General features: G+C 38.7%; 3 protein-coding genes and 1 long non-coding RNA gene across 4 annotated transcripts; 3 read left to right on the forward strand and 1 right to left on the reverse strand.

Moving 5' to 3' along the window:
• The first annotated feature begins 7,683 nt into the window (after positions 1 to 7,683).
• On the forward strand, positions 7,684 to 19,716 carry LOC131930867 (uncharacterized). Its single transcript, XM_059287532.1, has 8 exons — positions 7,684 to 7,766; positions 9,801 to 10,298; positions 11,463 to 11,610; positions 13,739 to 13,818; positions 14,502 to 14,694; positions 16,845 to 16,976; positions 17,856 to 17,973; positions 19,100 to 19,716. Exons 1-8 carry the CDS (start codon positions 7,712 to 7,714, stop codon positions 19,373 to 19,375), a joined length of 1,500 nt encoding a protein of 499 aa, XP_059143515.1. The 5' UTR covers positions 7,684 to 7,711; the 3' UTR covers positions 19,376 to 19,716.
• A 5,031-nt stretch (positions 19,717 to 24,747) lies between these two features.
• LOC131930875 (uncharacterized) lies at positions 24,748 to 29,951 on the forward strand. Its single transcript, XR_009384182.1, has 3 exons — positions 24,748 to 24,895; positions 26,425 to 26,590; positions 29,870 to 29,951. It is a non-coding gene; the product is annotated as an uncharacterized LOC131930875 (long non-coding RNA).
• A 174-nt stretch (positions 29,952 to 30,125) lies between these two features.
• Positions 30,126 to 35,022, forward strand: LOC131930791 (uncharacterized). The gene is made up of 4 exons (XM_059287415.1): positions 30,126 to 30,313; positions 30,769 to 30,900; positions 32,110 to 32,234; positions 34,793 to 35,022. The coding sequence occupies exons 1-4, from the start codon at positions 30,195 to 30,197 to the stop codon at positions 35,020 to 35,022; spliced, it is 606 nt and encodes a 201-aa protein (XP_059143398.1). The 5' UTR covers positions 30,126 to 30,194.
• A 3,714-nt stretch (positions 35,023 to 38,736) lies between these two features.
• Positions 38,737 to 119,849, reverse strand: LOC131930753 (electroneutral sodium bicarbonate exchanger 1). Its single transcript, XM_059287359.1, has 20 exons — positions 119,642 to 119,849; positions 75,164 to 75,324; positions 73,377 to 73,538; positions 67,796 to 68,011; positions 64,640 to 64,713; positions 56,521 to 56,775; positions 53,607 to 53,753; positions 52,476 to 52,582; positions 50,427 to 50,601; positions 49,471 to 49,604; positions 48,371 to 48,548; positions 46,357 to 46,713; positions 45,803 to 45,916; positions 44,709 to 44,873; positions 43,578 to 43,703; positions 42,782 to 42,907; positions 42,564 to 42,632; positions 42,156 to 42,332; positions 41,137 to 41,244; positions 38,737 to 39,509 (listed from the first exon to the last, which is right to left on the reverse strand). Exons 3-20 carry the CDS (start codon positions 73,462 to 73,464, stop codon positions 39,285 to 39,287), a joined length of 2,841 nt encoding a protein of 946 aa, XP_059143342.1. The 5' UTR covers positions 73,465 to 73,538; positions 75,164 to 75,324; positions 119,642 to 119,849; the 3' UTR covers positions 38,737 to 39,284.
• Between the last annotated feature and the right edge of the window lie 18,346 nt (positions 119,850 to 138,195).

Here is a 138,195-nt window from a genome sequence, read left to right on the forward strand (position 1 = left end):
ATTATATTTGTACAAGTCTAAAAGCTGTTTCTTGTTAGTGTGTTTTCCAATTCTCTTTTGACAACTTGCAAGTTCATAATTTTTCTACAGCCCTATATATTCCCTGCCTTCAGCAACTTTATTTTCTACCTCATTCCATTTTTATAAAAATATTTCTGCATTTCCTGATCACAATTTTTATTTTAAAACAAAAATCTTTTTCACCAATTTAGCTTTTAGAAGAAATTAAAAATAACTCAAAGTATTTTATAATGAATAGTCATATTGGTCTTGAGCAGGGGTCTCCTAACTACGGCCCGCGGGCCGGATGCGGCCCGCGACGTCCTCTCATCCGGCCCGCGGAGATCTTTTTGTCCACGGAAAAAACGTTTGTTGGTGATGGCTGAGGAACTTTGCCCAGAAAAACCAAAGACATGCCTGGAAGAAACTGGCCCCCGAACTGAAATTTGATAGTTAATGCGGCCCTCGGACTGAAAAGTTTGGAGACCCCTGGTCTTGAGTATCAAATTTAGGACCTTTTTTAATTTTTGCAGAAATTTGAGCAGATCTCATCCACTTTGTCATTTACTAGCTTGGTCTATTTTAATATATGTATATACAAGATTTGTACATGTTTTGTACTCAAATGTTTGATTGAGAAATCTTTCAGAAAAAATATAATTTGAGTGCGGTGACAACTTAACAATTACAATTGTTCTATTTATAATAATTACAATCTTTAACCATTATTAAGCACATCATTTCAGTTTCAGGTATCATTAAAAAAACGAGTAGATTAATGAGATTTTCTCTTAACAATGTATTTTTCCTTAATCAATGAAACTGCTAATTCAAAGCATTTTTAATTTTATGTGTAGAAACATATTTATAATTTTATTTAATCTCAGAGTTCAGCATCAATTTATTTAACAAAAAAGTGGATTCACAATATGTGTAGGTCTATTAGTAATATTATTAGCTTTATGATGTCCATGACATTTTCATCATAAATGGCATTTTAAAACCATAATTACGCATTCATTTATTTGTAGAATAGCTTTTTTTTAAAACTGCAGAAGCTGGGCATTGTTCTTGTACATTTATTGTTCTTACATGTTGGCCTATCCAAAATATAAATGGCATGTTGCTGAGAACAGCATTCAGGTAAAATCTTAATGGCAAACTAATATTCTATACAAAAGGGCAGTAATTCATTCATACCATTGTGTTGTCATTTTATGTTTATATATTTTTTTTCACTTTTCTTTTTGCCATATGAATAATTAGATAATTGTTTTAAACCAATTAGTACAAGTCAATGACAACAATAAAACATGCACTGTTTTCAAATGATCTTCCGAATATAAAAAATGTAGAAAAAGAATCAACATTTTGTTTGTAGATTTGTTCAATAGCAGTATAAAAATGAAGAGTATAACAAATCAAGAGTGAAACGATTTGGATGTATTTGATAAATACACTTACCCTATTCATTGGAATAGTTGTAATGTTTGTTACACACATACTTTAAATTGTATTTTCAAATCTTATAATTTAGCATGACCACTATAAATGGTGTTACTTGTAGAAAAAACTGTTCCTACATTAAGTATAATGTGACATAGGTTAGATGTGTCACAATACAGCTTAAAACCAGTGCCATCTCTTCATTCGGCTGACATTTTTTCTGAATATAGATAAAGTCAAGCTGAGGTCCCCAATTATAATAGTTAAATTAATTGTTCCACCGTAAATATTGTTTTCCTAATTACAATTTTTTTTTAGTTTTCAATATTTTCTACTTATATGTGAGCAACAATTTTGGGTCATGCTAAATTATAAGCTCAATTTATTTTTGTCATGTTTTTATGTCAAATTACCAAGAATTATCTTTCACTATTTAAACATGAATAACATGCTGAATATTTTAGCTAAACATTTTTCAATTGCTTACATGAATGTTTTACATTGCTGAATAATATACCTCAACATATTTCAATGGAATAGACATGAATATTTTACAGTGCTGAATAAAATACCTCACCATATTTCACTAGATTAGAGGTGTGTGTTACCACAGTGAATATAATACCTCATCATGTATACCACGAGAATGCTAAGTGTGAGATGGATGTTTGAGAGGACAGTTGTACATTACATGTTTTTTCTCCTCGCTGTTATACCGGTTCATTATTTCCTCGGTGAAAAACCCAAACCTGTTGAAAATTAGAATTTTCTTCTCTGTGTACAGATGTTGATTTCTTTCAATTTTCTTTCCTATTTATATCATATCTGTAACGGAATATACTACTCAGCATAATCCTAGCTAGTACTCTCCCATAATTGGATGATTTGTTACAAAAATTTAGTAATTAAAAGAAAGCAGTGATAAACATTATGGCTGTCATACAGTAACTGTATTTGCTAAAAAAATTTAAGGTTTATTTTTTTATTTTATTTTCTTTTTTCTTTTTGACCAACTGTACTTATTCCTACCTTAAAATATCGAAGCTTAATTATTATGGTTATATACTATTATAGCTTATTTAAATTTAAATGAAGATTTCAAAGTTTTTAAAACCACTATGAAATAAGCATTAACAACTTTATACAAATAGAATAAAAAAAAAATGTTTTTATTACATATGTGTGTGGTGAATTTCAAAGAAAGTGAGTTGTTAGTTGTAATACATTTTTCACTGAAGTGTTTTTGTATCTGTCACCAATTATCAACCTCAACAAGAATACCTCAATACACTGTGAAATATATTTTTGCCTTTTAGGTTATAAATAAAATAATTCTTTTTTTTGTAAATACTTTGCTTAGCTACATATTAATCTAAGCTGTAAACTTTTTGAACATTGTATACAACATTCTAGTACTAATATTAATAAAATAATATCTAGTTTGTTATACATGATAGTAGGTTGGTATTTTATATTTTTTTTTTGCTATATTTCAAGTCATGTCATTTTAAAATTGATTAATTGTCATGATAATACATTTTCACTTATCGTCAAATTGCCAGAATAATTTATGTATTATTTTGTTTTCCTTTCTTCTTTTTAGTTTCCGGTGAAAATGTTTTCTTTTATTTCTAGAAAGTTGATTTTTTATTTTGATCTTTTTTTAATTAAAAATTGTAAACATTTTTATAAATCATTACTTGCATGAGTTTAGTCTAAGTAACTTTTTTTAACTGTAAAAAACAAAATTAAGTTTTTATGTTCTCTTCAATTATCTTGCTGAGAAAAACAATCACTTCTTTATTGAATACATATTGTGAAATCTTTAGCCATTGAGGAAAATGAAAGAGTTTTTTTAATTTCTTTATTATCCCAATTCTACTCAAAAAGGTAATGTGTTTAAACATTAAATGAAGCGCATAATTTTTAAGTATTTATATAGGCCTATACATTGTGAAATTGTTTTTTCTGTGTTACTATAATTTGCATTGCCCTTGCTAGATTTATAAATTCATAATCCTGAAAAAATAAAGCTTGTTTATGGGATTAAGATGTTAAAAAACACTAGTTTTTTTTTTTTTAAAGTTCAGTTCATAGTATGTTTTTGCCACTTCTATAAAACTAAAGAAAGTCTATTACCTTGAAAATATTAAAATATTTTTAGGAACCAATTTTGGTTGTAATTTGGAATTTTTTTTTGTTTTCAGTGGCATCAAAATTGTTGTGTGTATTTGAAACTGAGATTTTTTAAAAACTGTTTTTTTTTTGCATTAGTTGTCATATAAACATTTTTAAAAAACATTCTAGAATATTAATTCAATTATTTTTTTATTAATTCAATACTTAAATATTGAAAGCAGTTTGTCATATGTGTTAATCTTTGAAAATAAATGTAATTTTTAACCTATGAATAAAGAAAACTCAATATGAAACAGGGCTACAGGACAAACTAAAAATTGTCCAACTACCTCTATGCATCAGTGTTATGACTAAGTACATAAAAATGTATTAAGAAATATTGTGAAATGTTGCGTTAATTTTCCATTTGTTTCAGAAAGCAGTCATTGCTCAGTTTTAATCACTACTTAAAATGTTAGAATATGATGTTAAGATCAGCATAGGATAATAGAACTTTTTTTAAAAATTGATTTGTTATTTTGTGGATACTGAATGCTATGGCTGATAAGCCAGACTAAAATAAATAAACTTCATGGTCACTGGCATCACTTTTTATAAAAAAAGCAAACTTTAAAAAATATTTCCCTACACTCTTTTGAATTAAATATTTAGACTAGATCCTTAATGACTTTATTCCTGCAGACTAAATTTTTTAATGACTTATTTTATGCAGACTTTATATCTGCAGACTAGATTAATAATTACTTCATAACTTTACTGGCTTCAAAGCTTTAGGTCAGATTAATTATGTTAGTCTGGTATAAAATAAATAATTTTAACTTAAAACTATGTTAAATGTTTTTCTCAACAATGGCAAAAAAAAAAATTGAGTTTTTATTAGGGTTAGTGTCAATAGTGTCATGTACTATTTTTTATTAAATTTTTAGTGAAATTTTTGCAGTGTCTTAATAGTTACGCCATGGCTTGTGTCATGGGAACAAATGTAATTGTGTGTCTGTAATATATAAAGATAATTATGTTAATAAAATCTTCCACACTAAATTTATTATGTTGTTTCATTTATCATTTCTAATACAGACTGTTAAGTACAATATAACTTCTTCATTTCTGATATAGACTGTTAAGTACAATATAACTTCTTCATTTCTGATATAGACTGTTAAGTACAATATAACTTTTTCATTTCTGATATAGGCTGTTAAGTACAATATAACTTCTTCATTTATGATATAGACTGTTAAGTACAATATAACTTTTTCATTTCTGATATAGACTGTTAAGTACAATATAACTTCTTCATTTCTGATATAGATTGTTAAGTACAATATAACTTCTTCATTTCTGATATAGACTGTTAAGTAAAAAATAACTTCACAACAAAAAAGAGCTTGCAACTGCATGTTGCAATGGAATAATAAATAATAAATAGGGCTTATATAAGAGAGAAATGAATAAAATCCTGAGTCCACTAACATAAATTACTTACTCAGAACCAGCAGAGTTTCTTCCAGGCATCTCTTCGGGGGGGGGGGGGGGGGGCAAAGCCCCCCCCGAAAATTTTTTACCGCCCCCCCCCCCCCCCCCAACGAAATGAAATTTATATAATTTATATAGAAAATATATACTTTTAACAGTGTCCGCCCCCCCCGAAGAAAGTTTACCGCCCCCCCCGAAAATTTCAAGTGCCCCCCCGGAGAAAAAAGTCTGGAAGAAACACTGAGAACCAGAGATTTCAACTCCATTTTGTTTCTCGTATTTTTGGAAAAGAGCTGCTAAACAATGAAGGGGAAAAACTATGCGGCCAAATCTCTTACCATTATGGTATACATTTCATTATACCGTGCAATAAAGTTCAACAGAGAAATAAAGATAAATAAAAGATTGTTAGAAGGATGAAATCAGGTATTCGAGGTAAGCAGAGGGATTGAAAGATTTAAAAATGTGACAACTTGTCATCATTTTTAATGTCTCACACTTATGCCCTAGAGTTGTGATAGTATATTGTATCCCTGTGCTTTATGTCAGCTGTTAGTTATCGTGGTGCTATAATGTGTATGAATGAAAGGTGTATACGTGGGACGGATGTCGGTGTAAATTTTCCGTTTAGTGACCAAGAAACATAGTGCCGCATCAGAAAGCTCCCTCCCCTTTTGTAGTTCTCTGGCAATTTTCTCGGCAGTTCCCCGATATCGTTTTGCCTGTGTCAGTTCCTTTTCTGCTGTGCGCCTAATTTCCTGTTTACTTTTTCCTTGAGGCGTCCAGTCAAGCGTCTTTCTGTATAGTCACCTGGAGTGATTCTTAAGATATTAATAATTTCTATGCGCGTTAAATTATTTTTTTCAGAAATGTGGAAATATTTTGAGGATGAATTTCACACCACTCCCCACACATCACACACCACTACCCAAACACCACTTCCCACACACCACCCACACACACCATTCCTCACACCACTCCCAACAGACCACACATCCCCACACCACCCACCTCCCCACACCACTCCCCATAGACCACTCTCCACACACCACCCAACACACCACTCCCCACACACCACCCCCACACAACACCCCTCACACAACACCCCTCACACAACACTCCTCACACACCACTCCACACACACCACACACTACCCCCACACACCACTCCCCACACACCACACACTACCCCCACACACCACTCCCCACACACCACGCCCCACACACCACGCCCCACACACCACTCCACACCCCCACACACCACTCCCCCACACCACTCCCCAGACACCACTCCCTCAACACCACTCCCCACACACCACACATTACCCCCCACACACCACTCCCCACACACCACTCCCCATACACCTGATTAAGGTATCTATGTTGTTGTCGTGTATCACGGTGGTTGTGCTGACTTGAGCTGCTTCATTATACTGAGGTACTGCACGTTGGCTTAGCAATCCTCAGATCTCAACACTAGCTTTCAAAAATATGAAGCACGGAACATGAATTTACTCATTGAAAAAAAAAAAAATTGGAAGTAATTTCAAATTGTATGTGTAGGAAGATACATAAACAATACATGTATTAAAGGCATTGCTCAACTGTGTTTTGTTATTTGAAAAATACATTACAATGTTGAATGCTTTCCAAACGATTTAACCGTGTCACCAGTACGCTATATTTTGATATATTTGATACACACAATGTATAACAATATCTCTGATAGCTGTGTAATCTATGGGAAGAACTGGGAACTGGGACAGAGTTTTTTTTACGTTAAGTATCTATAATTAATTAATCTTGAACTGGGAGTTGATTGTTTACATTGGATTGGTCGGATCCATGTGATGTTATTTAACACCAATATATTAATATTATAATAAACATAACACTTAAATTATACCTCTCTCTTTCCCCCCTCCCATCTAACACTCATAACAATTCAAATATACGCTGGATTCGTGCAATATGTTACATATATATATATATATATATATATATATATATATATATATATATATATATATATATATATATATATATATGTATATATATATATAATATTGCAGGTATTTTAAGTCTGCTGATTTTATAGTCTAATATATTTTTTTACGAGTACAAAATGTAACATCTATATTATATCTTGAAAAAAATAAGTCATATTAGATTTTGACAGTTTATTATAGTCTATGCAATGTATGCATAATGCAACAATAAAATTTATTTTCTCAATGCTAGTATTTGATCGCACTTTTGAAATAGTAGGATGATCAATAATGTAAAAGTATAAATACTTATATAAACTAGAAATGGTTTCGAATTTCCCTTTATCGTGGTTTTTTTTAAGGGGGGGGGGGGAATTTGAGTTTGATCCACCTATGGCCAAGTTCCAGAATATAATCTCTGACCCTGGTCTTTTTGTACCGGTAACCTAAACAAATATTACGCAATAGGTTGCCCTATCGCATATCTATCTTTAAACAATAAAGAATAGGGTGATGAACAAGCAACTTAATAAGTAGCTGACGTCATGTAAAATAGACCCAACACTTGAACAGGGGCCTATATGATAAGGGGCATACAATTCTGGTATAAATAGGCCTGGATAGACTAGACATTTGTATTGCTGCTCTTGAGGTACCAAAGCAATGGCGAATTTGACAGTGTTTTTGCTGTGCTTTGTAGTGTTGTCTGTCAAAGGATGTAAGTATAGATAAGCTTTAGCGCAAGATTTAGATCAGGGTTCTCCAAACTACGGCCCGCGGGCTAGATGCGGCCCGCGAGGTCCTCTCATCCGGCTCGCGGAGATCTTTTTGTCCACGGAAAAAACGTTTGTTGGTGATGGCTGATGAGCTTTGCCAAGAAAAATCAAAGACATGCCTGGAAGAAACTGGCACCCGAACTGAAATTTGATAGTTAATGCGGCCCTCGGACTGAAAAGTTTGGAGACCCCTGATTAAGATTAATGAAAAAAGTAAGTTTCGAACATTTGTTGTGTTTGTATGTTAGAAATGCGGGAGAGGGGGGGTCATATTCATATGTGATATCACGTTTCTTAAGTCTACAGGATCAGACTTTTTTGACGAGCAGGGGTGGGCTGGGCCGCCGGTCTACCGAGAAAAATTCCGGTGGGCCTCCACGAAAAAATTCTCGGTGGGCCCCTATGTACGGAACTGTAATATTCCTATTAATTCTTTGAAGTTTTTAAAATAATGTTGGTATTTTACCATTTTACCATTTCTTCAAACCAAGACTTAAAGTTCAGGATTTAATGGAGAAGGAATTGTACATTGAAAAATTCAATCGGGGGTTGGAGCCTCGTTTTAAAATTCCGGAATTTTGAAAATTTGATAGGGGTCGGCGAGGTCGAGTCGGTAAAGCTCAGTTCGAACCCTTAGTGCCTAGTTTGTTCTTGGTTGGGCAAAAGCTAGGAAGCAAATCCAAGAAGAAAAGCAGGCTGAAACCGGAGTCAATGGCCTATATGGCGCATAACCTTTGACACGTATATTAGGGGGATCCCTTCCAACACTAAAATTAACGATGGAGAAGAAGAAAATATTATTGAATGCCTGGTAGTACCGTTACAGGGTTTCCTTCAGGCTTCAATCCGGCGAGTGGGCATGGGACTACAGAATGTATTTTTACAAATAACTATCTATGTTCCCTGACGTATCGGTTGCCCTTAATGATTACCCCCCCCCCCCTTCATCGTTTAATGAGAAATGTCGCTACTCATTTTTTTATATACAAAAATTCTCTCTCTCTCTCTCTCTCTCTCTCTCTCTCTATACATATATATATATATATATATATATATATATATATATATATATATATATATATATATATATATATATATATATATATATATATATATATATATATATATATGTATGTATGTATATATGTGCTCAGATTTAAAGTATTTCTATATTTTCACTTTGTTCCTTATGTCCCGTCCCGTCCCCCCTGGCTACCGAGTTACCTCTCATTAACTAAGCTACTATTTTTAGCGCAATTTCCATTCTGGAGAATTGCGTTTATTAACTCGTCTTTTCTGGGAAAGAATGGATGGATGGATGTGTGTCTGCAGCTTTAAGTCGTATCTCCTCCTCAACGAAGCAATATCGAGGACTAGTTCCAAAAGCAATTATGTTAAGCAAGTTACGAGGATGAACATAGGCCATAAAAATTCCGGGTTTCTTTCATGGATTTCCCGGAAAAGCCAAAAAACCTCGGAAAAATGTAGTTTTTGGCCCATAACTCGGCAACCAGACCACTAAGCGACTTGAAACATGTACCAATCGATTCCTGCCATAATTAAGAACAATATTGCCGAAGAAAGTTTTCAAAAATATCCTTTCGTTTGGTCACAACATTTTTTTTGAATTAATTAAAATTTGGACCGAATTAGTAGGCATTTTATGCAACCACACCACACGCGTCATCACGTTCAATAGCTGCGCCATCACGTTCAATGGCTGCGACGTCACGTTCGGTAGCTGGGCGCGCAATGGTTTTTAGTCATGTTACTCTATTGTAAATAAAACATGTAAAATACTGAAAAAAAATTAATAAAAAACGTTTTAATAACTAACCAATGGTTTTACTAACCCTGCTCTTGATTTACGCTACGACAGAGCTATTTTTAGATAACACAAGGACATTGCGCTAAAATTGTGACTAGACTTTTTTTAATTACTTGTTTTTAGTTATCTTTGCTGTTTATTTTTTCAGACACGACAACAACAAGGAACTACCAATGGGACAGTTCGACAACCCATAGGTCAACCCCAAGCACCACGACATCGACAACCAGACCGTCAACGACAACCCGCACCACCACCCCCGACTGGTTGCACAGAACCACGACTAACCCATGGCTGATTTATCAACAAAGCACCACGCCCTACTACAACCCCTACACGACACCTTACCACCCCGACTGGTACAACTTGTATACCACACCAGACTACTACAACACACCAGACTACTACAACCCCTACACGACCCCTTACCGCCCAGAATGGTACAATTGGTATACCACACCAGACTACGAGAACACACCTAACTACTACAACCCCTACACGACACCTTACCGCCCCGACTGGTACAACTGGTATACTACACCAGACTACTACAACACACCAGACTACTACAACACACCCGGCCCTTATGATTACACCACACCCCACTATAACTACCACACTACTGACGGCCAGCCGCAACCTCTGAGTAAGAAATGTTTTGTCTCTAATTTTTTAATCCAACTTTTGAAATAAATAATTTGTTAGAATTTTATTTAAATAATTTTTTTTAAAGTGTTGATGAGGTCTTTAGTTATTAGGTAGATTGTACCTATTTAAACATAATTTTAATATGGGTTCGTCCATAAATGACGTCACACTCCTAGGGGTGGGGGGGGGGGTCGGACTTTTGTGACGAGGTGTGACGGGGGGGGGGGGAGGGAGGTTCAGAGACTGATGACACATTGTTGCGTTTAGAAGATGTCAGCAACTGAGTTTTAGCAGTTATTTTGTGCTGTTGTTGTTGTTGGTTTTTTTTTTTTTTTAGATTTTTTTTCATAAGTTGCGATTAAAATTGAACAATATAGTCAACAGTTAATATTTTAGAAAAAAATACCGCTGTTTTCAAAACATAAAGTGCCATTATGAAAGGGGGTGAGGCAGTAAACTGAGGTGTGCCGTTGTTGAGGAGAGGCGTGTCTGGTTTTTTGGTGACGATAAGTGACGACAAAAAGGGTTAGGTAAAAATCGTTTTTAAATGAAGAGGGACGTCTCAATGAATGACCCATTATGCCAGTATTAAAATCCTTCTGAATCTTTATTAAGCAGCTCACAACTTTGACGTTTATGCCAAAGTTTTGCAAACTGAGAAGCGCGGATTACGTCCAAAGGGTGCGTGAAACGTACGTTTCATAGACACGTTCAATCTTTATAAATAAAAAGTACAACAATAATTAAGTAATTTATTACAACAAATACCAAGTTTGGCGCAGATTTATGTGATCTGAGGAATATATCGGCTATATTATATTGTAGACCAATAAGGTTGTATTAATAACTGAGAGGGTTTCGGTGAAAAATAAATAAATGGGATGAGAACTTGTTAGGCGCCTAGTTATTTGGCTTTTAATTGTAACAATTGTAAAATGTTTTTATGCGTATCTTTGGTTAATGACAAATTAGAGCCTTAACTTTACACGTTTAAATTGTGATTAGTGAAATTGGCTTTGTTTAATACTTAACTATTAACTATTATCCAATAGAAAATACGTTGGCAAAAAAAAAAAAAAAAAAAACACCGCATAAAATGTTCAATGTTTTTTTTCCTCGAAAATAATATTCTTATAAATTAAATTTAATAAATCTGTTCCAGGAAATTATATCCACCTGAGCGTGGAGCCCAGTGCATCCACAGGTATGACGGTGACGTGCAGGCTGGATGCGATCCCTACCCAAGGCACGGACGTCGAGAGCGTTGTTTCCATGGTGATCAAAAGGGTTCAGATGCCTCAGCGTGAGATGTAGGTGGCCATGTTTAACATAGTGGGCGTGTACACAGAGAGGGGTTTTACCATAGGGGTCGTGTACACAGAGAGAGAGGTTTTACCAAAGGGATCGTGTACACAGAGAGAGGGGTTTTACCATAGAGGTCGTGTACACAGAGAGAGGGGTTTTACCATAGGGGTCGTGTACACAAAGAGAGGGGTTTTAACATAGGGGTCGTGTACACAGAGGGGTTTACCATAGGGAGAGTGTACACAGAGAGAGGGGTTTTACCATAGGGGTCGTGTACACAGAGAGAGGGGTTTTACCATAGGGGCGTGTACACAGAGAGAGGTTTTATCATAGGGGTCGTGTACACAGAGAGAGGGGTTTTACCATAGGGGTCGTGTACACAGATAGAGAGAGGTTTTACCATAGGGGTCGTGTACACAAAGAGATGGGTTTTACCATAGGGGTCGTGTACACAAAGAGATGGGTTTTACCATAGGGATCGTGTACACAGAGAGGGGTTTTACCATAGGGGTCGTGTACACAGAGAGAGAGAGGGGTTTTACCATATGGGACGTGTACAGAGAGAGAGGTGTTTTACCATAGGGGTCGTGTACAGAGAGGGGGGTTTACCATAGGGGTTGTGTACAGAAAGAGAGGGGTTTTGCCATAGGGGTCGTGTACACAGAGAGAGGGGTTTTACATTAGGGGTCGTGTACACAGGGGTTTTACCATAGGGATCGTGTACACAGGGAGGTAAAAAAAAGTAAAGTTCCCTTTTCGAACCTGACGGTCTATAATAAAGTAAAGTTCACCTGTTTCTGTGACCTCGGCATATGAAAAGATAGTGTGGTCAGCACTATGCCCAGCCGCCTTTACTTTCTCTAACGTGAGTTAGGCACCCATCAGAGTTGGGTGGACTCATGTACGGTCTACCGACCCGGATTCGAACTTGAGACTTACGGTTTAACAGTCCAGCTACACAGATAGAGATACGGGTGCCCTATAAATGGCACAACGCTAAACGGGGAATAGGGGTTTTAAGAGAAAGGTCGCCTATAAATGACGCTACACTACAAGGGGGAGGTTTTTTTTGGTTGTCTATGAATAACGCCATGTAATTGAAAAGATGGGTTTTCATACGAGGATTGTCTATAAATGACCGTATCCACACTTTTCAGAGTGTGAGTGGGTTGTTAACCTCTAGAGTAGGTTATCTTAAGAGTGGGTGTGGGTAGCTTTTCTAGAAAGGGAAGACTCAATGGTTAGGACAAGGGTTTTAGTGAGAAATGTGAGGCTTCTTTATAAAAAGTTTCAGTGTGTTGCAAAGGAAGACACATATCACTTATTCATTTACCTAATGTATCAAAAACAAAAATCCGATTGTGCATAAAACTAAAAAACAAGGTAATTAAAAAGTCTAGTGACAATTTTAGCGCAATTTCCTTATGTTATCTAAAAATAGCTCTGTCGTAGCGTAAATCAAGAGCAGGGTTAGTAAAACCATTGGTTAAAATACATGTTTTATTTACAATAGAGTTACATGACTAAAAACCATTGCGCGCCTAGCTACTGAACGTGATGACGCAGCCATTGAACGTGATGGCGCAGCTATTGAACGTGATGACGCGTGTGGTGTGGTTGGATAAAAATGCCTACTAATTCGGTCCAAATTTTAATTAATTCAAAAAAAAGTTTGTGACCGAACGGAAGGATATTTTTGAAAACTTTCTTCGGCAATATTGTTCTAAATTATGGCAGGAATCGATTGGTACATGTTTCAAGTCGCTTAGTGGTCTGGTTGCCGAGATATGGGCCAAAAACTGCATTTTTCCCGAGGTTTTTTGGCTTTTCTGGGAAATCCATGAAAGAAACCCGGAATTTTTTTGGCCTATGTTCATCCTCGTAACTTGCTTAACTGCTTAACATATTTGCTTTTGGAACTAGTCCTCGATATTGCTTCGTTGAGGAGGAGATACGACTTAAAGCTGCGGACACACATCCATTTATTCATACATTCATACATTCATACATCCAGAAATGACGGGTTAATAAACGCAATTCTCCAGAATGGAAATTGCACTAAAAATAATAAAATCATTTTTAAAGGATGTAAAAAACGAAAAAAAATGTTCACGTTTCTTTTTTACCTTTCAGTAAAAACGTGGCAACCATCACAGCCTTCCATCCCGACACCCCGAGGTTGGACACTGCCATACATGGCGCTGAGGTCAAAGGTCAGTTACTGGTACATCGTGTGTAGAGTACTGACCGGTGGGTTAGTCGTATATAGTGACTGGGTTATTGTCTTTGGTTGATTTAGTGCAATGACAAATGTGATTTGTACCAATCACTCACCGAACACCGGAAAAGGGATTTTAACAATCACTTACCGAACATCGGAAAAGTGATTTTAACAATCACTTACCGAACATCGGAAAAGTGATTTGAACCAATCACTTACCGAACATCGGAAAAGTGATTTGAACCAATCACTTACCGAACATCGGAAAAGTGATTTTAACCAATTACTTACCGAACACCGGAAATGTGATTTTAACCAATCACTTACCGAACACCGGAAAAGTGATTTTAACCAATCACTTACCGAACACTCAGGACTTTTAGAATTAGAACAAATACGCTATCGCGCTCTACCACGCGCTGAAACGAAATCCGCTATGGTTAATCCGAAAGGAAATCTAATTTGAACAAATCACTTTCCGAACACCGGAAATGTGATTTGAACAAAGCACTTTCCGAACACCGGAAATGTGATTTGAACCAATCACTTTCCGAACACCGGAAATGTGATTTGAACCAATCACTTACCCCCATTTCACGAACGACAATTAGACGATTAAACAACCGAACCTTTGAACTATAGATCATTAACATTTTAACTAATCAACTTCACCAGGTGCCTTCTATGACGACTCTAGGTACCTGTCTGTCACCTGGAACTTCCCCTCCACGGGCGAGCTGACAGACTACATGTGCGAGACCCACTTCCTCAACAACTTCGGGGACACGGTTGTGGTGACGGTCTATGCTAAAACCCCCACCAGTATCGTGGTAGACAACAACATGACCAGGACAGAGCTGATGCTAGAGTAGGTCTTGTTTATTGTAGAATGTACGGTCTTGTTTATTGTAGAATGTACGGTGTGTTTATTGCAGGGTCTTGTTTATTGTAGAATGTACGGTCTTGTTTATTGTAGAATGTACGGTCTTGTTTATTGTAGAATGTACGGTCTTGTTTATTGTAGAATGTACGGTCTTATTTATTGTAGAATGTACGGTCTTGTTTATTGTAGAATGTACGGTCTTGTTTATTGTAGAATGTACGGTCTTGTTTATTGCAGGGTCTTGTTTATTGTAGAATGTACGGTCTTGTTTATTGTAGAATGTACGGTCTTGTTTATTGTAGAATGTACGGTCTTGTTTATTGTAGAATGTACGGTCTTGTTTATTGTAGAATGTACGGTCTTGTTTATTGTAGAATGTACGGTCTTGTTTATTGTAGAATGTACGGTCTTATTTATTGTAGAATGTACGGTCTTGTTTATTGTAGAATGTACGGTCTTGTTTATTGTAGAATGTACGGTCTTGTTTATTGCAGGGTCTTGTTTATTGTAGAATGTACGGTCTTGTTTATTGTAGAATGTACGGTCTTGTTTATTGTAGAATGTACGGTCTTGTTTATTGTAGAATGTACGGTCTTGTTTATTGTAGAATGTACGGTCTTGTTTATTGTAGAATGTACGGTCTTGTTTATTGTAGAATGTACGGTCTTATTTATTGTAGAATGTACGGTCTTGTTTATTGTAGAATGTACGGTCTTGTTTATTGCAGGGTCTTGTTTATTGTAGGGTTTGTGTGTAGAGGTGGTGTTTTGATGGGTTCGTTATTTCGCTTGTAGTGTAATTGTGTTTAGATTCTATTATCTGGTGTTTTTAGACAAAATTTGTTTAGCTTTGTTGTTTTAAATGTTGTTTTGTTTTTACAGTGCATGAATGTATATATATATATATATATATATATATATATATGTATATATATATATATATATATATATATATATATATATATGTGTGTGTGTGTGTGTGTGTGTGTGTGTCCGTGTGTGTGTGTTTTATATTCTAGATTATATATTTACACAAACTTCTGGTGTATATAAAAAAAGAAACATACAAAGACAGTAAGTAATAACAAAGTAACATAACATTAACACTCCTACCACACTTGAGTCATCCATACAACCCTATCAATTTTCCTCCGATCTTACATACCCTGATTGTGGAACATTAAAAGAACAATTAAACTGTGTCAATATTGTTTTCTTAGATCTCAAGTTTACCGTATTTATTTGTCTAGCATTTAAAGATTAAGTAATTGTTAATGTCAATAGGCAATACAAACAGCGATTATACTAGTTTAGTTCAAATAGATTGTAGCAAACAGGAACGATTGGCGATTTAAAAAAAAAACCCACACTGACGATACCAATTTATGTTCATACAAAATAATTATAAAATAATTTCTTTCAATTCTGTTGTCGGTATTTGTGTGAAATACTATGTATGTGTACAACAGTTATGTGTAAGCTGCAATCTTTTGTGAATGTGGAACACTATATGTTTGTATACATAATTTTGTTTAAGTGTTCAACACGTTTGAGTATGTGTATAGTAATTTTTTCAAAGCACAAGTTTGTGTACACTACATGTATGGGGTCTAGCTCGTAGTGGCGAAAATGAAGTGTTGAATATTCGGACATTGTCCGTAGGCTACTGTCGCAATCGGGTTTTTTTTTTGTTTAAAAAAAAAATCAAACATTGATTTTATACCCTAACCTTATTATTAACCCTACATCTAACCTAACTCTAAGCGATATTTCATTTTTAAATACACAAAAAAGAACTTAGCCTGTATGGACCAAGCTAAAATTAAAGTATAATTTATGTACTTCCTTTTTGCCTTTTGCCACTACGAGCTAATTCCTATTTATGTAAGTAAACAAAACGTGTGTCTGTGTTCTACACTACTGTCTGTGTTTTTAAACATAAGATAAGCTACGTGGGTTTATGTGTAAGCGTGTTTTGTGTGCGGTTGTAGATGTTATGTATGTGTGTTGTGTGGATGTGTGGATGGGTGGAAGGGTGAATGGGTGTGTGTATGTGGGATGGCTGAATGTATTTGAGTGCACATATGTGTATGCGTGTGAACACAAAATGACTACCCCCCTTTTATACAACCACAGGCTGAGCACCGCAATATTTGAGAACCAGAAACTGCGGGAAGCCAATCGAAATCTGACGGAGGAAAAACTAACCCTCTTGCTTTACATCTTCCGTGAGCCTGTGCATGGACACTTCTCAGGGGGCCTTTCGTCGTAAGTACCGCTTGGCTTATACGCAGGACTATATATATATATATACACAGAGGCGTAGCGAGGGGGATTGCGGACCGCACCTGGAGACACCATTAAGGGGGGGGGGGGGGGGCGGGGGGAGTGACACCAAGTCAGAGGTGTAGCGACCCTTCCCGGCGCCCGGGGACAAACTTTCTATTTGCACCCCTCCTTGAACTTTTCATTTGCACCCCCCCCCCCCTCAAACTTTCGCGATTTGCACCCCCCCTCGAACTTTTTATTTGCACCCCCCCCCTTTAAACTTTCAATTTGGCGCCCCCCCCTAAGGTCGGCACCCGGGGACATATGACCCCCCCGCCCCCCCTCGCTACGCCTCTGAGGGTGGGGGACACACCAAATTTTATAGTTTAATACACAAGCAATGGTTTTTCCATTTTTATTAATAATATTTATCATTTATATGTATTTATATGTGTGTTTTTAATTTTATTACTTGCTTTTAAATGAAAAGAGAAGTATCAGCTAGTTTATTCATTATCTTCCATTCTGTGCCCTGATCACATGGGGCCGCCACAGAAAGCTCTTTCCACCATTGCAGATCTCTGGCAACTTTCTTTCAGACCCTAAGATAGTCCTGACTTGTCAGTTGTTTTTCTGTTGTGTGTCTCCACGTCTCTTTTGGACTTCCCTGTTTTCTTTTCCTTGAAGCGTCCACTTCAGCGCCATTCTTGTGTTATCTGGGTTTTTTTAAACAGCCCATCCAGTACATTAAAGCTAATCACTGCAATCATTAAAGCAGCGTTAAAGCACTTTTTGATTTATTTATAACCTACTTTGTATCAGATCTGTGGTCTGTTTTATTGAATTATATTTTAAAATTCTGTTTGAATCCCCAACCAGCTACTACATGTCCAAGTTCCAGTCACCCAGTGATCAGGAAGCTGCAGAAGTTTGTCGGTCAGGACTTGGGGGGTATCTTCTGGAGATTAATAGTCTTGAGGAGTACCTGATGATACAGGTAAGGGGTGTTTGATCTTACAGGTGAGGGGTGTTTGATCTTACAGGTGAGGGGTGTTTGATCTTACAGGTGAGGGGTGTTTGATCTTACAGGTGAGGGGTGTTTGATCTTACAGGTGAGATGTACCTGACGATACAGGTAAGGGGTACCTGATGATACAGGTGAGAAGTACCTGATGACAGTGGCGTAGCGAGGTCGGGTGTCACCCGGTGCGACACTTAATGGTGTCACCCCCCCCCCCAAAGGCATAGAGACCCTTCCCGGGGACAAACTTTCAAATTTTCGACCGCATCCCCCGCCCCCCCCCCCTCGCTACGCCCCTGCCTGATGATACAGGTGAGGGATGTGATGATACAGGTAAGGGGTACCTGATGATACAGGTAAGGGGTACCTGATGATACAGGTAAGGGGTATCTGATGATACAGGTAAGGGGTGCCTGATGATACAGGTGAGGGGTGTTTGATCTTACGGGTGAGATACCTGATGATACAGGTAATGGGTGTTTGATCTTACAGGTGAGATGTATCCGATGATACAGGTGAAGGGGGGGGGGGTTATAGTTGTCACTCGTTGATATTGTTTAAGCTTCACGATCAACTCCTTTATGCTGGGTGCTTTAGTAGAATTTCTTTTATGCACCTCTTGGGGAGGGGGGTGGGTTAGCATCGCAGTTGTGCGAAAAAAATATTGCGACCAACTACATAAGCATTACTGCATGCTTAAAGTAGAGGTATAAAGAGAAATGATAATATTTTTAAAAATTGTTTGCGGTTAGAACTTTTCTATCCTTTCTACCAAGGTTTCTTTCAGACATGTGGTTTTAAGGGGTGGAGGCACGAAATTTCCGGTAGGGAGATGGGGCGTATATTGGTTAAGCAGAGGCATGTATTATCTTTAAGCATTCTATAATTTTTCTATTCCGTCCGCTGGAGATGGGAGGGGGGGGTAGTTGACAGGGGGATATTTGATGGTTGATGTGCTCCGGTGATGGGGGATGATGATGCCACGGAGAGATACCTGAAAGAAACACTGCTTGCTAATCAAGTGGGAGCTCACAATAAATAAGCATCGTCTCACACATTTCATATTTTATAAAGGTTATGTAGCCTCGTCTTCGTTCCACAGAACTATGTCAACACAGAGACCAAACCAGGAGACACCGTCCTGACAGGTGCCAATGACAAGGCGCTAGAGAACAAGTGGATCAACGGACACAGCAACAGGGCAGTGACGTACTTTGACTGGGGGCCTGACCAGCCCCACGGCGGACTGGCCAAGAACTGCTTAGCCTTGTGGCACTCTGAGACAGACGGAACCAAGATGGCGGATATTCCATGCGCGACGAATCCTGAAGCTTATACAACTTACTTCATTTGCGAGAAAGATGCAATTGTTCGTTGATCTATTTCAGCGTGGATCAAATGCGAAGCTATTAGACCTAAAGCTAATTTTAAGCAATTTTTAAATTTAAAAATGTACTATCCGATATTGTAGGCTATTTCGGTGGTTCTTTAAAAACAAGAACTAAATATAAGAAATATATTGAAAAATAAATGGGAGTACTCAACACGTCGTGGGTTTATAAAAATCTACTGAGATGTAATTTTAATTAATTTTAAAATGCGCTATTATAAATAAAAATTAACAGTTCAAATTAAGGTCCGATTACCAAAGTGAGGCAAAATAGATGAATTCTATCAGACTTTTTTCTCCGGCCATGGCACTTGAAACTTTTGGAGGAAGTGGGGGGGGGGGGGGGGGGGAAGGGGGACTACAGTTTCCGGGTGGGCGGGGGAGAAGGGAGGGACATTAGTAAAAGTATATATTTTCTATATAATTATATTTCATATAATTACATTTCCGAATGGGGGGAGGCCGGCGTGCTTCGGGGGAGGGCACCCCAAAGAGATTCCTGGAAAAATACACCGGAGAGAAATGAGCCTATTTTTGTTGCGATTATCTGATGTCAGAAAGACAATTTGGTATTGCATTAAACAGAATTGAAAGAAATCTAGTTTTTTTTCTCGTTAAGTTTATTTTGTACTTAAACATCAAACAATTACACTTTAAAATGACAAGGTGTCGCTTGATTTTCTTTTTAAAATCTTTTTCTTAGGTCACAATGTACGTTTGTCTGTCTATATATTATTGGCTAAATCTCGCTACACAGGTTGCTTTACCTGTGACGAAGGCAGGATGCTGCACATCTGAGGTTGGTAGGATGCTGTGCTGTGAGGAAGGCATTTTGCTGTACTTGTGAGGTAGGCAGGATGTTGTACCTGTAACGAAGACAGGTTGTTGTACCTGTGACGGAGGCAGATTGTTGTACCTGTGAGGCAGGTTGCTGTACCTGTGATGAAGGCAGGTTGTTGTACCTGTAAGGAAGGCAGGTTGCTGTACCTGTGAGGCAGGTTGCTGTACCTGTGAGGCAGGTTGCTGTACCTGTGAGGCAGGTTGCTGTACCTGTGAGGCAGGTTGCTGTACCTGTGATGAAGGCAGGTTGTTGTACCTGTAAGGAAGGCAGGTTGCTGTACCTGTGAGGCAGGTTGCTGTACCTGTGAGGCAGGTTGCTGTACATGTGTTGCAGGGAGCACATTCTAAAATATCGGTAGGGTGGCGGGCACCACCTATTTTAAATCGACAAACTCCTTCCATAACTTGTCATTTTCCCATAATTTATTTTCTTATTTTCTTATAGTCAAAATGTATTAATAAATAATAAACAAAAATGTTTCAGAATAATAAAATTATTTGGCATTTGTTTCAAATTGCATACACACAGAGAAATGTAGTTACAAAACGTAAAGAAAGGTTTTCTGCGTGTACAAGGTGTGATGTGCAAATGGCACTAGCCGTTCCAGGCAAGCGTAAAAAGTGTAGTTGGGACAAGTTGGGACAAGTATCGAACATATTTAATAAACCTAGGCAGTCAAAAAAAAAATTAAAACTGTAACAAATAATTGAAAATAAATCATATTTTAAAATGACTTGCCTTACTTGACTTAGTTATCTTTGCTCCTTATGGAGCATAGGGCCTCCACCATTTATATTTTAAAATAATGATTATGAAAACAATTCTGTCTCTGTCGAATAGTGAGAGGCGGGCACATACGAATCGTTCATCGGGCGTCATGGCGCCCGCGGGCACAGGGTTGGGAACCCCTGCTGTAGTATATTAAAATTATTACGGGTCGCAAACCAAAATGGTAAAATAATACACCGCACGACATCAAGTACCACACGCCAAACGAAACCTAATAACGCAACGTCAGTATGTCGCCGCACACCTCGAATCGTACCACCACAAAAGCATCATCGTTACCAAAACGACTTCCAACAGCATCTATAAAATATTAAAATTACACTCTACACCCCACATCATACAACCTACATAGAAAACCCACACTTAAACTCAAGATCCGCATTGAATCATCTCACAATATACACAACTCCTTATACACAACCCACCTCGACACCACTCTCCAAACACCACCACTCATACACCACTCCATATACACTACTCCCCAAACACCACCACCCCCCATATACCACTCCCCATACACAACCAACACCCACACCACTCCCCCACACATCACTCCCCACTCCCCACTCCCGACACACCACCCCCCACTCCTCACACATTACTCTCCATACTTATCTCATCTCTACGTTGCTATCTTGGACCGCGGTGGTTGTGCTGACTTGCGATGCCTCACTAAACTGAAATTGTGCACGTTGGCTTAGAAACCCTAAGATCTCAACACTAGCTTTCAAAAATGTAAAATCACGGAACATGAATTTACTCAAAAAAAAAATTCGAATTAAATTTTAAATAATATGTGTACGAAGAAACTTAAACAATAAATGTAATAACATCATTGGTCAATATAATTGTCTTCTGTTATTTTAAATTATATTTTACAATTTTTTTAAAATTCAGAAACAATTCAACCTTGCTATCATTAAGCTATGATTTTGATATAATTATTTATATACACACAACGTACAACAATACTGGTGATAGCTGTGTCATCTATGGGAAGAACTAGGACAGAGTTTTTTCTTACTTTAAGTACCTCTAATTAATTAATCTTGAACTGGGAGTTGATTGTGTATACTGGATTGGTCGGATCCATGTTATATAATTCAACACAAATACTTATTGCAATGCAATATTATAATAAACATCACACTTTATTTATCCCGATTTATTGTCTACCCCCCCACCCCTCACCTTACCCCCAACTCACGCACATAACAATTCAAACATGCTGGAAGCGTACAATGTGTTATATATATATATATATATATATATATATATATATATATATATATATATATATATATATATATATATATATATATATATATATATATATATATATATATATATATATATATATATATATATGGGGTCATCCATAAATGACGTTACGCTTTTTTTAAAGATTTTTACTTCCCCCCTCCCCCTCCGTCACACGTTGTCACAAAAAGCCAGACCCCCACCCTAAAATGACTTCATACCTCAGCCTACAACCCCCCTCAAAATTGCAGTTGAATTTTTCTTCAAAACATCGATATTTTTCCAAAATCTTGTCTGAACTCTTTGAAAATAGAGTATTTTAACCAATTCCTATTACAATTTATTAAAACAGTTTTCTAAAACGCAAAATAACGTCTAAAATTCGTTTTCTAGCATTGTTTTTTGATAATGCAAAAGTGTGACTTCGCACCATCTGAACCCCCCCCCCACCCCCCTCCCCCTCATCACACACCGTCACAAAATTACGGACCCCCCCCCCTCCCCCAACGAGTGTGACGTCATTTATTGACGAACCATATCAGAGATCTGAGGCGTAGCGACCCTTCCCGGTGCCCGGGGACAAACTTTCGATTTGCACCCCCTACAACTTTTCATTTGCACCCCCCTCAAACTTTCAAATTGGCACCCCCCTAAGGTCGGCGCCCGGGGACATATGTCCCCCCCCCCCCCAGCCCCAGTTTTTTTCCTTAAAAAATAAAATTAGATTATTTATATTGTTGAAGATTTCTGTAGAGGCCAGTGTTTCTTCCAGACTTTTTTCTCCGGGGGGGCACTTGAAATTTTTCGGGGGGGGGGGGGGGCGGTAGACTTTCTTCGGGGGGGGGGGGCGGACACTGTTAAAATTATATATTTTCTATATAAATTATATAAATTTCATTTCGTTCGGGGGGGGGGGGGGCGGTAAAAAAATTTCGGAGGGGGGGGGGGGGCTTCGCCCCCCCGAAGAGATGCCTGGAAGAAACTCTGGTAGAGGCTATCGGAGTTTGACGCCATACTTTCATGTTTTTCTTTTTAAATATTATTTTTAGAAAAGAACTTCAAATGAAATAATATTGAAATATTAATCTAGGCCTGAACATATATATGTATTTGATCGAACTTTTCAAATAGTAGGATGATCAATAAAGTAAAAGTATGTTCCCTATATTGTGTTTTATGTTTGGTGGGGGGGGGGGGGTAGTGAGATAAATCCACCTATGGCCAAGGTCCAGAATATAATCACTGACTTTGGTCTTTTTGTACCGGTAACCTAAAAAAATATTGCGCAATAGATTGCAGTATCACCTATATATCTTTAAACAATAAACAATAGGGTGATGAGCAAGCAACTTAATAAGAAGCTGACGTCATGTAAACTAGATTCAACATATGAACAGGGGCCTATATGATAAAGGCCATACAATTATGGTATAAATAGACCTGGATAGACTAGACATTTGTATTGCTTCTCCCGAGGTACCAAAAATGGCGAATTTTACAGTGCTTTTGCTGTGCCTTGTAGTGTTGTCTGTCCAAGGATGTAAGTATAGATAAGCTCTAGCGCAAGATTAAGATTAATGAAAAAATAAGTTTCGAACATTTGTTGTGTTTTGTATGTTAGAAATAGGTTAGTTATATCAGACTTGTATGACGGTCAAGGGTGGACTGGGCCGCCAGTCTAGAAAAAACCCGGTGCGCCCCCAAGAAAAATATCTGAATGGGCCCCCAGAAGAAAACCTCGGAGGGCCCCCCATGATCGGAACTGTAATAGTGTCGTTAATGTTTTGATTTAAAAAAAAATAATTTACCATTTTACCAATTCTTCAAACCAAGGCGAAAAAAATTCAAGCTTTGTTGCAGAACACATGCACATTGGGATTGGGGGCCACTTTTAAAATTATATATATATATATATATATATATATATATATATATATATATATATATATATATATATATATATATATATATATATATATATATATATATATATATATATATATATATATATATATATATATATATATATATATATATATATATATGTATATGTGTGTGTATGTGTGTGTGTGGGTGTAATTTAAGTATTTTTTTTTCACTTTGTTCACTGTGTTCCCCGCCATCCTGTTTATTGCAATTCCTCCCATTTACTTAGCCAGTACTGTTTGGTCATCATTGCCATTGATTCTTTTCAGACGAGACAACATCCACTACGACAACACATAGGTCAACCCCAAGCACCACGACTTCGACAACCAGACGGTCAACGACAACCAGCACCACCACCCCCGACTGGTTGCACAGAACCACGAGCAACCCGTGGCTGGTCTACCAACAGAGCACCACACCCTACTACCACCCCTACACGACCCCCTACTACCACCCCTACACGACACCCTACCACCATACCTTCACGACCCCCTACTACCACCCCTACACGACACCCTACCACCATACCTTCACGACCCCCTACTACCACCCCTACACGACACCCTACCACCATACCTTCACGACCCCCTACTACCATACCTTCACGACCCCCTACCCCCATACCTTCACGACCCTCTACCACCCCATCACGACCCCCTACCACCCCTACAACCGGCCGCAATCTCTGAGTAAGAATTGTTTCATCTCTAATTGTTTTTAAATCCAACTTTTCAAACATCTAATTCATTAGAATCCTATTTACATTAATAATTTTTTTAAATGTTCTTTTTTCAAGTGTTGATAATGATATAGTCATTAAGAGGACACCCATTTGAACATAGATTTAGTATGGGTTCGTCGATAAATGACGTCACACTCCAAGGGGTAGGGGTCAGACTTTTGTGACGAGGGGGAGAGAGGAGGTTCAGAGACTGATAACACGCCGTTGTATTTTAGAAAGAAATGTCAGAAACAGTTTAAGCGATTATTTGGCGTTTTTTTTTAAAATTCTTTCATAAATTGTGATAAAAAAATTAAGGAATATACTCAGATTCATCGAGCTCAGTACATAAAAAAAACCGCTGTTTTCAAAAAATAAAAAAAGCGATTTTGAAGGTGGGGGACAGTATACCGAGATGTGCCGGTGTAAAGAGGTGTGTATGGGTTGCTGTGACGATAAGTTACCATAAGGAAGGGTGTGTAAAATTGTTTTTAAACAACGCGTGACGCCTTAAATTGATGACCCCTTATGCGAATATCACGATACTGCTGTATCTTTATAGAGCAACTGAGCAGCTTAGAGCTATATACCAAGGTTTGCAAACTGGGACGCGCGGATAAGTTCTAAGCGATACGCAAAACATTTCTCGGACGTGTATAATCAATATAAATAAATAATACAGCTTTATTTAGTTAATTTATTACAACAAATACTTCGTTGGCATAGCGTTACGTGACCTGAGCAATGTATCGGCTATATTATAAGATCTTCCGAAGTGTGGATTAGTATGGTTATATTAAAAACGGACGAAGGTTTCGGTGAAAAATTAACAAATGGGATAATAGGTGACAAGACAAGTTATTTTGGCTTTTAATTCTAAGGAATGCACTTTTTTCGTTTTATGCACACCTCTGGTTAAACAAGTTAATTAAAAAGTCTAGTGACATTTAAGCGTAATTTCCTTATGCTATCTAAAAATAGCTCTGACGTATAATGCTGGGGTGCGTTCAAGCAAGGAGAACGATCGGTTTGTAGGTGTTTATGTAATTTTAAAATTTGTGACCGAACGAAAAGATATTTTTGAAAACTAAGTAGTCTGGTTGCCGAGATATGGGCCAAAAACTGCATTTTTTCGAGTTTTTTTGGCTTTTCCGTGAAATCCAGGAAGGAATTCCGGGAATTTTTTTGGCCCACTATCATCCTCGGAACTTGCTTAACAAATTTGCTTTTGGAACTAGTCCTCGATATTGCTTCGTTGAGGAGGAGATAAGACTTAAAGCTGCGAACACACATTCCCAGAAAAGACGAGTTAATAAACGCAATTCTCCAGCATGGAAATTGCGCTAAAAACAGAATACAGTCTTCATTTTACGTATTTCTTTTTTTTTTTTGCATATTGTGATAACATTAAATTGTCAATGTTTTATTTTTTTTTTCGCGTAAATGATATCATTATGCATTGAATTTAATTAACGCTAGTAATGAAATATGTTTCAGGAAATTATATCCACCTGAGCGTGGAGCCCAGTGCAGCTACAGGTATGACGGTGACGTGCAGGCTGGATCCGATCCTAACCCTATACCTAACCCTAACCCAAGGCACGGACGCCGAGAGCGTTGTTTCCATGGTGATCAAGAGGCTTCAGCTGCCCCAGCGGGACATGTAGGTGGCCATGTTTAACATAGGGGTCGTGTACACAGCGTGACATGTAGGTGGCCATGTTTAACATAGGGGGCGTGTACACAGCGTGACATGTAGGTGGCCATGTTTAGCATAGGGGGCGTGTACACAGCGTGACATGTAGGTGGCCATGTTTAACATAGGGGTCGTGTACAGAGCGTGACATGTAGGTGGCCATGATTAACATAGGGGTCGTGCACACAGCGTGACATGTAGGTGGCCATGTTTAACATAGGGGGCGTGTACACAGCGTGACATGTAGGTGGCCATGTTTAACATAGGGGGCGTGTACACAGCGTGACATGTAGGTGGCCATGTTTAACATAGGGGGCGTGTACACAGCGTGACATGTAGGTGGCCATGTTTAACATAGGGGGCGTGTACACAGCGTGACATGTAGGTGGCCATGTTTAACATAGGGGGCGTGTACACAGCGTCACATGCAGGTGGCCATGTTTAACATAGAGGTCGTGTATAGAACGTGACATGTAGGTGGCTATGTTTAACATAGGGGGCGTGTACACAGCGTGACATGTAGGTGGCCATGTTTAACATAGGGGGCGTGTACACAGAGAGATGTTGTTTCATAGGGGTCATGTACACAGCGTGACATGTAGGTGGCCATGTTTAACATAGGGGGCGTGTACACAGAGAGATGTTGTTTCATAGGGGTCATGTACACAGCGTGACATGTAGGTGGCCATGTTTAACATAGGGGTCATGTACACAGCGTGACATGTAAGTGGCCATGTTTAACATAGGGGGCGTGTACACAGCGTGACATGTAGGTGGCCATGTTTAACATAGGGGGCGTGTACACAGCGTGACATGTAGGTGGCCATGTTTAACATAGGGGGCGTGTACACAGCGCGACATGTAGGTGGCCATGTTTAACATAGGGGCGTGTACACAGCGTGACATGTAAGTGGCCATGTTTAACATAGGGGGCGTGTACACAGCGCGACATGTAGGTGGCCATGTTTAACATAGGGGGCGTGTACACAGCGTGACATGTAGGTGGCCATGTTTAACATAGGGGGCGTGTACACAGCGTGACATGCAGGTGGCCATGTTTAACATAGAGGTCGTGTACAGAGCGTGACATGTAGGTGGCTATGTTTAACATAGGGGCGTGTACACAGCGTGAAATGTAGGTGGTAATGTTTAGCATAGGGGTCGTGTACACAGCGTGACATGTAGGTGGCCATGTTTAACATAGGGGTCGTGTACACAGAGAGGGGATGTATCATAGGGGTCGTGTACACAGCGTGACATGTAGGTGGCCATGTTTACCATAGGGGTGTGTACAAAGAGGATCGTCTATACATGATTCTATCAACATATTCAGAGTTAGGGCGGGTTTTGAACCACTAGGGTAGGTTTTATAGAGAGCTGGTATGGGTAGTTTTTTTAGAGAGTTTGTGTGGGTAGGTTTTTTTTTAAATAGTGGGTGTGGGTTTTCTAAACAGAGGATTTGGGTAGGCTTTCTAGACAATGGGTGTGGGTAAGTTTTCTAGACAGAGGATTTGGGTAGGCTTTCTAGACAATGGGTGTGGGTAAGTTTTCTAGACAGAGGATTTAGGTAGATTTTCTAGACAGTGGGTGTGGGCAGGTTTTCTAGATAGTTGTGTGGGCAGGTTTTCTAGATAGTGGTGTGGGCAGGTTTTCTAGATAGTGGTGTGGGCAGGTTTTCTAGATAGTGGTGTGGGCAGGTTTTCTAGATAGTTGTGTGGGCAGGTTTTCTAGATAGTGGTGTGGGCAGGTTTTCTAGATAGTGGTGTGGGCAGGTTTTCTAGATAGTGGTGTGGGCAGGTTTTCTAGATAGTGGTGTGGGCAGGTTTTCTAGATAGTTGTGTGGGCAGGTTTTCTAGATAGTGGTGTGGGCAGGTTTTCTAGATAGTGGTGTGGGCAGGTTTTCTAGATAGTGGTGTGGGTAGGTTTTCTAGATAGTTGTGTGGGCAGGTTTTCTAGATAGTGGTGTGGGCAGGTTTTCTAGATAGTGGTGTGGGCAGGTTTTCTAGATAGTTGTGTGGGTAGGTTTTCTAGATAGTTGTGTGGGTAGGTTTTCTAGATAGTTGTGTGGGCAGGTTTTCTAGATAGTGGTGTGGGTAGGTTTTCTAGATAGTTGTGTGGGTAGGTTTTCTAGATAGTGGTGTGGGCAGGTTTTCTAGATAGTGGTGTGGGCAGGTTTTCTAGATAGTGGTGTGGGTAGGTTTTCTAGATAGTGGTGTGGGCAGGTTTTCTAGATAGTGGTGTGGGTAGGTTTTCTAGATAGTGGTGTGGGCAGGTTTTCTAGATAGTGGTGTGGGCAGGTTTTCTAGATAGTGGTGTGGGCAGGTTTTCTAGATAGTGGTGTGGGCAGGTTTTCTAGATAGTTGTGTGGGCAGGTTTTCTAGATAGTTGTGTGGGCAGGTTTTCTAGATAGTGGTGTGGGTAGGTTTTCTAGATAGTTGTGTGGGTAGGTTTTCTAGATAGTGGTGTGGGCAGGTTTTCTAGATAGTGGTGTGGGCAGGTTTTCTAGATAGTTGTGTGGGCAGGTTTTCTAGATAGTGGTGTGGGCAGGTTTTCTAGATAGTGGTGTGGGCAGGTTTTCTAGATAGTGGTGTGGGCAGGTTTTCTAGATAGTGGTGTGGGCAGGTTTTCTAGATAGTTGTGTGGGCAGGTTTTCTAGATAGTGGTGTGGGCAGGTTTTCTAGATAGTTGTGTGGGCAGGTTTTCTAGATAGTTGTGTGGGCAGGTTTTCTAGATAGTGGTGTGGGCAGGTTTTCTAGATAGTTGTGTGGGCAGGTTTTCTAGATAGTTGTGTGGGCAGGTTTTCTAGATAGTGGTGTGGGCAGGTTTTCTAGATAGTGGTGTGGGCAGGTTTTCTAGATAGTTGTGTAGGCAGGTTTTCTAGATACGAAATAACAGAATCAACGGTTAGAACGAGGGGTTTTAGTGAAAAATGTGAACTTTCTTTATAAATAGTTTCAGTTTGTTACAAAGGAAGACTTATTCATTTACCTAATGATTCAGAAACAAGAATTCGATTGCGCATAAATTTAAAAAAAATAACTTTTAAAGGATGTAAAAAAAGTATATTGATCTTCAAAAACCTTACAAAAACCTTACAAAAACCTTACAAAAACCTTACAAAAACCTTACAAAAACCTTACAAAAACATTACAATTATGTTTAGTTTGAGGTTGAGTTTAGTCGAACATCAGTCAAGCGTACCATGACGAAACGAAAAATAATTTCACCGTTTCTTTTACCTTTCAGTAAAAACGTGGCAACCATCACAGCCTTCCATCCCGACACCCCGAGGTTGGACAGTGCCATACACGGCGCTGAGGTCAAAGGTCAGTTGCTGGTACATCCTGTGTAGAGCTCTTAGAAGGGCCTAATAGATATATAATGACTGGGCTAGTGTATTTGGTGATTTTGGTGCAAAGATATCAGATGAGTAGACGATTAAGCAATTGAATTTTGAACAATAGATCCTTAATATTTTAACTAATCAACTTCACCAGGTGCCTTCTACGACGACTCTAAGTACCTGTCTGTCACGTGGAACTTCCCCTCCACGGGCGAGCTGACAGACTACATGTGCGACACCCACTTCCTCAACAACTTCGGGGACACGGTTGTCGTGACGGTCTCTGCTAAAACCCCCACCAGTATCGTAGTAGACAACAACATGACAAGGACGGAGCTGATGCTAGAGTAGGTCTTGTTAATTGTAGAATGTAGAGTCTTGTTTATTGCAGGGTCTTGTTTATTGTAGGGTTTGTGTGTAGAGGAAGTGTTTTGATGGGTTCTTTATTTCGTTTCTAGCGTAATTGTGTTTAGATTCTAGATATCTGGTGTCTTTAGACAAAATTTGTTTAGCATTTTTGTTTTAAATGTTGTTATGTTTTTATTTACACACACGTATATTTATATATTATGGAGTGTGTGTGTGTAAATAAAAACTATTATAGATGTATATAATAGTTTTTATTTACACACACACACCATATATGTGTGTGTGTGTTTCGTATTCTAGAATATATGTATATACACAAACATTTGGTGTATATAAAAGAAACTTACAAATACAGTAGGTCTTGAAGGTATTTGCGTTTCTGTGTGTACATATGTGTATGTGTGTTATACACCCCTAAACTATACTTCCCCAGGCTGAGCAACGCAATATTTGAGAACCAGGAACTGCGGGAAGCCAATCGAAATCTTACGGAGGAAAAACTAACCCTCTTGTTTTACATCTTCCATGAGCCAGTGCGTGGACACTTCTCAGGGGGCAGTTCGTCGTATGTAGCGCTTTGTTTATACGCAGCCCTCAGAGTAATAGCGAGGGGGGGGGTGCATATCGCACCGGGTGACACCAAGGCAAAAAACAGAAAAATATATTCAGAAAAAAATTGATCATTCCAGTTAAATAAATGATTCATTAGAGTTAAATAGATGTTCTAGAGCAAAGTTGACAAATCTCGACAAGGGTGTGTGTGTGGGGGGGGGGGGGGGTGACACAATGACGTAAACCTGCTACATCCAGCTGTATTAATAACTGACTACAGATAAACATCGTTAGTGTTTTCTGTTCCCAAATTAAATTTATCATCGGGAGTTAATAAACCAAACGTTGCAAAATGTGCCCATCGAAAAAGTTTTTGTTGAGAATTTTGTAATAACTGACTCTTCAATACATGTCTGGGATGGGGGAGGGGGACACACCACATTTTATAATTTACTAGACAAGAAATAGTTTTTCCATTTTAATGAATAATATTTATTATTTATGTGTATGTATGCGTGTGTTGTTAATTTTATTACTTGCTTTTAAATCGGAGGTAAATGAAAGTGAAATATTAACTATTTAAAGCATTATCTTTTCCATTCAGTGCCTAGGTCACATGGGGCCAGAGTTTATTCCAGGCATCTCATCGGGGGGGGGGGGGGGGGAGGAACGAAATGGAATTCATATAGAGAATATATACTTTTAACAGTGTCGTCGTCCCCCCCCCCAACGTTTTAGTCCGGATCCCCACCCCCGAAAATTTGAAGTCCCCCCCCCCTCGGAGAAAAAAGTCTGGAAGAAACACTGCATAGAGAATATATACTTTTAACAGTGTCGTCCCCCCCCCCCCCCCCCCCCCCGGATGTTTTAATCCGGATCCCCACCCCCGAAAATATGAAGTTCCCCTCGCCCCCCCCCCATCCCCCGGCGAAAAAAGTCTGGAAGAAACACTGCATGGGGCCGCCACATAAAGCTGTTTCCAGCATTGCAGATCTCTGGCACTTTCTTTCAGTGCCTTAAGACTTGTCAGTTGTTTTTCTGTTGAGTGTCTCCACGTCTCTTTGAGCGTCCACTTCAGCGCAATTCTTGTGATACCATCTGGGTTTTTTTTTTAACAGCCCATCCAGTACATTAAAAGCTAACCGTCGCAATCAACAAAGTAGCGTTAAAGCACTTTTTAAATTTATTTATATTTTTAAATTCTGTTTGAATACCCAACCAGCTACTACATGTCCAAGTTCCAGTCACCCAGTGATGAGAAAGCTGCAGAAGTTTGTCGATCAGGACTTGGGGGGTATCTTCTGGAGATTAATAGTCTTGAGGAGTACCTGATGATACAGGTGAGGGGTACCTGATGATACAAGTGAGGGGTACCTGATGATACAGGTGAGGGGGTGTTTGATGATACAGGTGAGGGGTACCTGATGATACAGGTGAGGGGTGATTGATCTTACAGGTGAGGGGTACTGATGATACAGGTAAGGAGTGTCTGATGATACAGTTGAGGGGTGTTTGATGATACAGGTGAGGGGTGTTTGATCTTACAGGTAAGGGGTACCTGATGATACAGGTGAGGGGTGTCTGATGATGCAGGTAAGGGGTACCTGATGATACAGGTAAGGGGTACCTGATGATACAGGTAAGGGGTGTTTGATCTTACAGGTAAGGGGTACCTGATGATACAGGTGAGGGGTACCTGAAGATACAGTTAAGGGGTACCTGATGATACAGGTAAGGGGTACCTGATGATACAGGTGAGGGGTACCTGATGATACAGGTGAGGGGTACCTGATAATACAGGTGAGGGGTACCTGATGATACAGTTAAGGGGTACCTGATGATACAGCTAAGGGGTACCTGATGATACAGGTGAGGGGTACCTGATGATACAGGTGAGGGGTACCTGATGATACAAGTAAGGGGTACCTGATGATACAGGTAAGGGGTACCTGATGATACAGATAAGGGGTACCTGATGATACAGGTAAGGGGTACCTGATGATACAGGTGAGGGGTACTTGATGATACAGGTGAGGGGTACCTGATGATACAGGTAAGGGGTACTTGATGATACAGGTGAGGGGTACTTGATGATACAGGTGAGGGGTACCTGATGATACAGGTGAGGGGTACCTGATGATACAGGTAAGGGGTACCTAATGATACAGTTAAGGGGTACCTGATGATACAGGTAAGGGGTACCTAATGATACAGGTGAGGGGTACCTGATGATACAGGTGAGGGGTACCTGATGATACAGGTGAGGGGTACCTGATGATACAGGTAAGGGGTACCTAATGATACAGTTAAGGGGTACCTGATGATACAGGTAAGGGGTACCTAATGATACAGGTGAGGGGTACCTGATGATACAGGTGAGGGGTACCTGATGATACAGGTAAGGGGTACCTAATGATACAGGTAAGGGGTACCTGATGATACAGGTGAGGGGAACCTAATGATACAGTTAAGGGGTACCTGATGATACAGGTGAGGGGTACCTGATGATACAGGTGAGGGGTACCTGATGATACAGGTGAGGGGTACCTGATGATACAGGTAAGGGGTACCTAATGATACAGTTAAGGGGTACCTGATGATACAGGTGAGGGGTACCTGATGATACAGGTGAGGAGTACCTGATGATACAGGTAAGGGGTACCTGATGATACAGGTAAGGGGTACCTGATGATACAGGTAAGGGGTACCTGATGATACAGGTAAGGGGTACCTAATGATACAGGTGAGGGGTACCTGATGATACAGGTGAGATGTACATGATGATACAGTTAAGGGGTACCTGATGATACAGGTGAGGGGTACCTGATGATACAGGTAAGGGGTACCTGATGATACAGGTGAGGGGTACTTGATGATACAGGTAATGGGTGTTTGATCTTACAGGCAAGGGTTGTTTGATCTTACAGGTAAGAGGTGTTTGATCTTACAGGTGAAAAGTACCTGATCATCCAGGTGAGGAGTAGATGATGATACAGGTATAGACGATAGAATTGAATAGCAGAGGGGAGTTATAGTTGGCACTCATTGTTAATATTGTTTAAGCTCCAAGATCAACGACTTTATGCTGTGTGTTTTAGCAGAATTTTATTTAGGCATCTCTTGGGGAGGGGATTGGGGAGCATCGGAGTTGTGCGAAAAAGTATAACAACAAACTACATAAACGTTACTGCATGCTGAAAGAAGAGATATAAAGAGAAATGATTATATTTTAAAATGTTTTTGCGGTTAGAACTTTTCTATCCTTTCTACCAAGATTTCTTTCAGAACTTTTACTCCGGGGTTGAAGGCTCGAAATTTCTGGTAGCAGTGTTTCTTCCAGACTTTTTTCTCCGGGGGTGCACTTGAAATTTTAGGGAGGGGGGGGGCGGTAGACTTTCTTCGGGGGGGGGGGGGGGGGGGGGGGGGGGGCGGACACTGTTAAAAGTATATATTTTCTATATAAATTATATAAATTTCATTTCGTTCGGGGGGGGGGGGGGGGGGGCGGGGGGGGCGGGGGGAGCGGTAACATTTTTTCGGAGTGGGGGGCTTCGACCCCCCGAAGAGATGCCTGGAAGAAACTCTGTCCGGTAGGGAGATGGGGCGTATGCTGTTGAATCAGAGGCCTGTATTGTCTTTCTGCATTCTATATTTAACAGTGTCGTCCGCGGGGGGGGGGGGGGGGGGAGGGAGAGGGGGGAAGTTGATGTGTTCTGGGGATGGTGGAGGATGATGCCACATGGAGAGATACCTGAAAGAAACACTGATTGCTAGTCAAGTTGAAGCTCAAAATAAATAAGCATCGTTTCACACATTTCGTAATTTATAAAGCTTATGTAGCCTCGTCTTCGTTCCACGGAGCTATGTAAACACGGAGACCAAACCAGGAGACACCGTCCTTACAGGTGCCAATGACAAATCCCTGGAGAATAAGTGGATCAACGGACACAGCAACACGCGAGTTACGTACTTTGACTGGGGGCCTGACCAGCCTCACGGTGGACTGGCCAAGAACTGCTTAGCTTTGTGGCATTCGGAGACAGATGGAATCAAGATGGCGGATATTCCATGCTCGATGAATCCTGAAGCTTATACAACCTACTTCATTTGCGAGAAAGATGCAATTGTTCGTTGATCTATTTCAGCGAGGTTCAAATGCGAAGCTATTAGACCTAAATCTAATTTTGTTTTATTTATTTTTAATTTTAAAAAAATAGTATCCGATATAGTATGCTATTTCGGTGGTTCTTTAAAAACAAGAACTAACTATGGGACAAATTGTGAAAAATAAATGTGAGTATTCAACACGTTGAGGGTTTAGAAAAATCCACTGAGATGTAATTTTAATTAATTTTAAAATGTGCTATTATAAATAAAAATGAACAGTTCAGATTGGATTTAAGTCAGATTACCAAAATGAAGCAAAATGGATTAATTCTTTAATCAGACCTTTTTTCTGTGCATGGTGCTTGAAACGTTCGGAAGGCGGGGGGGGGGGGGGGGGGGGGGAAAGGGGGAGTCTAAAGTTTCCGGGGGAGGGGAAGAGGGGTACTGGTAAAAGTATATATTTTCTATATAAATTATGTTTCATTCGGAAGGTGGGGGGGGGGGGGGGGGGGAGGGGGAGTCTAAAGTTTCCGGGGGAGGGGAAGAGGGGTACTGGTAAAAGTATATATTTTCTATATAAATTATGTTTCATTCGGAAGGTGGGGGGGGGGGGGGGGCGAAGGTGCTTCCGGGGAGGGACACCACACCAAAGTGATGCATGGAAAAATACACTGTGAGAGATATGGACCTACTATGTGTTGCGATAATGTGATACCATAAGGACATTTTGGTATTGCATTAGAAATCTAGCTCTTTTCTCGTTAAGTTTATTTTGTACTTAAAAATCAAACAATTAAACTTTAAAATGATATTGTGTTGCTTGACTTTCTTTTTAAAATCTTTTTCATAGGTCACAATGTACGTTTGTCTGTCTGTTTGTCCAAATCTCGCTACTCGATTTTAACATATTACTAAGTGCAATTATATCTTATATTCAATCGAATAAAAACGTTAACTAGTCATTAAAAATTCATTTAAAGACATTTATAAAAAAAACAATGACGTTTTTAATTACTTAAGTCTTTTTCTGCCTGGCCCCAAACCGTAGAGCACTTGGCTGCTATCCCGAAAGGTCTCGAGTTCAAATCCGGGTCAATTTCAGTAGAACGTCCCTGAGTCCACCCAGCTCGGATGGGTACCTAACTCAGTTTATATAAAGTAAAAGCGAACGGGCATAGAACTGATCACATAATCCCTTTATAAGCTGAGGTCAAGAAACATGAACTCTACCTTATCTGTCCAAAGGATCGCTACGTTTAAGAAGATTACTTATTTTTTATGCCTGAATGAAATATCTAATATGATTTAAAAACGAAACAAATAATTTCATATTTTTAAATAAACACTCTCTTTATTTCCTTTTAAATTAAATTAATAATTTAAACAATGTACACATTATAATAAACAAACTGTTTATAGAAGATTTTAATGTATTTTTAAAAAATCCAGTTATTTTGCATATTCACAATGTCATGACGGCAAGCTTGTGATGAGTCGGAAAACAAAATAAAATAAATCAAACAGATCACAATGTCAAAAATGTCTTGAATAATGCAGGATATATATTTCGTTTTTAGTTAACATTTTAGGCCTTCAAAGGTAGTCCATAAATGACGTCATACTCCTAAGTGGGAGATGGGGGGGGGGGGGGGGGGTTCGGAATTTTGTGATGTGTAATCAGGCGGATGTGAGGGAGGGTGGTCAGAAGTGTGACGTTACACTATTGCATTTTTTAAAAGTAATTTTTTGCCATTACTTCTTTTTTTTTTAAAACTGTTTTGAAATTCATTAATATATCTTTAGTTGCTATATTAGAAATAAGATTTTGAGCGGGGGGGGGGGGGGGTAGGCTGAGATGTGACGTCATTTTAGGAGGGGAAAGTGGGGGGGGGGGGGGTAGGCTGAGATGTGACATCATTTTAGGGGGGGGGAGTATGGCTTTGTGACGATGAGTGACGGTAGGTAGGGAGTGGGTATAAATCATTTTTAAAAAGCATGACGTCATTTATTGATGACCCCTACAATAATTATGTTAGTAAGCCTATGTTTACCAATATATTAAATATTTTTAATAAACAAAAAGGAAATATAATTTTCCACTCTCAATAATCAAGTAAATGATTATTGCAATGTTATGTACATTAATAATGTTTCTTGCCATATTGGAAGCCCTTTATACATTGCTATAACAAAAAAAAATTTTAATTGGGAAAATCAAAACAAAATACTTCTAGTACTTACATCAGTACATATAATCTTTCTTAAGCAGAAACGGAAAGTTAATATCAGTTTCTGATCTACATAGATTTTATTTTCACTGAATTATTAGTGTATTATTTTATTTTACTATTTTATTATTTTAATTTTTTTAACAATTATTATTTTATTTTTACTTTAAGTAAAAAAAAAATAACTTGAAAATATCCAAAAAAAAGATTTCTTGATTACAAAACTAGGAAAATACAATTTTATTTTGATATTTTGAATGAGCTTTTTCATTCAATAATACTTTTAGACATAATTTAGCCCCTATTGTTTTTATACATTATTCTACATACTATATGCTTCATATTATACTTCAATATATTCTATTCTATAACTAGCAATGAGCAATTTCAAATTTTAGAATCTATGTTTGAAAACAATTAAAGTTGAACAAAATATTTAAATTTGAACAAAGTGAATAACCATGTGTTAGGTTCATTTAAGTTTCTTGTAAACAATGTGATATTGCTGTTAAACTAAAATCAAATCTAAAAAAATTAATTGAAATACTGCTCTTATTCATCATTATTATTCTTATTGTTTGTGCTACATACCCTCGTACTACAAAATTTGAAACCTTGTTTAAAACCTTACCCCCCTTCCCAAATCTCTTTCCTTCTAAAAGTAACTATCACACTTGTTAAATTAATTTTTGGGATGAAAGCACAAAGTAATTAGAAATACAAACTTTCCCTAAATCTAACATTAAACATTTCTGTCATAAAAATAACATAAATAAAGTAGTTTTTTTTACGGAGGGTTCCAGATGAGTAACTTTTAAAGTAACTTCATGTCAGCTAATATTTAATCATGATTTTTCATGAAATTAACACTAACACATACTCAACATTTTTACACTATGTACAAGTTAAGTTCTATTTACAAGGCAATTAATCTGAAACAATCAATCAAAAGGAATGTTGAAGAACATGAACATTTCCTAGACATGTGAAATATGTTTTTAAAACATTTCATTAAGATAATAATTAAACATAGGACTCTGTTTGAATGTATCTATATTGGAATATAAGCCTATACACCCTGCTAAGCATTAAGAGAATAATTATGTAGAAGCAAATCGAAAGCAAAGCAAAATTTACTCCTGGTTAGAATGTATTATTTATTGCATGCAAAATTAGTTCTTTTTGTCATGAAAGGTAAAAAATATAAAACATAAGTAAGCTGAACTTAAATGCAGTGAATTAATTAATTACTTATATGATATACATTGTTAATTAGCTTAAATGTATAAAATGGTTAAAAAAAAGTTACACTTATGGAAAGATGGTTAATGAATAATTAATTGAATAAATTGATTCCCTTCTAGACTATAACAAAACCAGTAAAATATTGTCTTTTGAAATTAGCATTTGAATATTATGCAAGCTATCACTTAATTACATAGTTTTGTGATTTTTTAGTGTTATAATGTAAAAGTGAATGATGAAAGGTAGGTAGGGTCCACAACTGCTCCTCTAGAACCACAGTTGGACTTGCCATTGTTTAAAAAGTTTAGTCTTAATCATACACAGAGATTCATCTTAATTTATGATTTGAAATATAAAAACTATAATGGTTAAAATGGAATAGAGTCGGTAATTGGGCTTTGTAATAGCAACATCTATATTTCAACATGATTTTTAAATTTGACAGATCCAGTTTTAACTTCAATTTTTAGTTTCTCTGCATGTATTACATCTGCTGTTGATCTTATCTGAGTCTTAATGTTTGTTTAACATCTAATTTTTTTCATTTTGATATTCATTTATCTTTAATGAATATAATTTGCAAAAATTATTTTAAACAAACAATAATAAGCATAATTTAATAATTTTAAAATCAGATTCAACATTATTTTAAGAACAAGGATTTTTGTCACATTCAATATAAATGGAATTTTTTTGTTTTGATTAATGAAAGACCTTTCTGTGGATTTTGATTAAACTTTTTCCTGCTTGTGAAACAAAAATCACCAATGAAATTTATATTTACAATTAAACTTCATGTCTTGGTTAAAAATTTTGATTAGCTGATGATTACTCTAACATCAGAGTGATCAACAGAATTGTGAGAGTTGTTTCCCTGTTCAGCAGATTTAAAATGGTGGAGACCATTAGAATTATGGTGGCTGTCGCTGTGGTCTGGGCCAATGCTGCTATCACTATGGGCAATCATCTCAATGGGTTGGTCGATACTGATTTCAGGCACAATGCCATTGGGCCTTTCATTTGGGGAGTAGGACGTAGAATTCTGCAAAAAGATAGTAATCCATAGGAAACATTAAACTTTGCTGCACAACTACATGAGATGGTTTACCCTGATGAAAATGGATGGCAAATTTTAAAAATCAAATATGGAAAAGGGAATGTTTTGTGAAATTCAGTGATTTATTTATGTTATTTTGGGTTTTATGTTCAACTATTTTTACAAATGTATTTTTGCTTCATTTCAGCTTTTCAATTGCATTACATATTATAAGATGATGATTTACCCTTAATTTATAAGCCTACATCTCAGATATACCTCACTCAAAAGTAAAAACCCTCCAATTTATAAAAAATGTTGACTTCCCTATTAGAATTATGAACAAATTATGACAGTAAATATATTTCATATGACTTTGTTCTTGTTTATATAGTTTAAATTTTTTTTAAACCCTTCTGTATTTTAATATATTTTCGAGCAAAAGAGAAAAAAAATCTTTCTACTTAATTAAAAACAAATGAACTTATCAAAACCTTATCAAATACACTGAACATTTATTTTGGCATTTTTAATGCACTCTGTAAGTTTTCCAAGCATCAATTTGAGTAAGTTCTGTTATAAGACTGTGGTAGTGTTTGGGCCCTACTAATTTCTATAAATTTTCATAGAAAATATTTTTTTAATTTAGTTTGAAAACTATTTACTGTTCTTCATTAAGCTTGCATTGAATAGTTACTTCTAATTATTATCTTATATAATTGTATTTTTGTTATAGGGTTTCAAAACTTTCAAAGAATTAAAAAAATATTTAAGCAGTGCTGCAATTTCAAACTAAGACTTTTATACTAGAACTTGTACAATGTTTTTTAAGATTGTAAGTTTATATATTGTTTAGGATTAATCTTAAACACTCCAGAAAGGTTTTTTTTCTGAAGGAACTTGGTAGTATGAGGAATGTTAAAATCAAGTTTGTTATAAGTAATACTTCTCATGCACATATACCGACATTAATTATGTTAATATTTTTGTTATTTCCGTGTATTATCTATATTGGGAATGGTAATATAAGTGGTTAAATTAAAGGTAAGTGATACTTTGGTATATTGAGAAAATTAATTTGTTATTAGGGAATTATAAATTTTAAGTAGTTAGTATAACATTCTAATGGAAATAAACAATAACTTTTAAATTGTTATATGGCATAATGTATGATAAACTAAAATTAACTTTTGTAATTATGTAAAATATGATGTTATAGCATAGTTTTCATATTATGATATAAACAATATTTGTCATGTGTTTTGCTGTACAAAGGTGTTGCACCTGTATCTATTTTAATCAGCAACAAGCTAACAAGTAAATTCAGTTTATAACTTGAGCAATAATAATGTAATGTCAACCAATTGTATATTTTTCCTATTTAAGATGTACCCATTTTTAGTGAATGGAATGTATGTGAAAATGTGAATGTAAATCAACTGTAACAAATATTGTACTATCACATAATGTAATCTTCATTGCCCTCATGAAAACGATTTTCTACATCCCGTTTCATCTTCAGTTTCATAGGCGGCTCCTCTTTTGGGAATGGGGATGGTGGCCTAGCAACTGGCTTGCGGAACAGGCTAAATTTTCTTTTGGTTTCCATGGTGATAACCTGGTTAAATGTTACCTTGGTTTTCTTCGGAGAGAGCGGAGGGAGTATGTGGTCTAGCCAACTGAGCTCGTACTGCGTAAAGAAACAGTCCAGAAGTTTTCTGATAAAACAGGTAGCAAGAACCTGTGGGGAAAAAACATTCAGATTAATATTTGAGAGCAACATTTACTAATTGAGGATGGTGTGGTTGGATGGGAGAGATTATGACAGCTAACCTGAGTCCCTTGAGTCCACTCAGCTCTAATTAGTACCTGGCTCACATTAGGGAAATAAAGAAAACTGGACACAGTGCTAAATATATTTTTTCAATATTGTTTTGAGGAATCCAAAAAAGGTATAAATTTAAGTTACCAATGGTTATACATTTGTTTTGGACTATAAAGGAAGGTTCATATTTTCAAAACATTTAAAAAACAAAAAAAAACAACACTAATATACTTTTTCAAAGTATTATTGAAAAACCAATGAAAGTATATTTTTTCTACTCTTTTTTTTAAACTAAGTAAGTTACATTTTTCCATATCATAGTATTTTATAAACAACTAAGGTATAATTTTTCCATAATATTATTGAAAAACCAGTGAAAATATATTTTTCTATTCTGTTTTTTTTAATTGTGGAAACCAAAGAAGTTATATTTTTCTATTCTGTTTTTTTACTATACTATTTTTAATACAACTAAGATATAATTTTTCCATACCATTATTGAAAAACCAATGAAAGTATTTTTTTTTTCTATTCTGTTTTTGGGTAAACCAAGAAAGTTATATTTTTCCAAATCATACTATTTTGTAAAACAACTAAGGTATAATTTTTCCATAATATTATTGAAAAACCAGTGAAAATATATTTTTCTATTCTGTTTTTTTTACTATACTATTTTTAATACAACTAAGATATAATTTTTCCATACCATTATTGAAAAACCAATGAAAGTATTTTTTTTTTCTATTCTGTTTTTGGGTAAACCATGAAAGTTAAATTTTTCCAAATCATACTATTTTGTAAAACAACTAAGGTATAATTTTTCATACCATGATTGGAAAACCAATGGAGGTCTCCTTGAAAGCTTTGATGATCCAGAGTCCAGCAAGGCACAAGATTTGGATTAGTGTGAAGATGTGGACTCTCAGTAAAGGCACATGACGTAGGTATGGATAATCTGGCTGGTACTTAGGGGATATCAGGTACAACATAAATCTATCCACAAGCTGCAGACAAGAGAAAACCACACATGATTTTATAAGAAAGTTATTTAAATAATTTTTTAAAATATTGATCTAAACATAATTGGAAAGCTGTTTCAAAACTGTATTGAAACATTTTTTTAACAAAACATCACCAGCTTTAGTGTTTAGCATTTAAATTCAACTCAACTACTGTAGATGATTTTATATGAGGCAAAACTAGTTTTTGGTTAAATTATAATGTTTGTTTTTTACCTGCATTCCCTCTAGTGATCTGACACCCATAAACAGGAAAATTCCATACAACACTGGAAGTGGAATAAACTAAGGAAAAAATAATTGAAATACATTAAATTATTATTTATTTATCTTTTTTTTAAAAACTACAATGAATAATATTAAGGTACAGTTTTTAAACTTTGTTCTAAACTTTAAATAAAGATGGTTGATAAGATTTAAAAAAAAATTCTAACCTTTAAAACTCCTGTCAAGAAAACTGATAAGCCACTTAGGATACCAACAAGCAGGGAAGTAACTCTTTGTTCTCTGACACCTAAAAATTCTGGCTTCTCTCCTGGAGCTGTGCAATCTGACTCAACCTTCAGAGGAAAAATATTTTCTTTTTTTTTAATTCATAAAATAAATGTAACTAATGTAAAAATTAAATTTAAAAATTGTTAGAATGTACATAAAATAGGACTATGAATGTCAGAAATCATCAAAGAATGAATTCCTGTTTGCATATATATTTAGCAGACTCAAATCTTCAAGAATAAGCACTTTTGATTTCAATGTAAAGGTAAAAAACATATAATCAGTTTCATGAAAGAAACTAATATATATATATATATATATATATATATATATATATATATGTATATATATGTATATATATGTATATATATGTATATATATGTATATATATATATATATATATATATATATATATATATATATATATATATATATATATATATATATATATATATATATATATATATATATATATATATATATATATATATATATATATATATATAAGTTCTGGTTTCATGTAACTTTGGGGGATGGGGGGAGGATGGGAATTTTCAAAATTGCATTTGTATATTAAGACAATCTATTTTAATTTTTAATTATTTTTCTTTTACAAGAGTTAAAAATCAAAGACTCTATAATAATAGCCAGTCTTAAAGCATTTAAAAAAAATGAGTTTAGAGGAAAAGGAATTTGTTTTGTTAATGTGCTGATAGAGACAAGTTTTTAAGTTACCTTTAAACTCATGATGTGGGCAAGAGCTGACACTGTAGCAGCAACATACCAAGGTAAACCAAGCACAGACATGACTGTGATCAAGATGGCCAACACCATGATGTCCAGGTGGTAGCCACAGCCTTTCTAGAAAACAGAATAATTGAACATTTTGTTTTAGCATTGTAAAGGTTGTGGGATGGCATGGCTGGGTGGTAGGGCACTTGACTGCTAACCCAAAAGTCTTGTGTTTGAATCTGGGTTCAATTCAGTAGAATGTCCCTGCATCCACCCAGCTCTGATGGATATGGATACCCAACCAGTGTTTCTTCCAGACTTTTTTTTCCGAGGGGGGGGCACTTGAAATTTTCAGGGGGGGGGGGGGGCTGTAGACTTTCTTCGGGGGGGGGGGGGGCAGACACTGTTAAAAGTATATATTTTCTATCTAAATTATATAAATTTCATTTCATTTGGGTTGCGGTAGAAATTTTTTTTTGGGGGGGGGGGGGGGTCTTTGCCCCCCAAAGAGATGCCTGGAAGAAACTCTGTACCTAACTCACATTAAAGAAAGTAAAGGCAGCTGGACACCATACTATCCCTTCATACACCAGGTCAGAGAAACAGGTGGACTATACTTCACTTCCCCATGTGCCTTCAGGCTTAGTCTAACCAGCAATGATGGGTACCTGACTCACATTATGGAAAGTCAGGACAAAGTAATATAGAACTGACCAGATTATCACTCAACATATTCACAGAAACAGATGAGCTCTACTTCATCTTCCCTGTTGAAAATATGTTCTCAAGAATAATTTGTCTTTTTTTTGCATTGTTTGAAAAAAACTATTTCTTTATATTTATATAACATTATGTGCTCTGAGAGAGTATTTGAATGACCTTATGAGTCACTAATTGGCTGCTAGGTAAAATGAAATAATGAATGTAAGGATGATTTAAAAAAAATTAAAACTAAGGACTGTTAAACTAATAAATAAGTCCTATATCAGTTAAATCAATCATAATTGTATCATTTATAGATCTAATTTTAATTAATGACTGAAATATTGGAATATAACATGGTGACACTAAATCCGTAACTATGTTGAAGAAAATATAAAAGAAAAGAATAGAAGATTAAAAAGTTTCACTAACTTTTAATTTGTGTTCCTTCCTGTTGACAATGACGGCTGTGATCTGTTGGTCCATGAAGACAAGAATGGTGGCCAACAGTGCAGGTAGTAGAGCAGCTATGGCCAGCCACCATGGGTTTTTGGGGTGGATTGGGCCAATAAACCACTCACGGTCGGGACGTGTCGGCTTAAAGAAATAATATTAACCATTAAATTAGTTGGTCGGTGTTCAATACAGTCGCTATGTGGGGTGTCACCTGGTACGACACTTGGTGGTGTCACCCTCCCCCAAGAAACAAAGTATATATATATATATATATATATATATATTAAATATATATATATATATATATATATATATATATTGGCCTACATAAGTCTATAATTTTAATATATACCCATACATGTATGTGTATAAGATTTAATCACTGCAGACTTATGAGTAATGATGTTTATCTTTAGTCTGTTACTAATAGCGGTGTTTTCTCTAAAGTTAGCTTGTTTACGTCATGGTGATACCCCAGCCCCTTGTAATAATTGTCAATTTGTACTTAAAAGACTATTTGACTTTAATTGATCATTAATGGAACTGGCGAAAAAGCATTTTTTTTCTGTAATTTTGCAATTTTTTACCTTGGTGTCACCCCCCCCCCCCCCTAAATGGTGTCACCCGGTGTGGTCCACCCCCCACCCCCGCCTTAGCTACGCCTCTGGTTCAATATCTTTAGATAATTGATGAAATCATTTATGAACTATTTATCATTGTGAAATGTTTGAGGGACTTAAAAAAAGACAATAGATTGATCACAAAGCCCTTAACATTTATCTGATTTCACAGAGTGCACTACCAGTCAATGGCAAAGTGGTAAAAGTATTTTTGAATAAAGCTATTATTTTAAGCTAGGCCTATACATAAGTCATTATAATTAATGAACTCCACTATCTATAAACCACTTTATAGATGACTTGATAGTGTACAAATTTACATGTCACGTGTGCAGATGTTCTCAGAAAAAAGTAATTTTCCATATCCCACTAAAGAGGGTATTACTTTTTACTTTTTGTTTTATAAAAATGATCAATTATTGTAAATAAAATCTGTATTAGTCTACTTACAGAAAATTTATCAGGCACAGTAAGTTTGGGTGTGTCTATATTGAGAGCAGCATCCACACCAACCACAACCACTATAGCTATTAGAACACCAAAGTCACTTAACATTTGCCTAATCTGAAAAGTTCAAAATTGTAAAAATTGTTTGCTTATTTAATATAGGCCTAATGCATATAAAATAAATAAAATAACAGAAAACCAAAGTATAGGTAAAAGTTAAAAGATAAACCTTTTCTTTCATTTAAAAATATTTTTAAGCCTATTAAACTACTATATTATTTTTCATTTTTTAAGATGTATCTATTTGTTTTTTAGATTCATCTTTACTATTTAATGTATTTAAATATAGTTTTTTAAAGTCTTTGATTTACATAAGAATTGCTCTAATTGGCCTACTGCTTTAGAAATAATTATAATATTGTAGGGTAAAAAATATTATATAACTGAATTGCAAAGCTATACAATTTTCTTCATTGTCCTTTTGCTGTTTATTCAGGACATTTATAACATCTACTATCTGACAAGAAAAGTAAGAGCAGAATGAAAGTAACACTTACTACATTAGGAAAAAATATGCTGTTCCTGAACTTGACGAGAAAGAATGCTATACCAAATGTAAACAAAAACTCCAGAATGGACAAAAAGAAAACATCCCCCACATAAGAGTGGCAGTTTGTTCCAGTATGTCCTGTTGTGTTTATCGTGGCTAGCGTTGTTGTGGTTGGCCAGGTGGTGGAGTTGACCAATGAACTCGGTGTTGTGGTGTTGCCTGTTAGGGTGTCGGTGATGTTGTTTATTAGAGCCAGAAGTAGGGATTTGTTTCCTTCATTTGGTGCGGGCTCCGTAGACGGGCATGTTGGCAGGTCCTTGATGCTGCCAAAATGGACAGGGTGGGTGGAACTGATTTTAATCACCTGAAAAAAGTACCACGTTAGTTAAAGTGGTAGTGGTGTAAAGTTTTAGTATAACGTTTAAAGGCAGTGGATCAAATTTACTTTGGAAAATTACATATAGTAATAGTTTTTTTTCTTCCAAAAAGGAATAAATTGAACTATTAAGTAATACTGTTTTAGTTTTTAAAACCATCTGACATTACTATCAGTTCTCTCCCTTGCCACTCATTCTTTGTTAACATTATATAAATTTAGCTCCCATAGAGAAATTATTCTTCAATTTAATTTAATTTACGCCCTTAGTAATATTCTTAGTATGAAAAGAAATATCTCTACAGATGATTAAACAAGTTAATAAAAAGTCTAGTGACAATTTAAGCGCAATTTCCTTATGTTATCCATAACAATTTTAAATCGAGATAAATCATATATTCAGCAACGGTGCCCAAATATTAAAACGTTTATATCAGTATTTGACTTCTCTCTCTCTCTCTCTCTCTCGACCCCACGTCGCGACAGGCTAGCCTTCCGTATCAGTCGAAAAAAAAATCCTTTCGAACCTCCGCTCATTCGCTATGGTAAAATCCTTTCGAACCTCAGCGCTTTGCGCTAAATCATCCTAGGCCTACACGATGCTCAGTTTAAAAATTCTTAATTAATTTTTTTTTGTGGCCGAACGAAAGGATATTTTTGAAAACTTTATTCGGCAATATTGTTTTAAATTATGGCAGAAATCGATTGGTAAATGTTTCAAGTCGCTAAGTGGTCTGGTTGCCGAGATATGGGCCAAAAACTGCAGTTTTTCGAGGATTTTTGGCTTTTCCGGGAAATCCACTAGGGGCCGTACGCAGCGCCACTGCGGTAGTGTAATCGGATTCACGAGACAGCCACTTTCCGTCCTCGACAATTAGGCGGTGAGTGATTATCGGAGATATTACTGTGAGTGATTAACGTACACTCAAGTCTTTCACACAGCCCGCCATGGTGGTGGGCGGTAGTGTAGGTAACCAGTGCCTCGATGAATATGATCCAAACATAGGCATTCTTTATATTTAAATAACTCAGCTTTAGAAAACAAGGAAGTACACTGAAATAGGGAGTAACTAAATATTCTAGTAGAATAGCGAGTGTTTTTGTTTATATTTGTTATTATATCGTTCATTACCGAGTGCTGCAGGCTAATACTTTTATGAGTTTTAAAAATAAAATAAAACAATTATTAATAATTGTGCACCGAGCTAAAGAGCCGCACCTTGACACCAAAAGAGCCGAATGCGGCTCGCGAGCCGCAGGTTGCCGACCCCTGATATATCCATTCATTCCCAGAAATGACGAGTTAATAAACGCAATTCTCCAGAATGGAAATTGCGTTAAAAAACCTGCGTATTAATCAATCAATTGTTTAAACATTAATGGTATAAGAACAGCTTTTATAGTACTTATTTTATGGTGTGGTTGTTCTAATTAAGTTTTTCTAAAAATATTCATTGTGTAGAATCATGACATACATTATATATTTTTAAATTGTATATGATTTTTACATACAAATATAATACCATAATTATATTTCTATAGGGCCTAAAACAATCATATAGGCCTAATACTAAATAAAAATAATTATCATTTTCAATCAGCTTAGTAGTTTCCCTTTAACATATATTATAAAAGCAGGACTTACCTTAACAAAAGCTTCATATATAAAAATAATTCCTATTAAAGAAGCGAAACATTCCTCTGTGAATCTTGTTATAAACTTTACAAGAGAACTGAGGTCAAAGGCCACGATAACAAGTAATATAAAGGTCGTCCACAGACCAATCCACACTCTGAAAGGCAGAAATTCCCATTCGTGGTCCCTGAAAAAAATTGTATTTTACTATGACAAAATCTAAGTGATACTCAAATTATGAAAAATGTATAACAAATACAAATATAATGGAAAAACTATATAAGGCACTGATTTGATGACTATAACAAGCAACTTTAAATTTTAAGAAAAAAATGTTTTAAATTTTTAATTCAACAACAAAATTCACATGTGTAATAACTATAATTGAATGAGAAACACTTTTATGTTAAATTTAAAAAAAAAAAGTTGCTAGTTTAAGAAAATACTGATAATAGCATTTAATTGAAATATGACAAATGCCAACTTAAAAACTAAAAAAAACTATTTCAAAACTGTAACTTAATTTAAGACATAAAAAAATATAACATAAACTATAACACCTACTAGATAACACAAGATATAACATCTACTTGTTGAACTATAACATTACTTGATAAGAAACTATAACACATACTTGATAAAATACTATACCACCTACTTGATGAGACATGCTATAACACCTACTTGATAAAAAAACTTTAATACCTACTTGATAAAAAAACTATAACACCTACTTGAAAAAAAATATAACACCTACTTGATAAAAAAAACTATAGCACCTACTTGATAAAAAGCTATAACACCTACTTGATAAAAAAAATGTAACGCCTACGTATTAAAAAACTATTAACACCTACTTGATAAAAAGCTATAACACCTACTTGATAAAAAAAACTATAACTCCTACTTATTAAAAAAAACTATAACACCTACTTGATAAAAAAACTTTAATACCTACTTGATAAAAAAACTATAACACCTACGTGATAAAAAGCTATAACACCTACTTGATAAAAAAAACTATAACACCTACGTGATAAAAAACTATAACACCTACTTGATAATAAAAATTATAACGCCTTCTTGATGACATAAACTATAACACCTACTTGCAGTATTGAAAAATGATCATCTCCAGTACCAACATGGGACCTGTTGAGCCGAGGATGTTCATTGGCTGGCCAGCAAACAGCGCATACACAACACCACATATGGCTGCAGCTAGAATACACTCCATAGTACCCTGACAATAGAGAAAATAACATGACACTAATACACCCATAGTGCCCTGACTATAGAGAAAAATAACATAAAACTAATACACTCCATAGTGCCCTGACTATAGAGAAAATAACATGACACTAAATAAATCTCCAATGTTTACTCGTCCATTCAATTTTGTGAATAATGCTATCTAAATAAATGGTAGAGTCTACATTGGAATAAAATGTGTCTTAGTATTTTGTAGCAATGATTTCAAATGATTGCACCAATCTGTCTTCTTGTTTATATAGCAGTGTTGGTTAAAAAGATCGTATTACTACTTTGTATTTTTGTAGCTAGGTAGAGTCAAAGTTTGTAACGAACATTTATCTATCATTTAGGCCTACATCTTTGTAGTATTTTTCCTTTGGATAGTTGAAGTATTAAATAAGGAAAAGACAACTAAACAATCGAAGTTGTTCTGTACTTTGTACTAATTGAACTCACCTCGTATAATTAAGTCCCATGATTTGGTCCATTTAACAAAGAAAAATAAGTAAACTTCATGCGTTTCTCTGTTCCCTTGTTAGATTCATCACGCCAGGAGATGATAACTACCCACCACAGTTTTTATATTGTTCTATCCCTTAATTGAATTTACTAAAAGATAACTACCCACCATATATGGTTCTATCCCTTAAATTTATTCAATATAAAACAATGAAAAGATAACTACTCACCATATATGGTTCTATCCCTTAATTTTATTCACTATAAAACAATGAAAAGATAACTACTCACCATATATGGTTCTGTCCCTTAATTTTATTTTCTATAGAACAAGGACAAGATAACTACCCACCATGTATTGTTCTGTCCCTTGCCCAAGCAGGCCTCCAAACGTCACGTTAGGGGTGAGTGTTGCCAAAAATAGAAAGATGGTTGACGCGAAGCACTGGACGTGCAAGCAGTCCCTGAAATCACTGCCGTACCAGGGGAGCTTTCTCTTTATGTCTGCTATCAGCCCTCCAAATAGTCTGCAACACAAAACATCGGCAGTTGTTAAGATTTTTTTTTAAAGTGGGAGTGATCTCCCCTAAACTTTCTCGAATATTCTTGTATAACACAACGTGGGACGGCAACTCGGTATATCGACATGCTTTTTAATCAATTTTTACACACTTTAAATTAGAAGAGAATCTCGAAGAAAATCGTTTTTATGAGAAATCGGAAATAGCATTAAGTACTACTCCCGGTCACCGGAAATTACTCAATATTTGACAGAAAACAGAGAATTAGATATTTTCCTTGACGTTAAATTTCGTCTATCAGAAACTGTGTTCAAGTTACAGGATTTTTTTACCCAGCATCCTTTACTTTAATTAGTAGGATTATAAACTTCTTCTGCGTTCTTAATTGAGTGTATGGTGGAGGATTTAAAAAGCCCAACTTCGTGTATGAACTGGACTGTGGTCTCCAGATCCGCGGGTGCCCCATGTAGTTTTTCCTTGAGTGAGTTGTGTAGGGGCCAGTGGTTGGATCGCGCAACAGTCCTGAAGGACGTGCGCTCCGTATTATCCGGGGCCTTGGCACAAGGGCAAGTTTCGCCAGACCCAACTTTAAGTTTTTTATGCATGTGCTGTTTTAGTCTGTTGTAGCCTGTTCTGAGTCTAAAGATTATTTATTGTTGTTTTCGTGTCAATTTGTAATGTCCATCGTCTTTTATGTAGTATGGTGTGTGTCACGAAATCGAGATTTTCAGACTTACAATCTACAACCCGATCCGACAACGACATCCCATATATTTTTTTTAACAAGAGCAAACTAACAGTTTTCTCTGGGTAGAACTAGCGCTTGATTAACCAATATGTAATGGTTAAAGTCCCATTTCAGACCACCCCACCTTGATCAAACTACTAAATATAGCAAGTACCGGAAGTCGGTAAAATGGTTCAGGCAGTTTAAATGTTGTTTATAGTTCTGGCAGCTATAAATGTGTTTGGTTCTCTTGTCTTCCCGCCTTAGTTACCGTGGTGTAAAACTATGCCAGAACCTGACCCCCCCCCCCTAAAACACGAGTCATAGTGTGCCTGGTTATTTATCCTAACAGCTTATCCTTGACTGAATTTTACCCGGGGGGGGGGATGCTGGGAGAACCGGCGTGCATTGTAGTCAGATGTCAGGTAGATTCAGAGGCGTAGCGACTCTTCCCGGCGCCCGGGGACAAACTTTCAATTTTCGATTTGCACCCCCCCCCTCGAACTTTCTATTTCCACACGCCCCCCCCCCCTCATATATTTTTTGTATATTTATAAAGCAAAAATGCAGCTAAAATGAGATTTTAATTTGCTTTTCCAACCCATTTTGGCGCCCCTTAAGGTCGGCACCCGGGGACATATGTACCCCCTGCCCCCCCCCCCCTCCCTTCGCTACGCCTCTGGGTAGATTATATAGTAAACAATCTCTTTTTACATTTAGGTTGCGTGACTTTTATGCCTAAGCTACGTGTTTCTATACTTTTTTTTTTAGAATTAAGATCATCATCATCATCATTTCCCGTTCGTGCCCAAGACACGTACAGAGTTTATTTCAGGCATCTCTTCGGGAGCTGCCCCGCCCCCACATCGAAGCATGTCAACCGCCCATCCCCACCCCCACCCCAAAACAAAATAGAATTTGTAAACAAAATATATACTTCAACAAGTGTCGTCCACTCCCCCCCTCCCCCATTTCAAATTTTAAATCGCCTGTACAACTCTCTGCATAGACGATTACATTTATAGAATTTACTTTAACAAAACACTCGCATAAATGACAAAAAGTGCAAGAAAACTAACGGTCGATAAATCGTGTTCTCGCCCAACGCAAAAAAAAATATCACATCTCAAAGCCTCTTGAAACATAAACCTACCTTCCTGATCTTTTGAGTTCTGGTTCTTCTTCTTCATGTTCGATCATTGTGTTCTCGACATGTTTTTCTTTTTCTTCTTGAGTTTTTTTCGATATTCTTCTGAAGTCCTAAATACAGATATAATTAGAGTATTTAATGACTTATTTTGAGAAATTATACAATAACTTAACTTAACTTAAAAAGATGGATTTTAATACGTTGGACAATAAATTAGAAATTAAGGCACGGGAAGAAATTGTCGCCCACATTTTTACCCCTCTCCAGCCATTGTCAAGGGTTCGGCGTGGTCGAGTCGGTAAAGCTCATGGTTGCTAAACCGAAAAGTCTCGAGTTCGAACCCTCGTTCGATGTGGCTCGTTAGCTGGGGACAGCCACTCTTCTAGGAGAGACAACTCCAAAATTAAACAACTAGTGCCTTGTAGTTTGTTCTTGGTTGGACAAAGGCTATGGAAGCAAATCCAACAAGAAAAGCAGGCTGAAATCGGAGTCAATGGCCTCAATGGCGCATAACCAGTTGACACGTAATGCTTAATTGTGTTGGAGGCGTGGTCGAGTCGGCAAAAAGCTCATGGTTGATACATTCGAACAGTCTCGAGTTCAAACCCACTGGCAGATAAATCTCGATCCCCTTCAACACTAATAATTAAGAACGAAGAAGAAGAAGAAGAAGAGCCATTGTCACTCATCATCACAAGCGTCCAATGCACCCATTGCACACTTCACTTTCCCCGCCCACCAATTTTTATTTTTTTCCTTTTCATTAATATTGTTAATCACGTTTTATTACTGACACTTTTAACTAATTCAGTTAAAGATTGCGAATTTGAAATACATTTTACGAAAAATATTTTTGGAACAAAGAGAAACAAACTTTTACAATACAGTTGTAAAGTCGCAAGAGGGTGACATTACATTTTCTTAAGCCGACTTCATTTAGAGGGATTGGAAGCAGGTATAGGCAATAAAAAACATGTAAACATAAAGTATTATTTTCAATGCAAGGTATACTTAGGCACATTTGACATTGAAAATATTACATAATGTTTACACCACTATACCATTTAGCACAAATCGACCCCACCCCCTCCCTCCTGTTTTGTGAAGTCATGCATGGATGACCCCTGACCCCACCTGTGACGGTATCCTGGCCGGGGGTTCTATCCTGGTGTTGGAGTCCCAGACACAAGACGGCAGGGCAGTCATGTTGCTGACAAACTCAGAGATGCCAGCCAGGAGCTCGAACCTGCTGGAACAGTTCTCAGCCACCTCCCTGAAGATCTGGAACAATGGGTTTAGGTTAGGGTTAGGGTTGGGGTGAGAGATTTGGAAAAATGGGTTTAGGTTTAGGTTTGGGCTGGGATTAGGGTTAAAAAATGGAACAGGGTTTCAGGTTTAGGTTATGGCTGGGATGAAAGATTTGGAACAAGGTTATTAGATTTAGATTAAAAATGGGGAGAAAGATCTGAAACAACAGATTCAGGTTTAGGTTAGGATTGGGGTGAGAGATTTGGAACAATGAGTCTAGGTTTTGGTTAGGGTTGGGGTGAGAGATTTGGAAAAATGGGTCTAGGTTTAGGTTTGGGCTGGGATGAAAGATTTGGAACAATGGGTTTAGGTTAGGGCAGGGTGAAAGATTTGGAACAATGGGTTTAGGTTTTGGTTAGGGTTGGGATGAAAGATTTGGAACAATGGGTTTAGGTTTAGGTTAGGGCTGGGATGAAAGATTTGGAACAATGGGTTTAGGTTAGGGCAGGGTGAGAGATTTGGAACAATGGGTTTAGGTTTTGGTTAGGGTTGGGATGAAAGATTTGGAACAATGGGTTTAGGTTTAGGTTTGGGCTGGGATGAAAGATTTGGAACAATGGGTTTAGGTTAGGGCAGGGTGAGAGATTTGGAACAATGGGTTTAGGTTTTGGTTAGGGTTGGGATGAAAGATTTGGAACAATGGGTTTAGGTTTAGGTTAGGGCTGGGATGAAAGATTTGGAACAATGGGTTTAGGTTAGGGTTGGGGTGAGAGATTTGGAACAATGGGTTTAGGTTAGGGCTGGGATCAAAGATTTGGAACAATGGGTTTAGGTTAGGGCTGGGGTGAGAGATTTGTAACCATGGGTTTAGGTTTAGGTTATGGCTGGGATGAAAGATTTGGAACAATGGGTTTAGGTTAGGGTTGGGGCGAGAGATTTGGAACAATGGGTTTAGGTTTAGGTTAGGGTTGGGGTGAAGATTTGGAACAATGGGTCTAGGTTTTGGTTAGGGTGAAGATTTGGAACAATGGGTCTAGGTTTTGGTTAGGGTTGGGTTGAAGATTTGGAACAATGGGTCTAGGTTTTGGTTAGGGTTGGGGTGAGAGATTTGGAACAATGGGTTCAGGTTTAAGCTATGGCTGGGATGAAAGATTTGGAAGGACATCAGGTTTAGATTAAGAATGGGGAGAAAGTTCTGAAACAACAGATTCATATTTAGGTTAAGGTTGTGGTGAAATATTAGGAACAATGATTTTAGGTTTGGGTTTGGGTGAGAGATTTAGAAAAATAGTTTCAGGTTTATGTTAGGGTTAGGGTGAATAAAAATGGAGTGAGATTTCAAGTTTAAGTTAAGGTTGAGGCGAAAGATTTGCAACAAAAATTTCCGGTAGATGTTACGGTTAGTATTAAATATTTGGAACAATAATCTTATGTTAGGATTAATTAAAGATTTCAGACAATGATTTCATGTTAGTGTTAGCGGTAGCGCTAGACTGCTAACTCGAAGGTCGCGAATTCGAATCCGGGTCCAAGTCAGTAGAACGTCCCTGAGATCACCCAGCTCTATTGTGTACCTAACTCAGGTTAAGGAAAGTAATGGAGGCTGGGCATAGTTCTGACCACGTCTTCCCTTCATATGCCGAGGTCAAGAAACATATGAACTCTTCTTCATCTGCAGAATGGATGGCTAAGGCTATAGAGGATTCTTTACTTTATATAACGAGCACTCTACTTTACCACGCCGTCTCAATGTTTACGTTGCTAACTAAGTGCTTGTTTTATCTGACGGAGGCTTAAGTTCGAAACATCAACCTTTCTTCAAAAACGTAAATAATACCTACTCGTATTTCATGTAATTCTATTTAACTACTGCTAAATCTTTAAAATAACTGTTTTCCAATAGTTGGTAAAATAAATTCCTGAAGTTCATTACATTTTACATTTTACATTGAAGTTCATTAAATTTATTCCCAAAGTTCATTAAATTTATTCCTGAAGTTCATTAAACTAATTAGTTTTTAAAAATTGCCTAATCAGATCAATACTAGTGTAGCGAAATTAGAATTAAGGTCAGACAGCGTCATTAAGATCAAAATAGAAGTTTAATTAGCGGATTATTAAAACTCCTCCAATCTCCTACATTTTATAAACTCCATTTTTATCTAGTCTGGAGGTTTTCTATGCTTGTGGGAATGATTACGTACCACACTGTTCCTGGCTATTTAAACATAATGGGATTGAGCAAAGAGGATTTAAAGATGTCTGTTGTGTATTTTCATAAATTTCAAGCAGATTAATCTGTATGAAAGGGGAGACGATTTATATTATAGGGGAGGTAATGCTACTTTTACAGCTGATAATACATCTTCAAGATTTTGCATGTTTTAAACATCAAGGTTTGTAATTTCAAACTGTAGAATATGAGAACTTTAAAATTGACAATGTAAAATTACTTATTTAAAATTAATTTTAAAGTATATCTATTTTTGTATTTCTTTTAGTAGCACTTCTAAGTACTTGTGTGCTGTCGTGTTTCATTATCATATATTAAACTATCTGATACACTTCTTTTTAATGATGTTTACTTTAAGCATTTCTCAGATTTTACAGCAAAAATAAAAATAAAAAAAAATTACACCATAGCTACATAAAATCCCCCATAAGTGTCAGAGCACTAATTAACTCTACAGGCAGTGAGATCTAAAACCATATTCAGATAAAGAAAAACACAATCATTTTTATCCAAGGCAATAAATATGACACGCAAGCGCTCATGACGCGTGCCAGTGACGTCACTCACCGGATCGATCATCAGAGTACCAATACATCTGCCGACCTCTCTGACGTCATAATTCGTCTCGCTTTTGATGTCAGGCACCAAACAGATGAAAACAAACTGGGTGGCCAGACGGACCTCACACAGCCAGCCGAGGTGACGGGATGGGTTGAGGCGGACCAACCCCATCAGGGGTCGTCTTAGGCAGGTCAGCTCGCCGATTAGGATGTTCGTTGCTACGGCGTTCTTCGGGATTTTCCGCTGGAACTTTGTGTTTTTCTGGGGAGGAGAGTTTAGATCATAATGTACCACTACATTCATAAATCAAATCAGAATGAACCGATACGTTTAGAGTTTGGGGATCGTCCGTAAATGACGTCACACTAGTAGGGGGGAGGGGGGGTTGTGCTGTCTTGTGGAAATGTTGTGCTGTCTTGTGCAAATGTTATGCTGTCTTGTGGAAATGTTGTGCTGTCTTGTGGAAATGTTGTGCTGTCTTGTGTAAATGTTGTGCTGTCTTGTGGAAATGTTATGCTGTCTTGTGTAAATGTTGTGCTGTCTTGTGGAAATGTTATGCTGTCTTGTGGAAATGTTATGCTGTCTTGTGGAAATTTTGTGCTGTCTTGTTAAAATGTTGTGCTGTCTTGTGGAAATGTTGTGCTGTCTTGTGGAAATGTTATGCTGTCTTGTGGAAATGTGCTGTCTTGTGCAAATGTTATGCTGTCTTGTGTAAATGTTGTGCTGTCTTGTGGAAATGATGTGCTGTCTTGTGGAAATGTTGTGCTTTCTTGTGGAAATGTTATGCTGTCTTGTGGAAATGTTATGCTGTCTTGTAAAAATGTTATGCTGTCTTGTAAAAATGTTGTGCTGTCTTGTGGAAATGTTGTGCTGTCTTGTGGAAAAATTGCTTGAGAATTTCGAAACAACTGAGCAGTTGATCTTTTGTATATCAAGAACGAAGAAGAATGAAGTTGTGTTATATTAAAATCAGTGTTATATTTAAAAGGGTGATGTTACGGGTTAATTGTAGTTTAGATTAGAATAAGTTAGAAGAGTCTGGAACTGATGGGATAGTGAGGGTGTGAGTTGAGTTAACCCCGTGTGTGTATGTATTGTAAGCCCAAGGTCGAATCCGTGTATAAAAGGTGTGTGAATGATTGTGAGCGAGTTTCATCGTGTGGTTATGGGGGGGGGCTGTTGAAAGGTCAGCAGCGTCTGAGAGGTGAATACGTGATAATAAAAGGGCAGAAATACATGGTGTCTATCGGTGTTGAAGTTATTTAATTCGTCTTTAACAGGTGGGTGATGTTGATTGTAATTGTAATCAGTGGCGTAGCGAGGTCGGGTGTCACTTAATGGTGTCACGCCCCCCAGAGGCGCGGCGACCTTTCCCGAGGACAAACTTTCAAAAAAATTCGATTTGCACCCCCCCCCCCCTCAAATTTTCGATTTGCACCCCCCCCTCAAGTTTTTCTCTTTATATTTTGCTATTTTTTGCCGTGGTGTCACCCCCCTAAATGGTGTCACCCGGTGCGGTCCGCACCCCCCGACCCCCCCCCCCCTCGCTACGCCTCTGATTGTAATTATGCTATCTTACAGGGGAGGGGGGTCTAGGATTGTGTGACGACTTGTTACGATAAAGATAATGGTGACAGATGGGGAAGAGAGCGCTTGGATTAACATTTTTACTATGTTCTAAATCTGGTCGAACAGGAATGCACATCAATTTAGAAACTATTTGTAAACTCGGGCATAAAAATATATCCTTCGCTACAAAGCCTCGAACCATGAAATTCCCCCCCCCCCCCCCCCCACTACTCCAAGCATTACATATCCCCTTTTCGCTGTGTCTTTATCCTACTAAAATCTCAAACAAAACAATTCATATAAAATTTTTAAAAAAAATTATGTTATGGCAGATACACTTTACATTACAAGAGCGTATTTATTATAATGTAATTCCCTCCCCTTGAATCTAACCCCCCCCCCCCCCCCCCCCATTCCTAACCGAGATTTATTTGTCTGCACCAGCTATTAAAGTAAAATTCAACATCCATTGCGTTGCTGGGTTCTTTAAACATAGATCAAACATGTGCCGTACTAGCTATGTCCTTTAGGTAAATTGCGCACCCACAGAGGTGTGCAAAACTGTGTTGTACTAGTTCTGCCCTTCATGTGAATTGCGCACCCACATATGCGTGCAGCCTGTACTCTCCTAGCTCTGTCCTTTTAAAAAAATTGCGCACCCACAGAGGTGTGCAAACCTGTGTTGTACTAGTTTTGCCCGAAGGAATTTGCCCACATCAGAGATGTGCAAATCTGTACTGTACTAGTTCTGCCCCAAGAAAATTGCGCATCCACATGGCTTGCAAACCTGTGAATTACCCAGCCTGGTAAATAGCAACACCTGACCATTGTAGTGTGAGGCAGTGTGGCCAAGTAGAAGAGTACACGAATGGTTACCAGAACGTTTCAAGTTTATAAGTTTGAAAACATAAAACGGATCTGAGTTTATCCAGCTCAAATGGGTACCTGACTCGAGTTGGATAATATAATGTAAGCTGAACATATTACTGACCACACAATCCATTTATATGATAAAGTTGAAGAAACAAACTAGTTCATCTGAACTGACCGGTTTTTTTTTTAAATTTAGAATATCGTACAATCATCTTAACGCTACCCGCCATTATCAGGCATTTGGGATTTTAAATCTGCATTTCAATAAAACAAATTGGTAAAATGGATTCAGCATCAGCTAATTCAAACTTTTCAATTATGTATAGACCTTGCTAATGCTAAAATACGGCAATGACAAAAAGTTGAAAGCATGAAAAAACTGAACAGGAAACTAATTTGTATCGTTTTTGTTTCACTTTCATGTGCGAGGTTTTTCAACAGAATTACAGTAATTTACTTCATAATTGGCTAATCTTGTATCTATATTCTTGTTGGCTAATCTTGTATGTAATGTATGGCCGACTAGCCTAATCTTGTGTGTAATGTATGGCCGAATAGTCTAATCTTATGTGTAATGTATGGCCGAATAGCCTAATCTTGTGTGTAATGTATGGCCGAATAGTCTAATCTTGTGTGTAATGTATGGCCGAATAGCCTAATCTTGTGTGTAATGTATTGTCTAGTCTAGAGCTAATCTTGTATGTGGTGAATGGTCTACTGGGCAAATCGTGTATGTGACATTAGGCATAATGAACCCAACCGAAAATTATTCATTAAGGCTCATTAAATTATTTTTTTAAATCCTGTACGATGGTATTTAAATAAATATGATTATAGAAAATTACTGTTTGGTTTTTGTTGAATTTAACTAAAGATTGGATGTATTTGATGCTTTTAATATTAATAAAATTAATTTTGTTATTAACAATGTCACTGAAAATGTACATAAACTTGGCATAACTCGGCCATGTGGTTTAAAAAATATATAATTTTATTAAAACATTGTAGAAGTAAAGGTTTTAGTACTAATTAGCATACTAGGAAGTGGGGGTTGCAAAAGATCGATCACTGAGTTTCTGTTCAGCCAATCAATGCTTGTCTTACGAAATCGAAATGTCAGGTTATAATTTAGGCTTGATGAACATAAATAGAAATGTGCCCTTAAACTCAAAATATTATTTCCAAGTTCTCTGCTTTTGCAAATTTTACACCACTGATTCTTAAAAATATTTAATTTTTAAATTTTTTTTCCAAGGTTAAAATGTTTTATTTATTATTATTTTTAGGCCGACATAGAAAAGATAGAATTGACAAAAAACACGATTTTCATCCATGTCAACAATAATGATGGAAGGATTCTCATTAACTCATCATGTCTATTGGCTTATCTTATGTTTATTGTATGGTCCGAAAAGTTAATCTTTAATGTAGTCTATGGTCTAGTTGGAAAGTTGTGTACAATATCACAACCAATGGTCTTGTAGACTAATAATATATCTATTCGTTTGTAAACCATAATAGCTACAGAGAGAAAAAAAAACGTCTTTGAAATCAATAACTTATTTTACGTTGTGATTAACCTATTTTCTCCCAGAAAAATCTTATTAACCCTCCACAGTCCGTGTGGCAGGATGTCATTCTGTGTGAATGATTAAATTCTTCAACACGTCATTTACCTTCGACCTCTATGTCCGCGCGAGCAATCACTGGTTCAATCTCCAAATGTATGCGTTATTTTTTTTTGTCAGTTTTTTTAGATTTACTAAGTTTATTACTTGTTAGGTTTTAGATTTATCAAGAAGTTTATTACTTGTTAGTTATTTTGTATTTTAACAAATACATAGCTTATCATTTGTAAGATTTGAAGAATTCCTAATTTTATTACTTGGCATTTTTCATAATTTGTCAAAGTTTACAACTTGTCAGAATTTTAGGCTTAACAGTGTTTCTTTCAGATTTTTTTCTCTTGGGAGATGAAGGGACCTGCAACTTTTTGAGGGGGGGGGGGGGGCGGACACTGGTGAAAGTATGTATTTTCTATATAAAATCAATACCCCCCCCCACCCTTCCCCCTCCCCCGAAGAGATGCCTGAAAGAAACACTGTTTACAAATCTATCACTTGTCGCTTTTCTAGATTAGATTTAAAACATGTGTCGCTCGTATGGTTTCTAGGTCAATCAAGTTTTATTACTGGTCAGGATTCCAGGTTTAACAAGTCTATCACGTTACATATGTAATGGTTTTACAAATGTATCACTTATCACTTTTCAAGGTTTGACAAGTAATTTTTTCCATTTTTAGCAACATGGCTGTTTTCTCTTTGCTAATTTGTTTGCTTGATATATTATAAAAATGATTTCACATCTAGAAATCAAAATAAATGATCCAGTAAAACTTTTAAAGAAATCAACGATAGTTTTGTATGAAATATTTTAAAAGTTTATATACAATTATTCTCAATACAGCTGCGATGTAACCAACGTTTTATAATTTGTCTTGATTTTTATGTAACAACCTGGAGCGGATATGTCTAGGAGGCAAATGAAATTTTAGAAGGGACCCCAACCCTGGGCTGAAATTTTCATTGTGTTGTTTTTTTCTCCACCAAAGCCTGAATTTTACGCTGACTAACAATTTATCAAAGCCTGAATTTTACGTCTTGGTATGAATGAATGGTAAAATGGTAATCTACCAACAATTTAAAAATTTAAAAACTAAAACACGAATAGGATTATTACTGCATCATACCTGGGAGCCTACCGAGATTTTTTCTCGATAGGCCGGCGGGTTAGTCCGCCACTGGTAACAACTAACGCTTTAATTTTAATCTTCAACATGTCGACATATTACACACTATGTCTAAACAACTCAACAACAGCAAGGGATCAACGAACATCAACAACAGCAAGGGATCAACGAACATCAACAACAGCAAGGGATCAACGAACATCAACAACAGCAAGGGATCAACGAACATCAACAACAGCAAGGGATCAACGAACATCAACAACAGCAAGGGATCAACGAACATCAACAACAGCAAGGGATCAACGAACATCAACAACAGCAAGGGATCAGCGAACATCAACAACAACAACAGCTGACTAACCAGTCATCAAAGCACACAGCTAAGCCACAGCTAGTGACAATCTATCCAACATGTAAACAATTTCAGCACCATCAAACGGCTAACTTCACCAAGTCTATTGACCAACCAATCCCCCCCTCACCTCACACCCCCTACAAGCACCAACATCTAAACAATTTCAGCAACATCAAACGGCTAACTTCACCAAGTCTATTGACCAACCAATCCCACCCCCCCCCCCCCACCTCACACCCCCTACAAGCACCAACATCTAAACAATTTCAGCACCATCAAACGGCTAACTTCACCAAGTCTATTCACCAACCAATATCCCCTCACCCCACTCACAACCCCTTATAAACACCAACATGTAAACAATTTCAGCACCATCAAACGGCTAACTAGCTTCACAACGTCCTTTGACCAACCAATTTACTCATCCACCCCACCACCTATAAGCACCAACATCTAAACAAAATGAGCACCATCCTACGGCTAAATTCAAAAAGTCAATTGACCAACCAATAACCCCCTTTTCCACCCCACTATCCCCCCCCCCCCCTACAAGCATATGGCTAACTACCCCGAGATAGTGGCGTGCTTGGAGTGGACTTGATAACACGGTGTGTATATCACGTCCCCCTTTGATCAAGCGACGTCAGGACAGCTAATGCTTGTGACACATTCACCGCAGCAATTGGCGGCTTTCACGGTCAAGGACAACAGTGACGTAACAAAAAAACAACGGAGATATTTATGACTAAAGACATCAATTATTCAACTAAAACTTGATTTTAAAATGAGCTATTTTCTGAGCTGAGTGCATACATTTTTTATACCACATTTTTTTTTGGTTTGTTTTGTAATTTTATTTTTTTAATACTATATGGAGAATATTGAAAGCAATGTTTTAAAAAAAATGTAGAAAAGAGAGAACTTCCTAAGGCTTCACCGACATTATGTTTTCCATTGTTAATTAACTCTTTTTTTTTCAAAAGAGATTTTTTGAAAAACATTTTGAACAGAAATTAAAATCAAAATACAGCGAAATGGTTGAATTAAAATATAATCATTTAATTAAAAAAAAAAACATGAAATAACTGTAATATGGGGAAAAAGCAACGATGTAAGTAATTCTGCGTTAGAGATGGCGATGGTTTAATGAGTGAAAACTATTGTGAATCCTTTTCCTGGTCAGACCTTTTTCTCCGGGGGCACTTAATATTTTCGGGGGGTGGGGGGAGGGGGGGTAAATTTTACGGGGGGACGGGGGGGGGGGACGGGGCACTGATAAAAGTATATATTCTGTATATAGATTCCATTTCGTTCGGAAGGGAAGGGGGGCGGGGGTGGCGGTAGACTCCCCCCCCCCCCAAGAGATGCCTGGAAGAAACTCTGTGCGTGGTAGCGTCGTATGTTACCGGTTTTTTTCAAATGCTGTTGCTATGCTGATTGTTGTTGTCAGGTTGCTAAGCCTTATGATTTTTATGCACGCAAAAGCTTGTCGTTATGCAGGTTTTTATTCGTGTTTTATTTTTAAAACGAGAGACTGAACAAGAATCAGTGATTAAAAAAGTGAAGATTTAATACACGCGAGCTGTCTAATACGGCAGATAATGATTCATAAACAAGATAATAAAGGGAAATAACTCTTAATAAAGAAATAAAGACGAGTAGCTGGGCAAGCAAATAAAATTAGATGCACTGGCAAAATTTGATTTATACCTTCTTTTGGAATATTTTCTTTTTTTTGTGTGTGCATTTCCCCACTTCAGAAATATGCCAAAATTAAAACTATCTTAGCCTAATCATCACATAGCGATAGTTAAAGCTAATTTAAATGATTTATTATTCATATTTATATTTTAAAATTATTCCACCATGTCAGAGTACTCTGAATGATTACATTAAAACATTAAATGGTCTACCAACAAGGCTACTTACTGTATTGGAAAGATTGTCTAATTAAGCCGTGGAAATCGGTATTTAGACACCATTGAAACGAGGCACAAACCCAGACTAAACTAACACTAGAAACAAGTGCTAACCCTAAGCTTAACTGTCTCAATGTAGAAACAGGTACTAACTCAACCTAAACATAGAAACACTTACTGACACAACATATATAACAACACGAAGATTATCCTATTAATAACCAACAATTCAGTTTTATTTATTTATTGCTTTCGGAAAAAAAAAATAGTCTTTTTATATCGACATGCAATGTGTCTATTGTTGTACAGATGTAAAAAATCACAAAAGCAGAAAAAAAATATTTTATCTTATTGCATCAACTCACCATATAATACAACAGCAACTTACCCAACAATCTAATGACAGCAGCCCCTCTACAATCTAACGACAGCAATTCCCCTACAATATAACGAAATTTACCCAACTAAAATCTAATGACAGCACCCCCCCCCCCAAGTCTTATGACAGCAACGCACCTATAATCTAATGACAACACCCCCCCCCCCCCCACAATCTACTAACAGCACTCTCCCCCCTAAAATCTAATGACAGCACCTATCATCTAATGACAACTCCCCCCCCCCCCCCCACACACACACAATCTAATGACAGCAACTCACCCGTGAAGTTTTCGGAGTCCCTTTCTGTGATCCCATCTCTGACACATCCTCGTTAGAATTATGCTCCGCTCCCTCTGAAAAACAAATTCTAATTTTAGAGTCTATCAATTTATTAAATCTACCACGTCATGTGCAGAGGTCACAGAAACAGGTGAACTCTACTTCGCCTGCCCCACGGACCGTATAGTTCAAAATGATATTTTGTTTACTTGTAGTGTCTGTTTTCCCCCATGGCTTTGTGTTAGCTGTTTTATTTGTTGTAATTTATTTTATTTATTTATTTTTTGTGGTGTTCGGCAAGGGGTTTATGGTCGCCAAAAATTGTAATTTGTGTACGAAATTATTTTTCTTTTGGGGCGCTATCGTCGCTAATAATTTTAATTCATAAGAATTTTATTTCCTTATGGGTCTCCTTGGGTATGTGTGTGTTAAAACCAGAGTTTCTTCCAGGCATCTCTTCGGGGGGGCGAAGCCCCCCCGAGAATTTTTTACCGCCCCCCCCCGAACGAAATGAAATTTATATAATTTATATAGAAAATATATACTTTTAACAGTGTCCGCCCCCCCCCCCCCGAAGAAAGTCTACCGCCCCCCCGAAAATTTCAAGTGCCCCCCCGGAGAAAAAAGTCTGGAAGAAACACTGGTTAAAACCCAGTGGCGTAGCGAGGTCGGGTGACACCCGGTGCGGGACTTAATGGTGTCACCCCCCAGAGGCGTAGCGACCCTTCCCGGGGACAAACTTTCAAACTTTCGATTTGCACCCCCCTCAAGTTTTTTTCTATATATTGTGCTCTTTTTTGCCTAGGTGTCACCCCCCCCTTGGTGTCACCCAGTGCGGTCCGCACCCCCCGCCCCCCCCCCCCCTCGCTACGCCTCTGTTAAAACCCCACCCCCAAATACCTCTCGCCTATTCAAATAATATCCTCAAATAATATCTGACACCTCTTCTACTAACATAAGTCATGTGACATCGTTTATGGACGACCCTTAGTATTTTCACGTCTACCATATGAATAGTTCAAAGCATTCAAAAAGTTTTTAAGGTAATATACACGATACAATTTTTTTTATGTTTTGTAAAAGTTAATAGGGATAAAATACAGTTTCATAAAACTTGCATGACCTTTAAAACGCCGCAACTGACACTTCCCGAGTTTAACACGGCCCGACGGAGCATACGACGTAAATGTCGCAACCGATAGCCGTGAGTACGTCACCGCCCTAGCAGCCGACGTTTCTGACGTTGATTTGTCGATTGACTCACGGCGACCTTTCAACTTTCCGTCTGTTTGTCTCAAACATCAATTTAATTTTTTATAAGCTGCGGACGCCATATTTTTGTTACGGCCAGTTTGTGAAACCACAAAAATGTTCATGAGCCACAAATATTTCTGGCTGAGAGATTGTATCCAGAGGCGTAGCGAGGGGGTGGGGGGTGGGCGAGGGGTGTGGACCGCACCGGGTGACACCATTTAGGGGGGTGACACCAAGACAAAAAATAGCAAAATATATAAATAAAAACTTGAGGGGGGGGGGGTGTGCAAATCAAATGTTTGAGGGGGGGGGGGTAGGAAATTGAAAGTTTGAGGGGCGTGCAAATCGAAAATTTGAAAGTTTGTCCCCGGGAAGGGTCGCTACGCCTCTTGGGGGTAACACCATTAAGTGCCGCACCGGGTGACACCCGACCTCGCTACGCCACTGATTGTATCTATATTATATTCACAGTGGGATCAATGTAGTTAAACGTATGCACGTTAATTGCGCGCGTTAGCGAAACAAAAAGTAAAAAAAAAATCCTTTCTGAGAAATTGTATCGCTATTATATTCACAGTGGAATCTATATAGTTAAACGTACCAAAGTTAACTGCGCGCAATAGCGAAGCAAAAAGTAAAACAAAACTTATCTTTTTTTCTTTACATTTCACATAATAAATCTTCACATAACAATCAAAGCCAGCAATCTAAATTCCAGTTAACAAAAAGTAAAACAAAACTTATCTTTTTTTCTTTACATTTCACATAATAAATCTTCACATAACAATCAAAGCCAGCAATCTAAATTCCAGTTAACATAATTTCAATATTTGCTTCTGCCTGTCCGTTTAATCCATATCTTCTCTTTTAAACCCGCGAAATCACAAAATCGTTATCCGCCAATTAAGACTAAAAATATCACTTTTCAGATGAAAATAAAAATATCTTTTACTTCTTTAACTCACAAAATCTTCCATCTCAATTAGACAAACAGATTTTATACCTCACAAAAACAATTTCTTTCATTTTTCGTTCGAACGAAATATAATCCAAGCAGATCTTCCGTTATCCATCGAAATAAATTATCCATTTAATCACATGAAAAGGTCCACATACTCGTAATAAAATGAACCTAACATCCCTTCAAAAGGCTCTTCTGACTCCATAAAAAATACATACAACATCAAAGGGTCCATCTCTTTCATAAAAAGATCCATAGACCCCATAAAAAATACCCATATACCCCAATCAAATGATCCCCATCCCATTAAAGATCCGCTGCCCCGTCAAAAGATCCCCGACCCCACCCAAAAGATCCCAATCATAACATTCTACCTCAAATGTCCCCCACCCTATTAACAGATCACATAACCCCATCACAATATTCATAGATCATTTACAAAATATCCCCACACCATCAAAGATCCCCCGACTCCATCAAAATATTAATTTATCTCTATCAGTTGATCCCCACAAGATCCCAAGACCCCATCCAAAGATCCCAACCCTACCATCCCACCTCAAATGTCCCCACCTCATTAAAGATCACACGACCCTGTCGCAATATCGCTAGATCCCTAACAAATCCCTACCCCATCAAAGATCCCCCGATCCCATAAAAAAAACCCATACCTTATCCAAAGATCCCAACCCTACCATCCTACCTCAAATGATCCCCACCCCATTAACAGATCCACACGACCCCATCAAAATATCCATATACCACTATCAAATTATCCCCTCACGATAAAAAATCACCGACCCAATCAAAGATCCCCGACCCCATCAAAATACAATATACCCCTATCAGATGATCCCCACATAATTCCACCAACCTCATCAAAATATCCCCCGACCCCATCAAAGATCCCCGACCCCACCCAAAGATCCCCACCCTCCTACCTCTCTCACTGGCGTAGCTCTCCAATGACTGCAGCGACACACTGGACCCAGCCAGACCTCGCTCCTTGACCGCCAGGAGATTCGAACCCACGGACACTGGGCGTGGTATCTTCCCCTCGTGTACGTGTCTGTGGGGCTTGTGTAGTGCCAGCTTCAGCCCGTTCTCCAGTGCTCTATCGATGTAGCCACCCTGTACCCAGGCCGACACGAGTTTCTCTGGAATAAAGAAAAATATTTTACATACAGACGCCTAGTTTCTCTGGAATAAAGAAAAATATTTTACATACAGACGCCTAGTTTCTCTGGAATAAAGAAAAATATTTTACATACAGACGCCTAGTTTCTCTGAAATAAAGAAAAATATTTTACATACAGACGCCTAGTTTCTCTGGAATAAAGAAAAAATATTTTATATACAGACATCTAGTTTTTCTGGAATAAAGAAAAATATTTTACATACAGACGTCTAGTTTTTCTGGAATAAGGAAGATTTTTTTTCATACAACGTCTAGTTTCTTTGGAATAAAGAAAAAATAAATTTACATACAGACATCTAGTTTCTTTGGAATAAAGAAATATTTTTTTTTACATACAAACGTCTAGTTTCTCTGGAATAAAGAAAAAATATTTTACATACAGACGTCTAGTTTTTCTGGAATAAGGAAGATTTTTTTTCATACAACGTCTAGTTTCTTTGGAATAAAGAAAAAATAAATTTACATACAGACATCTAGTTTCTCTGGAATAAAGAAAATTTTTTTCATACAAACGTCTAGTTTCTCTGGAATAAGAAGGTTGTTTAGATATAAATGATCCCTAGTTCAAATCCCCGTGGCGATTAGGCTTGTTAGCTCAGGACAGTAACCCATCTTGCTTCTCATTAATACAACTATACGGCACCCCGTCAAAAGAGCGCACGACAAAAGAGCGCCGACATAAGAGCGCAGACAAAAGAGCGCCGACATAAGAGCGCCGACATAAGAGCGCACTAATTTCCCGACAAAAGAGCGCCGACATAAGAGCGCAAAATAAAAATCGAAAAACCATATTTAATAAAAACAAGCAAAATTATCTCAGATCAAAAGGCATCGTTTGGTGTTAACTCTTTATTGTTTCATTAAAAAACTAATTGTTCAGTTTCTTTAACTAAAAAACTGGTACAACTAACGAGAAGTCCAATTATTCAAAACGTAATCTAATAACACATACAAAGATTTTAAATGTTAGGCCTAAAAGTGAGAATATAAACTGAAATGAAATGTAACAAAATGAAAATAAGTTCAAATTAATAAAACGTTTCTTTATAGTTGCATTTATATTGCTATGTTGTGGGCTATACCTCGTAGGTAGTCCATCATTGAATCATTAGCATTGGTTGAAGCAATCGCCTGCAATCTTCGGTTCAGTTGAACATAATTGTTCTTTGAAGCTTCTGGTTGTCGTTTGAAGATGTTCAGGAATTGTTATGTCTGCAACGTTCTGCGGATTTGGGTATGGCAGCTGCGTTATTGTGTTCTGATGATGACAGAACAACATCGTTCAGCATTTTTATCCGTCCTCGGCAGCCATCTTTCTTGCAGCATCTCCATGTCGTACTTTCATCGGTATTTGCTTTGTCCTTTCTATATCTGTAGCCTTCGACCAATATAATAACCTTCACTTTCTGTGATTCGATCTTCTCCATGTTACGTGGGTTAGAAATATTTTCAAACTGCATTCATAACATATTAACCATAATATATAAATAAAGACGTTGATATCACGCCGATTGTTAAATTAAAACAAGTGTTAACCATGTCATATTCGTTTAGCGTACAACATGTGTTTTTTTTTAATTGACTGCGCTCTTATGTCGGCGCTCTTTTGTCTGCGCTCTTTTGTCGGCGCTCTTATGTCGGCGCTCTTTTGTCTGCGCTCTTATGTCGGCACTCTTTTGTCGTGCGCTCTTTTGACGGGTCACCCAACTATACATACCTATACATTTTATGTCTATAAAAATATAAATATATATGTTTATTTCGTTTCCGGTTTGACACTCACAAAAAAATACTTAAAAAAATATATGTGAATGCTCAATAGTTTAGTAAAATTTAATCATGTATTTTGTGACCTAAACATTCATTCAATTTGCCCACACAAAAATCCCACAAAAAACAAACTCAGCACAAATACGAACAATCCCCTATGACCGTGCAGGTAAATATTGACTTGACCAGGCCCGACTGTCTATAATTAGATGACAATAATAACCCGATACATTCTTTCACCTCCCAGCTGATTAATACTGGCTGAGGTTATCGATTGGTGGCAAGACATTGCTGCTGGTGACTGCATCATCACTCATCTCTAGACACATAGCATTTACATATTTACAGTCATGTTTATATATACAATATATATATATATATATATATATATATATATATATATATATATATATATATATATATATATATATATATATAGGGGGTCATCCATTTATGACGACCACAATTATTTTGGATTTTGGACCCCGTCCGTCCGTCCACAAAAATCCACTAATTTCCCTTATAAAAGTCCTTACGCGTCCGCCAATGTCAATTTTTTTCGGACCCCCCACCCCCGTCTGGATGTCATAAATGGCTGACCCCCATATATAAGTAAATATAGACATATAAATGACCCTTCTTCGAACGAGTCAGTCTGTTAATCGATTCTATTAAAAATATATATTTATTAAGTCAAGTAACGCACATCGTATTATAATAAAAATCATATTCAGCGTTTATGATTATTATTATAAATCTTGGTTTAAATCGTCGTTTACATTACACACAATATCTGTCTTAAGCACAACTCTATACATTGTGTAATATCAAACTAAACCTCAAATCTAAATATCTAACCACGTGAGATGGTACGTATAAGCTAACAGAGCCACCATACATATCTAAATTTGGCCCAATTAGGCCGAGAGCCCACTGGGTGGTCTGTAAATTTGGCCAACACCACAGTAGCCAGGGCCGTACTTTCCTCTTTGTGTGGGCCACAGTTAGGGCCAATTGAATGTTGAAGACTAGCTGATGATTTCCTCTCAATACGGATGTAGAAATAACGAATTGGTCGTTATTTTTAGCTCGGTGACTGTTACTCTTAGATTAGCCGTACCTTGGATTATTGTTCTTTTTTCCCAATAAGTGCAGATTCAGGATTAGAGTTAAAAACTAAGATATTCTACCCAGAGGCGTAGCGAGGGGGGGGGGGGGGGGGTGGTGCGGATCGCAGCGGGTGACGCCATATAGGGGGGGGGGGTGACACCAAGGCGAAAAAAAAGCAAAATATATAGAGAATAACTTGAGGGGGGTGCAAAATCGAAAGTTTGAGAGGGGGGGGGGGTGCAAATCGAAAATTTGAGGAGGGGGGGGTGCAAATCGAAAGTTTGAGGGAGGGGGGAAGCAAATCGAAAATTTGAAAGTTTGTCCCCGGGAAGGGTCGCTACGCCTCTGGGGCGTGACATCATTAAGTGCCGCACCGGGTTGACACCCGACCTCGCTACGCCAATGATTCTACCATCAACTTCACTACGTCATCATTTTGTAGACCCCTCGAGGAGCATAGAAACGCAACCACACCTCTCCATTATACTCTGTTATGAGGAATATCTCCAAGTTGGGCCCACGACATTCCGACTGATCCAGCTTCACTGACGATTGATTTTTTTTTAAAAGTTTGTTTTGACCAACCCTATTTTCCTCTTTATATTTGGGAATACCAATCTATTGTCTTTCTGGTGATGTTGCTTGTTGGTTTACGCAAGGTTTGTCAAATCCATACTATTTGCGCTTTCGAATTTGTTAATATTTTCTATGACACAGTGATATTATACTTTGAAATGTGAGAACATGGAGCTTATATTTCAATGTTTAAACTTAAGAAATTGCAGAATAATTAAAACGTGCTTTGTAAAAAACTCATAGAGTAGCATTGTTGGCTGAATATAGAAACAAATATAGACCTAGTTAAGAAAAAAAATGTAATGTTGAGTGTAACTTTTTAGTTTCATATGTCATTCGATTTATTTAGGAATTGTTTAGTTATTTATATTGTTATTGTTAAATTATTGCTTAGTTATTTTTTAATAATCGTTTTAATGGGAGAAAAAAAAAACTAGTAGGTATTGCACAACTACATTGGTTTCATTTTTCAAATCATAAAACAAAATCCAGCCACACACACACATAATGTCTCGAATAATATTTGACCTTAGAGGATTTGTTTTGTTTTGATTGCTAATTAGTCGCGTCACTGTCACCTGACACCGCGTGTGGTTTTAATGGTTTGTGTCTGGCTGTCGCCGAGAAAAGTAAGTCAAACTCAGACATTTTTTATCTGTAGAGGAGGGGTGGATGAGGGGGGCGTGTATTTTAAACTTCCCAGGAAGGACGGAGAGGGGGGATGTATATATTTTCAAATTAAATTTCTATTAAAATTTATAATTATTTCTATTTCAACATGAAGTTCGAGTTAAAGTAGACATATTACATAACGGGACTGGGGACTTTGAGAGATGCCTGAAAGAACTGAAAGAAACACATTGTCACCATACGCAGTTGAAGCCTAGCTTGTAGCTACACAGACTTTTTGCAGTGACTGGGAAAACTTAGGTAGATTTTGCATCAATGTACACGCGCACGCACACACACACACACACACACACACTAGAGTTTCTTCCAGGCATCTCTTGAAATCTATATAGAAAATAATATATACTTTCAGCAGTGTCCGCCGTCCGCCCCCCCCCCCCCCCCGAAGAAAGTCTAACCCCCCCCCCCCCCCCCGAAAATTTCAAGTGCCCCCCCCCCCCCCCCACTGGAGAAAAAAGTCTGGAAGAAACACTGATAGACACCCTCACACACACACATACATACCCTCACACACACACGCACACACACATACCTATATACATATATAAGGTGTGTGTGGTGTGTGTATGTGTGCGTGTGTGCGTGTGTGCGTGTGCGTGTACATATATTTATCGATACGACAGAGGCTTAGCGACCCTTCCCGGCGCCGGGGACAAACTTTTCGATTTGCACACCCCCCCCCCCTTCCCTCAAGATTTCGATTTGCACCCCCCCCCCCCCCTCAAGATTTCGATTTGCACCCCCCTCAAACTTTCGATTTGCACCCCCCCTCAAACTTTCGATTTGCACCCTCCCCCCATCAAGATTTCGATTTGTCAAGATTTCGATTTGCACCCCCCCCCCCCTCTTCAAACTTTCAATTTGCGGCCCCCCTCAACCTTTCAATTTATTTTTCCAACGCATTTTGGCGCCCCGTAATGTCGGCGCCAGGGGACATATGTCCCCCGCCCCCCCCCCCCCCCCCCCCCCCTCTCGCTACGCTACTGGGGTACGACTCTTTTCTCAAGACACATAGAAACATTGTGTAATAGATAAAAGGCCGACCAAAAATATTGTTTAGTACCGCGGTTAGTTTTCCTCTATGTTTCTCTGTTAGGTTATATTTAAGAATTACAGACATAAACAGTTAAAAACTAGGACAAACACAATGACGTAGTCCAGCGATCTGTTGTACTCACCAATCAGGGAGTTGAAATCCGTGACGTCAGGGTCAAACATGACCGGACAGTGCCTGAGCTCACGTTTGAGCGTGCCCATGGCTCGCATGGACAAGGACGGCACGTGGGGGCTTGGACCAGCGGTTGGCGTCCTCGTCTAGGTACTCTTCAAACTTGATCCACCTGGGAGTGGTCAAGGGTGATGTGGAATGGTTAATAGACAGCAGTCAGTGGTGTGGAATGGTTAACAGAGAGAAGTCAGTTGATGGTGGAATGGTTAACAGAGAGAAGTCAGTCATGTGGAATGGTTACCAGAGAGAAGTCAGTCATGTGGAATGGTTAACAGAAAGAAGTCAGTGATGTGGTATGGTTAACAGAAAGAAGTCAGTGATGTGGAATGGTTAACAGAAAGAAGTCAGTGATGTGGAATGGTTAACAGAAAGAAGTCAGTGATGTGGAATGGTTAATATATGTTAGTCAGTGATGGGAAATGGTCAACGGTAATGTGAAATGGTCAACAGATAGTGATGTGAAATGGTCAACAGATAGTGATGTGAAATGGCCAACAGATAGTGATGTGAAATGGTCAACAGATAGTGATGTGAAATGGTCAACGGTGATGTGAAATGGTCAACAGATAGTGATGTGAAATGGTCAACAGATAGTGATGTGAAATGGTCAACAGATAGTGATGTGAAATGGTCAACAGATAGTGATGTGAAATGGTCAACAGATAGTGATGTGAAATGGTCAACAGACAGTGATGTGAAATGGTCAACAGACAGTGGTGTGAGATTCAAACAGACAGTGATGTGAAATGGTCAACAGACAGTGATGTGAAATGGTCAACAGACAGTGATGTGAAATGGTCAACAGACAGTGGTGTGAGATTCAAACAGACAGTGATGTGAAATGGTTAACAGACAGTGATGTGAAATGGTCAACAGACAGTGATGTGAAATGGTCAACAGACAGTGGTGTGAGATTCAAACAGACAGTGATGTGAAATGTGAAATGATGTGAACATGACAATGGTCAACAGATAGGAGACAGGGATGTGAAATGGTCTATATATATTAGTCAGTGATGTGAATTGGTCAACAGACAGTGAAGTGAAATGGTCAACAGACAAAATTTAGGCAACAAGTTTACATTTATTTTACCTATTTCTCAATTTTATACATATATATATATATATATATATATATATATATATATATATATATATATATATATATATATATATATATATATAATTTTAGAATATTTTAGACTTTTGTTATACAATTATATATTAAAAGGGTACTCCATAAATGATCTCGGCATATATTAGCAGATTTCACCCAACCAACTAATCGTAACAAGATTGAACATTGAACAATCCAGACCCCCCCCCCCCCCAACACCACCACCACCGCCGTCTCTCTACCCTAATGAAAATAAACTTAACCAAATGTCTATGAAAACGTATCTCTTGTTTTTTTTTCTTTAAAAGCTTAATTAAAATGTAGTGTCACATTCTTGAACCCCCTCCTCCCCCTCCCAACACACATGCACTCTGTCATTTGTAGCACCTCCACCACTAATTGTGTGACGCCATTTGTGCCCGACCCCCCTCCTCCCCCTCCTCCCAATTAAAGATAGGCCTACTATTGAAACAAGTTATGATCACATGTATAAATAGCAGTAATGTGGTCTCCGTGTAAAGAAGGCTACAAAAAAATTATCACTGCTTTTTTAAGACTTAAACAGAAAGTATTACAATTGTAATTTTGATCTAAATTGGCTTGCAGTGGTGATCAATTTACCTGGCAACTTCCATCCAGACGATCTCACATCCGGTGTCCGTCAGACGGTTCATCTGGCAAAACATGGGCAGCACCAGCTCCTTGTTGCCGTCCAGCACCCGAGACACCACCAGGATGTCCATCTTTGTGTCGTGGTCAGGGTCGTCCATTGCTAGATCTCACTGCAAGAGTGGACACAACAGAAATGAAATTTCTCTAGATACAGATGTGTTTTTGGTTAATCAGAAGTCAAATTTCTCTAGATGTGGGTTCGGGTTAGGGGTCATCCATAAATGACGTCACGCTTTTTTGAACGATTTTTACCTCCCCCCCCCCCTTCCCCTCTGTCACAGGTTGTCACAAAAGCCAGACCCCCCCCCCCTCTTAAATGACGTCACACCTAGCCTACAACCCCCCCCCCCCCCCCTCAAAATTGCAGTTGATTTTTTAAAAAAAACATCGATATTTTTCTAAAAATCTTGTCTGAGCTCTGTCAAAATAGAGTATTTTAATCAATTCCTATTACAATTTATTAAAACAGTTTTCTAACATTGCTTTTTTATAATGCAAAAGTGTGACGTCGCACCATCTGAACCCCCCGCCCCTCCCCCTCATCACACACCGTCACAAAATTACGGACCCCCCTCCCCCCTACGAGTGTGACGTCATTTATGGACGACCCCTTAGTCAGAAATCAAATTTCTTTAGATGTGGGTTTTGGTTAGTCAGAAATCAAATTATTCCACACGACGGTTTTATATAATATGTATATGGTAATATAGAAATCAATTTATGCTACATGCCGGTATGATTTCTGGTTATTCAGAAATCAAATGATTCAAGATGCCGATGTGATTTGGGTTTAGCTTTGTACAGTGACGCAATCCAATCGTGTTATATGTAAACATATCCATATGACTTATCTGATGCTATTTTCTTTTCTATGGTTGCTAGCTTATACTATACCTTGGCACTGATTTTAGTTCTAACCATGACCCCACCGCCGTGTAGCGTCATAAGGTGTGGGGAAAGGACTGGCCTCAACGAATGATAGAATTTATAGGGTGACACCAATTTAAAAAATTGTCTAAAATATCTTTTACTTAAGGAACATAATATAAAAGTATGGGGATAAGGGTGACACCAAACCAATAAGTTATTGCAGGGAGGGGGTGAGGCAGGGGCGGAACTACAGTGCCTCCAGACCCCGCAATGCGGGGGGGCCCACGCCATTTAGGGGCCCATAGCCGACCTTAATAAAAATTTTATAGTTAAAAAAAAAACACTATTTTCTTGCATTTTTGAATTGACAGTAAAAGCTTTTGTGAAAAACAAACAGATCTACTTTTGTCGTGATGTTATATTGTAGATAACATATTATTATGCTGTTGCGTAAAAAAAATGTATGCCTGAGCAAACGTTCAAAACACTTCCATGACTTATTTCCCTTTTTTAAATAGTTAAATAGGTGTGCTCATAAGCTTCTTTTAATATATTTGTTCTAAACAAATTAAAAAGCAATTACTTCTCTTAATTATTATATTTTCTAAAAATATATACTAAAGAATAACATAGAATTTAAAGGAAATATATTTAAAACAAATAATATAAATACAAAACAACTTTAAAATAAACATAACACGAGAAACCATTACGCATACAAAGCTTTCACGTTTTATATTCTTTTGACCGTGAAAAGTCTAGATGGTAAGCAGTTTACAGCAAACATGAAATAAACTAGTTCTAAATCTAAAAACAAAAAGTTAAAACAGACGAGTGCACTCACACACCTGAAAAGTTGTAATTTGTTTAAATTGAAAAACAAAACACATTTTTAAAAAAACACGATTAGGCCAGAAATGTTTGTATTCTGTGTTTGTATATGTATATATATATATATATAATATATAATATATATACATATATATAAATATATATATATATATATATATATATATATATATATATATATATATATATATATATATATATATATATATATATATATATATATAGGGGGGCCCAGAAATTTTTTTTGCGGGGTGGCCCTTTTTTTCTAGTTCCGCCACTGGGGTGAGGTAACACCCTCAGTGACACCCGACCTACAGAAACCACTTCAATTCTTTAAAGAGAATCCTAGAAAAAAAAATATTCATTTCTCCAAGTAAATCTTTATCTGCTAACCCGAAGTTTCTCGAGTTCTAATCCATATGGCCTTCCCTGAGTCTACCCAGCTCTGATGGGTACCTGCCTTACATTAGGGAATATAAATGGGTCTGGGCGTTATGCCGACCACATTGTCCTTTTATGTCAAGGCCACAGAAACAGGTGTAGTCTACTTCATATGTTGATTCTGTAGCTATTAGGAAATGATATTTTTACTACATACGTTGGTATACTTTGGTATATAAGTATGAGGAGAAGGGAGGCTACTCGTTCTCTACAGTAGTTCTCTGAGCACTAGACGAGGGGAAGGTTAGAAAAGTTTTCTGTTTCCGTGTAGGACAAAAATCCAGTGTCTCATTCTTCATTCCCCGCCCACAAAACCAACGAATCAATAGAGATCAGGCTTAGTCTCTGACAATGGGACTTTGTAAGCAATTTTCTTACATGGTAAGAAATACATTGGCCGTTGATATATATATATATATATATATATATATATATATATATATATATATATATATATATATATATATATATATATATATATATATATATATATATATATATATATATATATATATATATATATATATATATGTATATGTATATGTATATGTATATGTATATGTATATGTATATGTATATGTATATATATATATATGTATGTATGTGTGTGTATATGTGTGCGTGCGTGCATGTGCGCGTGCGTGTGTGCGCGCGTGCGTGAGTGCGTGCGTGAGTGCGCGCGCGTGTGTGTGTGCGTGAGTGGGTGCGTGTGTGCGTATGTGCGTGTGTGTGCGTATGTTCGTGCGTGTGTGCATGTTTGTGTGTGTGTGTTTGTAAGCTGCCTTTCGATATATTAGAAAAGCAAAACCCAATCTTTCAAAGCGCATCAAAGAAGGAACGTGTGCTAACTTCGTGTGGATTCGCGAGATTTCGTTTAGTCTAATTGCCGCAAGATGTAATTACTCGCACGCACACATGTTTGGGAAACTCTTTGATTTCAAACACAGCAACGCAGTAGGTTATACAAGCTTTTTGTTGCGGTTTTGTATCAGAATTAATTAAATTGACATGATGCGTGGGTGGGCGGATGAGGGTAAGTTTGAAAAGAGGAAGATCGAAATTTGTGTTGAATACAAAATCCTTTAGATAAATTTAGACGATTGTTAAAACGAATAGGAAATATAATAAAACTATATGAGTCAATAGATTTAAATAAAATCTAGTTATCCAACTAGATATCCTTCAGTGTTACTTCCAGACTTTTTTTCTCAGGGGGGGGGGGGGGGGCACTTGAATTTTTCGGGGGAGGCGGCACTGTTAAAAAAGTATTCATTTTCAATATCATTTCCATTTTGTTCGAGGAGCCCCTCCCCCCCCCCCCCCACTGCCCCGAAGAGATGCCTGGAAGAATCTCTGATCTCTTTGAATAAATAGGTCATCCCCTCTCAAAGTCTCACCCCCTTACTCTCCACCACCCAGCCCCACTCTTATAACATAATATCTACCTCATCAGTGAATCACATAGCTACGGTTCCCAGAAAGAACCGCAACGGAAAAAAGCGCAACGGAAAAAAGCGCAAATCAAAAAGCGCAACGGAAATAAGCGCACACGGAAAAAAGCGCAAAGAGAAAAAAGCGCACACAGAAAAAAGCGCAAAGAGAAAAAAGCGCACACAGAAAAAAGCGCAAACAGAAAAAAGCGCAAACGGAAAAAAGCGCAAAGAGAAAAAAGCGCACACGGAAAAAAGCGCAAAGAGAAAAAAGCGCAAACAGAAAAAAGCGCAAAGAGAAAAAAGCGCACACGGAAAAAAGCGCAAAGAGAAAAAAGCGCAAACAGAAAAAAGCGCAAAGAGAAAAAAGCGCACACAGAAAAAAGCGCAAACAGAAAAAAGCGCAAACGGAAAAAAGCGCAAAGAGAAAAAAGCGCACACGGAAAAAAGCGCAAAGAGAAAAAAGCGCAAACAGAAAAAAGCGCAAAGAGAAAAAAGCGCACACAGAAAAAAGCGCAAACAGAAAAAAGCGCAAACGGAAAAAAGCGCAAAGAGAAAAAAGCGCAAACGGAAAAAAGCGCAAACAGAAAAAAGCGCACACAGAAAAAAGCGCAAACAGAAAAAAGCGCAAACGGAAAAAAGCGCAAACAGAAAAAAGCGCACACAGAAAAAAGCGCAAACGGAAAAAAGCGCAAACAGAAACAGAAAAATGCGCAACCATGTGGGGTTAGGAAAGTTAAGGGGTCCATTCTCTAATAGGCAATCTATGTCTCTTTCTAACTTTCGTGTTGGTTTATTGTCGAACCTGTCCTCACCTCACATCACAACAGTTGGGTGACGCTTACCGTGTAATGTTAAAATAAATAGCATGTAATTGAGTTAATTCGAAGTGAGTGTTCACACTAGCCCAACGCACTAATTAAGGTTGTCGCAAAATATAACATATATGTAACATAATATGTCAATGAATTTTCATTTTAAAAAATATGTCTAGTGCAGTTTACGAAACTAACGAACTTCGTCGATACTTTTTAGGTGGGTAGGTGGGTAGGCGGGTAGGTGGGTAAGTGGGTAGGTGGGTAAGTGGGTAAGTAAGTAAGTGGGTAGGTGGGTAAGTGGGTAGGTGGGTAAATGGGTAGGTGGGAAGGTGCGTAGGTAGGTGCGTCATGATAATATTAAATACATAATTGAGAGATACTTCATGTAATGTCGATATCAATGATATTTTGATGTTTATTTATACGAGAATAGTAGTTGAATAATTATTGACCAAGAAAATAATAGGCATTGTGTAAAGTGATTATCGCCTGTATCGAGGTGATGGGAATGCAGATGGTAGTGGTACGCTTTAAATGGTAGTAGATCACGTGATCAAACACGACACTCTCACAGCAGCCCTAACAGTCATGTATAAATGTGTCATCTAGTTCATATGGTCTTTGTGCTAAATTTCTCTTTTGCACATTTTTCTTTGTGTTTTTTCTGGTTGCGCATTTTTCTGTTTCTGTTTGCGCTTTTTTCCGTTTGCGCTTTTTTCTGTGTGCGCTTTTTTCTGTTTGCGCTTTTTTCCGTTTGCGCTTTTTTCTGTTTGCGCTTTTTTCTGTGTGCGCTTTTTTCTGTTTGCGCTTTTTTCCGTTTGCGCTTTTTTCTGTTTGCGCTTTTTTCCGTTTGCGCTTTTTTCCGTTTGCGCTTTTTTCCGTGTGCGCTTTTTTCTGTTTGCGCTTTTTTCCGTTTGCGCTTTTTTCTGTTTGCGCTTTTTTCCGTTTGCGCTTTTTTCTGTTTGCGCTTTTTTCTGTGTGCGCTTTTTTCTCTTTGCGCTTTTTTCCGTGTGCGCTTTTTTCTCTTTGCGCTTTTTTCCGTGTGCGCTTATTTCCGTTGCGCTTTTTGATTTGCGCTTTTTTCCGTTGCGCTTTTTTCCGTTGCGGTTCTTTCCGGCCACCCATAGCTACATAATAACTGTACTTTTAAATACACTGCAATAGAAAAACCAGTAGACAGACCGACGCTATAATTAAGCCGTAATGATTAAGGAGCTAAGAGCGATCTAGACAATTTGTAGACTGAGATTATTAATAGACAACAAAATATAAAGGCAACGAGAATTATAGTACAAGAAGATTTTTTTTTTACTTTATGCATTGATTAAACTCAGGTCTAGCTGAACTAATGTTAAGAACGACACATACATACATACACATAAATTGCAAGACTAAGGTTGATTTAAGAAGTGGCCGATTGGTACAGAGCAAGATTCGCCATCTTTTTATGTTCGTACTGAAAACATATCGGGTAGATGAAGTAGAATGCATCTGTTTCAATGATGTGGGTATACATGGGGATAGTGTGATCAGCGCTATGCTCAGCCGCCTGTGTTTCCCTAACGTGAGTCAGGTACCCATATGTGTAAGGTGGATTCAGGTACATCCTACAGACTCGAACCCGAGATCCGAACTCAAGACTGTCAGGTTAGCAGTTGTGTGCTCTACTGTCCGACCAAGCATCTCCTCAAAACAAAATTGCCAATATTAAATCAACAGTCAGTTTTTGGCTAAACTGTGCTGGTCACGTTCTAAATCCACCTCAATTTTGGGAAATCACACATCTATGCTGGGCATATCGCATATGTACTAAGTACCGACCTACTGAAGAATCAGATTAACTCTACTTCAGCTTCTCTATGTTGTGATGACAACCTTCAAGTTCTCAAGTTCGAATCCGGGTTCAAGTCAGTAGTCAATCCTCCCAGCTCTGTTTGCTAGAAGTTTAGCGAATTTTCTCATACTAGTATTTTAATATTTTCATTTTAAAGTTCACTGTTAGAGAAATTCACCATGTGAGATAGTGTTAGAATTGTTTTAAAAATCAATAAAAATTGGCCATTAAAGTTTGTTGTGAAATGTGATTACAGAGTGTTATGTAATGATAATTAAAAATGTGTTGTGTAATGTAATAAATTATGTGTTGTCTAATGTGACTATTGATATGTTATGTAATGTAATAAATGATGTCTTTTGAAATTGGTTGATGAGATACTTGTGATTCGTAAGAAACAAAACCACACGAAATTATAAACAAAAAATAATTGATATTTATGGTTGCATAACGCTTAGAATGAAATAAATTTAATTGCCAATACGGGATATTAATCAGCTTACGTGGCTGATCAAACAACGGTTAAGTTGCGATTAAAAGCTGCAAGCGATAGATGACCTCGTCTAAACGATTACTGACCTGAAATCTGCGCAGCAGAAGTGGGGGGGGGGGGGGGGGGGGAGGATAGATCTAGATAGAGCATGCAGACCTGCAGAAATGTACTTTCTGGTTTGAAGCTACGTGTATGAAAGAGGGTTGCCAGTTAGTGAAGTAAAATTGATTTATTCTGTATTGGAGTACTAATGTACGCTAACTAAAACATTGATTTTAGTCTCTCTTTTTTCCATTTCGCTTATATTTTTTTCAACTTAAAGCTAGTAGTAAATAAATGTGCGTCTAAATATAAATGCACATGGATTTTAGCTACACGTGCGATTCATTAATTAAATAGTGATTTTTTTATATTATAAAACATGAGTTCTTTGTATGTTCAGCATACCGATCTTACACATTTAAAACTCTACATATATTGATATTGCATAGTGCAATTATTTCACATATTGATATTACACAGTGAAATTATTGCACACAATGATACTACACACTGAAAATATTCCACATAATAGTATTTCACAGTGAAGCCACAGCATATATTTATATTACACAGTGAATCAACTTGTATTTTTCGTTACCGCGCACAATGAAACTTCATGTCAACATGCCCCATACCTTGGATTGTAATCGATTTCATTAACCTCATTCTTTGCCTCCACTGTTAGAAAATTTAAATAATTGTGCATTTATTAAGAATTTCAATTTTTTAAAAGACAGTCTGTATAATGTCCTGAGCTATAATTTTTCATTGTTCTGAGCGTGGGGGGGGGGGGGTATACATTGTTTATGAGTGTTGTAAGGTATTAGCTATATATATAATTCTCTTCTTGGAGACGTTAAAAAACATCAAGCTGTAAGCACGCCTTGCAGTCCCCTCTCTTCCTCTCTAGGCATATCACGTGGACTGGTGAGCCGTGGCTAACGCTAAATGTTTACAAACCGTAGAGACGGGTTTAGTGACGGCTATTAGGGGCAGATAATTTAGTTTGAAACGATTTTAAACTTATGGGAGGTAACTAAGAGGAGGCTGCTTTCGGGGGGGGGGGGGGGGGAAGGAGGGGAGTATCGTCCTTAACGAGCTACTGATAGTGTTTTAAAGCAAATATTTTCAGTGACAGCAGTGGTACTGTCGAATTCACAAATTATGAATTACTGAAAAGTAGAAAATAAAACAACTAAATAGCGGCGTGTGATACGCCGCGGGTCGGCTCGTATTGTTATATTATAGTTATATTGTATAGGGTAGAGTGATGGGTCAGTGTGATGACGCAAGATTACGTCAGACATGTTTAGCAGATATAGGTTAGCAGAAACAGACTATAGGCCTAGTTGGTTGGTTAGAGAGACCAATGGGCGCACAGGGCTGACCGGTCACGTGGGACGGTCAGCTGACCACTGAGGCGTGGGTCAGTAGAGAGATAGGCCGGCAGTTGATATGTAGATAGCGAGGAGAGAAGGTGTTAGGTAGTGGTTAGAGACGGTTGTAATTTGCAGAGCTACGGAACAGTTAGTTAGTGTTAGGATTGGTCATGGGAGTGCGTAGTTAGTAGTATAGTGAACAGTTAGTAGTAGTACAGTGTAGATCAGTTAGGTAGAAACTTGAACATAAATATCATTTTAATAAAGAACAATTATAGTTGAACTTGAACTGTGTGTTGTTGGATTCATTCGTTCCGCATCGTAAAACCCCCCCACCCTCACATCTGGTGGAGCGCGGGTCGAGTAAGGGAAAGAACGTATATCAGCTATTCATGACGGAGTATGACTGGTGTATTGCTTTCTCTAACTCATCACAACAGAGGGTTTCTTCAACCGGAACGAGTAGGGATTACCAACACAAGGGAAAAGTCAACATGTCCAAAAAGATAAGTACCTTCCAAAAATTTTTTAAACGTTTGGGTTTATACCCGTGCTGGACAGTTTGTGCCAGCGGTTTTTCTGCCTTACTCATTCTATTGTTACGCCCTGTTTTCTTGGTTTTGTTGACTTTCCTTGTGACCTACTTAGGTCGAGTCATTTTTATTTTGACATTGTATAATTCCTTATATGGAATGATGGTGTAACACCTGGGGTTTTTCCACTGATTTATTAAGGTGTTTGAGACATAGAAATTTTCCATTAAAATCTGATTGAATGATTCTGATCAGATGATTATCCCAACCAATGGCGACATGAGTTGAGGATAACCTCCCCTGTCACAGAAGTCTTTAATTGCACTGCACACTCGCAACACGAGGCAGTTTATCTTGACCTGGCAGTCTACGAGGCAGTTTTACCTTGATCAGGCAGCCGTCCATATTGTCCGGCTATAGACTCTGACCATTTGAACGTGAGAGTACTTAAGACCTGTGTGTGCCTTGCTTTCTTAAGTTGATTTAGTCTTCTAGTTTAATATTACTTGTCGCTAAGTAATTCCTGAAGCTACAGCAGTGTTGTGTGGCCTGTGGCTATTTTTTAGACAGTGTAGAAATCTGTGATAGTGATTTTTCCTACATTTTGTAAGTTGTGTTTTGATATTTTATACATTAAATATTTTATCTAGTTCATCTTTGTGTTCTGCCACAACTGAGTTCGCTGATTAAAAGGTCGTATGTAGATTGGATGAGTGTTAATTACAATAGTATCACTAGCTTCCCTAGACATTAAATTCGAGCCCTAGTGGGTCGTTGTGTTAAGTGTTCATCCACTTAGGCCGTAAGGCATTTGCATATGACCCCGAAAAAAGAATGCGGGGACGTTCTCCTTCTATTTGGCTGATAGATAGGGTAACGTTACAAAGTGGGGGCTCGTCCGGGATTTAATCTGTCGTTCCAGTTGTTGGTTATATCAGTTGAATACTAAGGTTAGTTGGATTTAGTTGTTTTTATATCCAGTAGCGCAGTGTTCTTACAACGCGCGCTCAGGCTAGAGTATCTAGGTCAAATAAGCAGACGTGTCACGTCCTACATTTAGAGGTCAAGTACACGGCCCAACGCTGTGTATTAATTTAAAGGATCTAGGCTTGTTGTGATTTTCAAGTTAGTGTTATGGAGTCTTTTTTGGCTAATCCTACTGTTGAAGATGTAGAAAAGTTGAGTAGAAAAGTTTTGGTTAGTGTTGTTAAGGAATTGAAATTGGATTATTCTGTTACGCAGAAGTCAGAGGTGTTGAGAGATAAAATTGTTGTTCATTTCATTAATGAAGGAGTATTTGATGAAAGTTTGTTGGCTGGGGTGTTGCTCCGCGAGGAGAAAACTCTAGAGAAGGTAGAATTAGAAGCTAGAATTGCTTTAGAGAAGGAAAAAGTTGCTTTAGAGAAACAGGAGTTAGAGGCTAAAATTGCTTTAGATAAGAGGAGGTTGGAATTAGAGTTTGGTCAAGTTAGTGATGTCACTTCTCAGGTAGATCCAAAAAAGTTGTCGGTAGGGCAAGTGATTGCCAAATTTGGGAAATTAGTTCCTAAATTTGATGAAACAGATTTGGTCGTTTTCTTTAACTCGTTTGAGAGTTTAGCGAAGACATGTGAATGGCCCGAAACTTCCATTACTGCTTTATTGAGCTCTGTCCTTACTGGGAAAGCTGCAAAAACATACCAGGCACTCTCTCACGACGTTCAAAATAACTATAGTTTGGTCAAGACTGCCATTTTAAAGGCCTACGCACTGACGCCCGAGGCCTATCGGACAAAATTCCGAACACTCCGCAAGTTACCCACACAATCATATGTGGAATTTCTCTTTGAAAAGGAGAAAATATTCTCAAGGTGGCTACACTCTGAAGAAGTTTCTGAGTTTGAGAAACTCAGGTCACTTATCCTAAGGGAAGAATTCCTATCGTCCCTGCCTGAAGAGATACGACTACACATACTGGATAACAAGATAACTGACATCCAGAAGGCTGCTGAGTCGGCTGACACATATATGTTGGTGCATAAGAAACCACCAGTGTCAGGAAACCGCCTCAACCCCGTGCTTCCCCTTTTTGGCAGCAATCCTCCTGTTGGCCAACACGTGAAGGCATTACAGTCCAGAGAGAAACCAAGATCAACTCTCAATCGTAGAGCAGTATGCCAGTTCTGCAAAAGGCCTGGTCACCATGTCAAGGACTGCTTTAAACGTCTTCAAAATAACAGAGAGGTGGTGCGTACTTCCGCGCACTATGCTCTATCCCCTCAAGCAGCCAGTTCAACTATGAACTCTAGAATTCAAAAGGACTCTAACCCTAAGTGTCCGCAAGAAGGTAGTCAAGTCTCCACACATTATGTGCAGTCACATTTTGACTGTTCTCGCCACCATCCAGTTTCTTCCGAGTCTACCGATCTCGAGAGATCGAGAAAAGTTGACTTTTCATCTTTTATTGCCGAAGCCATCATTAGCAAACCAGGTGATCCGTTGTCTCAGAAGAATATCACCGTTCTAAGAGACACAGGAGCGTCACAATCACTCCTTTTGAAAAGTTCAATGGACATTACACCTGAGACGAACACCGGAAGGATTTCCATTATCCAGGGAGTGGGGACAAAATCTACTGTCGTCCCTCTACACAAGTTTGCCCTGAAACATCATCTCGTCGAAGGTGAGGTCATTTTAGGTGTGATAGATAGTATTCCAGTCCCAGGAGTACACCTACTTCTAGGGAATGACCTTGCGGGAAGCAAAGTATACCCCTGTACGGTTTCAGACCCTTTGTCAACAGTTCCAGATAATGATAATGAACTGTATCCTGCATGTGCGGTGACAAGAAGCCAGACCAAACAATTGGCTGACACAACGTCTGAACCACACCCGCCATCATCGTCAAGAAATTCGACTCCCAAACTGGAGTCTATGCTTCCAGAAAACACAAGCCTGGGCTTACCCCTGAGAATATCTCAGGAAGACATCATTAAAGCTCAACAAGTCGACGCGGAACTCAAAGCAACGGTCGAAAAATCTCTATCATCTGACGATGGAGAATATTTCTCTGAGAACGGCCTCTTCTTTCGTCGCTCTATACCAGTGATTGCCTCACCGGCCGAACCATGGTTGGGTAAAAACCAGCTGTGGATCCCTCCACCTTATCGGCATGAAATACTTAAGCTGGCACATGACCATCCAATGTCAGCGCACCCAGGTGTCACTAAAACGACGGCGAAGATCAAAGAACTGTTCTTTTGGCCCAAAATGAGAAAAGATGTGTCGCGTTACTGTAGAAGTTGCACGAACTGTCAGTTGGCCGGAAAGCCAAACCAGACAATTCCTAAGGCCCCTTTGAGCCCGATTCCTGTATTAGAAGAACCTTTTTCTAAAATCGTCATGGACTGTGTAGGTCCCTTGCCTAAAACCAAGGCGGGCAACGAGTACCTACTTACCTTTATGTGTTCAAGTACCCGTTTTCCCGAGGCGATTCCCTTACGGAACATTAAGGCAAAGACTGTAGTCAGAGCCATGACCCGGTTCTTCACTACCTTTGGATTACCTAGAATCGTGCAAACAGATCAAGGCAGCAACTTCACCAGTCACCATTTTCAGGAAGCACTAGCCAAGCTAGGCGTTACCCACATCACCAGCTCAGCCTACCACCCTCAGTCTCAAGGCGTACTTGAGAGGTTCCACCAAACCCTCAAAACCATGCTAAGGACATTCGCTAATAGTAACACCCAATGGGATGAGTCTGTTCCTTGGATTATTTTCGCCGCGAGGGACTGTGTCCAGGACTCTTTAGGCTACTCGCCTTTTCAACTTGTGTTTGGACATTCTGTCCGTGGCCCCCTGAAGCTGATACACGAACGTTGGACAGGTACCAGTGATCATCCAGTGGAAAACTTCGACGATTTTCACGTTCGACTGAAAGCCGTGTGCGAAATGGCTCACAAGAACTTAAGAAAGGCCCAAGTTAGAATGAAAGAACTGTATGATAAGAGTTCTTGTAAACGAACATTCAATCCAGGCGACAAAGTTCTTGTGTTAGTGCCTAATCTGAACAATGCGTTATCCTTGAGATATTGTGGACCCTTTACTGTGCATTCAAAATTAAGTGATTTGAACTATGTTGTCAATACGCCCGACAGAAGAAAGAAACAGACAGTGTATCATGTCAACTCACTGAAAAAGTATTATGATAATTGTAACAATTTTCAATCCACAGCTAAAATTACTTTACCTGTATGTTCAAATGTTTCTGATGATGTGATACATGATAAATTGAAACCCCCAAAATTGGTAAATTCTTCCTTTTTGGATAATTTGAATGTCCACCTTATGCATTTGTCCACAGAGGAAAGCCATAGATTGTCTCAGTTATTTGAGACATTTCCCTCTATTTTTGGGGATGTCCCCAAAGAAGCGAAGGTTCCACCTCATGATGTAGACGTTGGTGACGCAAAACCCATTAAACAACACCCCTATAGAGTTAACCCGGAAAAAGCGGCTTTGATAAAAGAGGAAATTGATTATATGCTCAAGAATGATATCATTGAGCCCAGTTTCAGCAACTGGAGTTCCCCATGTCTCCTAGTCCCGAAAGACGGTGGATCTTTCAGGTTTGTGACCGACTTTAGGAAGGTGAATGCGCTCACCAAAGCTGATTCCTATCCTTTACCTCGGATAGAAGACGTTATTGATAAAGTTGGTCAGGCTAAGATAATTTCCAAAATTGATTTACTTTCAGGATACTGGCAAATCCCCTTATCTGACCGTGCAAAAGAAATATCTGCTTTTGTAACCCCTAATGGTTTTTATAGATACAAACGTATGCCCTTTGGTATGCGAAATGCTGGTCAAACTTTCCAGAGGGTCATTAACTCTGTCATTGCTGACATAGACCAATGTGAGGCCTACATAGATGATATAGTTGTATTTTCTAATACTTTTGAAGAACATATTGTTCAATTGACTAACCTTTTTAGAAAATTGTCTGAAGTTAATTTTACTGTAAACTTACATAAAAGTGATTTCTGTAAAGCTTCAATTACCTATTTGGGTTATCAAGTGGGAACGAACCAAGTTCGGCCCATTGAAGCTAAAGTAGATGCTATTGTAAAGTTGCCACCTCCCAAAAATTGTAAAGAGATCAAAAAGTTCCTTGGGATGGCTGGTTACTATAGGCGGTTCTGTCAAAACTTTTCAGCTATTGCTGAACCTCTTACTGCATTATTGAAAAAGGGTGTTGAGTTTGAATGGTCAGATAAATGTCAAGAAGCTTTTTTAACCATTAAGTCATTTCTATCAAATGCTCCTGTTATGGCTGCACCAAATTTTAGCAAGCCCTTTAAACTTGCCATTGATGCTAGCAACTTAGCCATTGGCTCAGTCCTATTTCAAGAAGACAACATGGGAATTGACCATCCCATTGCCTTTTTTTCCAGGAAGTTAAATGAGAACCAAAAGAATTATTCTACTATTGAAAAAGAAGCTTTAGCTTTGGTTTTATCATTACAACATTTTGAAGTCTATGTCTCTTCTTCAACCAATCCAGTCAGAGTGTTTTCTGACCATGATCCCCTGAAATTTACCTCTAAGTTAGGACAGACAAATCAAAGAATATTGAGATGGTGCTTATATTTCCAAAATTTTAATCTGGAAATTTCACACATTAAGGGTAGTGATAATGTTGTGGCTGATTGTTTGTCAAGGATGTAAAATCTTGTTGTACACATTGATCATGTGACATGCTTTGTGGTTCATTAGGACCATAAACAGGTTTTGTTTGAGTGTCACTCATATGAAAATGAGTGGTGTGAGTTTTGAATTTTTTTCAAAATTCCAATCCTGTTGAATATTTTGTTTATTTTCAGGTGAACCTTAATTAAAGGTGGTTTTTGATTATATGTAATCTTTTATAATAATATGTCTCATATGACTCAATTGATATTGTAGCTAGTCATTGAAATAAAGGTCTTACCCTGGCGGGTTTACCACTTTTAATATGGAAATATTGTAATACCCTTTTTTGAGGGATTTTGATGTATAATTACTTTTTGAAGGGTTACTCCCCTTTCACCAATTGTAAAAGTTGGAGTTACTTCCCTTTTATGTTCAGGGATATTTTCATCTGGTATTATGATTTTGATTGCCTACATTTGTAAAAACATTTTTTATTTTCATTGCCAGATTGGTTCTTTATCTATGTTCTAGTGGAACCTATCTGTCACTTCCAAAAAGGGAGGGGATGTGACCTACTTAGGTCGAGTCATTTTTATTTTGACATTGTATAATTCCTTATATGGAATGATGGTGTAACACCTGGGGTTTTTCCACTGATTTATTAAGGTGTTTGAGACATAGAAATTTTCCATTAAAATCTGATTGAATGATTCTGATCAGATGATTATCCCAACCAATGGCGACATGAGTTGAGGATAACCTCCCCTGTCACAGAAGTCTTTAATTGCACTGCACACTCGCAACACGAGGCAGTTTATCTTGACCTGGCAGTCTACGAGGCAGTTTTACCTTGATCAGGCAGCCGTCCATATTGTCCGGCTATAGACTCTGACCATTTGAACGTGAGAGTACTTAAGACCTGTGTGTGCCTTGCTTTCTTAAGTTGATTTAGTCTTCTAGTTTAATATTACTTGTCGCTAAGTAATTCCTGAAGCTACAGCAGTGTTGTGTGGCCTGTGGCTATTTTTTAGACAGTGTAGAAATCTGTGATAGTGATTTTTCCTACATTTTGTAAGTTGTGTTTTGATATTTTATACATTAAATATTTTATCTAGTTCATCTTTGTGTTCTGCCACAACTGAGTTCGCTGATTAAAAGGTCGTATGTAGATTGGATGAGTGTTAATTACAATAGTATCACTAGCTTCCCTAGACATTAAATTCGAGCCCTAGTGGGTCGTTGTGTTAAGTGTTCATCCACTTAGGCCGTAAGGCATTTGCATATGACCCCGAAAAAAGAATGCGGGGACGTTCTCCTTCTATTTGGCTGATAGATAGGGTAACGTTACATCCTCTACACACACACATACACATACACAACCATGGAGGCAGAGTTTCAATGCTATAAACAGGGCATACCATTAGACAAGAAAGAAGAAGAATTTGAAACATCTTTAGAGAGTAGGTTAGAAAACAAGATAGTCAAGATAGTAAGAAATGTCAAGAACAAAAGCAGAGTTAGCGTTACAATTAGTGAATCGGAGAAACAAATAGATAACACGCAACTGCCCTAGAACATCAACCCCATGACCAAGAATGTGACCCGGACCGCCTCCATAAATGATTTTGAACAACGGACATAATTGTGAAGTCAAGTCGAGTTTTTGTGTTGATCTAAGTAGTCGAGAAAATCGGCGTGAAGTCGATATAGTTGAAGTCGAAGTCAGTGTAGTCAATCTGAAGTCAATAGTGTTATTGAAGTCAGTGAAGTATAAGTCAGAACTGAAGTCAAGAAGTTATTTGAAGTCAGTCAAGTCAGTCAATAAGTTGTTGAAGTCGTAGTTGGAATCATAGTGACGTAGTTGAAGTCATGTTGCAGTCAAAGAAAAGTCTTTGAAGTTATATTAAAGTCGTTGAGGTCATAGTGAAGAAGTGAAATCGTCGAAGTTATAGTGAAGTCATTGAAGTCAAAGTTAAAGTCTTTGAAGTCAAAGTGAAGTCTTTGAAGTCATATTGAAGTTGTTGAAGACAAAGTGAATTATTTGATGTCATATTGAAGTAGTTGAAGTCAAGGAAAAGTCTTTGAAGTCATAGTGAAGACGTTTAAGTCGTCGAAGTTTAAGTCGGTCAGTGAAGTCTTTTAAGTTGAATTGAAGTGAAGTCGTCGAGGTCAAATTAGTCTTCAAAGTGAAGTTAGTCGTCAAGTTGAAGTAATTGAAGTCGTCAAAGTGAAATCAGTCGTTAAATTGAAGTCAGTCAATTTACTGAAGTCAAAGTGAAATAAGCCAAGTTACTGAAGTCATAAGTGAAGTCAGTCATTAAGTCAAGCCAGCCAGTTTTTGTCAGAAGTCAGATAGTGAGAGCTGCTCCACTATATGATTACGTGTTGAAATGACACGATACACACTCACATGTCTATTCTTTTGTGTGAAGCTATTTCTAAGCTCTAGTAGTGTTTACGTCTATTGAGTTTATTAGGCTTTACAGATTGCTGTTAGATTAGAGTGTACTGATTTTTTTGTATTTGGTCATTTTTTGTAATGTTATATTTGTAATGTTATTTTCTTAATGTTGTTATGCCGCCAGACAAATGTTCAGCACGTATAAATTTGGGATTGAGGTTTATTTTTTTTAATGGAAGGTACCTCTGTCTGAATACTTGTCTGCGCGGGCAATAAAAAGTCCACGTAAAACCATTGCTCATGGTCTCGTAATACAATTTCAGACCCACTACGCTTATTCAGAATGAGACGAGATGAAGCAGACACTTCAAAGAATGCTGCCACCTGAAACCCTGATTACGTTGAATTACCTGGACAGCGAACAGCCCTGCCGAACGGAGAATTGCCCTGGTCAAGACAACGGACGCATCGCCACCGCTTCGCCCCCGCACTGGGGTTGAATAACAGACCGCCAGCTACGTACACCTACGTCGGCAGATACAAAGGGTAGAAGACCCATCGTCCAAGTTCCCAGCGTCGGAATGTTACGTTATTGTTCGCCACCGCATCAGACAGCTCCAGTTCATCGTATAACCACTCTACGTGGACGACTCAACCAGCGTTGAGATGAGATTGTTGCGTCATCACATTGACCAACGAAAGTTACGCATACACCCGCCTCACGGGAATTTACATCAAAACTCGCCACAATCCACCCACCACAGAGGAACGCCAGCAATTACATAACACTTACACATACACTTACACTGCTCGCTGAGCCCGTTCAACCAGTTACAGATTGCGCCTAAGATTAGCTCAAGGCCAGTACACGACAACCTAGCCAGAACTTGAGTTACATATGATCATATTCACACATAACATAATATAGACATACATTATCAAGCAGAAACACTACAGACGTCAGGATACCTACACAAGAACGAAAACAATGACATTTTTTTTCTCAGGAACACAGACACAAGATTTTATGTTTTTGTAAACTATGCTGTCCCATTTTGTATTTGATTTACATGATTGATGTTATGTTGTTAGGGATAGAATAGAGTAGTAAGATAGATAGTTGTTGATGTATTAGATTAGTAGTAGACGCTGAAAAATATAATTTGTCAGCTACAGAAAGGGAGGGAGATATGTGATGACGCAAGATTACGTCAGACATGTTTAGCAGATATAGGTTAGCAGAAACAGACTATAGGCCTAGTTGGTTGGTTAGAGAGACCAATGGGCGCACAGGGCTGACCGGTCACGTGGGACGGTCAGCTGACCACTGAGGCGTGGGTCAGTAGAGAGATAGGCCGGCAGTTGATATGTAGATAGCGAGGAGAGAAGGTGTTAGGTAGTGGTTAGAGACGGTTGTAATTTGCAGAGCTACGGAACAGTTAGTTAGTGTTAGGATTGGTCATGGGAGTGCGTAGTTAGTAGTATAGTGAACAGTTAGTAGTAGTACAGTGTAGATCAGTTAGGTAGAAACTTGAACATAAATATCATTTTAATAAAGAACAATTATAGTTGAACTTGAACTGTGTGTTGTTGGATTCATTCGTTCCGCATCGTAAAATCCCCACCCTCACAGTCAGAAATATCCTATTGCCGTCTTACGCTTTAAAAGTATAAGCACATTTCCTAATATAACAAAAATAACGCTTAAACCTATCTCTGTTCCAACTAACATCATTTCAAAATACCACTACAGCTTATATTACGTATACATTTTAAGACCTGTGTTCTATATCACCTTGCTACCTCATATAACACAATAAACAAAATGACAAACCATCCCCACCACTCCCTGTTACTGAACGCATCTACTACCCCAATATTCTACATATAATAAGTCAGCCGGAATCGTGTAATGCCAGTGTTACTTCCAGACTTTTTCTCCCCCCGAAGAAACTCTGACTCCAGGGCGATGATAATATTAGAAAAGAAAAAGATAATCTGAAAAATTAACCTATTAATTAATTTCTGGGCTGTATTTATCTAGAAAAAAAAATGTTGGAGGTCTGTATTTTCCTAAGACAATCAATACCCAAGAACTTCCCATGTTCGTATTTTCATTGGTTGGAATACCGTCGTGTGCGTTACGTCCCCTTTTTGTTTATCTTGGCTGTATGTTCTAGCTAACTTCCATAATTGATGATCATAATCTCAGACGTTCACCTCACCTGCCCGCAGTGCCAGTAAGTCAGGTGTACCGTAATGACAGGTGCTGGGTTCCAGACAGTCGACGGGAATTCTGGCAGGTGTTACGTCACGTGATTTACCAGGTGGGGGGGGGGGGGGGTAGTGCTGGTAATGAAAGAGAACTACGCTTAGAGCAGTAAATTTTGGCTCTATTTTCGGTTGTCTAAAGCCGATTCGTATACATACAAGCCCGTGCCTATGAAGCTTATCTCATCTAGTGATGCTCCTATTTATAAAAGAGAAAGATTCTATTTTTACTTTCTCGTATATACGAAGTATAGAGAAAGTCTTGTAATCGTGCAAAAAAAAAAATCGAGATTTTTACAAATCTCGACGTTTTACACCTCACTGATATGGAAAAACATAATTTTGCAATCTTGTCCGTATGTCTGTGGTCTGTCTGTCTGTGTGTCTGTGTGTGTGTAACCACGATAACTTGAGTACCGTTACAGCTAGGTTGATGAAATTTCATATATAAGTATTTTATCAAAATCTTAAATCCGTATCAACTTTTGAGCGATTTCCGATAACCGGAAGTGGTACTTTTTCTACTTTGAATTTTTCAAAAGCCTATAACTTGAGTACTATTTCAGGTAGATAAATGAAATTTCACATGTAAGTAAAAGATCTAATTCTCTACCTTCTGTCAAATTTTGAGTAATTTTCGTTGACCGGAAGTACTAATTTACGCTATTTCCGATCTCTCAAAAAACGAATGTAAATTTTAAAAGTACTAATAATATTGCGCACTATTATGCACTTTTTTTATTTGGCGTTCACTTGGTGTGCAATTCTTTTGTCTACGAGATTTTATTCTATTTTTAAAACTTTAAGTATTTAAAATGGATTAAAAACATTTCTATAGTCCGAGTTCCCATCCCCTGTTATTTTATATAAGAATATTCGAGAAAGTTTTGGGGAGAACACTCCCGGTTTATTTACTTTTTTTTTCATCCCTGTAATAAAGCTTTATGTGATCAATCATGTTAGTGTGTTTCTTTCAGACGTCTCTCTAAAGGTGGGGGGGGGGGGGTGTGAGGAGGGGACTGTATACCTGCGCCTCCAACTCGGACGACAAAGAAAGATACAGGCCTATTGTTCGCACCCAGTGGCGTCGCTAGGTCGGGTGTCAACCGGTGCGGCACTTCGTAGTGTCAACCCCTCCCACAAGAAACAATATATACATATATATATATATATATATATGTATATATATATGTATATATATATATGTATATATATATATATATATATATGTATATATATATATATATATATATATATATATATATATATATATATATATATATATATATATATATATGTGTGTGTGTGGACCTACATAGGATTATAATTTAAATATATGCCACATGCGCGAACATTTACGTTTATAAGCTTTAATAACTGCAGACATAATTGCAACGATGTTTATCTATACTTTGTTAATAATATACTTGGATGTAGCATAGTTTACGTTATGATGTCCCCCACCCCCTTGTTATAATTGTTGATTTGTACTTAAAAGACTATTTAACTTATTAATGGAACTGGCGAAAAAATATTTTTCTTCTATATATTTTGCAATATTTTGCCTTGGTGTCACCCCCCCCCCCCTAAATGCTGTCACCCGGTACGGCCCGCACCCCCGTTCCCCCCGCCCCGCCCCGCCCTCGCTACACCTCTGTCCAACCCCTCCCCCCTCCTCTCCCTTGGAAAATTAAAGTGCCTCGGAGAAAAATATCAGAAAGAAACCGTAGTAGTTATAGAGCAGTTACGAATATTTACAATGTAACTTGATCAAAGTTCAGTATCTTAATAATAATCATTAAAAAAGTTTAAAAAAAACCCACGTTTTCTGATTGAACAAAAAAGTAGAAAATAAATGTTATACATCACAATAATGCAAGCGATCACTCTACTATAAGCGATGAAAAACGTGGGGCGCCGAAGTAAAAGTTATATTACTGTTGATTAGATAATACTATTGACTTTTATTAGGGAGCTTGTAGAGAGTCAACAGTATTAGAAACTGTAAGAAAATCACGGCGCCCCACGTTTTTGATCGCTTATATTAGAGTGATCGCTTGCATTATTGTGATGTATAACATTTATTTTCTACTTTTTAGTTCAATCAGAAAACGTGGGTTTTTTAAAACTTTTTTAATGATTATTATTTTCTACTTTTTAGTCTTTGTCTGTTTGTTTGCATTGAAATCTTGCTATCGATTTTATCTTTTCACTTTTTTTTGGGTAAACGAAGACAACTCGTAAAAAACGAGAGACCCTTTCTTCTTCGGTCTCAATCGCAAGTGAATGATAGTCAGAGGTTAGTTGATAGCGGTTAGGACGAGGGCTGGTTACTGACTAGAACACATAGATTTGAACCCGTGTCGAGTGGGATAGCAATCGTGTGCCCAACCAGTCGACCATATCGTCTCCCCCAAACTGGCCACCAGTGGTAATAGTTACCTCCTGTAAGTTTAAAGTCGGTTCAAACTAAATTATCTGCCCCTAAGCCTGTCGCGACGTGGGATCGTTCGCTTCACTGCGCGCGGCAAGAGAGAGGCGAGCTACGCGTCGCTCGTTTTTTTTCTAATGGCTCGCAGAGGAGAATTATATATATAGATTATATAGCGGTCTAAAATGCTCAATAAAATGTTTCCATTGATCAATTTAGTAATAATAACAATTGAATATTCTATGGTCATCCAAAATAAAGCTTCCCTGAAAATTTCAGCGCGCTAGCTAACTGGGAAGTGCCAGAAATTTCGATCGCAAGATTTGATTGGAAAAACAAACAAACAAACAAACAGAGAAAGCAAGTTAAAGAAAACTTGGGAAAATAGATAATGTCGCAAATTGAGGAGTTGACAATACAGTCCCGATGTATTAAAACAATACCCAAATCGAGCTGATTCCATCATAAGAATCCTAACATAGAATCACGTGATCCGTTTGGTATTACCAGACACGTGACCCATCAGGTTTAGCGGTCACGTGATGTGTCAGGTCTGGTCGTGTTGTGAGGTTTGGGCTTAGTGCGTGTACAGTCTTGTAGCTTTAAAAATAGTAACGTGTTTGTTGTGTGTACTGTGCATGTCATACATCTGAACGATAGAATCTGATTACGTAACCCAGGGAACTGTTTAGGTATGAGGGGCTGAATTTAAAGTTGTTTCTTAACTCCGGTGAGAGTCTGGGAGTTGTTCGGGTGTAAGTCTGATCTAGTGCACATACACTGGTAGTGTAAGTCTGATCTAGTGCACATACACTGGGGGTGTAAGTCTGATCTAGTTCACATACACTGGTGGTGTAAGTCTGATCTAGTGCACATACACTGGTGGTGTAAGTCTGATCTAGTGCACATACACTGGTGGTGTAAGTCTGATCTACTGCACATACACTGGTGGTGTAAGTCTGATCTAGTGCACATACACTGGGGGTGTAAGTCTGATCTAGTGCACATACACTGGTGGTGTAAGTCTGATCTAGTGCACATACACTGGGGGTGTAAGTCTGATCTAGTTCACATACACTGGGGAAGTAAGTCTGATCGAAATACACTGGGGGTGTAAGTATGATCTCACATACACTGTGGGTGTAAGTCTGATCTCACATACACTGTGGGTGTAAGTCTGATCTCACATACACTGGGGGTGTAAGTCTGATCTAGTTCACATACATTGGGGGTGTAAGTCTGACCTAGTTCACATACACTGTGGGTGTAAGTCTGATCTCACATACATTGAGCTGAGGTATAAGTCTGATCGCACATACAGGGACCTCTAGTCCGGGATCCGAACTCGAGACTTTGGAGTGAACAGTATAACGTTACATATTGAGGTAAAACTTGCATGACGTCCTTCGTATAAAAACACAATTAAAACGATGTTGCACAAATATTTTAAAGCCTGTTTGAGTTTGATGAATTTCGTGCCGCACGCAAGCCATCAACGAACGCGGGGCTAATTAGTACAAATTAACTCTGTCATTTTGATCACGTCAATTATTCCCGTGAGATTTGTCCGACATTTGCCCACCAAACATGTAGCAACAGGCAGATAGGTAGTAAACATTTCACTCATTCGGCGTGAAGGTTAAATATCGCGTCGTTATAACAGAGCAGTTGGTTAACAGCGTGTCGTTATAACAAGACAGTTGATTAAAAGTGTGTCGTTGTAATAGGTCAGTATGTTAAAACGCGTCGTTATAACTGGACAGTAGTTACAATCGCGTCGTCGCATCAGGCTCGCTCGTTAATAACGCGCCGTTATCAAAGGATCCTAAGGTAACAACGCATTGTTAAAATGTGCGTTAAGTCGTACGAGGCTCTTATGATAACATTTTGTTGTAATTTTAGTCTCAAACGCTGAAGTCGCGTCGTTATAACACGATCGTACGTTAAAAAATACGTCGTGATAGAAAGACCATACTATAAAATATAAAATCTCATCGTTATAACAGGTTCAAACCTTCACATCGCGTCGTTGAAATAGAATTATACATTACGAACACGTCGTTACAAAGACAGCTTACGTTAAAATCGCGCTGTTACAAAGGACCCAGAGGTCAATATCTTGTAGTTATAAACGTGTAGTACGATGTCGGTATAACAGGACTGTAAGTTGAAATAGCGTTGCTATAGAAGTCAAGTATGATAAAATCATATCGTTATAATAGGACCACCGTCATTGTTTCTTCCAGGTATCTTTTCAGGGGGCTCGCCCCCCCCCCCCCCCGGGAGAAAGTGTACCCCCCCCCCCCCGCCGAACGAAATGGAATTTATATAGAAAATATATACTTTTAACAGTCATTCATGCCGTTATAATAGGGCCATACGTTTAAATAGCGTTGCTGTAGAAGTCTAGTACGATAAGATCATAACAGGACCGTACATTACAATCGCGTAGCTGTATAACGTTGGTATAATAACATCACGTCGTTATAAGAAGTTTGTATGATACCAGCGTGTAACATACGTTGTTATAACAGCCCATACTTCAACACAGCGTGTATGTAGTTGCGCACGAGAATAAAAAATTAAACGTGTCGCTCATTACAGCAATTACATACTTTGCTTCTACGGTCACTGTGTGGGGTCGGCGTGGTCGAGTCGGTAAAGCTCATGGTTGCTAAACCGAAAAGTCTCGAGTTCGAACCCTCGGGCAGATGAGGCTCGTTAGCTGGGGACAGCCACTCTTCTAGGAGAGACAACTCCTAAATTAAACAACTGCTGCCTTGTAGTTTGTTCTTGGTTGGACAAAGGCTATGGAAGCAAATCCAAAAAGAAAAGCAGGCTGAAATCGGAGTCAATAGCCTCAATGGCGCATAACCAGTTGACACGTAACGCTTAATTGTGTTGGAGGCGTGGTCGAGTCGGCAAAAAGCTCATGGTTGATAAATTCGAACAAAGTTTCGAGTTCAAACCCACTGGCAGATAAATCTCGATCCCCTTCAACACTAATAATTAAGAACGAAGAAGAAGAAGAAAAAGTTCACTGTGTAATCTGATAAATGAGTAATTAGATGGTTTGAAAAGGGCAAAGAATCAAGAAGAAAAAAATATATACGCATGTATTCCTTAGAATTAATTTTAATTGTATTTCTATCTATGCCAAATAAGTCGAAAGTTTTGATTTTATTTTCTCTAACGTTGTAGAGTTTAAAACATCTTTATGATTTAAAAAAAATAAATCTAGTTATATATTTTTTTAAACTGAATATTCGGTTTGCAGTATTTTCATATTAGATATAAAAAATAACTGATTTAATTTAAGAATAGCTGATTAATTTAACTATAACCCAACTCTAACGGTTCAGAAAAGAATAACTCTATAGAGAGATTAAACAGTCTCAAAGTCGGTTGCTTTATTTGTTTGTTTGTTTGTTTGTTTGTTTGTTTTATGCTAGGACCCATAGAACATCTTTGTATCTAAACAATCCTGTTATGTACGATAAAAAGCCGGGGTAAGAAAAAAAATCACAATATTCCGAGGTCAAAAAAACTCAAAATCTTTACTTCATCTACCCCCTGAGCAGTCAGGCCTGAACGAATCCGCTGCTTTAAACAAAACGGAAAAATGTCAGTTAAATAAAGTCAGAGACAAAGCTACATATTTGAGAACCCTCGACATGTTAAATACAAGGACGAAGTTTAAATTCAGTGAACTGGAAAATCAAATGAAATTTGTTTTCTCGAAAATGTGTTGTAATGAAGACACAAGCAAGGGCGGATAACTCATGCAAGAGATGAAAGGGCAGGTAAGCGAGCAGCAAAAATTAAACTATCGATTTTTTATATGTTTCGCTCGATATTTCAAAGTAAAATGAAACAGAAACCGTAATAAAATTGTCGAGAATGTTACAGGCTCCTAAAGAAAACAGTGGGGTGGAATAAGGCTTTATTTCTTGGCTTTTAAATTTGATTAGCTAAATGTTCCTGTGGTGTTGGGTATTGTAATTAAAGTATCGGGAAGGTTTCTGGGAAAGGGTTCAAATAAATAGGTTCGCATAAAAAGATGAATAGAGAAAATTCTAGAAAGATCTTGGTATGAATATATCGGATGCTGTGGTAATATAAAATATCGAATAATTTTAAACGAAGTAGATATAAGCTGATCTATTGAAGTATGTTTGAACTTTATTGACATGATTTTTTAGGTGATACGTAGTGGGTTTTAATAACAAAAACGGTTAACTGAGAAATGTATCTCTTATTCTTCTTCGCTTCTTTCTTGATTGTAATGTTGGAAGAGATATAGGCCGTTGACTCTGATTTCAGACTAGTTTTCTTTTTGGATTTACTTCCATAGCCTTTGTACAACCAAGAACAAACTACAAGGCAGCAGTTGTTTGAATTTATAGCTTTCTCTTCTAGAAGATTTGCTAGAAATGCATCAATAATGTGTGATTTACATTACGAACTCAGTTGACATAAAGAACTGTAATTAGAAATAATGTTTCGTTTTTTCTTCTTTTCTCACAAACATTTAAACTTACTGCGAGAACAAGTTGAACCTACTGCGTTTCTTTCGGAGTGGGGGCGGCATATTAAAATGTATGTATTCTCTATATTAATTTTTTTTCTTCCGAGGGTACGGTGTACGTGCTCCGGGGGTCGAGGGATCAATGGACCGGAATGATGACTTAAGGAAACAGTTTGAACTACTTATCTAGGCGAACGAGTTCATGCACGTGTGCACGTGTAAGTTGTGATCGTGTGAGTGCCGCTTGGGTTAATTGAGGGCACATTTTAAACTATATTTCAGTACCAAAGATTCTAGTGTGAAGGGGGTTTGTATATAAAATATGGCACACTTCTGATGGTGGGGTTGGGGGGGGGGGTCAGAATTTGTTGATTGGGGATGGGAGAATTGACCTTACACTTTTGCATTTTTTTTTGTTGACAAAATGATTTTTTTTCAGTGAGCTTTTAAGATGTATGTATATTGTATTTTGAATATATCAATATACCCAGTTGTCGGAGCTCATTTGAAATTTTGGAAGGAAATTTATGCTGCTTCAAAAACTAATTTTTTAAAATTTTTTAGTGAAGCTTTTGATTAAACTGTGTCTTACTTTCATGGGATATGGACCCGTGTCGAAAATAATCCCCTACGCACCCAAGCTTGAAGACATTACTGCTGAGTTTGATACATCCATGCTTCTATTGCTCAAGTTTTTGATAAAAGATCTAGTTTCACACATTAATGAGAGCAAGTTTGAGAAACAAAGCAGGTTTTTGTTTGATAAGGATGTCATATTACAGGAAAAAGGCGTCTGTCACGACAAAGCGATATATATATATATATATATATATATATATATATATATATATATATATATATATATATATATATATATATAACTCGTCTAAATGCTATGTTACTGTTATGTCTTTACTTTTCAATTGCTTTTGTTTTTATTAAAATGTTTTTTTTTTAAAGGTCAATGTAAAACAAAAGGTCTCCGTGCCTACTATTGTAACCATTTTTTAATAAGTTGAAAACTGAATCCTAGATTGCTTTTTTTAAACATTATTTCTGATTATCCCTAATAAAAAACAGTATATTTTTATTGTTTATTTTATTTCTTGACGTTTTAATATAGTCCAGATAATACTTACATGTACTCACCACAATTATAAAAAAAAATATCACTCAAACAGCAGGCAACAACACACAGGGTCTATTTTTTCCTCTTCATTGGATCAAATGTTCTCGTAAAATTCACACAAAATTGAATCAAGACTCTTAGAAATTATACTTGGTAAAATTTCCCCCAGAGAAAACTCACTACCGACGCCATTGCGCGGTTTCTGCTGTCCGCGTATTTCTTCGACAGAGGAGAGAGGGGGAAAATCTATAACACAGAGATAGGTTTGAGGATGGGAGAGGGTTGTCCGTGATGTCAGTCTACTGCTGGGGTCGTGATGGCAGTCTACTGCTGGGGTCGTGATGGCAGTCTACTGCTGGGGTCGTGATGGCAGTCTACTGCTGGGGTCGTGATGGCAGTCTACTGCTGGGGTCGTGATGGCAGTCTACTGCTGGGGTCGTGATGGGGTCGTGATGGCAGTCTACTGCTGGGGTCGTGATGGCAGTCTACTGCTGGGGTCGTGATGGCAGTCTACTGCTGGGGTCGTGATGGCAGTCTACTGCTGGGGTCGTGATGGGGTCGTGATGGCAGACTACTGCTGGGGTCGTGATGGCAGTCTACTGCTGGGGTCGTGATGGGGTCGTGATGGCAGTCTACTGCCGGGGTCGTGATGGCAGTCTACTGATGGGGTCGTGATGGGGTCGTGATGGCAGTCTACTGCAGGGGTCGTGATGGCAGTCTACTGCTGGGGTCGTGATGGCAGTCTACTGCTGGGGTCGTGATGGCAGTCTACTGCTGGGGTCGTGATGGGGTCGTGATGGCAGTCTACTGCTGGGGTCGTGATGGCAGTCTACTGCTGGGGTCGTGATGGCAGTCTACTGCTGGGGTCGTGATGGCAGTCTACTGCTGGGGTCGTGATGGCAGTCTACTGATGGGGACGTGATGGGGTCGTGATGGCAGTCTACTGCTGGGGTCGTGATGGCAGTCTACTGCTGGGGTCGTGATGGCAGTCTACTGCTGGGGTCGTGATGGCAGTCTACTGATGGGGACGTGATGGGGTCGTGATGGCAGTCTACTGCTGGGGTCGTGATGGCAGTCTACTGATGGGGTCGTGATGGGGTCGTGATGGCAGTCTACTGCAGGGGTCGTGATGGCAGTCTACTGCTGGGGTCGTGATGGCAGTCTACTGCTGGGGTCGTGATGGCAGTCTACTGCTGGGGTCGTGATGGCAGTCTACTGATGGGGACGTGATGGGGTCGTGATGGCAGTCTACTGCTGGGGTCGTGATGGCAGTCTACTGCTGGGGTCGTGATGGCAGTCTACTGCTGGGGTCGTGATGGCAGTCTACTGCTGGGGTCGTGATGGGGTCGTGATGGCAGACTACTGCTGGGGTCGTGATGGCAGTCTACTGATGGGGTCGTGATGGGGTCGTGATGGCAGTCTACTGCTGGGGTCGTGATGGCAGTCTACTGCTGGGGTCGTGATGGCAGTCTACTGCTGGGGTCGTGATGGCAGTCTACTGCTGGGGTCGTGATGGCAGTCTACTGCTGGGGTCGTGATGGGGTCGTGATGGCAGTCTACTGCTGGGGTCGTGATGGCAGTCTACTGCTGGGGTCGTACTGCTGGGGTCGTGATGGCAGACTACTGCTGGGGTCGTGATGGCAGTCTACTGCTGGGGTCGTGATGGCAGTCTACTGCTGGGGTCGTAATGGGGTCATCATGATAGTCTACTGATGGGGTCGTGATGGCAGACTACTGCTGGGGTCGTGATGGCAGTCTACTGCTGGGGTCGTGATGGCAGTCTACTGCTGGGGTCGCGTAGGCAGTCTACTGCTGGGGTCGCGATGGGGTCGTGATGGCAGTCTACTGATGGGGTCGTGATGGCAGTCTACTGCTGGGGTCGTGATGGGGTCGTGATGTCAGTCTACTGCTGGGGTCGTGATGGCGCTGGGGTCGTGATGGCAGTCTACTGCTGGGGTCGTGATGGGGTCGTGATGGCAGTCTACTGCTGGGGTCGTGATGGGGTCGTGATGGCAGTCTACTGCTGGGGTCGTGATGGGGTCGTGATGGCAGTCTACTGCTGGGGTCGCGATGGATGACATCAGGGCTAGCACACGTGCCAAGCTGGATAGGGTGTAGCCATCATCTCGTGAGTTCTCGCGATGGGGATCGAGAAAAGTGTCGGGGGCGTGAAGTGACGTAGGTCAGGACTGGGTTGACCCTTTGTGTGTGTGGACGTGTGAGTGTTTGGCAGGTTGTGTGGTTGTTTAGTGAGAGAGAGGAGGTTTATCATACATTATTAAACTAAGGATGTTTATAATTGTATGTATACGTAATGATCACCCATATGTTGAGGACTAGTGTATACAAGTCGATCGTAGACCCTAGCCTCGTACGAATGTATCTAACCTAACTTATGCACGTCAGTTTTATATTCTGGTAATGTAACTAATAATATAACTGCAGTAATCAAGTTATAGTATTTATTAAGCTTTATTCTACGATGTAATCTATAAATCCGAATAAAATTTACGTGAAATGTTCGACAAAATGTTTACAACATATTTACTACAGAATTACTAAAGTGGAGATTTAGATTCAAATATCTAGACCCGGGGTCTCAAAACTTTTCAGTCCGAGGGCCGCATTAACTATCAAATTTCAGTTCGGGGGCCAGTTTCTTCCAGGCATGTCTTTTATTTTTCTTGGTAAAGTTCCTCAGCCATCACAAACAATCGATTTTTCCTTTGACAAAAATATCTCCGCGGGCCGGATGAGAGGACTTCGAGGGCCGCATCCGGCCCGCGGGCCGTAGTTTGGAGACTCCTGATCTAGACGATTTTATATGGCTAAAAAAAACCTCTGGCTGGGGTCTATCTACATGGTGTAATAACCGCTAGCTGGGATCAGACTATTACGTGTAAGAACCGCTGTGGGGGTCTGTCTACCTGGTGTAAGGACCGCTGTGGGGGTCTCTACCTGGTGTAAGGACCGCTGGCTGGGGTCTGTCTACTTGGTGTAATGACCGCTGTCTGGGGTCTGTCTACTTAGTGTAAGGACCGCTGTGGGGGTCTCTACCTGGTGTAATGACCGCTGTCTGGGGTCTGTCTACCTGGTGTAAGGACCGCTGGCTGGGGTCGGTAATGACCGCTGTCTGGGGTCTGTCTACCTGGTGTAAGGACCGCTGGGGTCTGTCTACTTAGTGTAAGGACCGCTGTGGTGGTCTGTCTACCTGGTGTAAGGACCGCTGTCTGGGGTCTGTCTACCTGGTGTAAGGACCGCTGGGGTCTGTCTACTTAGTGTAAGGACCGCTGTGGTGGTCTGTCTACCTGGTGTAAGGACCGCTGTCTGGGGTCTGTCTACCTGGTGTAAGGACCGCTGTCTGGGGTCTGTCTACCTGATGTAAGGACCGCTGTCTGGGGTCTGTCTACCTGGTGTAAGGACCGCTGTCTGGGGTCTGTCTACCTGGTGTAAGGACCGCTGTCTGGGGCCTGTCTACCTAGTGTAAGGACCGCTGTCTGGGGTCTGTCTACCTGATGTAAGGACCGCTGTCTGGGGTCTGTCTACCTGATGTTATGTAAGTCTCCTGAGTTCAAGAACCGCCGACAGAGGTTAATTGCCATTACTATTTATCCACCGAATTTCCCCAGTGACTGAGCCAGTCAATTAGACCTCTGGGATAGCCCGCCATTAACCCTACCCTGCTTGCCTCTGATCTGACTAATTTGTTATTGAAGATGTCCGCGGCTAATCATCCTCGGGTCACGGGTGAGTAAACAATACACGGAATGCACGGCGGTTATTGGGTTAATGACGGTAAATTTTGCAATTTTTGTCGTTGTTTATTTATTGCAATATTATTTACTGGGTCTTATAGCTTGCAATGAACTTACATTTGTTCAAGCGATGCTTGATTTGAATTTTTTATTTTTTTTAGTGTTGCTTTTCAAAGTGTCCTTTTTGGACTTAACAGTGAATTAACTGAAATGCAATTCCTGCCAACGTATTATAAACAATTTCTAATGAAATGAAGTAGGTAGAAATTGGCTACCAGGGGTGGACTAGTTGTGTCAACGAAGCCTCGGGAGTTTTAAAAGCAGCTCCCAACCCCTGATTAAATTTTTAAAATTTAAAAAAAAATTTTTCTCATCAAAACCTGGTGATCATTCTTAGGTTGACACGAAAAAATAATTTAAAAAAAAACAAACAAAGCACAAACAGGCTTAGTACAGCTCCGTTTCTGGGTCACATCAGTATTTTTAACGTCAGGACCCACCGGAATTTTTTCCGGTAGGCCAGTACACACCTGTTGGCTACATTCGTCCTCAGTGTTTCTTCCAGACTTTTTTCTCCGGGGGAGGGGGAGCACTTGAAATTTTCGGAATGGGGGACGGGACGGGACACTGTTAAAAGTATATATTTTCTATATAAATTCCATTTCGTTCGTGGGAGGGGGACGGTAGACTTTCTTCGGAGGGGGGGGGGGGGGGGTTGGGGGGCTCCGCCACCCCGAAGAAATGGCTGGAAGAAACACTGTTCGTCCTGCTTGGAAACAATGAAAGACGTACCGAATTGAGAACAAGTCAAGGAAAGTGACTAGGGAAACGTCAACATTAATAGAAAGATTGTTTTTATGATTATAACATTTGTTTCTTTTCTTTCTTATGTCTGTCGGCCGATTGACCTTTCTGGATGTTAGGTTATAAAATAGATCAGGACATACGTTGCACGTTTCATGAAAAGGACAAGTGTTTTTAGATAGCCGGGTTTCATACTTGTGTGTCAGTGTACGTGTGTGAGTAGGTCTAGAGCAGACATTTGATAGCGAATTAAAAAGGATTTTTTTTTCTGCGTGTGTTATAGTAAGATAAGTGATATATTTGATCTATTACCCTCTCCAACCGCACCATCAGACATCATACACACTATACCAACATCCAAGGTAAAGGTCTACCAACAAATGTACATCCAACCACATCACCACATCATCATACATTACACACTACACCATCAGGTAAAGGTCTACCAACACATATACATACAACCACATCATCATACATTACACACTACACCAACAGGCAAGGTAAAGGTCTACCAACAAATGTACATACAACCACACCATCATACATTACACACTACACCATCAGCCAAGGTAAAGGTCTACCAACAAATGTACAAACAACCACACCAACACATCACCACATCATCATACATTACACACTACACCAACAACCAAGGTAAAGGTCTACCAACAAATGTACATATAACCACACCATCATACATTACACACTACACCATCAGCCAAGGTAAAGGTCTACCAACAAATGTACATACAACCACATCATCAGACATTACACACTACATCATCATCCTAGGTAAAGGTCTACCAACAAATGCACAACCACCACACCACCACATCATCAGACATTACACACTACACCATCAGGTAAAGGTCTACCAACAAATGTACATCGACTCAGCTTACACGATGACGTTTTTATTTGAATGCCACGCGTACTGCAGCTCACGTGGGAGGCAGCTAGCGGACGTGGGAGAGGACAAGCAGACGAGAGTGTAGCGATGTAAACAACACGTGTGACGACACGAATCACATCTGCGTATGATGTGCTGGATATCAAGTCCATCCACATCACTTACAAATTGTATAACATTTGCACTATTTTCAAGTACGAATCCGCGTTTAAGTCAGTAGAACGTCCCTGAGTCCACCCTAAACAGTCAAAGGGAAAGTAAAGGCGGCTGGGCAGAGGCGTCGCGACCTATTCCGGCGCCTTGGCGAACTATCAATTTTGCCCCCCCCCCCCCTTCTTTTTATATACTTATTCATATTGGCTAAAAGGCCCCCACCCCCAAGTTGTATAGTTATTCATACTGGCAGACCCCCCCACCCCCAGTCATTGTCACTTAACGGTTTTTATGTTGGTGTAGAACAAGTGATGTAGAAAACAGTTAATTAAGTCCGTAACGCTAATTAACATTCTATTTACATTATCTCCAACCCGTTTTGGCGGCCCTTTACGTTCGGCGCCCGGGGCGGCCGCCCCACCCGTCCTCCCCTAACTACGCCTCTGCGGCTGGGCATAGTGTTGACGAGACTATTCCTTCAAATGCCGAGGTCACAGAAACAGGTGGACCGTCAGGTTCGAAAAGGGAACTTTACTATTTTTGTTTACACTACGGTATATTAACAGCATTACACAAATATTATTTTTATAGTAAAGAGCTTAATTAAAATCTTCAGCACGAACTTTCCATAAATTCGGATTCTAGAACTAATTAACAATTAACCAAACAAAAGCTGCTATAGATGAGGCTGTCTGGTAGCTTCTGCTATTACGCAACACGCCGTTAAATTACGATTGGCATTTTGTTCTCTGTATGTCATTTACTATTATTTAAAGTTTACTTATGTCAGCGTATATGATAATAAATCACGTAGACTTTTGTTTCGCTTTGTATGTATAATGCAGGACATCATGACTTAAAATTAAATTATAATCTACTTTGTTTCTCACGAATCTTATAGTGTTTGTTTCGTAGTTTTTTTGTGTGGAATATTTACCCTAGTGACTGTTCATTTCTCGCATACCAGACTACTAATGTAAATATACATTCATTCCTGAGCATGTGTTTTATCAAACAATGTGTTTTTTTTAAAATAAAACAAGCTCTCATCTCATATGTATTACTTTTAAAACTGGGTTTATTTTAATTAACATATTTTAAAATTTAAGAACATGTATTTCCCAATAGAGTGAATATAAAAAAAATATCAGCATTGTAAATTACATATACGACAGAGTTATTGAAAAAATAAGACTATATTGTAAATACGTTATTGAAGGCCAAATTTTAATAATCGGGGGTGTTCGGGTAGACCCTTGTCAAAATGGGGGTGGGTGTTCTAAATTGCTTATTTTTTGTGATCGTCATAAATGGATATCCGGAAGTGAGGAATTATTTGTTGAGCACGCTTTACCATCACAGCGTATCCTCTGGTTTAAATGTATTCTAACCAATTTAAGTCCGGTACTCAATAAAACTGGGTTTAGTCAGTGAGGTTTTAGAATATTTCTGCATTATTTTAGAACGTCCTTTAAAAGATTTACGTTCTAAAAACGTGTCATCTTTATGCAGTACGAAGAAAACAATTTAAAATTACATTTTTTTTAAAATGTTATATTTTTAGGTCAGGCAAGGACGACCAATGACCTTTGACCTAATTTGGAGCTTCTACGTGACTTAAAAATTAAAAGGAATAAAACATCTCCCCTAGTACATGACTCTTGTACTTCGCTTTACATTATCTTCACATTGTTTACAAGACTAATGTCCTATTACCCTAGACTTATGGCTTTTCCCCCAGACTTATGGCCTTTTTAACCTAAACCCCACCCAACTTACAGAAACAAAATTACCTTCAACAAAGCGGTGCCCTTCAGTAGGGAAGGACAATAAAGAGACATCTGTTTTAGTTGAGTTAAAAACATTCGAGTAATAAATGGACACGCACTGGAAGAAGACAACGCCCAATACTCGCTGAGGTAAAAAAAAACTGGTTTCATTCATTGATTTAAGTTTTATGTCTCACTATAGTGTAAGAGAAGTTATTTCTCATTGTAAATGGGGTCTTTAGAGTAAAGTGTGAGTTGATTTGTTTTGTTGTCTTGTAGTTTGTTCTTGGTTGGACAAAGGCTAAAAAGAAAAGCATAACCAGTTGACACGTACTACCTAAATGTGTTGGAGGGAATCCTTTCCACCTATAAAATTAAGAACGAAGAAGAAGAAAGTATATTGTAGAAACAAATGATGTAATGTCAAATGTATCCGACGGTCTACTTAAGCCTACTAGAATAGAAGTACTCTAGATTTTTCGTTCTTAATTATAACATCAGAGTAGATTTCCTCCAACATAAGTCACACATCCCAACATTATTTTGACATCTTAGCCGTTGACTCTCATTTCAGCATGCTTTTCTGTCTGGATTTGCTTCCATTGACTTTGTTCAACCAAGAGAAATCTTCCAGTTGTTTGATTTTAGAGTTCTCTTTCCTTGATGGGTTGCTATCCACGGATAATGAGCACAATATCCCTAGAACTCGGGATACTGTGGGATAGTATGGTCTGCTTATATACAAAGCTAAGTCTATTTTTCCTAACTTGGGTCAGTTACCCATCAGAGCTGGGTGTACACAGATACATTAAAGAACTCGGGCAGAGTTTCTTTCAGACATTTATGCGGATTGTGTTTAAAATGGCTGCCCTCCTACTTCCCTCCCCTCCCGAAAAAAAATAGAAAATAAAAGTTTTATTGAAAATATATGCTTTAACAAGTGTCCGCCCACCACTCCCAGGAAATTTAAGTCATCCCACCCCCAAAAGTATCAAATCCTCCCTCCCTCCCCCCGGTAGTTCATGTCAGCCCCCCCCCTAAAAAATAAAAGAACAAGATTTAAAGTGTCCCCCTCCCAATAACAGAGAAAAATGTCTAAAACAAACACTGGTCTGGAGAACATAATCCTCACTTTCACGTTAGTAATCTTACCCTTTGCCGCTCTATAAAACCAACACTATCAAAAACCAGAAGACTCATTATAACACCATAATTTCACCTTTAACTAACAAACATCGTCAAAATTGTAAACATAGATCTACTGGCAATCTACCTTTACAACTTCAACAAAATCAACTGTTAGTTTAACATCCTTAAGCTCCATAACGTAAATATAATTATTTGTTATTACAAAACAAGAACGTACCGCGTGAACTCGCGGGAACTCATGAGGCTATGTCGTACTTTAGGCTAAGTATAGTTGTCATAAAGACAGAACAGAAAACATCTTGTGATGTATAGCCGGGCACAAGATGCAAGCAGAAACAGGTTTTAAACCAGATCTTTACCAGACCTGGCCTGGGTTATTTACAACTTTAAGTCGCCGAGTGGACTAGAGTGTTAGAGACCGAGATTCAATGGTTTTTGGAAGTTCAAGGTCAGGGAGTTTGAAGGTCAAGAGTTGTGTGAGTTGTGTGAGTTGTGGGGTGTGAGTGTTTGTATGGGTTTGTGGTTAGGTGTGTGTTGATGTATATGTGTGGTGGTTTGAATGTTTAGTTAACTGATTTCTGTTGATGTATATATTTAGTGATTTGAATGATTAGTTAACTGATTTGTGTTTATGCATATGTCTTGTGATTTGAATATTTAGTTAACTGGTATGTGTTGGTGTATATGTCTGTAGATTTGAATGTTTAGTTAACTGATTTGTGTTGGTGTATATCTTTTGTGATTTGAATGTTTAGTTAACTGATTTGTGTTGGTGTATATCTTTTGTGATTTGAATGTTTAGTTAACTGATTTGTGTTGGTGTATATGTCTGGTGATTTGAATATTAACTGCTTGTGTGGAGTTCTTAGTTTATGAAAATGTGTGTGTGGTGATTTTTACGTAAAGTAAGGTAGGGCCTATGCGTTTAGTGAGGTATTTTATGATGTGTGTGTGTGTTGTTTGTATGTAGTAGGGTGTGTTTGAGGGGTGACGTATGTATGTGGTATGATGTATGTGTACAGTGTGTAGTGTATGTATTTCGTGAGGTATTTGTTGAGGTATTTGATTAGGTGTTTATTAGTGAGATTTGTGTGTGCTGGGGTATTTGGTGAGGTGTGTGTATGTGTTATATGTTCATGAGGTATGTGTATAGTTAGGTATGTATGTTTGTCACAAGGTTTAATTGTATGATGTTTGTGTATGTGATGGGGTATATGGATGTTAAGGTACATGTGTATGGAGGTATGTGTTTGATGAGATATGTGTATGGTGAGGTAATAATTCGTGGAGAGATGCTTGTGTTTATAGTGAGATAATTGGCTGGTTAAAGGTAGCTGCCATGGTATTGTTTATGTAACCTGGACGGCGTCTGGGATTCAAGTACTTTCTACACGCTGGCAAGTCAATTTGTGTTTGTTTTTTTCAACGAAAACTATGTTCTACTTAAACGGGCGACGCCATGGTGAAAAAAAATAGTTCCACAGGTTTAGATACACGTTTAACACGTTATCATGGGCTTTTGCGATAAGTTTAGGATTAGGGTTAGATTTAGGTAAAAGTTATCATGGGTTTTAGCAATAAGTTTAAGTTTAAGGTTAGATTTAGGTACAAGTTATCGCGGGCGTTAGCAATTAGTTTACGTTTAGGTTAAATTTAGGTACACGTTATAACGGGCAATACGTTTAAGTTTAGTGTTAGATGTAGGTACAGAAATTAAGTTGGATGTTGTTTTAAGTGTCTTTATATATTTATTTTCAGACTTTTCAAAACAAAATACAGATGTTTGTTTCAAACACAACTTGCTAATTTTTTTCTCTCGAACTGCTATTGTTTAAGTATATTTTAACTGTCACTCTATACATTGTTTTTTTTTTTTGGCTATAAATCACACATTCTTTACCACTGGAAAGCCGAAAACATTCAAAACACTGCAGATGAATCGAAGATAGAATTTGCGATCAGGGTGTAGTAAAATAACAGTGAAAAGAACAAAAGCTTAATTAAGGAAAGATGATCCTTGGTGATAAATAGAGGCGAACCACGTGATTTCCGTCTTCATCAACCACGTGACTTTGTTTTAGAGCCCGGAAAAGATATTTTAAAAATAGACAAGAAAAAAAATTAAGTGGGGGAGGGGGGGGGGGGCACTATTCATAATTTTGACATAGAAAAATAGCTGTTTTTTTTAAGTATTGTTAGACTACATGGGGTAAAAACAGTAAGTTAACGAAGTCAACGAGAGAGTTAAAGTTATTTGCCAAGCTTTTAAAAATTCTTTATTGTTTATTATTTTAAAAAACAATCTATCTGACAGGTAGTGGTAATTTCCCATTGACAATATTGTAAAGCGGTCCTAACCGTAGGGCATAGCATTGTTTATGGTCGTCTGCCTTGGATGTTGTCACACGTAGTCTCAAAATCCCCCCCCCCCCCCTTACGTTTTAAAATAACGTCAATAAGTCCATACCCGGTAAAACAAATCAAAACCTAAGTAAAAACCTAACTTTATTAGTTTTTTTCCTCACAGAATAACCAAAAAAGTTAAGTGCTACGTTTTGTACGTCTCCTCCCCCCCCCCCCCTCTCCAATGCCTAAAGCTTAACTTGGCACATGTCACTTTTTAGCACTTGTTTCAGAACAATAACAATAACAGTTTTTTTTATCAGAGATGTTTTTGCATTGTTTTCATAATTAATGATTACTCTAAAATGTCTTCACACACGATTTTCAATTAGAGGGGGAGGGGGGGGCAGGGGTTGGGGAGAGGGGTTGGGTGAAGAAGTTGGGGGAGGGTTATGAAGGAGGGGGATGGGGTTAACTTGCCAGGTCATTTAGTTAAGAGTAGACCAAGAGATAAGCCACTACAATGAGCGGTCCATTATCAATAACAACAAAAATGTCAAAAAATGTTTACACGAACATTCCAGCAAACACGTACCGGATCACCCCAATCTCTCCTATCGCTACCCACCCCTAGAGTCTTAACACACCCCTCATATCAAGGCCCACCTCTCCCCCCACCCCTATTCTAGTCACCCGGACTTCTACGTCCCGGAAGACCGTGCCGGTTGAGTTATCCACCTTTGATACCAAGCCGGACCTCGGTGAGAAGTACAGTGTCTACCGACTACTGTTTTTTACTGTATGTGTTGTGCTATGAAAACAATGTGTCCCTAAGGACATACATATGTCGTCATACTCGTATGTGCGGGGGGGGGGGGGGTCTGTAATTTGTGACGGTGTGTAACGAGGGGAGGGGGTTCATATAATGTGACGTCACAACTGTTTTGATAAACTGTTGACCAAGCACAGCCAAGATTTTAGAAAAAAAATCAATGTTTAAAGAAAAATTGCAATTCTGAGTAGGGTTGTAGGTTGCGATGTCACGTCATTTTATTTGGGGGGTCTGGCTTTTTGTGACGATGTGTGACGGAGGGAAGGGACTCGGAGGGAAGTAAAAATCGTCAAAAAAGCGTGTCGTCATTTATGGATGACCCCTAAGTCCAAGTTAGAATACAGGTCAATGGAGATTCCCGTAATTAAACAGTGACGTAATGTCTTCCACACATCCGTTTAAATACCACGTGAGGTGTATGGTTAAAGACAATTACTGATGTGTTAATTAACAAAAAAATTAAATAAGCATGGGCAAGATATGCCGTATTTTTATTTAAATATTTACACCGTTTTTTTTTTCATTAAGTAAATAACATTATGTAAATACGGTGTCGTAAAATATGAATTTTAAGTGTACTTTAATTTCATAAAGTGCAAGCAAGTCATTTCTCGCCTAAAATAACATTTGCACATACCTTAATTAATTAACCCTATCTGAAACGTTTTTATGTTTTGAATATTAGCGTAACTCTAACTTGAAACAATTAATCATACCACAATTACTCTGCTGATAAACCTATTAATGAAATATACACAACTTTCAGCGACGTGGAGTCTATGACTCAATTCAAACTGATAACTAATTAACCTTAACTTTAACCTTTGATTAAATTCTAACACTTGGCAGCTAATCTAATTAGATGAGTCGTCACTTTTTATTTTTATTAATTAATAGCTAATCAAAGTTCAATAGAAGGATACAGAGCAGAAGTGGACTGGCTCGTCGGTCTAATCTAACGGGAAAATTCCGGTGGGCACATAGGTAAAAAATTACGATGGACCCTGGGTAAAAAATTCCGGTGGGTCCCCAGGTAAAAAATTCCGGTGGGTCCCCAGGTAAAAAATTCCGGTGGGCCTCCAAGTAAAAATCCCGGTGGGCCCTTAAGTAAAAAATACCGGTGGGCCCTTGAGTAAAAAATACCGGTGGGCCCTTAAGTAAAAAATACCGGTGGGCCCTTAAGTAAAAAATCCCGGTGGGCCTCCAGGTAAAAAACCCGATGGGCCCCCAGGTAAAAAAATTCCGGTGGTCCAACAGTTACAAAAAAATATTGGTGGGGCCACAGGACCACTGTAGTACTAGAACTTTTAGTGCTTTGATTTATTTTTAAAAAATAATATGTGGTGTGAATTTCCATCAATCTTTGAAGGGGGAAAAATGCACAATGAAAATTTTAATCAGTGGTTGGGGGCCCCTTTTTAAAAATTTCCCGGGCATATTGGACTCAGCCAGTCCACCCCTGGTACAGAGAAAGGCCCGACCCTCTCCCCATCGTGGTATAATGTATCAATGAGAAAACAAGGCCCGCTTTTAACAGCATTCCGATCTGCTTAGCTTGTCACTACACTGTATGGTAGAAGTGATAAAGAAAGTATGACTGTAATTAAACACAAACAAAAGTTAATTTCATGGCCTGCAGTTTTTTGTTTCGTTTCGTAGATAACGCATGTAACTACTAAAGTGCAATTTTGTAATGACGTCCACAGAAATATTTACATTAGCTATAGGGTAATGTGTTGTATTTTGTTATTTGGAGAATTCTTAGCTGCTCCAAAACAAGCTGTAGATGTCTAGTTTTGTGTGTGTTTTTAAATGCAACTGTGTTGGTGAGGTGAATAGTATTCGAAAAACGGGTCTTATGTATGATCCCGTTAAATAAAGTGTGGGGTAGGGGGGGGGTTGTGATGAGTACTATGCTAGACATCTACTTGAGCTCGCATTAGAGTGAGTACACATCAGAACACAGTGTGGTGATGTAATGTGTATGAAAGGTGAATACGTGGAACGGGTCACTGCGTGTGTGTATGTATCATGTAGAGAGACGCGAGGCCGGGTGTGTTGACGTGTATGTTGTTGTACGGAGTGAACGAGGGTACAAGGGAAGCGACTGGTCGGGTGACAGTGGCTGTGTTGTGAGCGAGAGAAAGGTGGTGGGTAGGGATGAATGCGGAGGACAGTTGAAGGTTGAGTGTCAAAGCAAGGAGGTGGATTTTGGGACTGGAGGACGGGAGATAGAGAAATAAAGAATACTGTAATAGCCTCAATCGTGTTGTGCTTTATTTGAGATTCAGATGCCCTCACACACAGGAACCCACAAGAGAGTAGGTACCCATCAGAACACAGGAACCCAAAACAGAGTAGGTACCCATTAGATCACAGTACTCACAAGAGAGTAGGTACCCATCAAATCACAGGAACCCACAAGAGAGTAGGTACCCATCAAATCACAGGAACCCACAAAATAGTAGGTACCCATTAGAACACAGGAACCCACAAAATAGTAGGTACCCATTAGAACACAGGAACCCACAAGAGAGTAGGTACCCATTAGAACACAGGAACCTACAAGTGGGTAGGTACCCATCAGAACATAAGTACCCACAAGAGAGTAGGTACCCACTATAGAGCATATTCACATAAGAGAGTGGTATCCATCAGAGCACAGGAAGCCACAAGTATTACCCATAAGAGAGCAGGTACATACAAGACAGTAGGTACCTATCAGAACAGAGATTCCCACATGATAGTAGGTACCTATCAGAACACAGTTACCCACCAGAGAGTGATACACATCAAACTGCAGCTCCAGGTTGAAGAGCTGGTACCATACCCGAAAGATTGGACTCTACACTACAGACTCAAGCCCCGGATCTGATCTAGACATTATAAGAACACTAACCGCGCGCGTTACTACTCGACCATGTCGTTTGTTATTGCGTAACAGCTGAAAAATAGTTATGGTATACAAAAAAAAAAACTCCATGGGACAATTGAAAACATCTCGATGGTCCTCCCCTTAGCTGATACTGTCAGGGGAGATTACTGTAATTTGGAGCTATCGTGGAAAATCTATAATTAACCTAACTTCGCCTTCTGAATTAGAAACTACTGTATATCGTCCTATCATAGTTTTAATAGAACGCGGCGTAATAACACTGGACAGTATTTTATACTAGTGATATTCCTTATTATTACAAAATGGGGCATCACCCTCTAAAATGGCGGGGTAGGGGAGGGGGTTAATACCCGGTATGTTAACTGAGCAGCATACAACAATAGTTGTATTTCTATTTCTTAGAGGACATTGTATCACCCTCCTCTCAAAGTAAGTGGGGGGGGGGGGGGAGGGGGCAGCATACAACAATAGTTGTATTTCTATTTCTTACAAGAAATTGTATAACCCTCCTCTAAAAGTAATTGGGGGGGGGGTGATGGGTGTTAATACTCCAAGTGATAAAACCGACAGCTTATAACAATAGTGATTTCCATCATGCTCGAAACACAAGCGATCACATCTCTAAAAGTAAATGTAAATGGTGTGTGGCTTAAGGGGGGGGGGGGGGTTAATACCCTGCATAGTAGCACAATATAATAAAGGTGGTATTTCTCAATCTTGCAAGACGGGGTTACACCCCCACTCCTCCTCCAACACACACAGAGAAAAGTGTATGTTTAACACCCGGCAAGGTGACACTGAGCAGCATATAATAACAGTGGTGTTTCATTCTTTCAGCACAAGGTACAACCCCCTCTCCTGAAAGCAAAATATATCGCCCTCCTACCCCACCCTCTAAAAACAATGGGGCGGGGGGGTAACTTTCGTGTTAATACTCAACATCATATTATAATAACAGTGTTATGCTTCAATCTTGCAAAAGAACTTTATATAATCCTGCCCTGTATATGATGATGATGATGATATCAAGGGGGTGGCTTAACGCCCTTCTAGGTATTAAAGAACAGCATGTTAGAATAGAAATATTTCTCATTGATACTACAGAATATATCACTACCCCCCCCCCCCTTCAACCAAATCAATGAGATGGAAGGGAGGGGGTTGAAAAGAACGGTCTATATAGTTATTTCCTTTTTAAATATGTCATTCGCGTGTTATAAAACAATATTATAAAAATGGCTCGCTTCAAATATTTCAATTTATAAATTGTACCGGGTACAAATCGTACAACACTGTGCCGGCACAAGGGCTGGTTACCTGACAACAGGTTGTAAAGGGTTAAGTCCCTTTGTTTGCGGTACACTGATGAACGAGCGATTAACATTGACAACCAGGATCACAATAGGTGAGATATTATTTAACCCCCTAGCACCTCGCTGGATGAAATAGTTAGTGTGTTTTTAGAACCAGTTGGCAGGTAATGCGTAAATACATTTTTCTGTTGTTTTTTTTTATTATTATTTATTTGTAGTGCATTGCAGCAGTGGCTTCACTAGAAATAGTGTCATCCAGCGCGGTGAAATTGTCACCCAACCATCCACCTATATTTTTTTTGCATTTGCTGTTTAGTGTCACCCCCAATCCCCTACTATTTTATTCTTTTAACTGGATACGCCTATGTTTTGACAGAAACTTTCACAATTTTTCGATGTGTTGTCACCAGAGTTTCTTCCAGGTATCTCTTGGGGAAGTCCCCCCCCCCCCCGAAGAAAGTCTACCGCTTCCCCCCCCCCCCCGAACGAAATGGAGTTTATATAGAAGATATATACTTTTAAGAAAGTGTTCCCCCCCCCCGGAAATTTCAAGTGCCCCCCCCCCCCCGGAGAAATTAAACAGGAAGAAACACCGGTTGTTACCCCTAAATGTTGTCACTTTGTGCGGACCTACCGTACCCCCCGCCTTGTGACGCCACTGCATCACAATAATCTCTTTCGTTCGGGTGACCGCGGTTTGCCTATTAATTTTCAGAAAAACATTAATTTAAAATTAAAACGGTCAATTATCATTAGGCTTTTCAGTATATTAAACTGATTTATTTATCTTGTTGGAAAATCTCATGTATTCTCTATCATAAAGTCCTTTAGTAACTTTATTTAAAACGAGCCAACCCGTATGCCACGCCGCTATTTAGTGACGGGTGAAGACTTCCTGTAAGACACAGTCGCCCAAATGGGGTGGGTAGACACTGTTGCGCATGTCTGGAGAGTGAGGGAGGGGGCGGGAGGAGGGTTAGAGAGTCGGCGTGCGTGGTGTTCCACATAGTCGTGCAACGTAGTGAATTTTTAATATATATATATATATATATATATATATATATATATATATATATATATATATATATAATAAATATAAATTAACACTAACAATATTTTGCTCAATGTCTTGTTTTGCTATGTAAATTTGTTATCATATGTAAGCCAGAAGATATCTCTGGCCTTGATGAATAATCCTAACTACGCCCTTGGTTAAAAAAAAAACCGTTGGTTACCATCTGCTTATGTTTTATAGATCGTTAGATAAACACACATAAATACCTTCTAAAATTAAACAATTTCCTGCATAAACATTCACAGCATGTCAACTAAAATTACTAACGAACTATTTACTAATTAATCTCAGGTAAAATTAACTTACCGCTCAGTAGCTTCCCTTGAAATGTCTTGTAAGAATTAGCTCCCCTCAAAGAGTCGTTTGTTATCTCCGCGCCTCACAACATCAACTGACTAGGCTTGTTTTCGTCAGGGCAGTGACGTCACGATATCCACGTTAGCGCTAGGATGGTCTGCCCACATTTAGGGTTACGTTGAGCTCTGTTTGGGCTACTGTTTAACCGGATTCATTGAGAAGTTAATTTGCAAAGCTCTAGATAGTCTCTGTCTTTAAAAAAGTATGATACTTCAAAAAGCGCTACAAATTAAATTACGAAATTAAATATAATATTTCGTTAAAAAATAACCTTTGTTTTTAGTTTTTCGCGATAAACTACTTTCCTCGGTTAAAAACAATTTTATACATTATTTATATCATTTTATCCAAATTGTATTTGTTTTTTATTTATTATAAAAAGTGCATTTTAAAACTATATTTCTATGTGGAGATTAGTTGAGTACTTTTAGACAGATTAAATGTATAGAAATGAAATGCCTTCCTACAAGAACACGAAGATTGTTGTGAAAACTGTGGATGTGTGGGTTCGAATACCGGCCATGACAGTATCTAGATTTTTATACAACTGTTGTCCACAGTAGATCACACATTAGTTAAAAATAGGTATAGTTGTTATGATTAAGCTGTCGCTGTGTTGGGCATTGTGAATGAATCAGAGCTTAGAGGCATAGCGACGGGGGCGGGGGGGGGGATTTGGGCCGGGGGAGTGTGTACATATGTCCCCGGGCGCCGACCCTATGGGTGTCAAAATAAGCTCATTTTAGCTGCTATTTTGAATTATAAATATAAAAAATATATGGGGGAGCGCCAAATTGAAAGTTTGTCCCCGGGCGCCGGGAGGGGTCGCTACTCCTCTGGAACTTCTAATATGTGACTAAGATTATAGCTTGTATCTCTGTGTAATATCTAATTTGTTTCTCGCGCGAACCTCTCTCCCCAGGAACTATTTAACATCGATTTCATTTTCAGGAAAACAATTATAGAAAATTGGAATAATAATCTAACTTCAAAATGTATTGTTTTATTAAAAATCAGATTAGTATGAAATGCCCTTCAAACAGTTCTTGACAAATCGACCACATTAAGATTTGTAACTACATAGGATAGACTATCACTACTTGCAATAACTGATTTATAAAAAACATTCGCGGTTAATTAGAAACAAGATTTACAAAGATGACCTAATTAAACCGTAACATCATCTGATAGCCTTGACCCGCATATTTTCAGCATATATAGCGTATTACATGCAGCTTTGATGTAACGGTCCTAGCCCATAACAAACCGCTCCCCCTTACACAAAAATACATTGAGCAAATGACTATAGTGATTCTAGACCCTAAAGAATGTGAAAACTGTTCACATGACCCTCATGCATCGGTCACAAACAAGGAAAAAAATCTTAAATATTTTTTTTAATTAGGGCTTAAAACATCACCTAAATTAATTAAAAGTTAACATACAATAACTGTTTATTCGTTATTCATTATCATCTTCTATAATTTTTTTTTAAAACTACGCGGGAAATAAATTACAGATGGAATGTGAATCTCTTGACACTTAGATATGTGTTCGTGTCTAGAAAACAATGTGCTAGACAGAGTGTTGAGACAAGGGCTACGAAAGTTTTTGTTTCGTGAAGTAAATTTAAGACTCCGACCTGTAGCCGTTCGCTAATTAGGCATGAGTCATTATGCAAATGAAGCTTTTGTTTTAATCTTTAAAAAATAACATACATTCGCGATGGCAGGTTTATGACTTTGCAGGGTCTTAAATGTAGCGCGTTATAAATATTTGTGCAGATTTGAAACGTTTTTTTTAAAGTTAATTAATGTACACAAAAAAATTATTAATGTTTTTTTTCCAAATACTAATTAAAATGTGGTTTAATTTGTCATTTGAGGCACAATATATTACTAGTAACATTAGTATCATTTGTTATGCAAAAAAAAAATAATTAATTCGGCCGAAATTTGAGTAAATTTCCTTTAAGAAAAAGGAAAATGTATTTAAAATTATATTTTTGTTGAAAATTATTTTTTTTTAAAAAGAAAAGAAACAAAACGAATGTACTTCTAAGGTAACAAGCAGTAGGTCTACATGTTTTTAAAAACACGTCAAACACAAGCACGCTCAAAAATTCATAGATCCAAAATCTATTCTAAACTTAATAAAAAGCAGCCTAATAAAATTAAAAAAACATAAATAAACCAAGCACTGAGAACACTTCTACGTATAGGTTACCGAATTCGTATCAACCTTACCAGTAACGAACTACCGCACAAGAAACTTGTTCAAATCACCAGCACAAACCACAGAGCTCATTGATCTAATCCTGTACTGATTGATCTGTATTAATTACATCCACGCAATCGAAGCATCCTATTTTTTTTCTCTATTTTTTCCCCCTGTTTACCAGCTTTATATCCTGCTAATCTTGTAATTAGTCGGCTGTCTTTGAATCCTTGTAATTGTTCCCTCTGTCGGTTTTATACGAAGAAGAAAAAACAACAATTCTACTGTTTGAGAAATTTTTGTTCCCACTTTTTATTATGGCCTACCTCGTCGAGGAAATCTGGTAAAGTGCTGGTAGTTAGTTAGCAACAACCTGGCAATATGCCGGCTTGGATTTTTTTTTTAGTTTTTAATATAAATTTTGGTAGGGAAGGAGGAGGGAGGGGTGGATGGCAGGTTGTTACGTCAACATAGGAGGGGTGCAGACGTGGAAAAATTGTGTCAAAGAGCGGACGAGGAAAGGTCAAAGTTCAAAACAAGTCGGGGGGCGGGGCAAAATTAGTTTTAATGAAGAGAGGGCTTGATTTATCGTTGGGAGGAAAGGAACGATAACTGCTGCGTGAACTCGTTACATAACTGTGTCAATCAATATTAAGAATTTAAATGGAGAAATGTTTCTGGTTTTTTAATTTTAAAAATGGATATTATTTTTATTTATTTATCACAAATTAGAAAAAAAGAGGTTTTATTTCTACACTCTTCAAACTTCAGAATACAGCACTGATATCGTTCATGTTTTAATGTATGTCAACAGAGTGGTGGGCAGACTAATCTATAATGCTTTACCGTGTAGAAAGGGCTATTAAAATACGTTGTTAGAGTAGTTCCCCTTATCTTATAAGTTACTACTTCCTTGATAGATCTAAATTAAGAATTATTAAAGTACGATAACTCGTCAACCATAGAAATAAAAATTAAAATAGTTAGAACTAAAAAAAAATAATTAAAAATCATATTAGAAATCGCATAAATAGAAAAATCCCTACTTGTTAATGTATACATATTCAACATATTTGTCTAATAGTCTGCATTCATTGTAAGAATACTTCTTAGGTTTTAAAAAATAATTTCAATCGCGAAACTTCTCATTATTTTTCTACAATTAAATCGTCAAGTAAAATGTCGTCAAATGTTTGTGTGATTTAAAGCTTTTACAATAGCTTTTCATGATTTAATGGCATTAACGTAAATGGTGTAGGATTTGTTATTAAATAGTATCGTCCTATATGTGGATTGTAAACTGTAACAAGCAAAACATACTAACAGAGTTTCGCCTCACCCCCCCCCCGAACGATATGGAATGTATTTAGAAAATATATACTTTTATCAAGTGTCCCGTCCCGTCGAACCCACCCCCCCCCCCCCCCCAGGAGAAAAAAAAGTGGAAGAAACAAAGCTTACATAACTGTCAAGCAGGTAAATATAACATGATGGAAAATTTTACGAAACGGATTTACAAATGAACTCACGGAGATGTACGAAGTTGTACGAAGTTGTACGAAGTTGTACGAAGTTGTACGAACCGTGGGTCGCATCATGACCTGTTTAAAGGTCTAGGGACACTTGAATGACGACGAACGCAACATGGGAGGTAATTAATTGCCCAGGACAAGACGGCAGTTGTAATGGCTTTGTAGATGAACGTCCAGTCCCGCATAGACGTCATACGGTAGGATATGGCAGGCTTGTAAAGACGTTAGAGAAAGTAAAAAAAACAAAATATGTGTGTAGACGTCAATATATTAGGAAGGGACGGGGGGCAGTTGGTGACGTAGGAACAATGACGACATTGGTCAGGCGAGAGGCGTTTGTCTACATGTCACGTGACAATCGCGTACTGACAAGGTGACCCGCCCCCCCCCCCCCGCCCCCCTTGGGGAACATCACCTTCGTCAGTAGCTATGTTTAAGAGAGGGGGAGGTCGACTTATATGGTGGGGGGGGGGCTAATATGGAACGATTGAGTTTTACTAAGATTTAGTTCGCCAACAATAATAGAATGCAAGACGTATTAAAAGTTCCCTTTCAAACCTGACGGTCTATAGGGCAAGTGAATTAGAGTTCACGTGTTTCTGAGACCTCGGCATATGAAGAGATAGTGTGGTCAACACTATGCCCAGCCGCCTTTACTTTCCTTAATGCGAGTTGGGTGGACTCAGGGACGGTCTACTGACTTGAACCGGGATTAGAACTCGAGACTTATGGTTTAGCAGTCCAGCTTTCTACTGCTAGACCACTCCATCCCATGACGTACTGCCATAGGCGAATCCAGAGAATGCATGAAGCCCTCCGTCCCCCGCTCTTCAATGTTAAGCTAGCACACGCCCCCTCCGCCCTTTTGTATTTAGATAGTATCTCCATCCCCGCCCCCTGGTCTTAAGCTAGCCAAAACCTCCCTGTGGTTGGCTAGAGATCCCCCCCCTCTTTTGGTGTTTAGCTAGCACCACCATCTGTGGCCTTTAGTGTTTAGTTAGCCTTCCAACCCCAACCTCCACTTGCCCGTTTGTGTTTAGCTATCAGCCCCTTCTCCACCCATGGTGTTTAACTACCCTCCCCCCGCCGCCAAACCCTGCCCTCTGGTCAGAGGCGTAGCGAGGGGGGGCGGGGGGGGGGGACATATGTCCCCGGGCGCCGACCTTAGGGGGGGGGGCGCCAAATTGAAAGTTTGAGGGGGGGGGGGTGCAAATGAAAAGTTCGAAGGGGGGGGGGGTGCAAATCGAAAGTTTGAGGGGGGGGGGGGTGCAAATGAAATGTTCGAGGGGGGGGGGGTGCAAATCAAAAATTTGCTCCCGAGGGGGGCGCCAAATTGAAAGTATGTCCCCGGGCGCCGGGAAGGGTCGCTACGCCTCTGCCTCTGGTGTTTAGCTCGCCTTCCACCCCCAACCCCCACTTACCCGTTGGTGTTTATCTAACACCCCCTCCTCCGCCCCCTGGTGTTTAGCTAGCCCCCCCCCCTCCAACCCAGCGTCTTGGTGTTTATCTAGTACCCCTCCTCCGTCCCTGGTGTTTAGCTAGCCCCCACCTGTACGTACCTAAATATCAGACAAATTTGGTGTCATCGGTTGAATGATTGATCACTGACGTCAAGTTGTATACAGTATACAGGTACAAAAATAATATTTGTAAGCTCAATAAAAACAAAAACTTACAAAATTCACAACTGTTAGCTAATTCTTGTGTATTCACGTAAATACAGATGGAATAATGTTGTTTATACTGATATATACGCATGTTTCCAAACTAATAACTAAGCATAACTTGATTCACAAAATATTAGTTTTAATTGTAATTTTTGAGAGGTTTTACCTAGTAGCATACATACACATAATAAAGGCAAGCTTTATTTAAGTGGTTTTTGTTATATATTATTATTATAGGATACAAAAAAAGACGGTTGACGTTAGTTTGTTATTGTTATATTTAGTGGGATACAAATAACAAAGGCAAGGGTCAATGCATAAGCCGCTTAAAATTGAACGAGGATTTACTCATTACCACTGCTTCTTTAACTGCGCTTCTTTCGTTTAATGCTTTATTGTTTGTTTTGTTTGGTTTTTGTTATAATGTGTTTTCGTTGATCCGACTTTTTAGTGATGTGTTCTCTTTATTGCGTTTTTTTATTGTGTAGTGTTATGTTATGTATTGTTGTTATTGTGTTGTGCTTGTGTTTATCTGTCTTTTTAATGTTGTGTATCTGTGAGTTGCGTTTTTAATTGTGTTGTGTTGTTTAAAATATTTGTTGTGTTTTGTTGTTATTGTATTATGATTATGTTGAGTTGTGATTTCTCTGTGCTGCGCTTTTTGTTATTTGGTTGTGTTATTTTTATGTTGTACTATTGTTATGATGCACTTTTGCAATGAAGTATTATTGCTGTACTGTACTTTTGAAAAACTGGTGTTTGTCTTTGTTATAATAGGTTTAGTCATGTTCTTTTTTTTAGTGTGTTCTGAGTTTCTTTTGTGCGTGTTTAGTAGTGTTTTTTTTTTTTTGCATTATGAAGTTTTAAAGGGTTTTTTGTTTGGACATATAAGGAATTCGTAGAATTAGCTTATGGTCTAGAAAGACACCTGTGTCTTTTCTTGTGGGGGAAAACAGCGGGACAAAATGACATACCAAAGCAAAGAAGACCGAGGTATATATATATATATATATATATATATATATACCTCGGTCTTCTTTGCTTTGGTATGTCATTTTGTCCCGCTGTTTTCCCCCACAAGAAAAGACACAGGTGTCTTTCTAGACCTGATTTTGTGCCGTTGTTTTCCTGTATGACACTACGCGTTCCATACCGTAAGACGTTCCTTACCGAACGTCTTCTATTCATCCTGTTGCGGGTCAGCCTGTCCTATGCGCAAAAGCTGATTTACATATTCAATATATTTATTTTAAATTTCGTCCATTGTGGCTTCTGGGGGAAGGGGTGTAGAATCGTCTTTCTAACCAACGCACCCCCCCCCACACCACCAGCACCACCCTCCGCTCCAAACAGTAACTCTCTAACATACACACTAAACTAACAAAAAAAAATTGAATAGTATCCCCACGTATTTTGTAACCTACTGGCTTAATTTACTCCTATTACCAAACTATGTTTAAGTGTGGGCGCATTTCCTCCATCACAATTAAGTAATACGCGTCAACTTGTTATGCATCATATAGCCCGTACACTCCGATTTCAGCCTCCTTTCTGTTTGGGTTTGCTTCTAAGAACAAACAATATGGCAGCAGTTGTTTGATTTTGAAGTTTTCTCTCCAAGAAGAGTGACTTTCCCCAGCTAACTAGCCCCATCAGCCCGGTGATTTGAACTCGAGACTTTTCGGTTTAGCAACTATGAGCTTTACCGACTCGACCACGCCGACCAACTATTATCGTAATTTTGCAGGCATCGTACATTTGCAAAAAAACTCGCTTGAAACGATTGAAAGATTATTTACTCTTAAAAGGAGTTTTGTTTATTTTTAAACACACATCACGTCAAGTGAATAAACTCGCGCCTGTTTTAATATATTTATCGTGAGTTATCTCCCTTGAAATGTTATGAGTTTACATGAGGTTCCCCGTGGGTGAAAAATTAAACGCGCCGAAATGGAAGGTGTCAGTAGGGTAGATAGATTGATAAACAGTTAAAATATGGGGCGTAAACCACTGACTCTTTACAAGTGTGAAATGAAATGTTTGTTTTTGAAAGGACTTGTTTAGCAAGGGAGATAAAAATGTGTGAAAAAAAGCAGAACGTTTAATAAGAAAAGTGGTGAGACTTTATTCATACAGTAAAAAAAAAAAAAACAATTTTTTTCTGAAATAATATCAAAAGTATTTTTTTACGACTAAATAACCTTTTATTTGTTTCATTATATATGTCTATGAGGTTATAATTACGAGTTTTTTTTTAAAAACAGCTTGGTTTCGTTTTTAAGATTTAATTATTTAACGAAAACCCCTTCTCCCACCAGTGGGTTAGCTGGCACTTACCAGCGGCCTGATACACTGTTTAGGATTCTTGATTCATCACACAAAGTCTCCGAATTGGCAGGATATACAAACAGTGTGTCTTCGAGACTTGTTTTCTCCGGAGGGGGGGGGGGTGCGGTAGACTTTCTTCGATGGGGGGGGGGGGCGGACACTGTTAAAAGTATATATTTTCTATATAAATTCCATTTCGTTCGGGGGGGGGGGGCGAAGAGATGCCTGGAAGAAACTCTATATACAAATTTTGTAATACATATTTTTTGTGTAAAAATAAAATCAAATCTACCGTTGTATAAAAAAATTAATATTTTATATTGGTTGGATCTCATCTTTACAATTATGGGAGCCTACTCCCCCCCCCCTCCCCCCACTCCCCGTCGTCACACTTCGTCACAACACGCTGGAATCCCTCTTACAAGATGTCCATTATTTGTGACCAAATGTTCTGAAAACATTACGCTTCATATCTTTGATCTTTTGAAAAGGTATTTCAGGCTTCATAGAGATCCAGTTTCAATATTGAATTCTTTTGGTATGGAAATTATTTGATTTTAAGTTTTAGCTAAAACCTTTAGGGCCTGAAAAAATAAGAGGAAAATTGGACTACCACTGCTTGGACGGGACTGCTGAGGCGTACCTACCCTTCCCGGCGCCCGGGGACAAACTTTCAATTTGGCGCCCCTCGGGGGCAAATATTCAATTTGCACCCCCTCAACTTCTTGATTTGCACCCCCCTCCCCCTCAAACTGCAAAAATGCAGCTAAAATAACATTTTGATTTGTTTTTACAACCCATTTTGGCGCCCCATAAGGTTCGCGCCCGGGCACATATGTCCCCCCTGCCCCCTCATCGCTACGCCTCTGCGGGACTGTAAAGTTCATGGTTGCTAAACCGAACAGTCCCGAGTTCAAACCCCAGACAGATGAGGCTTGATAGCTCTTCTAGGAGATTCAATTCCAAAATCAAACAACTGCTGCCTTGTAGTCTGTTCTTGGTTGAACAACGGATATGGCAGCAAATCCAAAAAGAAAAGCAGGCTGAAATTAAAATCAGCGACCTATATAGCGAAAAACAAGTTGACACGTAATACGTAATTGTGTTGTAGGGAATCTCTTCCAACACTAAAATTAAAAAACGAATTAGAAGAGGATTACCAAAACATCTACCACAAACCCCTCTTCTACAAGTCTCCCTATCACCAATCCCTCTTCTACCCGTCACTCTACCGCCAATCTCTCTTTTACAAGTCTCTATATCATCAATCCCTATTTTACAATGCCCCATAACACCAACCCCCCCCCCCCCCCCCCCCGCCTTTTACCAGTCTCTCTATCCCCAATCTCTCTAGCACTAGTTCTGCAACACAAAACAACCCACCTCTCACACTAAAACATTCCTAAAGACCTCAGACATAATAAACACCACTAACACCTCAAACACCACAACACCTCTTACACCTCTAACACCACTATACCACAACATCTCAAACACCACAACACCTCAAACACCACTATACTACAACATCTCAAACAACTCTAACACCACAACACCTCAAACACCACAATACCTCAAACACATCTAACACCACCACACCTCAGACACAGCAACACCTCAAACACCACTATACCACAACATCTCAAACTACTCTAACACCTATACACCTCAAACACTACAACACCTCTTACACCTCTAACACCACTATACCACTACACCTCAAACACCACAACACCTCAAACACCACTATACCACAACACCTCAAACACATCTAACACCTCTAACACCACTACACCTCAAACACCACAACACCAATACACCTCAAACACCACAACACCTCAAACACCTCTAACACCACTGTACCTCAAACACCTTTACCACCATTCCATCTAAATGACGTTAATTTCAGATCTAACACAACTGTTTAGCAAACAGATGAGATCACCTATTTGTTCTATCACCGTGGTGGGGAGAACTGGTTTTTTTGGTCAATGGACCCAAACGAGAATATTCATAAAAATATTCGAGAGGCCGATTAATTATTTTAGAAATCATGCGCGGTGTAATTAAAATTAATGTTTCTAAAATCCTGACTGTGGTTTCTTCGAACTTAAGAAAAAAAATTGTGGGTGTATTTGACGTTTTAGTATTTTTTGGTAATTAAGCACAATTTAAAAAATAAATGGCAAAAGCAATTTGGTTTTGATGTGAAAATGTCGACGTAAACAATGACTTTCGATAGGCTAACATTAATTATACAAAATGTAAACAAAAATGGCAGAAGTGGGTCATGTGGTTTAAAATAGCATTATGTTACTTAAAAACTTTATCTGCAAAGTTTTGTTAACAAATAACGATCGATCACGGAGGTCCTGTACAGCCAACAATTGTCTGTCTGTCTTATGAAAATGAAAAATCGGGTTATTACTTAGTAGGCCAACTCAAAAAATTCTTTTCAAGTTCTCTGGATTTGCAACTTTTATAACAATGATTCTAAAAATAATTAAATTTCTGAATTATTTTTAGGCTTAAGTTTTTATTTTTAATTATGTTTAAAGCCGCTATGAAGGCAAAATATATTTTAATTTTTTTTATCCATGTCAACAAAATGAATGAAGGATTCTCGTTTACGCGTTGCTCTCCATTACTTGTCATTTAGCATCCCTATGCGAAGAGTGTGTTGAGTCGAGTCCAGCGGACTCGTTTATATATAAGTCATCCCTGTACAGATCAGAGGAGTGGGGGTCTTAGGGTTGGGAGTCTGGGGGTTAAGGTCACAGACTGGGGATATCTCAGGGTTCGGGTAACAGACTGGGGATATCAGGGTTCGGGTCACAGACTGGGGATCTCAGGGTTCGGGTCACACTGGATACTCAGGGTTCGGGTCACAGACTGGGGATCTAAGGGTTCGGCATACAGACTGGTTATTTCAGGGTTCGGGTAACAGACTGGGGATCTCAGGGTTCGGGTCACAGACTGGGGATCTCAGGGTTCGGGTCACAGACTGGGGATCTCAGGGTTCGGGTCACACTGGATACTCAGGGTTCGGGTCACAGACTGGGGATCTAAGGGTTCGGAATACAGACTGGTTATTTCAGGGTTCGGGTAACAGACTGGGGATCTCAGGGTTCGGTCACAGACTGGTGTACTCAGGGTTCGGGTCACAGACTGTTTATTTCAGGGTTCGGGTCACAGACTGTGGTACTCAGGGTTCGGGTCACAGACTGGGGTACTCAGGGTTCGGGTCACAGACTGGTTATTTCAGGGTTCGGGTCACGGACTGGTTATTTCAGGGTTCGGGTCACAGACTGGGGTACTCAGGGTTCGGGTCATAGACTGGGGATCTCAGGGTTTGGTCACAGACTGGTTATTTCAGGGTTCGGTCACAGACTGGTTATTTCAGGGTTCGGGTCACAGATTGGGGATCTCAGGGTTCGGGTCACAGACTGGGGTACTCAGGGTTCGGGTCACAGACTGGGGTACTCAGGGTTCGGGTTACAGACTGATTTTTTCAGGGTTCGGGTCACAGACTGGGGTACTCAGGGTTCTGGATTCAGACTGGGGTACTCAGGGTTCTGGATTCAGACTGGGGTACTCAGGGTTCTGGATTCAGACTGGGGTACTCAGGGTTCGGGTCACAGATTGGGGATCTCAGGGTTCGGGTCACAGACTGGGGTACTCAGGGTTCGGGTCACAGACTGGGGTACTCAAGGTTCGTGTCACAGACTGGTTATTTCAGGGTTCGGGTCACAGGCTGGTTATTTCATGGTTCGGGTCACAGACTGGTTATTTCAGGGTTCGGGTCACATTGGGTACTCAGGGTTCGGTCACAGACTGGGGTACTCAGGGTTCGGGTCACAGACTGGTTATTTCATGGTTCGGGTCACAGACTGGTTATTTCATGGTTCGGGTCACAGGCTGGTTATTTCATGGTTCGGGTCACAGACTGGTTATTTCAGGGTTCGGGTCACATTGGGTACTCAGGGTTCGGTCACAGACTGGGGTACTCAGGGTTCGTGTCACAGACTGGTTATTTCATGGTTCGGGTCACAGACTGGTTATTTCAGGGTTCGGTCACAGACTGGTTATTTCAGGGTTCGGTCACAGAATGGTTATTTCAGGGTTCGGTCACAGATTGGGGATCTCAGGGTTCGGGTCACAGACTGGGGATCTCAGGGTTCGGGTCACAGGCTGGGGTACTCAGGGTTCGGGTTACAGACTGATTTTTTCAGGGTTCGGGTCACAGACTGGGGTACTCAGGGTTCTGGATTCAGACTGGGGTACTCAGGGTTCGGGCTACAGACTGGGGATCTCAGGGTTCGGGTCACAGGCTGGTTATTTCAGGGTTCGAGTCAGACAAGTTATTTTCAGGTCATACTGGGTACTCAGGGTTTGCGTCACAGACTGGGGATCTCAGGGTTCGGGTCACAGACTGGGGTACTCAAGGTTCGTGTCACAGACTGGTTATTTCAGGGTTCGGGTCACAAACTGGTTATTTCAGGGTTCGGGTCACAAACTGGTTATTTCAGGGTTCGGGTCACAGACTGGTTATTTCATGGTTCGGGTCACAGACTGGTTATTTCAGGGTTCGGGTCACATTGGGTACTCAGGGTTCGGTCACAGACTGGGGTACTCAGGGTTCGGGTCACAGACTGGTTATTTCATGGTTCAGGTCACAGACTGGTTATTTCATGGTTCGGGTCACAGGCTGGTTATTTCATGGTTCGGGTCACAGACTGGTTATTTCAGGGTTCGGGTCACATTGGGTACTCAGGGTTCGGTCACAGACTGGGATACTCAGGGTTCGTGTCACAGACTGGTTATTTCAGGGTTCGGGTCACAAACTGGTTATTTCAGGGTTCGGGTCACAAACTGGTTATTTCAGGGTTCGGGTCACAGACTGGTTATTTCAGGGTTCGGGTCACAGACTGGTTATTTCAGGGTTCGGGTCACAGGCTGGTTATTTCAGGGTTCGGGTCACACTGGGTACTCAGGGTTTGTGTCACAGACTGGAGATCTCAGGGTTCGGGTTACAGACTGGGGATCTCGGGGTTCGGGGTTTGGGCATGAGGCTGAGAATACCGGGGTTTAGGTCACAGACTGGTCTCAATTTAAATGGTAACGGGGTTGAGAGGTTGAAGGTCACGGTTTTGGCCAAATCCATCGCCATTGTTTATGTCTGATCTACACCCCCCCCCCCCCACCATCTTTACCCCCTGTATGTTAACTCTATTTAATTTTTTAACACTCCCTGGACAGAAGTTTAATTGACAAGGATAGTTAGTAAATTCGTGGCGGCGTTATTCAAATCAGATAAACCACGTGATGTTGCAAGCACACGCCGACAGATGGAGCTGTGAGTTAGGATAAACGACAAGTGCCAGACGACTTGCTGAAGGTCTGAAATTACTGGAACTCACCTGGCATGGGAAGTTATGAGTAAAAGATGTTTGAATGTGGGGGGGGGGGGTGTACAAAGGACACCTGTAGGAGGTTGATGACGTATAACAAGGGAGAGGTAGAGTGGAGAAAAGGTAAACAGTTTAGATCACGTGCCAGAATTTGGGGGAAGGATGGATGTGTTAACATGACTCGTGAGTGGAGACAGTTGGGCTCGACAGCATGATGTGCTTAACATCCAACTTTTTTTGTATTCATCAAACATCATCGTTACAATATGTTCGTATCATCATTTTAAGGTATATATGCAGCATCATTAATCATCTTTTATATGGTATGTTTTCAATATCATCATTGATATATGCTAACAGTATTTTATTAACATAATGTAAAACATGTTCATAACATTATCAACACAACACGTATATAACAATGTCTTTATAACGTGCCGGCTGAGGTAACTTTTTCCTTAGAAGATTACAACATTCTGTGATTTTTAACTGCACGTGTGTGTATGGGTGTCTGTGTAAGTGAATTTTACAGAATCTGTGTAAGCATGTGTGTATGTTAGTGAATTCGTGTGTGAAGTGTTTGTGTAAGTGTATATGTGTGCATATGGGACGGAGTGACCCAGCGGTGGAGAGCTAGACTACTAACCCGAAAGTCTCGAGTTCGAATCATTGTTTAAATCAGTGGAATGTCCCTGATTCCACCCAGCTCTGATGGGTACCTAACTCACGTTAGGGAAAGTAAAGGCGGCTGGGCATAGCGCTGACCACCCTATCCCTTCATATGCCGAGGTCTCTGAATCAGATGACCTCTACTTCATCTGCCCCGTGTGTCTTGGGCACGAACTGGAAAAGTTGATTACGATCAGAGTGCATGTGTGTCTGTGTGTGTGAATTAGAGAGAATGTGTGCAACTAAGTGTATATGTGCAAATGAATGAGTGTATGAGTGTGTGAATGTGTATGTGTGTGAATGTATGCGTGCATGTGTGTGTATGTGTTTTGTGTGTATGTTTGTGTGGATTTGCCTGGGCATGGGTCGTCTGCTTATAAACAGTGCGTTTAAAAGCTTTTAAAAAATAGATCTCTGTCTTTAAACGCGCTATGTTTTTGTTTTCTTCCTTCCGTTAGTCCCCCACCCCCTCTTATCCAAGTAAGACGTTACTTTTCTTATACCAGAACAGCGCATTTATTAAGTGCCTTTCTTCATTAAAAATATAATGCAAATTAAGTTTTTACATTGTTGGAGTGTCATTGAAAAGATAAACAGGCGATTTATTTACAATATAAATGTACATTTTGGTGTCAATCTAAGAAAAAATACTAAAAAAAAATATTTGCTTTCGTTGCGGGCCTTTGAAATCCCCACTAAGGGTAAACAACTGTGTTTACATTCGTGGTTTACATTCGAGTAAAGTCCCATGTGTTTCAACGTAGTCTCTCAATGCCTCTCTTTTGTTTTTATTAACGCTTGCAGATAGTACAGCTTTAATATGACGTCAGAGGATTTGGTGTACACAGATGGCGGCTTCGTTTGAAAGGGAAATAACTCCAAGAATTTCGTCGTAAGGTTTGAGAATCAAATAGAACTTGAAATTAGCATTGTTTTAGCATTAGCCGCCTTTGATAAGCTATACACTTATGTTGTGGTGTGTAAAATTATCAGGGTTTATTTATGAATGGTGACCTTTATAGATTAGTACCTGAAAGGTGTATAGCAAAAACGTTAGATGTTTTAAAACCAATTTTTTTAATATATAAATTTTATACTTAGATTATTGATGTTACCGTTATTTGTAAGGATTTTTTTTTTTAAATCTAACGAAAAAAAAAGATACAGATTCACAGTTGGACTCACAAATAGTCTCCAGCGCCCAATACCATCAATTAAGGGGGTCGTCCATAAATGACGTCACGCTTTTTTTGGACGATTTTTACCTCCACCCCCCTCCCCTCCGTCACACGTCGTCAGAAAAAGCCAGACCCCCCCCCCCTAAAATGACGTCACACCTCAGCCTACAAACCCCCTCAAAATTGCAGTTGAATTTTTTTTAAACATCGATATATTTCTAAAATCTTGTCTGAACTCAGTCAAAATAGAGTATTTTAATCAATTTCTATTACAATTTATTAAAACAGTTTTCTAAAACGCGAAATAACGTCTAAAATTCGGTTTCTAACATTGCTTTTTTTATAATGCAAAAGTGTGACGTCGCACCATCTGACCACCCCCCCCCCCCTCCCCCTCATCACACACCGTCACAAAATTACGGATCCCCCCCCTACGAGTGTGACGTCATTTATGGACGACCCCTAAGTGTTACTAAGCCAGGGGTCTGCAACATTTTGAGACGGAAAAGCCATAAGCTACAATTTACATAATTTCCCAATTTTAAAAAATGAGCTACATTTTTTCTCAATATTTGGTATTTGATTAGGATTATGTAATCAAATATGATTTGTTATTTAAAATAAACAGCTTTAAGAATGAAATAATATCTATTCGTATAAAAACATACACGATATGTTTCGCCAGAGTAATAAAATTAGCAATCAAATAATATAACTATAGGACTCTTCCAATCCACTTTAGAAGCTGTTAACTTTTTTTCAGTCTTTATGGATATCACCGGCTTCGAATGTGTCTTACAGTTAGCCAGGCAGGCCTCAACACGGTAAACTCCCTGACTAACTGGCTTGGATATCCGTTTAATTACCGTGTGTCGGTCACTTCTGTCCTTTGCTTCTCACCAGGCTCATCTTCCACCCCACAGAGCCCAGGGTAAACTTGTACCCCACCGTCCAGTACCCAGCTCGACCGTAGGAAGCTAATAACTAAAAAACTACGTCACTCAGGTCAACATATTGATTACTGACCGATAGGGAAATGCATTCTGAATAAAATAACATTTCCATTTAACGATATTCGAAATAGTCGGCACTTAGGCAGTGGCAAGCATAGAATTATTGCCACGGGGCTGTCCATAGCACGGCTGAAGGGCTGGGCCTGGTGCCCAAGCGGCTATTAGCTGTCCGTATACTTTCTGATGCACCTATTATCACTGGTCCCTGATGAATATTTTTATCCTGTTTAAAGTTGTGTTTCTTTACAGTGTAATATTTGTTTTGAATTTTTAAAATGAAATAATATAACTATTAATATTAGTGCAAGGAGCTGGAGAGCCACATTTTGACACAGAAAGAGTCGCATGCGGCTCGCGAGCCGCGGGTTGCCGACCCCTGGACTAAGCTGTAAATCTCAGTGGCGTAGGCAGGGGGGTTAGGGGGGTCATAACCCCCTATAGACCCCTCGGTATATATACAAAAAGTATGAGGGGGGGGTGCAAATCGAAAGTTTGAGGGGGGGAGGGTGGGGTGCAAATCGAAAGTTTGAGGAGGGGGGGGTGCAAATCGAAAGTTTGTCCCCGGGTAAAAATTGGAAACCCCCCCCCCCCCCCCCCTTGAAACGATCCTGGCTACGCCGCTGGTAAATCTACAACGCTTGGAGATCTCTGAACAGTAACACGCCTACCGTCGTACCACAAAGATGCCATGCCTTGAAGATTACATGCAAGTCACAATAATATTCGAACGGCCAAAGTATAATTCGATACCAATTTACCGAATGGAATTGACGGCCAAAGTATAAATCGATGCCGGTTTACCGAATTGAATTGACGGCCAAAGTATAAATCGATGCCGGTTTACCGAATGGAATTGACGGCCAACGTATAAATCGATGCCGGTTTACCGAATGGAATTGACGGCCAAAGTATAAATCGATGTCGATTTACCGAATAGAATTGACGGCCAAAGTATAAATCGATGCCGATTTACCGAATGGAATTGACGGCCAAAGTATAAATCGATGCCGATTTACCAAATGGAATTGCCAAGAGATGCACCCCTCTCAGAGTTGAAGTACAACTAAAGTTGAAAACAGACACAACAAGACAAGTATGACAGTACAAAGGTACTGTACTTGACATTGACTAAACCCTATGGAACAGTGAAGTCTTTTTAAATAAACAATTCACACTTTTTAAAAAAAAAATACAGAGATATACAGTGACTCATTAATCGCTCCTTAGAAAATGAAATAGTACTTGCCAAGAATTTTAGGAGTCGATGTTGTTTAGTATAATGGGACGGCGTGGTAGGAAGTAGAGAGCTCGACTGTTAACCCTAAGGTCTCGAGTTCAAATCTTGGTCTGGAGCCCGTTGTAGCTCCTGAGAGAGTCCACCCAGCTCTGATGGGTACCCGACTCATGTAATAGAAATAAATTAAAAACAGCCAAGCATTAGTGCTCATCACTCTATTCCTTCGTTGACCGAGGCAACACAAACAGATGAACTCTACTTCGTCTGTCAAATGAGACATAAAGATGGGGATAATATGACTTAAAATTGCCCAGTTTAGTCTTCACGGCTAATATCCAATGGCTCTATTTTTTAAAACATTACAATACTAGGGAGGGTGTGGGTGCTGTGGGGGGGGGGGGTGATTTCCTCCCGGGAAACACCCCCCCCCCCCCCAACACCCCCGGACGAAATAGTAAAAAAAAAATAATATGAGAAATAACGATACTTTTACTAGCGTTATCCCCCTCCTCTTCTGGGGGTTTCAAGTGCATCCATCATAAGTTTCGAGGCCCTCACCCCCTTCCGGAAGTGTAAAGTTCCCCCACCCCACAAACCCTTACCTGCGGAGGAAAATGTCTAAAAGAAACCCTTCAGGTACATCATGCCCAACTTAGTACACATTAAGAAAGCTATGTTATTTACAACTTGTAACGTTCAAGTGTTTTTTTTAAGTCATAAAGTAAAGTCAGGATTTACAATCGTCTAGTCTAGTATAGTAGTTCAACTGGTTTTTTTTTCAAGTCATAAAATGTCGTCAGGATTGACAATCTTCTGGTATTCTATAATAGTATATTATTATTGAGCGTTTATTTATTATTTTAAACCATCTTCCGTTGTTAAACATCAACTTGGATTCACCAAGACAAATTTAAATGACTCACTTGTTTTACAAAATTCACTGCACAATCTGCGATTTTTTTTCTTTATTTCTTTATTTCTCCGGCGTAAGTTTTGTTTTCTACCTGTCAAGGAGCAGACGATAAAAAATAGGAGCCAATGGCCGCAATACATCCCGTTTGAGTTCACGAAAAACAACGGGGTTTTTTTTTTTTTTTTAGCCGGTTCATAGAATAAATAGGATACATTTTCTGAGCATGTCATCAAAAGCTTGTCTCCCTTGACTGGGCCGACATTTTTCTCGTTCGTGACGTCAATGTTTCCTCTGTTCCTGTTGACTTTTGTCTTGTTAAATTATAATGAGGGTGCAAC

This window comes from Physella acuta, unplaced genomic scaffold (assembly GCF_028476545.2).
Source record: "Physella acuta isolate Inbredline_101_S28 unplaced genomic scaffold, ASM2847654v3 ptg000101l, whole genome shotgun sequence".
NCBI classification, from domain to species: domain Eukaryota; kingdom Metazoa; phylum Mollusca; class Gastropoda; family Physidae; genus Physella; species Physella acuta.

Excerpts from the sequence above, each read along its gene's own strand:
- LOC131930867 (XM_059287532.1), top strand. The coding sequence starts at position 7,712 with ATGGCGAATTTGACAGTGTTTTTGCTGTGCTTTGTAGTGTTGTCTGTC. Across the intron at positions 7,767-9,800 it reads AGTGTTGTCTGTCAAAGGAT|ACACGACAACAACAAGGAAC; the intron begins GTAAGTATAGAT and ends TTATTTTTTCAG. Across the intron at positions 11,611-13,738 it reads CAGATGCCTCAGCGTGAGAT|TAAAAACGTGGCAACCATCA; the intron begins GTAGGTGGCCAT and ends TTTACCTTTCAG.
- LOC131930753 (XM_059287359.1), bottom strand. The coding sequence starts at position 73,464 with ATGCGAGCCATGGGCACGCTCAAACGTGAGCTCAGGCACTGTCCGGTC. Across the intron at positions 50,602-52,475 it reads GAACTCAAAAGATCAGGAAG|ACTATTTGGAGGGCTGATAG; the intron begins GTAGGTTTATGT and ends TTTGTGTTGCAG. Across the intron at positions 46,714-48,370 it reads TATATGAAGCTTTTGTTAAG|GTGATTAAAATCAGTTCCAC; the intron begins GTAAGTCCTGCT and ends TACTTTTTTCAG.
- LOC131930791 (XM_059287415.1), top strand. The coding sequence starts at position 30,195 with ATGTGCGACACCCACTTCCTCAACAACTTCGGGGACACGGTTGTCGTG. Across the intron at positions 30,314-30,768 it reads AGGACGGAGCTGATGCTAGA|GCTGAGCAACGCAATATTTG; the intron begins GTAGGTCTTGTT and ends ATACTTCCCCAG. Across the intron at positions 30,901-32,109 it reads TTCTCAGGGGGCAGTTCGTC|CTACTACATGTCCAAGTTCC; the intron begins GTATGTAGCGCT and ends ATACCCAACCAG.